Raw genomic sequence first — 142278 nt, forward strand, 5'->3', positions numbered from 1 at the left:
CTTCTGCTTTTGAAATTGCTTCCATTGTCTCTTTCAGTATGCTTTTTTAATTTCACAAAGGAGATAAAATTAGCTATGGCCTTCTACTTCTACTTCTAAAAGGATTTTTAGCTCCGAAACATCTATCCCTCCTTACAACTTGTACTTTTTGGTTTCCCGACTGTTATGGGGGGGGGGAAGCAAAATATATAAATGGACCTGCCATAACAGAGACAACGAGGGGGAGGTGTGTGTGTGATTGATTTTAAAACTGTGTCTGCATTTTAGAAATCAGATTGTTTGGTATATGTATTATATATGCTGATTTAGCATGTTGCTGTTTTTTTGTAATGTAAGTCGTTTTGTTGAGATTAAACTGTGTGCAGCTGAGGTATTTTTGGAATAACTATATAACTTTAAGATTACAGTCAAATGTCTCCAGCAAGTGGTAAAACTCTGCTATTACACTATGGACTGTAATGACTCTCTTTGCTTTGTAAACCAACCTTGTGTACGAAGTTAAGAGGCCTATTGGCCCATCGTTGCACCCAGCTCATTTTTGATTGGTTACCTGAAAACTCCAACAACCAGCAAGATTTTGTGAGCTGCTTCGCTTTCGTCTGGGTCTGTGATGGTTTGAGTCTGACAATCAACAGGTTAGTGTTTGACTTCGTGTGCTGTAGTTACATGCATGCTCGCATTAAGTAGGGTGTAATATCTTCAGATACATTATTCGTCTTCTTTGCTCTAGTTAACCAATTATCTACATCAGGTTTGATTTTCAGCGTCTTAGCCAATTAGCATTGTGTTAGCCGAGTTAAGGTTGAACCATAGTTTTTGAGTTGTATGCGTGCACAAGTGGGGTGTTTTTAAGCTGAAAATTGTCGTTATGTTTTTTTCAGACGTATAGCGACAATCCATCTTGTGCTCAACTCTACCACACATTCATTTTAAATGTGGCGGTTTGCATCAATGATGAAGTGACGACGTGGGAGGCGCAGTAACGAGCCAGTTGAAGCTACATGCATATATTTTTTACAATAACTTATTTTGAAGTGATAATACATACAGTAATATAGCAGTATTACACAACTGCGCTACAAAAAAAATAGGGTTAGGCAATTTTGAACAGTAGTAAATTGGGAAACCTCAGCTACGTATCAATTGTACAGACAGTTACCATGGCAACAGCTCTTAATCTCAAACGCTAGCTAAACGCATGATAAAAAAAAATCCCGGCGACCTCAGCTAACGCTGTCTACTACAGATTCTCTGCTTTATCGTAATCTCGTCAAAAAGCAGCTTACTCACGATACCTTATCGTTAAAGGAATCCTCTGTGTAAGGTATGACTCAAAGAATGTCGTTAGCATGACAGCTAAGTTCTGCTGTCATCCAACACCGTGATGAAGTACTCGGTGTTGCGTATTGCCTTCTGATATATGCACTCGATTATTATAGAGTAAACGTGCGAAAGCCACCTAATTCTGTATATCGGTGGTTGCATTATACCTTATAATAAGCGACGCTGTAGTGCTTGGTACTGTTTCAAGGGCTTCTAATCCGCTTTGAACGTCTTATTTTAGGGATGGGAGTGTCGGCTGTGGTTGACCTCCAGATGAGTGGCAGGTAGCGACAGGTGCTAAAGTAATGTTTTAGTGCCATATACAATGAAGAAGATATTCAGCTTCACTAAAAAGAAAAAACACCCGTTCGACACTCCAGACAGTGCAAGCAGGCTTTCTGTTGGCTATGAACTGAAAGACAAGGACCTAGGGAAGGTTCACAAGGCTGCCTTAGCGGGTGATTTGGCAAAGCTGAAGCAGTTGGCTAAGAAGAATGATGTCAATCAACTTGACAAGGAGAACAGGTAAGTGGGGATGAAAACCCTAATAAATGTTTTTGCATTTTCTGGATTTTGGTACGCACTTAAATGTTAGCAGAAAGCTGCCAGCTGTACCCATACATGACACTGCCTTTTTTTCTTTTCCACTTATGTGTCAAGGTAGGATCTAGTTACCATCTACAATTATTAGGTGTCAGAAGGAAGTGAGTGAATTGAAAATGAATGTAGTTTGGCCTGAAGAAACAGCCAACCAAAGTTGTAAAACACCTATAATCTTGGTAAGGTCTGTTAGAACAACAGTGCTTGCATATGTAACACTCTTTTTATTACTGTTGCAGAACCGCACTGCATATTGCCTGTGCTAGTGGTCATGTCGAGGTGGTACACTTCCTCGTTGAGAGCAAAGCCAAGCTTAACCTATGTGACAATCAAAATAGATCTGCCTTAATGAAGGTAATCTTGGATGATGGCGCTTCAAGTTGGTGACTCTTAATAAATTGTAAAAATTCATTTTTCCTCACGTCTTGTTTTGGCCCGTTAATGTTAATTCTCATCTAATAACAGGCAGTTCAGGGCCAGCATGACAACTGTGTGAGCATACTGCTGGAAAATCATGCTGACCCTAATCTGATGGACATCAATGGAAATACGGCACTACATTTAGCGGCAAACATCCCATCCGTCCCCACTGCTGTCCTGCTGCTGCAACATGGGGCTCAAATCAATTCCCAGAACAAGGTGGCTTTTTTCTTTCTGTCCCCTACTTTGCAGTTTCTCTGCTTTAGGGTGAACATCAGGATACTCTTGAGTGCGTATGGAAGGCACTGTCCAGTGGGCAAGAATTTTAACTGTGATTTTAACTGTAATCTATATTTTAGGAGGGTTTCACACCTTTGATAGTAGCAGTGCGAGAGAACCATATTGAGATGGCTCAGTTTCTCCTCAAGGAGACTGCTGATGTGAATTCTGTGGATCAAGATCAAAGGTTAAGCGATGACACCTTTGTGATTCACTTTGGATTATGTTAATGTGTGTTACTCATTATTTGGCATGGTTGAACATGTTGCTGCAATTGATTTTTACCTGCAGGTCCCCATTAATGATAGCTGCTGGAAATGGCGAAGTCTGTATGGTAAAGCTGCTCCTGCAGTTTGATGCAGATACCACACTAAAGGATACCAAAGGATGTTCAGCTGATAACTATGCAGGAATAAATGGGCATCACTCGTAAGCACACTTTTTCAAAAGAATATGTCTTTGTGCTTGTATATGGGTATTTCTTCTGTAATTTATACATTTATGTCGGATTTTAATACAGAAATGAAATAAACTAAATAGCCAAAACCCACAAATGGGTTGTAATCATTTATTTTTGATGTTATTTTATTTTAATAATTTATTAATGTTTCTCCTTAACTCTTAGTTTGCTAAAGTTTCTCAGCAGTCATGACGTTATGACATTTTGGGTCTCTCCTCTCTTTTTGTCAGTTGTTCCCACCTGATCATAGAGCATGATACCCAGCGTTCGGACAGGGCCTCCCTATCACATCAAGATCTGAGCAAGAAGAAGAAAAAAATGCTGAGTGCTCCTTCCCAAGATCTTGAAGCAGGCTTCTCTTTGGGAGGACCAGCCACTGACAGAGATGGTATGCAATTTATTTTATCACATCAAAGCGACTGAAAATCATTATTATCATGTCTATTAATAATTGACTTTGGTCATTTTACTTATTCCTCATGCATTACCTCTTGACTGGCTCTAGAGCATGGAGCAGATGAAGCAGGGAAAGGTATTGCTTTCCTTAGCTAGACTTCGTTAGCAAAATCTGTCTGTTTTTTGTCCCCTTTTTAAAACCATTAACAGCTATGGGGGTGATTATTAAATATAGGGAAATTTGTTTTGGAAGTGCAATTTTTCCTGCTGCCTCTTAGGCTCAATTAAAAAATAAAATAGCAATACAGTGACAGCAAATATTTTAATAAATACAGGGACACTAACACTAACTAGTTTAGCCCATAAATTTCACTTTCTCACATCGCAGTTTCATGACTTTTCATGTTAGCTAGTATCAGTGAAGAACAAAAACTCACTGGGGCAAATTAGAGGGATAACTGAATGATAATACATCTGCTGACACTGTTATGTGGTGAATAAATATATATATAATTTGTGTGTGTGTGTGTGCCAACATTTAAATCTTCTAAAGATTTCACCATTCAAAAGTTGTCCTATTGAAATATTACTTTAATGATTTGTTTCAGATCAGGCTGAGCTGAAAATATGTTTTCCTGCTTTCTTGCAGATTTTGAAGATAATTCTCAGTCAGAGTCACTAAGTCGGTGAGCTAATTTCTTAATGCTGTCTACAGTTTATACTTACGGCCGACTTCCTTGCTATGACCATTTTCTTCCTCCTCCTCTTCTTAAGTGTTTCAAAAAGGGCTGCAGATGATTGGCCATCATCAGATGATGATGATGAATCTGTTTTAATTGAAAAGGTTGGAACTACTCATTCTTCTTTTATATTGTATTGTTGTAATTTTGCCCTGACTTTCATTTAATTTTCTGACTTGCAGAAACCTCTGAAAGTTGACCTCAGCAAAATGATTGCATCTAAAAAGGGAGAAGGTACCAAGAATCTTTCAGCCTTTCCATATCCAAACTATCCATAGTTTGTAGTTTTAGGTAGTAACCTTCTATCCCTCTTTGTCCAGTAGCTTCGGCACGAGCTGACACATCGTTGAGTGGCTCAGACTCTGAACCAGAAAGTGAAAATAGAGTTCAGAGAATCCCATCCCTCCCAAAGGCTTTGTCATCCAGCAAAAGTCTTCAGCATCCAGTAGATCCCACTCCCATTACCTTCCTTACCAGTGCATCCCACATGACTTCCACTCCGCTTCCACACTACAGAAAGGTGAAAAATTTCTGTTGAACCTTTGTTACATGCTTGTGTCTGACAGATTTTTGTCTTTTTCCCTAAAATCTTAAAACAAGCTGGCTGTGCAGCTGAACAGGGGAAAAGAAAACACTCTGAACAACCTCTGGGTACTAAATCAAGACCATTGTCTCAAGAAAGAAGTTCAGATGCAGATGACTCTGAAGAGGAGGATGGCGAAGAAGAGGGAGAGGAAGACGATGAAGAAGAGGAGTCTAATGAAGAGGAAGAAGATGATGAAGAAAGTGATGAAGGGGAAGAGGAGGAGGACGAGGAAGAAGAAGAAATAGAAGAAGAAGAAGAAGAAGAAGAAGGCTCTGAAGAGGAGGATCAGGAGGATGATAGCAACTGCGTGGCTAGCACTACAGAATTTAAAGCCCCTCAGATCACACATGATGCTGGCATCACTGCAAAGAGTGAAACATTTCTTGGAGTTGTACGTGACAGTGCAGATACCTCAGAGAAAAATACCAAAACAAAGACTTTAAGCACCAACCTCATGCACCCCGCTGGGACATCGAGCTTTGTTACTCCAGCCACATTACATATAGTGGAGGATTGCGTTGTGTCAGCCATAAGAGTAGAATCTAAGTTTTCAGATGAAGATGACAGCCTGGGAAAGAAATATTTGAGTTCATCGGATCAAAACGTAATTTCAGGCCAGGATTCAACACGACATTGTCCAGAAACTCATTCACCAGGCGAGGATATGAAGGAATGTGAGAGAGACACAGGAAAGGATGATGAAGACTCATGGGGCAATAAACAGAATCGTGGTGATATGGACTGGAATGACAGTGATAATGAGGAGGACAAACATTTTCTTGCTAATCAAACAAATCTATTACCTGAAGTTGGCATAAAAAACACAGACAGTACTTCTGATGGTAAAGATGATTGTGGATCGCACAACAAAGTTTCCACAGGAGTGAAACTCAGGTCCTCATGGGGATCTTCATTAGAGGACAGTGATATTGACATACCTGAGGTAAGCAATGAGGTTTTTGATCAGAAAAGCACTGTTCAAGCACCAGAAGCATCATTATTGCATTTAAAAAACACATTGCTCCAGTCAAATGAAGAACATCCAGATAGCCAATGGGATTCTTCATCACCAGTTGCATCTCCAAAATGTTTTACACTTAAGGAGGTTATAGACAACCACAAGTCACTGTCTGGTCTAGGTCCAAAAACCTCTTCTCAGTCCAGAAACCAAGCAGCTGTAGATGAATCAGAGTGGGATTCCTCTGAAAATAAAGACCAAAATGATTTTGGCACTAACTCTAATTGTGAAGTGGTGTCCCCAGTTTCCAAAGCAAATGAGACTGGAGAGATGCAATTAGAGTCTAAGGAAGAAGAGGTCAGAGAAAGTATTGAGAAAGAGTCAGATGACCCCTCACCAGTACTTTCATCGGCACTGGATGATGAAAACCAACTTTTGGGGAATGATGAAATTGAAGAAGATGAAAGCTGTTGGGATGATGAAGATGAAAGCAATGGCTCAGAAAAGCAAGAGAAAATTGCGATGAATAACAGTGATGTTTTACACAGTGAGGATATCCTGAAGATACCCGACTCAACCAAGCTGTTGTCTCCAAAATTGAAGTCCACAGCTACAGTACACAAGAAGGTGGCAGAAGACGCTAAAAGGGATAATCAGCATGATGAAGATGGTGAATTGGTTCCTCAGTCCGTTATCGGTGAAAATGATATGCTTGCAGAAAATGTTGAACTGGAAGAAGAAAAGCTGGAGGTTGTTAAGAAATACAGTGTCCACAAAGACGATGAGACGAGTGAAGACTCTGACAGCAAGATCCAGAAGCTGCAGTACGATTTTGTCAATGCTACAGTTAAAATGTGTACAGTAGGAGACGATTCTGATAAAACTGTTGATGGAGGCCTTTGTGAAGGTATCGATGCAGATGATGAGCATGAAGCTAGATTAACTGCATACGTTCCATTTGAAAACCAAACTAGAGTGTTGTCAGAGGAGATTAATGAAAAACCAATAAAGGAAAAGACATTTTCATGCCCACCCATCAAACATCAAACCACAGCTTGTCGGCACAGTGATTCAGATGTGAACACATTTTCAGATGAAGTACTACCTCAGACTGACATTGATGACGTTGATGTAGACTCACCTGATGAGGCAGAAAACATATACATGATATGCTCTGGCATTCAGGTAAAACGGGAATATTTTTACTTGTGTTTGTCTCATTTAGTTTGGCTATTAATAGTCTGTCCTCTATAGCTAGGCCAAGACCTTTAAGACAGTTATATTCACGTCCTTGTTCCTAGCTTAGCTTGTATGTATATCAAATGTGACCTGTGGATGCATACTCACAGAAAAATGGGATTTACCATGCACAGTTTTGAATATTTCCATTTTTTCCTGCACACAGAAGGAAGATTCCACTGAGGATGAGGAAGAGGATGAGGGTGATAATGACAAAGAGAGGGAACAAGAGGAGGAGGAAGAAGGAGACGAATCAGCTGAGAATGATCAGCTTGAAGAAAGTGGAGAGTCTTGTGACGCCAATTCGCCTGCTCCTGAGGCCGAAGTTTCTAAAGAGAAGAAGAGGGGTAAGGAGTTACTTTCTACAGAACCAGCAAATGCTCATATGTCAGGAAAATGGTGGTCCACAGGAGTTAACAATACTAAAAACCATTGTGCAGAAGTGCTTATTGTAAGTGACTGTTGGATCGGTTGGAGGGTAGCTCTGTAATTGCTATTAGTGTCTAATGTGAGTGCGGCTGTACTGTGCCTAGAACTCCGCCATGACAATAAACCACCAGTCTACCAAAGATCAAAGACCTTATAGAAGCAAGTCTGTAGTATAATCAGTCAGATCTGATTAAACTCCTCAAAACTGACACAATCTTTATTGTTGCAGGATTCTCCGATAGATTTCAATTCAGGATTCTTTTAGTGCCAGTCTGTCTCATGCCTTGGAAACTATTAGTGACGTCAAAGGCCATAGCATATGACTCACAAAATTTTCATACTTATTACTGACCCCATGTGAGGGGACAATTTATAAATGCTTCATCATAGATTGGAGGCCATCATTTATAAACTTTGCTCTCTCTTTTTTAAAAGCTTTTCAAAGCATCATTTTCTAGTGACCCATAGATATAGAGGGACCCCACGACGTAATGGTTCTACCATATCTCCTCACTAAATATATAAAGGCTAATTTACGCTATAGAGCCCTGCTCTTAAAAACTGACAGAGGTGTAACAAGAGCCTGTGAAGCTGAATTTATGAAATAAGTGCTTAAAATTAAGGTTTTTAAAACATGTTTAGCGCCATATTGTATCAGTACAGAATGTTACATCACTGTTGTTTGGTTGGTTGTGGTCAATAGACATATTAGTTTGTGTTAGCTAACTAGTAACAGAACCAGTAACCCAGGGGAGTATAAGGAGACTAAAACTAAAAATCTGTTTAAGGGGATCACCTTTGTGCTGCCCCTGGCTCCAACAAAGAGTTTTATGTTAAAATCAAGGATACTGTTCACTTTCACTGTCTGCCTTTTTAAGCAGGAGGTGGTTCCTTGTTGCTTGGCTAGCTGCATTGAAACGGGATGATCCACCTGTTAACCCAATGATGCTTTGTATCAAGCAATAAAAATCCTTGAAGTTTTCACCGTAAAATCCCGTACAAAATAAAAATGAGAGACTTAATCCATGACCTCCACATGTCTTTGCTTTAAAGCACCTTATTAACAACTATCTGGACATTACAAAGTTTGCTCAATGAAAATGTCACCTCTCACAAAATACCTAATGAATAGAAAAAAATAGACAGTGTTTATATTGGCAACCTATTTTAAATGCTTCAATTTAAAAAAAAAAGTCATTTATTTAAAAATGCTTTGCATTTTAGCTGTAGTGCCGTACAATTGAATGTTGCTGTCCAGTAATGTAGCACTGTCCACCAGCTATAACTCAAAAGTGAGATGCAGAGCTGCAAAGCTGTCACTCTTGCCAGACATGGTGTGTAAGAGACAGGCACCCCAGGGGGTTTGCCACTTTGAGCACAAAGAGGATGTAACATAGGCCAGCAGGTGAGCACTAATCACTGTTAGCCTAGTTCACAAGCAGGCCTTCTATAATTACTGGACATTAGTAGACGGATGTAAGCTAAACACGTAAAAGAGTTTTAAGTCATGACCTTTACTTAATTCTTTGTTTCTTTTTTAGACACTATTTTGGCATCTTTTTCAGTCTAAATTATGTATGGTTAATGGGAAATGTAATAGGATTAGTAGGATTCAGTAGATGAAGTAGCTAACTTGTCAGTAATTTGTCACGATTATTAATTGATTTTATTAACAGAAACACTTTTTATTGCACTTTCATGTAAATGTAACTCTGCTTTCACATCCTTGTGCTAATTTCCTGCTAATGTACAAATCTTTGCATCAAAATTCACTGTTTGTCTTAGAAGAAAATCACAATTTAAAAAAAAAAAAAACTTAAAACAGTTAAATCAACAGGGTTTTACTTTTACATTATGCTACATTCCTTTTAGTTACAACTTAATGAAATGAAGGTGTTGAAATAGGGTGTCCTAAATACCATCACTTAGAAGCCAATACAGACTTTTTCTCTAGTCACTGTACCTGCATGACAGATGTGAATGAAACTTGTTACAAAGTACATGACAGGTGTGAGATTCATACAATACAGGTATTTTCAATTTGAAAAAATAACCCTGTGTGGGGACAACATCTTTTTCATTACTCACTGTCTGTACTGGACAAATGTTTGGTGTTTGCGTTGGTGATTTTGGTGCGCCTTTGTGATCTGGACAAATATGCGGACGTGTTACACAGGCTCACTTTGTTGACAACCTCTGAGTTGGTGTTGGGAGATTCACGTCAGCAGCCATTGCATTCTTTTCCTTGGCCTTCATGTATTAGTCATGCTAGAGTTAGTGGTGCGTGTTCAGGTGGCTGAATGAGTTACTTCTGTTGCTTTGCAGCACAGACGCAAGTGAGCACTCTTTGCGTATGATTTCATCTTGGTTATAATGTTGTGCTAAATTCAATGTGTTTCTAAACAACAGATGATGATCTTCAGCTTCTACTGTGTCAGACATTAGAAATTTGCAGTGTTTTAACATACTGTTCCTTGTTGAAGAAACTTCAGGCTGTGCGGTGCAGCAAAAAGCTGTAATTGACAAATGGTCAGGTGCTAATTTAAGGTGTACTTGATTTGCTTTACTTTGGTACAGCACGCATTTCCAGTATTGTCTGATGAGATTCATGTTATTATGAGAGGCTAAAAATCTTGTATCTCATTCCTGGCTGAATAAAGGATGCATGGAAAAACAAAAACCCTTCCACATTGCAGTTTTAAAGAACATTTTTGCCATCATTTAGTGAGTTATTTGTTTAGCAATGCTCCACTTCTTCACAAAGCTTACCTTAAATAATCAGCCTAGTAAATTTGTTTTGTATAATTTTGTGGACAAACAAAACAACACTTAAACTATAGCTGTAATTACTAGACCCAGGAAATGAAATAAGCTGTATTTAAAAGACTTTTTTCGTCCTGTTGCTAACCATCACTCTTAATGTTTTAAACAGATTTCCTGTCTGAGCTGGGTCTAGAGGGGGGTGAGGATGACCAGAGTTCATGGAGCTCTGAGGTACAGTAAAGATAAAGTTTTAAATGACATGCAGGATCCAATGTTTGCCAACCTGATTCTCACAGACCAGCCGCATTTTTCAGTCCCACTCAGAAAACCTGAATGTTGACGAGCAGAAACGAGGATTAAATAGTCAGAATGAAGGAGAGAAAGAAGAGATTAAAAAGAGTAAGTCTACTTTGTAAATTCCTTTATTTGTTTTGGATTTTTTTTTCATATCATTCCAAGCACCATTTCATGCTGCAGAAACAGTGAGACTTTATTTGATCGTAAGTATAGAAAAGTGTGCTTTACTTTGTACATTTTCTCTGTCAGTTCTGGTTCAAGTTTTAACATGATGTGGAATGTGCAGTGCAATATAACTTGTGTCAATCAAAAAGCCTCCAACATTTTTTTTTTTTTACGTTTCTTTTGTAGACTTGTTATATGTTCCCTCATTTGTAAGAGGGGATAGAGGCAATAAGATGGCAGTGCTAGAGCCTCGGAGGAGTGTAGGCAGGCCAAGAGTCAGCCAGGGAGGGGGTATGAATATCTTGATTTATAGGTCAGAGGATCAGCATGCAAACCATACCAGAGGCCTGAACTTCACCTCATGATCACAATAATAGAATGCATGCAGTATACTGTACTTCATCCTGCCTGCTGCCCATAAACCTTATTTTGCCAGATTAAGTGGCCCCCAGGGTTGCACTAAGCTTGCTTGTTTTCCACAAGATTTTGGCTTAAATGTTATTCATATTGGCTGATGCTGAACTTGTTACCCAATGAAACTGTGCTGGGAGTTGAAATGCTTTTCTAAAGGCTAAGCATGTGTGTTCATACTAATTAACAATGAGCTCATTTGCATGGGAATGCTTTTTACAGAGTTCTGGCAAACTCATCCAGCTTCATCAATGTTGTTCGATTTTTCATAGACGTTGTGTTTTGGCAAATGTAAGTAAGTCATCTTGCCTCTTACAGTTGCCAGCAGCAGTAATGACAATCTTGAAGGTGAACCTGCCGATCAGTACAATAAAGTACAGAAAGAGGTAGGTTAAGCATTTTATTTTATAAAAAATAATATTATCTGTAATTCAGTTAAGTAAAATAATAATATTTTCCCTTTGTACTAGACCGAGAGGGCAAAGTGGGTACCACCTAATGTTTTGAGGAAGCCTGAAGGCGATGTCAGCCGAAAGACAGGTGAATTTATTCAAAATCAAATGAAATAATTTGTTACTGTGAAAACCTTTTTGATTTTTAACACCATGCTTTGCTCCGCTTTTCTAGATTTAATGGAAGAGCTTGATCTGGGTGATGTTGATGATCTGGAAGGTAAGCTGTAACAAGGATTTTTAGATTATACATTGTAGAGTTTGCTGAAAACGAAATAGTGTAATATGGAAAGCAAAGGTTCCATGGATCATAAAAGCAATAACTGGACAAGTTACAGTAACACATTTTTAGAACATTCTTGCATCAATTCCTAAGATTTTGCTCCCTTTTCTCACTCCAGGCTCTCTCCTTTTTCTCCCATCTCTATCTAAGAGAACCATATAACTCAAGCATAGCATCAAAAAACCTTGTCCCACCAAATTTGTAACCATTTGCATCATTACATATATGCTGCCTGCAGTTGTGCTGCACACCATCAGAAACTTTTTTTTTATTTTTTTATTTTTAGGCTTGTGTTTAATACTGAGTTTTCTATCTTTTATTTTTCTCATTAAACCTTTTTAAGCTCAAAAAGCAGGTCAGTAAAGATAAATTAAGAAACTAAATAGCCATAAAAACAGTTTTGTAGCTGTGATTTCTTCCCTGAGACCCCAGTAGTAGTTTGGTAGTGTAACAGCCCACCTCTGATCTTTTCCATTGCTGTGCATCAGGGTTCTCCCAGTGTAAACTCTAGTCTTCAGCAACAGATTAGGCTCATTTGGTTGAACTGATATAAAGCTCCTTGCATTAATTTGACAGATGCATCGGACTGGGATTCAGCCAGTACTGCCAGTATGGGAGCCCTGTGTGGTCACAGGGTTGCGTCCCCTGTAGTTGAGAAAATTCCAGAGTGCTCCAGTTCATCTGATAAGGACCAGGACAAAGATGATGTTGCCACAGCAGCACTGACGCATCAGAAGGGCATCAGCCCAGACAAGAGACTGCCCAGCACACCCTCTCAAGCTGTTCCTCAGCCCCAACCTCGTACGCGGAAGACGGTCCCTCAGAAACTAGAGAGTGAAGAAGGTAACGCATAGCAAGAACTTTGATGTTCTTTCTTAAACATTGACTTGTTGTTATTATTATGATGATTATTATTGTCATCTTTATTATTCACATGAATAATAATGATTAAAAAAGATATATTCCTAACCTATTCTTGGCGGTTTTCCTCTTTTATTCGTTCTAATTCAGAATCTGATTGGGAAACCGAAAACATAACATCTCGCGAAACAGCTGAAAATGACAATCCACTACAAAATATGGCTGAGCCTCAAACAACGGTTAAACCAAGTAAGGTTCTTTGGTCTTTTTAGCCTTACCTTTTTATGAACTTGTGGCCTTTGCTTTGTCTGATGTCTCTGTTTCTTTATTAGGGTCTGCTGACCCCTCACTGATGGAGAAAGACAGTGAAATCCTCACAGAATTTGAAGAGCAGCAACAAAAGGTGAGAAATAGTGGTAAAATGGCCATCCCTACTAATAATTGATTATTTTTGTTTCAGACATGGAAAATAAAACATACCAAGGCATTCCTAATCAAAGGAATAAACAGCGCAAAATGATATGTTCTGGTAAATTTTGTTCACACATATTTATGACATTGCTTCATCATTAGATCATTTGTAATTCTGGTAGACAAAATAAATATGTTAACACCATTGGGCTGGCCTCAAATTAACCTCAAAATTACATCATGATATTTCAAGAAAAATCTAAATATTTTTTAAACCAAAATTAATGTTTTATTGATGTTTGCAGCATTTATAAGTGTAAGTCAATAAAGAGCATTTTCCATTCTTTTTATTTTATTTTATTTTTTATTTATTTTTTAACTGTGGATAACACTGTGGATCTGTTGAATGAAGTTGCCAGCCGCAACAGCGTTATAGTGCAATAGCAGTGACACAGTATCATATCCAGTGACACAGCATAAATGTAATGTACAAAAGTAGTCTAGGTAGTGTTTTCCCTGGACATGTTGGGTAAAAGTACAAAAAAACTTGTATTACCTTGTACCTCATCAGGAGCTGCTCAGTATTGTCACATTTTGGGTCAAATTTTTTAAGCAGCTGCTTAAAGCCCTCAATTTCCTCCATGTAACCACATCTGGCATTTCAATCAATTTGCCTCTTGCCACATGGAGTGCATCTACTGAGTTCTCCATCAATACTTGCTGGAGTCTTTGTTTACACTCCATCAGCTGCTGGTATCTATTCCTTTGTGGTGCGTTTTTGCCTCATGTTGAAAAACAAGTTGTTTCTACATTTAGCAGCAGCAGTTTAAAAAAGTATAAGTGCTATGTTTTTTCAGAGGTTGTTGAAGTATCTCCCACATGCAGCTGTTTCTCTATAGCTACACTAGGGAACATAAATGTATGATGCTATTGCAATGATATGCAAAATGACATTTTTATATCACATAAAAACATACTGGAATTATCATGGACAAATAAAATGACACAACCCCAAAAATGGAATTTATCCTATACTCTAAAGAAAGACCACTGCCTCTTTCAAGCTTGCAGGTGGCACACACATTATTATGTCTGACATCCTGATTTGAGCTGCTGATTCTATTTGACTGCATATGGTTTCCTGACAGCTTTACTGTGTTTACTACTGGCATGTTTACCATGCCAGAAATCACTTATTTCAGTTTTAGAGTCTAAAAAGAAAAGGGTCAGTCAAGATATCAAGTATGTTATTTAATAATCCTGTAAACATGAGTATTTTCTATGATGAAAATATAGGAAGAAGAATGAGAATGCACTGTTGCCTGAATATTTTCTCGAATATTTTATCAAGTCTCGGTTTTTGCATTTTTGTCTTGTCTGTTCTTTGTTTTATGTCCACTCATGCCATCAAAGGAGAAAGATGATGCAGTAGATAGAAGTGAGTTAGATCTAAATAAATCTGACAATAGAAAAAAGGATAACGAGTTTAGAGATCAGTGCAGTGCTGGAGAAAGCGGTGGCGTGCCATGGGAAAAACGTTATGAGAAGCTCTGGGTAGAGGTGGAGAAAAGAGAGGTAAAGTCCACCTTCAAGAGTGTCGCTGGTGAATTAAAAGAAAAGTTTGGAGAACTGTTTATATCAAGACATGACATCAGAGAAGAACAGGCCACAGCTGGCTCCACCTCTGCAGAAGAAGATTCAAGTGATGAAGAAGATGGGGAAGTCATTGAGCGTCCTACTGCGAGAGCAAGAAACACTGCCCTTATCACCATACCTGAGCAGAGAGAGTCTGGACCAGAGGACTCTGCAGCTGAATCGAATGTAAACTCCTTATGCGAGGACAGGATGAAGGAGCAACCAGCTTGTGATGGCACCGTCACAAGCCGTGCTGATTTACGTCAAACTGAGGAGAATACTGCAAGTTCAGAAGACGATCTCAACGAATTTGGTATAAGTCAGCCTCCCTTCAGACGTTCAGCACCTGTTCCCGGTGTTTCTGGTGAAGAGTTGGAGGAGGACGTGGAAAAGTTTAAACTTGAGGTAGGGATGCTGAAGGTTGTCTTCCTGGATATGGAGAAAGAAAAAGCCCAACTTCAGAAAGAGGTAGAGGATGGCCGCCCCATCCATAGTTCCTTTTGTCCGCCTCGCTTTCTCTTTTTCTCATGTCATTCATATACTTCATTTCCTTCTTTTACTCACCTGTTTCCAAGGGCTCAAAGTGGCCGTTCATCATAGGTGTGTGTGCGTATGTGTTTGGGGGGGCTGTAAGGTTTTCCATGTCATATATGTTGTCTGTAGATCTCATTTCAAGTAGAAGTGAGGTTGCATGTTTCTCAATGAATATTTGTGTCTTTAACACACCTTAAAAAAGGTAGACTTGAAGATTTGTTTGAAATTCATTTTCAGTACACCCACCCATCTGGTACCATTTTGTCGATTGTCCTTCTTGATTGCACTTTGACATTACACAAAGGGCAGTCTTGTGTTTTCTTTTGTCATGTCTAGCTTTCTGCTTTGCATGAGTTTTGCATGTATTGTTACATCGGTGTTGTACGAATTCTCTGTTTTTAGGTTTTGTATGAGGTTTGAATAAATAGAGGCCTTCTTGGCTCTAAAAAGAATCACCATAGTGATGATATAAATGTGTTGTTGTTTATTGTCTTTTTATGCATGCAATGCTTCAGTTTTTCTTTGTGCTTGTCTTTATTAAGAGGTATGAGGATTGTATTTTGGTCAGCCTTTTGAGTTATTTGCTGTTTTTCTGTGGAAACTGATACGAACTTTAACTCTTTATTTAAAGTTGATGACATTTTCTCATTTTAGTTTCCAAGCATTGCAGTGCATGGAAAATATGTCCTTATAATTACATTAAAGGTGTTAGGTCTCCAAAGGGAAGGGTGACACTAAATTATGTATGACAAAGTGAACAAGTACCAACTCCAAAATGCATCTTAAAAGGCTGGACCAAACCTGTTACAGTTAGAGTAAATGTCTAAAGGCCAGCTATCAAATATTTACTTTTTTCCTTCAGATTGGAGAAGGGAGAACAGAAATCGAGGTTGAGGTACAAAAATCAAGTACTTCCCAGGTTACTAGTGGAATAGCATTGGAGGAAACTGGTATGGGGAAACCTGAGACCAGCTTAGGATGCATGTCAAATCAAGCTGAAGCACTTGACCAGGAGCAGCAGCCCGAGGCCGCCATGAGGTATGTGCAGTTTTGCTTTGTAGATTCACAGTTATCGTCAGTAGATGTTAACGATTGCTCCCTTTATTTCAAAGCAATACGTGCACAATCCTCTAATCAGATGTTGGGCTTTTGATATATATTTTTTTCTTTTAGCAGAGAGAGTCCAGTTTTAAGTTGGTTTTGTTTTGTGATGTCTCAAAGTTTTTTTTTCTTTTCTTTTCCATTAAAAATTGATACATTGTTGCATTTAAAAAGCCACATGTCGCTGATTATCAGATTTATTGCTCTCTGTAGCACCAACAGGGCTCCAGTGCAATTGCATCTCCCAGTCCAGCTAACCTGCATTAGCAACAAACAAGAGAAGCAAGCTGTAGTGGAGACTTTACAGTCAGAGTTGGTCCGAGGGGCCCGGGGCAGCAGAGCCCCTCAGACCAACACACATATTAATGGAGATCCTCTCTGTGTGTTTGACGATGGCACTTTAAGTGAAGTGTCGGATGATGAAGGAAGGTATATATACAGTATGCCCTCATATGTATCAGTTCTACCTCTCTGTCACTAACCCGTAAGGTATGTTCAGACTGAACGCAAAATAAATTATACACGCAGCACAAATCTGTATATAGCCAGAGGAAAGTATTGAATAGGTGTGATATGTCAAATATTCAGTCTAGGTGCAGAAACTGAAGATTCTTTGGATAGTTTTTGTAAAACTTGCACTACTTAATATAATAAACCTTGTATATTTGTACATTTTATACAAGGAACATAAAAATAAAAAGGAGAGGCACGTTATTTTTTTAGGCACGTTATAAGATCATGTTTGAGCATTATTGATTTGTTAGAAATAAACCCAGATAATTTTGTATCACTGAAGTGGTAAAATTTGCTTGAATAAAAAAAACCCAGGTGACAAACATTTTGCCTTAAGTCTGAGCAAAGCTTTACAATGTTGGATCTTGCTGATGATTAGCATGCATTTGTTCTTTATTCTTTTTACTCTTTAAACTAACTGCTACCTTCCTATAACTGGATCGTATACTGCATTATACCAAATACACTTCCAATAACTTGTCTCAGAATTAAGGAACATCCACATTATTTTTCTGAATAACATGATTTTCTTCTTCTTTGCGTTGCTTCGCTCAGTTTGGCAGCCAGTGGACCAAAGAACAATAAGGTAAGACACCAGTTCATACCTTGAAATGAAAGTTTGAACACAGTGAACAGAAAATGAGTAATGTTAATGTTATTTATTGTTTTGATATTCAGGACCGTGAAGAGGTGGGAATGGCAGAAGATTTTGATGAACTCACTCAGTCCTCAGACACAGCCACAGATGATGCTGATTCACCCGCTACAGGCTACAGTCACGCCTCCCTCCTCATTAAGAAACTGGACTCAGCAACTTTGGGTACTGATTCACCTTTTTCCACACATAAGTTAACTAATAAGTCTTGCTTTTTAGGAGTTTGTGACACAAGTTGTTTATATGTAACCTACCTTTGAAAGCAAGACCTTCTGTGTGCCGTGAACATAATGAAACTCCCATCCAGCCTCCATCTGCTGTGTGTCACAGACTCAACATGTGTAGTGAAGCTGCAGAACATTTTCCATGAATATGAGCGCTCCATCAAGAAGGGAAAGGATCGGCATAAGTACTTGACTGATAAAGTGGTCCTGCTGGAAACTGAGAGACGAGACTTGAAGAGCTCTTTGGAGGGCATTAAAGATGCCAAGTCTGCCATGGAGCGGGTGCAGTTGGAATTACAGACTGAAGTTACAAATCTCAAGTAATAAATAAGTCCATTTATTTTATTTTATTTATTTTCAAAAAACTGGAGCACTCTGTAGCCATTGCTTTACAGCTTCCCATCTACTGTTTTGCCCCTTTTAGCTTTTCAGAATAAATTTAGACTCAATTAATTGGTCAGTGCTAGGGGTGGGTTTTGATAGTCAATTTTCTGATTTAAAATCGATTTTAGCTTAAATAACGCGATATCAATTCATTAAATCTGAATCTTTTTTAAATATAAATGTATTTTCCCCGACACTCAGACTCTCAGGTTAAACCTCACAAAACTATGTCAACAACCACCAAACAGCTGAAACAGTAAATGAGAGCAGGAAAACAGAATCTGCAAAAAGATACAAAGCGCGCACCCAACGCATCAAAACCAGTGAGATGTCAGCTTTCTCACCTGACGGGACGCCCCGTACACAGACATGCCGTCGGTGCTGGACGCCGACATCTGACAGATTCTGATGCTGCAGGTTTTGTCGCTCTCCAACTAAAATTCACTGAACCAGCAGCAAAAGAAGCAAAATTACGCTTCACATTTCGCTTCATGTAAACATCGTCATCAGTTCCCTCTTACTTTTGCTGTTTTGGCACAGCTCTTTCTCTCTCTGTGTAATTTAAGAACAGTTTACCATCTCAAATTTTTGTTTTCTGCATTATTCGCTTGCTTTTTACCCACCAGTCTACTGTTGTTTACAGCGCTGTCAGCCGCAGTTGTTTTTTTAATTAATTAATTAATTTAAATGACTTCTGATAAGACTGTCTGAGGCAAAGTTGAATCGAATCGTGGACTGAATCGGGACCTTGTGAATCAGAATCGAATCGATTCTAGAAATCAGTAAGGATACCCAGTCCTAGTCAGTGCCATCTCAGCTCATGGGGTTGCTGACAGGGAAACAAACCCCCCCACATACACACCTTTTTCCATCCAGATAATCACCTACAGAAAAATATAAATCACCTTCATTGGCATGTAAAGAAGCATTTTAATAAACTTTCATAAACGTCCAATGTAAAGTAAAAAAACAAACAAACAAGCACAATAACAAAACAAAAACAAAAAAAAAAAAACTGGTGTTGAGGCAATATTGTACCACAATTGAATTGTATAAGGCACACAAGGCAGGCGGGGTTCAAAGTCAGGATCAGATTGTATACTACATGCTAAGGGTGAACTTCAGCAGGTAGTCTTGACCATAGAACAACATGAACAGCTTTGTCGATCTTTTTAATGTTCTTACTGTTTATTTTGATAATGCTGACTTGAACTTTATGACTGACACATTGTGCAGATTTCAGCTGAAACAAGAACAGGAGAATCACCGCCACACCACCATGAAGTACAGTACCGCTGCCGATAAGATGAGGAGGATGGATGAGGAACATCAGAAAGAAATTCAGGAAATGCAGAAGGTGCACATGAACCTCGAGCTAGAGATTAAAAGACTCGTTAACAACATGAAACAGGTACATTTCTTAAATTCCTTTTTTTTTGTGTGAAAGTAAAACTGTGAAAATGTGTTTTTTATCTTATTATAATTATTGTATTGTATTTACTACCGTTGTCATTGTATTAACTGTTTAAGCCATAATTCAATCATGTGAAAAAAAAAAAGTACACTGTTTCAGGTTTGACATATCAGGATATAGCAAACATGAATTTGTCCTTACAAGGTTTTAAAATTAGTATTAAATATCTAATTAAAAAACAAAACATGACATATTGCACCATATTATTATTTATTTAGGTGGTAAATTGTGAGCGGTAGTTCTTAGTATTTCTTTTGTTTTAGTTTTGTTTTAGATCTACTTTTATTTTCAAATGATTATGTAATTGGCTTGGTATTATTTTTAATACTAATTAATAACTTTTTTTTTTTTAAATTAATGTTGATGTAATAATGACTTTCAGTATTTTACGTTATTGGTGTATTTATTTATTGTCTGACACGTCATCTGTCTAGCTTGAACAGGCCCACAATGAGACGCAGAGACTGCTGGCTCAGGAGCGCAGTGCACGCACCCTTCAGGAGAATCTTCTGAGCAGCCATCTGAGGAAGAACCAAGAGATAGAGGAGGAAAACAAAAGAAACATGATCAAAAGCAGTGAAGTAATCATCATTTTAGAACTTTTTTTTTGTTGCCTTTAGGTTTTGAAAATTTAGTTTAAATGTCTTAAGGATTTAAAAAAATTTCAATGTTTAATACATTTGGAAATCCTGACGTCCACAGGTCTTATCTCAGCTCACTGAAGCCAGTGACAGGGAGCGAGAGTTACTGCAGCAGACCGCTTCCTTACAGGAGCAGCTCACCCTCCTGAGGACAGACTTTGAGCGTCTGCAGACTCAAAGCAGTCTGAACGAGAGCCACCTTATAGAGGCGAGGGAGATACTGAAAGAAGAGCTTGAAGAGGTACGACGGGAATCCCAGCTTAACAATGAAACCATGGCCCAAGTTGTGTTCAACTGCAAAAACCAGGTTACAACCCTTAAATCTGAACTGGCAATAACAACGTCCCGTCTGGAAAACGAACGTCAGATTCGCGAAAAACTAGAGGAGGAGGTTGAATTGAGTCGTGCTCGTCTGGCTGCAGCTGTAAAGGATGCCGAGCTTTGTCTCGCATCTAAGTCAGAAACTGAGAAGGCTCTGCTCCGGGAGAAAGAGGAACTTCAGCGTCTCAAAGACAGATTCACTGGTTAGTTAGACCATCAATATCACCAAGCAACAGAATTTTATAAATCAGATTTTTTTTAAAAACACACATTTAGTCAACTAGGCAAGTATTTTATGCTTTCTGTCAGACTCATTCTGTTCCTAGAACCATGTGAACCACTCGTATGGCACACCCATTTGCAATAGCAGAATATGAATATGTCAGGTTTTATTTAGAGACAGCTGTTTCAATTAATCTACACCAGTTAGAGGATTCACTCACATGGTATTTTGAATTTGTCTCTTGCATTTATTCCTAAAGGTGAATCAGCCAGTCAGCGTGAGGAAGTCAGTAGCCTGTCCCAGAAGTTGGCCAAGGCAGAGTCCCAATCAAACAGCATGGAAAATGAAGTTCATCGTACCACCATGCAGCTGACGGAGAAGGGCGTACTGCTGGAAGTGCTACAGCGGGAAAAGGACCAGGCAGTCGCTCGTGTCAAGGAGCTAGAAAAGGCTCTGCAGACTCACAGGGAGGAGGTCAGCTGTAACAAAGCACGTCAAGAGGCTACACAAGAGCGGCTAGTTCAAACGCAGAGCGAAGCCATGTTACTAAGACAACAGCTAGAAGAGGCCCAAAACAAAGGTGCTGCAAAGGAGCGTGCTGTGACAGATGCCCAAGAGCGCTTCAGTGACATTTTGTCCAAGCTGCGCTCTGACTGTGAAGAGAGGGTACAGTTACTGGAGGACAGAAATAAGGAGCTCGCCAGTAAGGCGGTGGATCTCCGCGATCAGGTCTACAAGTTGGAGGAAGACAAGAATGAAAGAGAGGTAAGATTGAGAATAAGAAAGATTACCTTACTCCTTCTCCAGAACCACTTTTAGCCTTTCTTCCACATATCAATTAAAGCATCCCTTCAAAACCTCCCTTTCTCTGAATTCTGCGTGCACAGACTAGTCTGAGGCAGCTGCAGCAGGAACTCGCCGACTCACTCAAAAAGTTGTCAATGAGCGAAGCCTCTCTGGAGGTCAACACGCGCTATCGCAATGACCTGGAGGAAGAGAAGACTCGGCTGCTCAAAGACCTGGACAGACTCAAAGGAAAGGTATTAGTGGGAAATGAGGCCAACTCAACTTTGACTTAAATTAGATGGTTTATTATCTATATTTTTAGGGTATAGGGCAATGGTGTGGTGATGCTGATGATGTGGATGCGGTTTCTGTCATGCAGCTGGAGGAAAGTGAGGATGAGTATGTACAGGCAGAGAGACGTATTAACAGCCTGAAGAGCAGTTTGGAAGAAAGGGAAAAGGAACTCTCAACTGCTGCTCAGAAACTCCAGGAGGCGCTGTCTACCTCAGCTGCTTCTGACACCACGATCAAACAGCTGGAGGATGCTGTGCAGAGGTACCTACCAACACATGTTATCCAGATATACATTTGAGTTTTCAGTAGATATCACACATACAAACATTAAATATTACATAGTTGGTATTATAGAACAAGCCAACCTTATCACACATAAATAAATATATATTATAATTTAATTCTATCTGATAGAAGCATCTTCAGCCATATCTTTTATGTCATGTCAGGCTGGAGATTGAGAATGCCAGACTAGAAGCTGCTGCGAAGCAACAGTCCAACAAAATTGATGCACTGCAGAAAGGAGCTCAGGAAGCTGCCGCGGTGAGTAGTCAAAGTCCTGACACACACAGGGTGTTCATAATTTGCCATATCTACTAGTTTTTGCAGTGGATCATTATTGTATTTTAAGGTTTGCAATCTTTTTCCAGCTATCTGGCTGCTCACCTGGAGGAGGGGTTGGTATTGTGGATGTAGACTTAGCTTTTCCTGTGTGGGATCACATTTTATACTTTCCAAAATAATATAAGTAATGAAATCAGATTGTATTTGGATGAAGTTTTTTGGTGCTTAATGAGGATTCCTGCTACACCAGGAATCCAAAAATAAGCAAATAGAGAAGAAATATCTTTGGTTTTGTTGAGTTTTTCTTGTTGTCTGAAAAACAAATGCTAATGCAAAATGTTCTCACTTTACTCTGATCTCGGTGTGTGGGGTTTTCCACTCTGTGTATTCTTGGGTTGCATGGTGCATGTTACTTCCTTTAGTTTTCTCCTTTCCAAAATAATGAAGAAAAGTGTAACAGCGTCACCAGAAAACCAAAATTCATCGTTAGTGTCCATTTAAGAAGCTTTTCTCATTTCTGTAGGTTCGAAGTCACTTGGAGGACATGGTTACGAACCTCCAAAGCAGTAAGATGACCTTGGAAGACCAACTGAATAGAGAGGTTGGTGGCATATTCTGTTTCCTCACTATTAAAACAGTTGTTTTCAATTTCTTACTCTAGTCCTCTTTTAAAATCTTTATATATGTACGTACGTACAGGAGCTCCCATCTACAAATTTCCTGTTTAATAGATATATATTTTTTTGTCTTTTTTATTTCTTCAGGTCCAGAAGCAGAGCTTGCTCTCTCACACAGCCCAGGACTCTCGGGCCTTGTGGGAGGAGGAGCTAAAGGGCCGCTCTAAGTTGGGAGTACGATTGGCAGAACTTGAAAAGGAAAAAGGAGAACTGAACAGCCAGGCCAGCAAGCTTACACCTCTGTACACAGCCTAATGTTATGAAAACTGAGATCTAGGACTCGTGAGTTATCTGGCTGTTGTTTGTGTTGCAGATGGAGATCGAAAAGAAGAAAGCCAAGAAAATAGCAGAGCAGAAGAAAGCTGTTGATACTCGTCTGGATCAGGAGATAAAAAGAAACACGGAGCTTCAAAAAGAAATGTACAGGTGACCCCTAACTTTCTCCTCGTGCCCTCCTTACCTTTGGCAGTGCCTTATTGTGCTGTTTAGGTACACCTAGGATCCAGTAGATTGCAGCCTTTCCTTGCTTTTGTGACTGTGGTGCACCAGTGTCTGTATTCGGAGTAAGGATGTGCTTTTTTTAAATTCCCAGACAAAATGTTTGTTTATAACAAGATTTTCTCTTTAACTGATGATTTATGATTTGTATTTGAGTTTGTATTAAACATCTCTGTTTTTTGTGGGATACAGTTACCTTAATTTTGTTGTATGATAACTGGCCTGATTTTAAAAAAGAAAATCACAACTTAAATGACTTACTAATGAAGTTTATGCTTTAATTGATGTTTGTAGTCATTTTCAGTTTTAGGTCAGATCATTGGATTGGTTTGTTTTGATAAATGCTTTGTCTTTATTTCTCTATGTGAAATTGACTTTGTGTTTATGGATTTAAGGCTGCGAACCTTATTGAAGACTGCAAAAAAGAAAGTGCGCGATCAAGACGCTGGTGGTGCTGAGTTTGGCTCTCCTATGAGCAGCATGCGGATGGATCTGGGCAGACACACTGAGGGGCACTTTGGGCGAATGAAAGACAGGGTTTGTCCATCTGACACAGCAGATTTAAACCTTTCTAGTATTACCCAATATCTTACAGAACGTGCTATGGCTCTAGCGTCAGTCTCCTACATGTAGCTTTATACATCAGCTGTCAAACATTGGCCTCCTTTATCCTCAGGTGGACGATTTGCAGGTGCAGTTGGAGAAGGAAGCATCTCTTCGCAGACAGCTAGAGAAGGTGAACGAGGAGCTCAAGGATCAGGTGACTTCCTTGAAGAGCATGAGCCACAGTAATGATTTGCTTGAGAGGAGTAAGAGGCAGTTGGAGGAAGAGGTACTGGACCTAAGACGCCGAATGGAGACTGCTCAGGTTGAGCAGAGCCACGTGGAGCAGTACCGGCGCGATGCAGAGGAAAGGGCTCGGCAAGAAGTACAACAGAAGCTGGAGCAGGTTAACCTGTTCCTCCAGGTACCAAGCTACAGCATGCACAACGGGAACACAAATACAAAAACTTAAAATAAATACATTTTAAAAATGAGCATAATACAATTAGAATGAGTGATAATGATAATGTAGCTGGTGTGTGAATGACATATGTACATGGTTTCTGTGATTACTATATGCCTGTCCATTGTATCCAGTTTCCATAAAAAGTGAAACTCTATGCAAATAAAGAATGATATAGTTATTATTTAATATATATTATTTAATCCAATATTTAATTAAAAATAGTAAAAAGACATGGCCTAGAGATCTGATTTATAATATTTGTTTATGTTTTTGTTCCAGTCCCAGGCTGCATCACAGGAAGCACTCGACCAGATTAAAGCTGCCAATGAAGCTAGCCTGCGCTCTCAGCTGGAGCAGCGAATCCGGGAGCTGGAGGGGGAATTGGGCCGGGCCCGCACTTCCCAGCAGGAGAGCGTTAACCAACGCGAGTCCACACGCACAGAGCTTGAGAGATTCCGCCAACTATATACAGAAGAACTGCACCTACGCAAGTCTCTGGCTGCTAAATTAGAGAGGTCAGAAAATCTTACCAGATGTTCCATGTGATACTTTCAAAATCAGTGCTTGTGTCTAAAGCTGAATATGTCATAAAATCAGTAGATGCAGTCAGCTGATGTGATCATGCAGGGAGTTTGAATTTGTTGTTTTCCATCCGCAGGGCCAACAGTCGGCTTGCAGAAGCCAATTCCAAGTTGCTCAATGAGCGCAGCAGGTCACTGATCACAAATGGCAGCCTTGGAGCGCCATCACTTGACTTTAGCTCTTTGGCTTCACCAGCCAACTATGGAGCCTCACTTGGGCCCCTCAACAGGAATCTTGGTCTGGGATTCTCTCTCCTCAACCCTGTGGCTGAGGGACAGAACAGCAGGATGGAGGACTACTTAGCCAAGGTCTGCATTAATCATTAATCTGCGCGCTCACTCACTCATGACGATTGCAGGGAATTGTTTTTTTCTGTAGACTAGTTATCTATATTGAGCCAATTCATTTTCATAGTCATGGCATCCATGGTGTTATTTTGTAACTACCGGCATTCAGAAATGTTGCTTTTTCCCATGTTAGTGTGTTGTTATGTTGTCATAACTGCAGAGAACATCGCTGGCTGTTTAGGTGTTTTATCTCAAGTATTTTAGATTGAGAGAAAACATTCCTATAGATCTAAAGCTATTTTATTATTTTTTCTTTTCTCCTCTTTTCTGTTCTTTTCCTCCTCTTGCACAATTTCTGTCTCTAGCTACTATTAAAGTACTTTACATCTAATCTTCTTTTATTTCTCACTGTTTTAGCTTCTAGCTCAAAAGTCTGTCTCTCACCTCTCCTCTCTTCAACCAGACTCATAATAAGGTGTGTAGATGTGTTTAGCTCAGTCCAGTTGGCTACTGTTTTCCTCTATCTTGCTTATGGGATTACTATGGTTCTTTTTCCCAGCAAACATTAATGTTTGGGATCAGCACAGGGAAAATTGATAAAAAAAAAAAAAAAAATCAAATCCACTGAGATTTCTCCATGAATGTCTCTGTCCCTTACCCAGTTAAGGGTTATTTGGAAAGGTAAAGGAAAATTAAGGTATTTATAAATACCTTAATATAAAATATGTTATGTTATGTCAAATGTAAGTATTTTTTATAGCATTAAAATAATAAAACAAAAAATATTACCAGGGTTAATGGTTAAATATAAAAATGTGTTGGGGTTTCAAAAATGTGAAGAAAAAAATTACAAAAAAAAAAAATCATAGAAATCGTTTAATTTTACCTGTGAGCTGTGACTGTAGTAAGTCAGTATGCCAGCAGACATCTTAAACGTCTTTGCTTTCAGTGGAATTTCTCTTTGCTCTTTATTTGTTTAGTAGATTAGAGATAATGTGGCTCTTTGTTTCATACTCGTATAATATTATATGAGTATATTTTGCTTTGAAACCCAAATGATCTGTATTTATCATACAGCACCTTATTCCAAGCATGTGATAAAGGACAGAAACAGCCGATTAAGATACAAAGAATCATAAAGATCATGATCAAATGAATAATCAGTCACAATAAGATGTACCAATTTGTTGTCTGACACAACAACACACTAACTATTGTATTTGCATTCTGAGGAGGTAGGACAGGCATAAATATTACCAGCATATATCCAACCCTGGTCAGTATAAAACAAAGATGTAGCTTCTGGGTCAGAAAAATTAAGCCAATTAAGAAGTGCCTTAAATTCTATCTAAAGGCTACAAGATGGCGATAGCGTGCCGTTTCTCAGTTCCCTCCCTCCTCATCACATTCGTTTTTTTGCAAAAAGGATGTCAACAGAAACAATCATGTTGAGAATCCAGTGGTTGGCGTCACAGAAGCTACATCAGTCTTTTTTTTTTCTTTTTTTTTTAAATTTATACGAAGTATGGATACGAGTCCTTAAAGGTTTTATGTGCTTTTGGCTTTTTGGCTACAAAAAAGTAGCCAAAACGCTTCATTTAATTAACAAAAATTAGTTGTTTAAATTTATAATTCAGTCTTTGTATCATTTATATCAATATTATTACACAGCACTGCACTTAAAGCATCAGTCACACAGGCACAGACAACAGTTAGTGGCCACCATGGGGGAAAATGTTTGCTCTCCAACAGCTTTGAGATGTTAGAGGATCAGCTGTGTGACTGCGGCTGAAGGTGCAGCTTGCATGGTTGGCATGTTCTGCTGTGTTTCATTTACGTGTACTGACTTTCTTGCAGTGTTTTTCCACCATTTAATGTTTGTAATGTTGAATCATTGTGCAAAATGTTATTCATGTGTCTGCTGCTTCTTAAAATGTCTTAATACTTAATGTTAAGACCATATTTATTTTCTAACTACAGCTTTCTCTTTTTTCAGATGCAGAGTGAGTTGGATAGAAGCATAACAAAGGAATTAAACAATGGTGAGCGCTGTGAAACTAGAGAGATGACAAAAGCACAGTGGCATTGTCTCTTATGAACCAGAACCTGCATGTAGATGTAACTGTGATCTGTCTTTGGTCCTCAGCCACAGCAGAGCTGGATGTTGCCTCCGCCCGTATGTCACCTGTGGGATCTCCAAGAAGGGAGTTGGACCCAGTTAGCAGAGCAACGCAACAGTACTTGGAGGTACTGAAGAAGAACAGTATGATCTGACCGTCATCTCGTTTCAATCAGACACCATCTTTCAGCCAATAAAAACACCTGAATGTTGTAAATCTCCTCTCAGTCCTCTTTTATAGAAACATAAATACTGCACATTGCACTTAACACCTCAGGATCAAAGGACGAGTCATATATGTGATAAGATTTATATATCTCGAAGCATGAAAAGTATTTGAAACACAGTTTAGTTTTTATTTTGTTTGTGCATATTTTGGCATTCATACGTGTGTATTTACAAATGTGCTTGTAAGCATGATTAAGATATTTGCCATGATATTACATTTTTGGTACATGCCATCAAATGGTGCAATATCGCTCTTATTTTAGTGCTGTGTTTATTTTATTTATTCTTTTTCTTTTTTTAATGAACACGATATACTTGAACAAGACGAGCTGGAATACTCTCCGGCTATAGAAACAGGGTCACTACGCTTCAGCTTTTTGTTGGCTTGTTTTTAAAAGTCACTAAGAGTAAGCTTTTTCCCATTACTTGTATATGTTGTAACAAAGATGGAATAACTAATGTATAGAGATCATATTCTGTCTAAAGATGTTCACGTAATATTTTGTAATTGGAGCAACTGTGTAGTATTTTTGTGAACTATAATTAAAAATCTTCCCAATTTACAGTGTTATGAATCATTTCATTCAAATGCTGTCAGACCCTTAAGCAGTATTGCAAATCATTTTCTTTGCTTACGATTCTGAACTGATAATATTTTAGCTTTTTGGGTAGATGCTGTTATAGTATTTTTACAGTGTCTGCATTCAGTGAGTGTAAATATTTATTATAATTTTATTTTATAAATATGTTGTGCAGCTAGTTTTAATCCAGTGATGCAACAATTCACCTTTAGAAATATAGAAATAAAAGAAATAAAAAAACACCCAGCACGCCCCTGCGAGCGGTTTATCCTTCAAGCTCTGGTCCTCTACCAGAGGCCTGGGAGCTTGAGGGTCCTGCGCAGTATCTTAGCTGTTCCCAGGGCTGCGCTCTTCTGGACAGAGATCTCCGATGTTGTTCCTGGGATCTGCTGGAGCCACTCGCCTAGCTTGGGAGTCACTGCACCTAGTGCTCCGATTACCACTGGGACCACCGTTACCTTCACCCTCCACATCCTCTCGAGCTCTTCTCTGAGCCCTTGGTATTTCTCCAGCTTCTCGTGTTCCTTCTTCCTGATATTGCTGTCATTCGGAATATATATATATATATATATAATATATATATATATATATATATATTTTTTTTTTTTTTAAACCCTCAAAATCCATCAAATTGACCAGCAAAGACAAATAATATTCAAATATACTGATAAACTTACCTTTAATGTTAACATTTAATATAACAATATTACTTATCACCAAAACTGTAAAATAAGCCTAAATTTGGGTTTTTCTAAATATATATTTATATGTGTGTGTGTGTGTGTGTACTTAAACTGTGTATTTAATTGTTTTTTTTATTTCTTCAACATGTTTAATTTTCGTGTATCTTACATCCAAAATAATAATACCGCTTGTCATCAATTCCTTATACCTATCTATTTTAAACCCAACCCTCATTAGCTATGTTTTGATTTAATTCACTGCTCTCCTGCCTCTCACACTCCGAGCGCATGGGAGTGATGGTATGCGCCGGTTTAGAAACCATTTCCCTCACTTATTAAAATGAGAAAATGTGTTTATGATTGCCCCCCTATGGCACGTCTCTCTTCCCTTTGATCTATCCTCTCTGCGTCAGCATCAAATGCTAGATATTCAAATCTCGTTACATTTATTTTTGTTTCCTTTACAGCAGACGGGCACATCTGACAGACTATTAAGTGTTATTATTTCCCCTTTTTTCACAATAGACTCCACAGCAAACACTACACAGGAACCGCAATGATTGAGGAGGTTACAACCATTGTCATGAAGCTTTGGAGGCAGGCGAGAGAATACAAACAGACAGATTCAGATTTTTTTTTTTTATTTTAAAGGAAGTGTTGAAAGACTTGTTTTTGAATAGCGACTCAGAATTAAAACAAACTGCTCCACACTGGGTCATCTTCCATCTGTGATGCCCAGTCTTGTTATCTCAGGCTGCCAGTCCAACAACTGTTAAGAAAAACAAGGTGTCGGTTTGAAACCTCGAGCCTCCAGCGCGTGACGAGGTTGTCAACTAAACAGGCCAATCTATTTATAAACACACCGCTACGGTTCGAATGTGCGAATAACATCTCAGAAACTTTGATTGCGAAGCAAATGAAAACATGACACTCATAATGAATATGTTTGCTCCTCTAAGAAAAAAGTAAGGTCTCAAGTAAGTGTTATGTTGTTTAATTATTAATTTATGTTTTCTGTGGGGGTTTTTGAAAGTATTTTCCACAATAAAGATTTTAAATTAAGTATGTCCAACTTTAAGAGTGGATGACAATTCATCCATCCATCCTTTTTCTTCCACTTATCCGAGGCCAGGTCGTCCGATCGTCAGATGCCTGAACCACCTCGACTGGCTCCTTTCGATGTGGAGGAGTAGCTTCCACATTGTTGATCTTCTTGAACTTTGTACCTTTTTTTTGCTTCTGTTAATTGACAATTCACAGTAACAGATAATTTGACCAGCGGTTCATGGCACTCTGCATAGATCCATTCTCAACACTTTGTTTCTGTGTGGCAGGAGCCCAACGTATGCGGCAATCTGACAATATGAGCTGTTTCTTTGTGGAGGGAGGCATCAGCTGTGGGTAAAGGGTATAACAAATCAAGGGGGACAAGTGGAACAAGCCAGGGTGTTTATCTGATGCTGTGTACTCGCCATGCTCTAAATTAGACGTCACCACTGTTTCTTGTCACGAACAGAATCCAAATGTGCTGTGGGCAAAAGAGATACTTAAATGCGATTTACTTGCTCTAACATGATTTAAATGAGCCTCTTGGCTCGCCCGGACAGATTGACAGCGTTGTCTTTATCGCCACTTTGTTTTATTTTTGGCTGTTTACTTTGCCTCTCTGCTGTCATCTCGTACTACCACTTTAAAAGAGCCTGCTTAGATCTTTAGAGATCTGGAGACAATAAGCATCCTTTTATGTTCTAAGTGCTTCATATGACAAATATGAAAAGGGAGCCAAGAAAGAGCTGACAATTTTTGCGTCGCCCCGTTCCTCAGCTGCACAGAGCTTTTCAGGGAGAAGTCAAGCCTGCAATCTTTTAACATTAGAAACCTTGCAAAGAGAGAGACCCCTCTCATTCAGGGTCATGCTGGGTCAACGTCATTAAATGGAACTTCATGTACAAACAAAAAGCATTTCTGTGGAATAAAGCCTGAATCTTGAATACTCTGTTTGCGCACAGTGCAGTGTGAGTCTTTTTGTGCAGTTTGTGTTTATGAAAAAGAGACCATTTGTGTAGTAGGAATCACATTATTAGATTATTGTGTTCCCCACTGTTTTCTGCTGACTAACTGAGGATAGGCCTTGAAGGTTTTTTGTAATAAATTCTAATGTTGTAATCTGTTGTGCACAAACCACTCAAGATAAATAACTAAGCTAGTCAGTTTTTGTTTTTTTTAAATCAGTAGGCTTGCAGTGAAGTGAGATGCATAGCAGTAGTTTGACATATTACCAAAGAGATGGACTATATTTAAGTGCTATTAACCTAGGGAGAAGTTGATTGGACTAGACCAGTGATGACACAAACAGTTTGACAGTGTGGGAAAGTGGAAGTGATAAGCTTAGATTAAGCTGACAGCACCTGGGAGCGGACAAATGTGAGGCCATAGATCTATCTATCTGAACTTGCGCATGAGCTTCATTAGTTTATTTGTTACTGGACACTTTATTAGCCACAGCTTCCGACTACCCGGCTGGACTAGTTGGACCCTTCTCCCTTGGCTTAATTCTACAACATGCAGATTCAATAAGGTGTTTGAAACATTCCTTAGAGATTTTGATCCATATTAACACTCACCAGACCAGGCAATACTTTTACATTGTCCACTCTCTTCTATTGTAGAATTTGATGAGCTCTTGTGATTTGCACCCTTAGTTTATTGCTCTTAGCTGAAAGAAGTGGTTTTCTGCCGCTGATGTGATTAAGGTTCAACGTGTTATGTATTCAAAGATGCTCTTTTGCATACCTTTGTTGTAACAAGGAGTTAACAAGTTCCTGTTTCCTTCCCATCAACTTAAAGCAGTGTGGCCATTTTTCACATTTTTCACAAGGCACAAACAGCAAATGGAGATTTTCTCTTTTTCAGATAATTTTCTAAATTGTAGAAGTGGTTGCGTGGGAAAAATCACAGTAAATCAGCAGTAATACAAGATCTTCTGGCATTAAGAACCATGCCAAGTTCAAAGCCACTCAAATCACCTCTGTTCCTTACTCTGATACTAAGCTTGAACTTTGTGTTGACCGTGTCTACATGCAATGAATTGCTGCCATACGTTTGGTTGAGGGTGTGTGTTGGATATGTCTCAGATAGAGCAAAGATAGCAGTCCCTCTCCCAAGCTAAGCTAACTATTTCCTCATCTCTTTATATGTAATGAATAAAAACTTTGTCAAACAAAATATTTGAAGAAAAATTCACAGCATTGCAGACAATACTTTTACATTGTCCACTTACTTCTATTGTAGAATTTGGTGAGCCCTTGTGGTTTGCGCTGCTATAACACTGTCGGACTAACACTGTACAATTTTTTTTAGAAAGAAGCGCCGTCTCTCAAAGCGAATCAGGCATTCTGTCATTTTAATTTCATGACCTGTGCTGTCGACCAAGTTTGGTCAGAAATTATATTATGCTGTGCTAGTAGTAGCTAACAGGTCAGTAACTGCTTACTGTAATGACATTGCAGTTCTCAGTAACAATATTAAACTATTATATTACAGTTAAAATGATGTTGTTACTTGCATTACAAATGTCCTTCGGTTATCTGAACTAGTGCTACAGTCAATTTCATTTCGGGTGCAGGAGGTCAAAATGGTGGAGTAGTCTACAACTTTGAGGAGTGGAGATATGAACATGGATTTTATTTTTATTTCAAGAAAGGATAAGAGCCTTAGGGACATGCAAACCGAGTTCAGGACAGAAACAGCAGCAAAAATATTGATACAAGAACTTCAGGTCTTTGCAACCTGCTGCAGACCGGATGTTAACACAAAGCTAGCAAAAAAAAAACAACCCAGCAGGATGTTAAAGACTTCTTTCTACCTGTTCATGTTTCTAAAGCAGACTCGCTTCGGGGATTGCTCTGAAGTGTCCTTTGGGCTGGTTTTCAACTTTGCTTTCTGTTGTTGTATCTCGGTCCTCATTAGGATTGGTGTGTTTGTGTTAGTGTGCGGTTTATACTGTTAACTTGTCGTTATGTTGCAACATGCGTCATGTCATTTTACAAAGAATTAGGAAAGTAATGTAACGACTAGTGTAACACATTACTTCCTACAGCAAGGACTAGGCAACATTAATGCAGCTTTAAGGAAAGGTTATGTGTAATGTATTGCATTAGTTACAACCCCAACACTGGCAGTGGTAGTCTCCAAGATCTGTACAAAGTCGTTGAAGGAGTTCCCTTTTAAATGTGGCCAGCAGCCATGCTGGTGTCCCCTAAATTTCAGTCTTTATGCCAGCCTAAGCTAAAGGACTCTTGGGTCTTTTTCATTGATTCAACTTCTAATATATCACGAAGAAACCCATTTTTACTGTTGTTTTTTCCCAATTGCACAACTGTTGTTGTTGTTTTGTTTTTTTATCTGGCATACCAAGAATATTTCATTTGCTTAAGACGAGCAGCATCAAATCAGAGAAAAAATATTGACTCATCACATCTCACATTTACTCATATGTTTACATCACGGTTAATAAAATGATAGTTAATCAGTATACTAATAAATCCCACATTAGTGTTACTTTCTCTTATTGGCCCACAGTCTTTAGTGTCCTAGCTGCGATGGCAGATCTCGCAACACTCCAGACAAAACTCGAGACACTCGGTTGGCTCGCAGCAGGACTTGAACAAGACGGAGTGGCAGTGGGCGTGGCAGTTGAGCTCCTCCACGGGAACCTCCTGAACGGCTGAACAGCAGTGGGTGCACGCGTGGCAGCAGGAGGAGCAGAGGGCGTGAAGGCATGACGAGCAAGCCTCCAGGAGACCCAGGAGCAGCACGGAGCAGTGGCACCACAGGCACGCCAGCAGCAGGTGAAAGCACGTGTCTGCAAAGAACACACGCAAAATCAGACACAAAACAGATTCAGCAACGTTCATCACGTGAGGTCAAACATGTTGTGTTCTAAGAGCTTGCCGCATCCCATCACAAACTGGGATTAACGACTCTATTAACCCTAAATTAATCTCTCACATGTTTGTTTGCAGTGGCAGCTGAAAGTTGAAAGATAAACTATTGTGCCGCAATGATCAAGTGTGATTGTGTTTACTTAATCACAGAGCTTTGTTCAGTCCTCATGGGAAAATAAAAAAGGCCGCAGAGGGCTTCCAGTGATGAACAACAACTAGGAAGGAGCTGTCACATGATAATTGTGCCGCTTCCTAAATTAGGTGCAGATGAAATTGCATACATTAACCCCACCAGTGGGTTACAGGGCGTCTCTCGCGATCCCAACAGTTGTATTGTTACGAAGCTAATGTTTTCATCCTCACACGGACTGGATAGCATGTGATATCATGCAAATCAAGCTGTTTTATCCTGTTTACTGAAGGAAATAAATGAAAAGGAGGCGGCAGAATTCCCTGGGGAGTGGGGTTGAGCGTTTTCCTGCTTAGCCGCCCGAATTATACACCCCCCACCTATAACTCATGGTAATACTTGTGCGTAGATGAAAACGGAGCATTATCTGTGGCTACTGTATTGATTTAATGAGTAACTTCATAGAGATAACAACATGAACACAATGATAAACAAGGAGTGGCCCATTGCACACTTGGAGAAAACAAGAGAAAGTGCAGCTTTAAAGTCTTTCAGCAAAACTTGAAACAGCTAAATTTGTATAGAAAGAGTCACTTTTATCTTCTTTGGTAACTCATTTGAATGTAAGCTATATTGCCAAAAGTATTCACTCAGCTGCCTTCACACACATATGAACCTGACTGCCATCCCTTTCTTCAACCATAGGGTTTAATGTGATGTAGGCCCACCCTTTGCAGCTATAACAGCTTCAACTCCACTGGGAAGGCTGTCCACAAGGTTTAGGAGAGGGTTTATGGGAATTTTGGGCCATTCTTTCATTCTTCACTGTATTTGTGAGGTCAGACACTGATGCTGGATGAGAAGGCCTGGCTCCACTCTTAAATCATCCCAAACAAAGGTGCTTAAACATTAAGAGCTTCTTAGAGCGAGCCATTCTTTCACAAATGTTTGTAGACGCAGTCTGCATACCTAACTGTTTGACTTTATACACCTGTGACCAGAGACTGGGAGTCTGATTACTTTTTTCAAGTAATGAGCAAAGTATTACTATTTGCAAAAAACTAATTAGATTACTCTTACTTTCCTGTAAGGAAAAATGCTTTTGTCAAAAAAATGACAAAAACATTATCGTCGGCTGTACACCTGGGAAGAAAACCTCTTTCTACAGCGAAAAATTCTTCAAATCTGAGCAAGCACCTAGCACGCTGAATGTGAAATTCATAGAGAAAGCCCCGGATCTTCCCACTGACATGACTGTTGTACCACCTGGCAAACCTCCACTGGCCCCACTCCTGCTAAACGGGTGAAAATAGACTTAGTGCTGCTGAATCTTTGATTTTATTTATTTTTTGGTGTGTTTTACTTGCATCTATTTGAAAGAATGAGTGTAAACACAAAAAATTATTTTATTTTAGATGCTGGAATATACAGAAAATAGGTTTAAATGTTAAACAAGTTTCTTCCAGTCAAAGGATGTTTTGTATAATTTAATTTTTGCTTGATGTAATGTACATAAAGTTAAAAGATTAAAACTAATAAAACAAGTTTTAAAAACAGACTTTTTCATTTGATTACATTTTATATGATGGATTATGCAGAAACAAATAGAACTGGACTGAAAGGTCTATAAAGTATTCAGGTTGCGTATCATGTTTTTAAAAAGTAACTGAGTAATAAAGTAACTAATTACTTTAGAAAATAAGTAATCAGTAAAGTAAGGGGATCACTTTCTGGGAGAAGTAATCAGTAACTAATTACTATTTTCAAGTAACTTGACCAACACTTCCTGTGACCATGGAGGGTTACAGGTGAATTTAATCATTTGGATGGGTGAGTGAATACTCACTTGGTAATAGTAAGTAGGTAAGTAAATAAAGTTTATATACAGGGTGGGCCATTTATGTGGATACACTGTAATAACATGGGAATGGTTGGTGATATTAAAGTCCTGTTTGTGGCACATTAGTATATGTGAGGGGGCAAACTCCTCAAGATGGGTGGTGACCATGGTGGCCATTTAGAAGTCGGCCATCTTGGATACAACTTTTGTTTTTTCAATAAGAAGAGGGCCATGTGACACATCAAACTTATTGGTAATGTCACAAAACAATGGTGCGCTTGGTTTCAATGTAACTTTATTCTTTCACGAGTTATTTACAAGTTTCTCTTTGTTCTCAGCCATTGACATGTCGAAGAGGTAAACACGTGAGGAGCGGATCGAAATTGTGATGATATCTGGTGAACGCAGTAACCAGGTCATTGCAGCAGATTTCAGTGCAAGACAGCCTACGAGAACACCCATCTCCCATGCTACAGTTAGCAAACTGCTTGCTAAGTTTCGTGGAACTGGTTCAGTGTTAGATTTGCCAAAATGTGGACGCAAGAAAACTGTCACTAATGAAGAAACATCAGTGGTTGTCCTAGCTTCATTCAGCAAGAGCACTCGCTGCATGTCACTGGAGAGTGGCATTAGTCGAACATCCTTTCGGTGGATATTAGCTACTCACAAATGGCACCCTTACAAACTCCAGCTACTGCAGCATTTCAACGAGGATGACCCAGAATGACACACATAATTTGCAGAATGGGCAAAACAAAAATTGGAACAGGACCCTCAGTTCACGCAGAAGATGTTGTTCAGTGATGAGGCAAACTTTTATGTGAATGGTGAAGTTAACAAACAAAACCACCGCTATTGGTCTGACACTAACCCACATTGGATGGATCCCTCCAAGACTGTTGGAACAACAAAAGTGATGGTTTGGTGTGGTATATGGGGTACAACGATAGTGGGTCCATTCTTCATCGATGGAAACCTCAAGGCCACTGGATATTTGAAATTGCTACATGATGATGTGTTTCCCTCTTTATGCACTGAAGCTGGCACGTTCCCTGAGTTTTTCCAGCAAGATGGTCACCACCACATTATGGGTGCCAGGTCCGAGCATTCCTAGATGAACAGTTTCCTAGAAAGTGGATTGGTCGTCGTGGGCCAGTTGAATGGCCCCCAAGGTCTCCCGATCTGACCCCCTTAGACTTTTATCTTTGGGGTCATCTGACAGCAATTGTCTAATGTGTGAAGAGACGTGATGTGCAGCACCTGAAACTACAGATACTGGATGCCTGTGCTGGCATTTCTCCTGCGGTGTTGCTATCGATGTGTGAAGAGTGGGAGAAGAGGGTTGCATTGACAATCCAACACAATGGGCAGCACATTGAACACATTTTATAAGTGGTCAGAAACTTGTAAATAACTCATGAAAGAATAAAGTTACGTTGAAACCAAGCACACCATTGTTTTTCTTGTGACATTACCAATAAGTTTGATGTGTCACATGACCCTCTTCCTATTGAAAAAACAAAAGTTGTATCCAAGATGGCCGACTTCTAAATGGCCACCATGGTCACCACCCATCTTGAGGAGTTTGCCCCCTCACATATACTAATGTGCCACAAACAGGACTTTAATATCACCAACCATTCCCATGTTATTACGGTGTATCCATAAATGGCCCACCCTGTATATTGTGTCTATCAAACTCTTCCTGACTTAACTGTATGTTCTCAGTTTATTAGCTTAATCAATTCCTCAGATTAAAAGTGAGAACAGACAGATGTCACAATATAACCATATAGAAGCAGTAATATAGAAAAAAAATGAATATTTTTACTGTGTAATAACTTTTGATATTGTGTATGTTAATATCACAGTTATTATTGTCTTAGTCCCGAAATACAGAACTTGCCTTGTCTTGGAAAGGAACATTGATCTGCTAGCGTATTAAAATTGCTTACTGTGTGCATCAAAATAAACGTTACAGTTTGTACTTTCTGTTCACATCGTCATTGTTCTTTACATTATGTAAATCAAGTCATACTGTAGAACTTACCAGCAGGTGTAGCCGCAGTTTGGTGTGATCCAGCCACAGCACCTGTCTCCCTTCTCCTTTTACTGCTCCTGCTGCTGCTGTGCACTGACAACCTGGAGCCCGGCAGTCTGTCATCTGGAGCTGTGAGGCCACACCGTGGACACACGGGCTTCTGCTGGTGGTCATATGTACGTTTCTTAAACGTTGCTGCCTCCTGTGAGGCCTCTGCTGGTGGAGAAACAGCAGGCAGAGGCTGAGCTGGAAATGGAAGGATCAGCTCGTGAGATCGTTGCAACTAAATGCCGGATGAAACAGTTTTCTGGCACATGTCGTTATATGTCTGTCTTTATCATTAGTTATAATTTGATTAAGTATTTCAATGATTAATTACAATGTGAATTAAACAGGAAATTTCTTAGTTTACACCTTCTAAATAACCTGATCAGTCAGAGTAACAATAAATTTTTGTTACTGTATTAATAATGCTTCGCAGGTCTCTTTGTTTCCACTTACAGCTGATAAGATCAGTGGTGATGGTATTTCCTCTGCTAACAGGGTCACCCACTGAAAGGATTTCCTGGGCTGATTTTAGAGACGTGCTACCTTGAGACACAAAAAGAAAGACAAGTTAGATGTTGAGTTGGTAAAAAGGCAAGAAGCTCTATCGTGAATGCACTCAGATCTTATATATTTGCCAGAATATTGCGATATTTAACAAATATAATGGAAACCTCTTAAGTTGCGAGCTCTTATTGCTGTCCCATGTTGCTTTATTGTGTCCAAAAAGCTTTTGACCCTTTGCCCATTTTCTTGTGGAGAAACACTAAAACCTTTAAATACGGAAAAATAGAAATCCTTACAAATAGTGAACAGAGGAACCAAATGTTGGTCCTTGTTTCTGTATTGGTTGAGAAAACCTATAAAATCTTGCACCTCCACCCTCACACCCACCCATTTCTCGTGATTTCTTAAAAATGACACCATTGTTTACATATGCTAATTAGGAAAAAGAGCGAGACTTTTGTCAATGTCCATCAAATAATCCGTCCTTAATCCTATTAACATAACTCTAAATTACTGGAATTATTTGTTTTTACATCACATCATCTGCACTTACCTTTAGTCTGGCTTGTTTTTTGCTCCTCCCCATCCACAGATAAGTGCTCTCCTGGTAACATGTCTGGTGTACATGACTGCTCAGGATCCTTCTTACGCTTTGTTCACTCGATCTCCTCCTTCACCCTCTGGCTTCTGTCCACACCAAAGGGTCAGGAAACCTCCACCAACACCCAACATGCCGACATGAGTCACCGCTCAGGAGGCTTTTAGCTGTGCTCTTTGTGTGTGTGTTTTGTTGTGAGTTAATAACAATCCCCTTCCCAACAGAGCGGCTGTGCCAAACATTGCTGATCACAGAGCACAAAGAAGGCCGAGGCCTTGCTGAGTGACTTCAAGTTGCTTTCTCTGTTCTGCTTTTAGTCACCTAACACAATGGAGACACATACCCCATGAGTGTGTCAGCTGAATATTGTGTATGTTCTCTTCCCTCTTTCTCACACAAGCCAAACCGATAAAAGTTGTCTGCTGTCTAGCTTTTAGTATGCATAACATAGTAATATTTCCCATGTGAGATGAGAAGATGCCACTAATTTCAAGAAAAGTCATATTTTTATGTGTGCCATAAAGCAGGATATTTTGTTTGCCTTTCACAATTGTTCAAATACCTTAAAATGTAAAAAGAACAGAGTAAAAAGTCAACATTTGTCATTGACGAGCCAACATTCAGTCCTGAGCCTGACATGCTTGTTTTAATCCTAAGAGCTTCTGTGGAGAAACAGAGCGTTAAAGCTGCCAGCTTTGTTTTCTTTTTTAATCTCCATTCATTTCATCAGGACCAGGGGTTTTAATAATTAGTAATAAGATGGTTAAGCCAAGAAGCTGCTCAGAACGTTTTATGACGTTAAGTTTCTTTTTAATGACTTTAGATGCAATCAGTGTGTAAAATCAGTGTGTAAATGTCTGGCATCATTTCTGAATTGTGATTTTTTTTTTTCAGCTGTTTAACTTATTTGTTAAGAGATGGTTAATTAGATAGAAACATTTTGAGAATATCCTTTTACTTTTTCTTTTCACACCAAAAGAAAACTTTTTAAAATTCAGACATTCCAAAGATTTTACATTTCTGGCTCACAAGATCAATTTAGACTAAAATAAAAATAAATTGCTTAAACTTGACTTGAAAATTGAGCTTGACAGTTTCTGGTATGTAAAGATTTGCCACATCATTGCATGGTTGGATTTAAAAGATGAAATCAGTAATAAGTAGTTTAAATACATTTAAATCTTTGCATGTGGAGATATTGTTTTTCCCGCAGAAGAGAACTTCGCGAACAGAACGAGCACATGTGCGGCAGCATCATCATTACCCACTGATGAGAAGATGAACAGAGACCGGCCTTTTTGGAGGGGCTGTTGATTAAGTGCTGTCAAAAGTGCTACATTAAAAAACATGCTGACTGGCCCGCCTCGCAGTGAGTATATGGCACATCAAAGCAACACATAAGTGAAGCTGTTGAAGTTGTCTAGCACCATGCTAACTTTCAGTCAGTACGCACACGGCACGGAGGCAATCAGAAGAAAATGTCATCTAATAGGCTGACAGCAAATCAAAGCAAGACCCGAGAAGGAACAGCAAACCTAAAGCAAACATGTTATCAGCAAAGACAATTACTGACAATAGTCAAAACAGGGAGCTGAAAAACCTTTTGTTCTGTGTTTGGTTGTGAAGTCTACAGTCACAGCTTCACTTCAGGGTGTGTATCAGTTGATGACACAATGTTGGGAGTGTTTATTTTATTATTTTAATTTGTAATAATTTAACAGGGATTGTAGCTGAGACCTCTTATCGGTGATCTTTAGGAGACCATAAAGGAAAAAAGTAAAATATAATATATTCATATAGTAATATAGAAAATACTTATTTCGGGGTATGGTAGCATGATGTAAGTGAATGCAGAAGTTATTTTACTGTCTTTATGGAAATTTAATTATCTTTATCTAATTTTGAAACAGTTAGCAGTACTGTGAAATTTATGTAAAAATTAAAGTGTAATGTTAAAATGTTATGGTTGTACTGACAGGGGCTGCAGCCATTTTTTGAAACAATGGTTTGGAGAAACCTCACAGTGTTTAGTTTACAAGTACATGCACCATGTCAAACAAATCCAAACATGACACTACAAATTTGCCTTTTTTTTTTTTTACTTTGTATAAATCAGCATTAAAAATACCCGACGCATGGGTGTTACATTTTTAAGTATGCAAGTTGATAACTGAAGGAAAAGCATAATGTTGCACAGCCTTATAAATACAACATTAAACTATTATATATATATTTTTTATTGTTAAATGTTGGACACAAGCCTACAGACTGACACAGCTTTACACACATTATACAGACCGTGTTCTCAATAACAAAAACAGAATCTTTATTTCAGTATACAGACCCTCATTTTAAAAAAAAACTGACCTGTGAAAATCCCATATTTTCTATCAATAATCATAACAGAGAAAACAGAAGAAACAGTGCACAACGAATGCTTTTCAGTTATTTAAAAGTGTCTTTGAGACACAAACTATTAACAAACATTATCAACAAACATTTTCTATCATCATAAATAATTAATACAAAAGCGTACGGGTTGTTTTTGGTGAAAAATCACAAATTGTTCTAAATTGTTGCCATTTTCTTGGCAAGATGTCCGTTAGAAAGTCAAACAAAACAAACAAACAAACAAAAAATACTATTATCCTAAGAAATGCGACTAATCTCGGTCACCTTTAAATGCTCAACTTGTTACATGTCTGTTTGATATTTGAATAATAACTGTTATTAAGATATACAGTCCAATATTTAAATATTTGATAAAAGTATTCCCAGCACAGAGACCACAAGTGGCACTATATTCTACTTTCTTTTGCTGTTTGACTGAAATTGAGGAGAAATTGAGGCTGCTCTAATCTGTCTCAAAGCTAAATTTACTTTATTACATTTGCAGATGAATAGAAAATATTCTAAATGGGTTTAATGCTGATTTTACTGCTTTTATTAACAATCAAAGAGTCATTCAAGGTCAAACAAATGCCCTCCATCATTTTCACTCATGTCTGGCTGCAGACTGACTGGTTTCACTGTCTGTATCAGACATACTTGGTCATTCACCTTCAGCTCTTTGTCTTCAAGGAAAAACGGCCTGTAAGAGGTTAAATAGAAAAGACATCAAACTTCAGAGTTATATCGCTGAATTTTTTTGGAGCAAATTTTATATCAAAGCTAAACTCACGTCTGGACACGAGGAGAGAAGTTTTGGTTTCTGTGGCTGTCAGCCATGCTGCTCCTTTGTATTTCACTCTTTGAATTTCCTCTTACGTTGTCTTTCTTGAGTCCTGGCACTGACGCCTCTGCCAGTGCGGTCTGAAAAGAAAAGTGAGCATAAATGAAAGAGTGGCCACGCCCCCAACCTGTAAGCACTCCTGCGTTGAGAATGCATTGGCTCACCTGCAAGCCAGAATTCATTAGGCTTCCATAACTTGCACTGGAGGAAATACTTTTCATCAGTGATGGATTTCTGCAGATAATAGAAAATAACAGATAACAGCAATGAAAATTCATAATGTATTTAACAAATGAATAAGAGTAAAGGGCCTCTACTGAATGGAATTTTGAATTTTCCAACCACATTTATCTATATTCTAAAGATTTTTGAGAATTTTTTCAAAGTCAACATTACCATCGTCGGATTTGAGTGATATAGGAGAGCGATCAGATTGGAATTTATGGATTGATTTCAACTTAAATTTCAAAGCCGTGATTCCTGGAAATGCTAAAAATGTAACTTTTGTCTCCATTAATATTGCGCCTTATATTTCACAGCAATTTTCAGCTGTTTTAAATAAATCACCTGCAGAGATGTCTGTCTTTAAAATAAGGAAACTAAACCTTTCCTTTTGGTTTTTATAATATAGATGATACTTAGCACTGTAGACCATAAGGTTGAATATAAATTTGTGAATTTACAAACAGCAGAAGTTTGTGGTGACTCATGCTAAAGCTGTGTTTTGTGATTAAAATGTGATATTTTGATTATTGTGTAATTAATTATCATTATATTTATGAAATATGTACAGATACCCTGATGGCAGCACTGCGATAAACAAGGAGGATCTACTGTACCCTGTGATCTTCTGGGATCGCCTCCTCTGGTATTCCACCTCATCCACAGTCCACACCGCACCTTTCACATTCTCCACGCGCACGAAACACTTGTGCAGGCTCAAGTTGTGTCGAACCGCATTCTGATCCAGATGAAATCAGAGTGAGGAAGATATTTCTGAATGCATGCTGCATGCATCGGGTATGACACACAGTGGGATACAGAGTTAATCATCTGCAGGTGGAATACCTTCCAAGTGGCGGCGTTGCGTCGGAAATAAGCAAATGTCCTTGTGAACCAGTTGTATATCTCGTTGAGGGTTAGTTGCATGTCTGATGTTTCCATGATAGCCTGTAGATGGAAAGGAAATAATACACTGTAGCACAATACAGGATCAAATTAAAGCCTTCACTAGTTTATCGAAGGCAAGGAACAAAGATATGGCTTTTGTGTTTGTTTAAATTTAAGGAATCGCCAATTCTGCAAAAATAATGCTATAGTAGAAACAGATGCATGTTTTTCTATCAAGATTCACGCTTTAATGCTACGAAAATGTTGAAAAAAATCAATTACAGATATTTCACAACCCTGCAGGTGAGCATGTATCTGGACCAGAAGGAGACTCCTGACATTTACTGCTTCCAGATGTTTTTGGAGCACCCTGTGATCTATTAGATGTCTCACGTGGTTACAAAGTATGAGCTTGTATGACTGCTCGGATTCTCTGGCATGAGTCTGTTAGTTGCTCCAAAGTGCAGGACGCAATGCCTTTGGTGAGGGAACTTTTACACTCCAAGCTCCAAACAGAAATGTAAAACCGACCTTTAATTGGACTCTTAATTGAAGTAGGCAATTACTTCCTTCTTTTTATTTACTTACTTTATTGTATTTTTTATTGTGCTTAATCATTTCTATCCAGTTTTTTTTACTCAGTTAATGATTCTTCTTCACACTTATTTTATCGACGTAGTTAAAGTGTACTTGCACAGTTTTTACATTTTGTGCAACAGCAAAACAACATATAACACACTGTGACTCCACATGAGACATCAAAAATGTAAATGCATTAGTTAACTACATACACATATATGACATTTAATATACAAACATCAACCTAATACAATCTTTTACACACACACACACAAACAGAACAAAATTTCTAAACTTACATATACAAACCGAGGTTAAATATATAAAAGATGTAAAAAGAAAAAACACAAACAAGCACATTTTTTGATGTCAGGTGGATAAAAATATTGAAAATTAATTTTTTTATTTTGTTTTATAACATTATTCTGTCTTATAGTTAACTAGTGAGTCATGTGTAAACTATTTTTACTTATTAATCAGTTGTAAAAAGACCTCATGTCAGTTTTTTCCATATTCACGCTCTAAAACCAGCTGACTGCTAAAACAACAGAAAAACATTCATATTTAACTTGATAAAAACTTCAAACACTGATTGAAAATTGTATCACTTGAATCAAGTTATTCAAATCAATATGCAACATAGAGATTCCATGAAAAGGTTGTTTATCCATTAATACGGGACCAGCAAATACAAAATAAAAGAAGGCGAATAGAAAGTTTAAAAAAACCTGTCATACCTGTCGAATCAGTGTGGCATAGGTGAAAGGTGGTCTGAGATCAGTGTTTTTGTAAAGCTCATATTCATTTTCTGAAACAAGAAGAAAGCAGAATAAAGAAAAAGCAAAGTAAAAAAATCTGGAACAAGCTGCTGTGTGTCAAGTGGCCAGGTTACACTTCACCTGAAGACAGCGAGTAGACCAGAGGGTGATTACGACGTCTGATTGGCCCAACGCCTGACGTGTGAGAGGGGAACTCTTTCTCACACCCCTGGGATGGAGTGCCAACAGGATCTAGAGGTCGAGGGGACACCTGGGCAGTGTCTGATGGTCTCAGCGAGGGCAAGCTGTTGGTGACTGAAGTGAGCTGAGAGTGACAGAAGCATGAAGTTAACAAAGGATCGAGAGCAGCGAACACTCTGACAGGGAAACAAAACAGAGTGGGAGATTCATAACAGGGCGTAACGGAGCGATTGGATTCGCCTCTTCAGAGGTGATTCCTCTAATATCACAATAAGGAGGAAGCCAATTATTGTTAATTATAGGGTGAAATTGTTTGGTGGGTGTTGTGATTATGGCGCAATATTTGCAAGATTAACAAATGATTAGCTCCCACATTATCACAGCACGTCTGTGCCAACAGCTGGACACGGAGAGGAGAGGAAGCACTCTGTACATTTAGCGTCCTCGCTTCGAAAAAGCACCGAGGGCTCCGCAAAGTAAAAGAGCAAAGATCAAATTAGAGCCATAGTCAAAAGGTGCTTTGTAAACTTTTTCAAAAAATGAATTTGTGTTTCAATTTGATAAAATATTTCTTACCAGGACCCTCATCACACATAGCATTGCCTCAGAGCTGTGTTTTGGGGTTTTTTTGTTCCTAAGGAAATGTCAGCTTGCTTTTGCAACTCATTCAACTGTAAAAGTTCAACAAGTCAATTACAGCCTGGCAGTATCTTCATCAGCGCTAGAAGAGATGAGGGTGAAGCCAGATGTGCTGTTTTCTCCACATATTTGGAGTTTCCCCCCCGTAACGCCGTAAATATCACGGCTCATTTACTCGACCTGTGTTGTTCGCGCAGCTATTACTGAACGCTGCCTACCTGCGGGCCGCACGGGTCAGCAGCCGTGTCGGACTGTGGCGACTGTGCAGGCGCCGAGAGCGATTGAGCTTCTAAAGATGGCAGATGCAGGTGAGCCATCATTGCCTGCAGACGCTGCCGTTCTTTGCAGAGCTGTAAGAGGAGATGAAGAAAGGAAGCGGAAATTGTAGTGGATGGTGTCACATTGTAATCACCAGACAGAGGTTATTGAAATGGAAGGCTGTGAACCTGACAGATCTCTGGAAGAAAGCGTTCGTTCTGTGTCAAACACCAGGAAAAGCACAGCAGGGGCTGAATGTTGCATGAGGATTTAGCATAAACAGAAAGGTTTCTAGATAGTCGAGCAGTGGAGAAATTAATCAAGTGTTTCTTGTTTGAAGTGACTGCAGACAAGCCTTGCTCCAAATATAAACTTTTTTTTTCTTGGTTGGGTTGGGCATATATAAAGTATATAGGAAAATCCTCTTATCTCATGCATAATATCAGGTATCACCCATGTTTTAAATTATGACTGTATCATCATCTCAGTTCATCATTCAGTCTGTAGAATATTACACATTTTGATGACGTAGCAACTAATCCCCCACATGATCCATAACAATTTAGAGGTTATTGTAACTTGCGAAGCACCGAAAGAACGCTCTGAAAGTCAAGTCAAAGTTTATTCCTGGAGCACATTTTAAAACAACTCAGCTCACCAAAGTGCACAGGTTATACAAAATGCACATTCATCCGTAACAGTCACCAAATACATACTAAAAACCATCAAATACAATCAATTAAGTATAAAAGCTAGGGTTCTCTGCTCAACTAGAACTGAAAGCAAGAATAAGTAGTTTCAGTAAGTTTCAACAGAGACGTGGGCAGCTGAAACACTGCTGAAAAGGCTCTAGCTCCTCTGCTTTAAGCCTGGATTTATGAACACTCGTGCTTCTGGTTTGTAGACCTCAGTTGGAAATTGCACATAAAATGATAAAATCAATGTTGACGTTGAGAACATCTTAACACTGTGCAAGTTTCAATAAATCGGACATAATTCAAGCATCGCTGCTTCCTTTTCTGTCAGTGATACTTATAAGTTAGAGTCCCTACCTGAAGCTCAAGCTGCTGAACCACCTGCATCTGGACTCTGCACTGGGCTGTACTTCTGTCATCCAGAGTGTGTTCACTGCTTATGTGCCTGAAACAAATAGAGCAAATATGTTAGGAGAATTTTTTTAAATGTAGAAGTAGAGGAAGAATCTTTTATCTCTTATCAAATACTGTGGATAAAACAACATTTAGATCCACACTGATGATGAAGTGAATGTTAAAGGCTATAACAACAACAGTAAGTATCTAAACAAAAATAAATCAAACTCAAATCAGCTGTGTGGTTATGAAGTAAAGGATTTTACAATATTTGCAGAAAGAAAGTTTAAGTTTATTTATATTGTTATTCTCATGTCTCAATGTTCGTTTTGGTTTTGAGTGAACAGTAAACAAACAAACAAGCAACACAAACAATAAAATCGTGTTAATTTCTAATTTTAGTTTTAAATAACCAGATTTTTTTCACAAAGTAACATAACTAACATAATAATTAACATATTTAACTGTAAGCTGATCAAAATCATAATTTTAAAATTGTAAAGTTTGAAAGAAGTAATCAAAATGAAAAAAGCAAATCCATAACAGTGGAGCTATTATCTAATTATGTGTCTTTTCAAATGTAATCCATTTCATTAAAAAAAAATGTGATTACATAATTCACATATTATCCATTACTATCTAAAGATGAGGTTAAGAGATGTCAGTTATTCTGCTGCTTTGTTTTCACTGCTATATGTCAAAAATTAAAAGTGTGAAGATTGTTTAAACCTACTTGATAAACTGGCTGAAGTTTTCACAGACTGACTCACAACCGGGCCAATTACACACACCGTGACCGAAGAGGGCGTGTTTGGCGTGATCACCTTTAACAGTGCTGATCGAGAGAGAGAGAGAGGAGGGCCTGTCAAGATTAAAGAAACCACAGCAGGCAAACAACAAAACAGCAATAAAACAGATATAAGAGTGTTTAGTTTTCTTTTCAGGTAGCAGAAATGACAGGAGAGAGGTGGCAGGGAGCACTGACAAAAAAAAGCACAAAAAACAGGATAACTATTTACTTTTGATTCGGGACGTGTACTGCAGTTACGTAAACTTTTTCTTTGCTGATCCACTTCAGGTGGCAGAACACAAAGCAAACAAACAATACAAAATACATCGTCCCCAAGGGGAATTAAAAGTGAAGTCTCAAAAGCAAACATCTCCTCACCCGCACCTTGAGAGAAAAAAAAAATGTCTACAGATGACAAGTCTTTGATGTTAACAGAAAAAAGGCAGTGTCACCTGAGCCCTCCTGCTGCTTACAGCGAGAACAGACGGCTCTTACCTCTCAGCTCTGTGAGGACAGGCAGACTGCTGGTCATCGGCTTGTCTCCCTGGGACTTTTGCTGACATTATTTTGCCAGCGGAAGATTCTCGATTCTCTTTTATTGTGGTTTTATCTTCAGTCATTCCAATTGTGAGCTCTTTCCATACTTGCTGCATCTTTGCAGGGCTGAGACAAGCTAAAAGATGATTGAAAACACAAAGTCTATCAATACTCCTGCAAATAGCAAAGTAGCTGTGGTGTATTTTTCTAGCGATGTAGCATTTGTTATTCAGTGTACATTAATTATACAGAGCCCCTGCTGTTCCTTCAATCTCGAAATTATGACTTAAAACACATAGTATACACAAAATGAAAGAGTTGATTTGAAGAAACTTTTTTTTAATGTATAACTTCTGGAAATAGATGTAAAGAGGAGTGACCTGGAGAGAGGGCGGGAGAGGACAGCGCTGGTCTGTGCGCCCGGAGGAGCTGCTGCTGTTGCTGCTGCTGGAGCTGGATGAGCTGCTGGAAGACGAGCTGGGGAGAGGAGAGCTGGAGGATGGGGAAAGAAAGCATTTCTACTGAGGTAGTAAACACTGCCCTCACTCTCTTTTGCCATACCAGAGTGAGACCAGTCAGTCCATTAAGGGTCACATCTGGTAGATGTTTAGATATTGATTCTGGGCTTTTAAGGTTGGAAAAGCATACTTTTAAGTCAGGTGATATCACCATTTAATGATAACGTTTAATGACTTCATCAGTTGCTGAAATGATTTTAAAATAAAAGGCCAAATCCACATACTATTTCTGTTCAAGCTCAGATGTCAAAATTCTTTTAAAATAAAAGCCCAAATCCATTCATTATTTCACTTTAATCTCTACAACCAGAGAAAGGAAAAGTAATAAATATTTATTTTTTATATGTGTATCAATCTTCAACAATAGGATATCCTCCAAAAATATATAGGTGTGTAATATTGTAGCCTGAGACTCTTACCTCTTTGATTTTCTTACTAGACTGTTGCTGAAGCAGCTGAATCTGTTGTTGCTGCTTCTTGTAGAACTCTTTCAGGTGATGCTATCAAAAAATGTAGCATTATCACGATCATTTAGACACTTATAACTGCTACTGGTAGAAATGTTTGTTTGTTTTATTTATTTTAGGCTGCCTCACGGTTGCCAATCTTAGGTGTGTGGTACAATTTCAGTATTTGGTATATTACAGAAGGTGGAACGAATGACAAAAAGGTTTTTACTGAACAGAGAGATTTACAGACACACTAGCTGGGTATAGGCTGTCTGATATTAAACCTGTTCAAAGACTGCGTGCTTAAGCATTAAAACACTTTAACCCAGGCAAACTCTTTATAAAAATCATGATTCTTTGTTGTTTCCCTGCTACAAGAGGAGAATAAATAACAACAAAGCAACAACAACAGAAACCACAGAAGAAAGGGGTCATAGGCTAACATTGTCATTTTAAACACTGACATCTTGGTGATATGATGGTACTAAGCCAAAATTAATACATTCTCTTTAATGAGATGGAGTTAAACCTTAGTGGAGAAAGTCTAGGTAAGTGAAAAGGTTGAGTTAAAATCCAGAAGTGCAGGCCCTTTTAATTATTTTTTAATAATTATACATTTTGGTTCTCCTAGTATAAGTCATAATGTGCTGGCACTAGCACTTTTGCACTTTATCTAATGTTAAATATGTATTATAACATTTAGTAAGCTGCTGTGTTATTGTATTATTATTATTATTATTATTATTATTATTATTATTATTAGTATTATACATATTGGTTGATTGGTTGACTTTGGAACACCAGTTTGCTTTGGAATGACTAACTTTCAAATTAGCTTTAAGCTCATGTTAATCATGGCCTCAGTCTAAATCATTTTGCAGTAACATTAACTCAAATATCTAACCTTATAACCACAATGTATTCTCATTGTCATAAGTTCCCATTGATAAGACTTTTGTAGTTTTTTAACGCTTGCTAGCTAAGTGACTTCTCTTAGCTAGTAAACTAGGCTAAATTAACAACAATCATAATAATAATTATATGTATATGCAAATAATAAATAAACAAATAAATAGTTGTTAAAGTAGCCAATTTACAAACTTTGCTGTGTTATGTAAGTCATGTTTATCAAACACCACCACCCTGACATGTATATATGTTAACTGTGCAAATACCTGCTGAAGCAGAAGGGCTTGCTGCTTCTGGTGGATCAGAGCCTGCAGCTGGCTGGGAGCCAGAAACTGCTGAATCTGCTGAGGGGCCATCATAGCAAGAAAGACCTCAAAGAAGAAGAGGAAGGACAACATTTTATAGGACAGTCAGGAGTGCAGTCAAAACAATAACTGAGACAGAGTGTCAGGTGATAAACAGTAATAACCATCAAATGGGAATCTTTCCAATTACACAACAGTGTTGTCAACCTTTTGTGAACATCATCATGCTGGATTGTGTCACTGACCCAAAATGAGACTGGAGATAGGCTGACCAGTTAATTAGCAACACAATTTCATGCTTGTTGTGGCTCCTAATAGAAGTGTATGGGTATTAATAAAGGCAAACACTCCCAGAATAATAACTGATCTGCGCTGTCACTGATAGGGTGACAAATAACAGGGCTATTGTCTCCCTTTGTAGTCACACAGAGCCTACAGCAATTACCATGACTGCATTAAGAAACAACAACATGCATATTCCACATGTTGTATTACAAACAACACATAAAAAAAGGTGCTACTAAATGATTGTTGGGGAAAATATAATTTATTTGAATTTTGCAGTATGTGGTCTCCTTATCTATATATAAAACATCAACCGTTATATACAGACTAAAGCTGTTCTTTGGGTTTGGTAAAGCTGTCATATTGAAGTAATATCTCAGCCCGCAGGATGTAATGAAAGAATGCACCAAGGACTTCAAGTTTGTAATTTTTCCACAGATCAGTCCATTGAGATGTTGCCCCCTGTGTTCAACCAGACTGAGAAAGTTAAGAGCAATAGGCATTACATGAAGAACAAGGAAGGAAGGAGGTGCAGTGGTCTTATTTAGTGCTGAAACAGCTGGCCTTTTAATTTACTGGTTGATTGGCAGAAGTTAAATCAACCATCAAGATTATGTAGACATACTTTCTCAAAAACCAGGGGGAGGACAAAGACGCTTTACCAAAATTAGCAAAGAAAAAAAAAGCTTTAAAAAAGTTCAACTACCACTGTTAACAAAAGCAACACCCCAAAAAAACACAAACCACACGGTGGTTATGCCACGTTTTTAAAAATATAAAAGTTTAAGACAAGACTGACAAATATATGTGTCAAACTTTTTTTGTTCTCCCTGAATGTTCTTTTGCATGTAGGTGCAGCTGGCTTCATTATCGCGCTTTACAAATCACCGTGCATCCATTTGCTGCGTGCACCCTGGATACAGGTAAGAAAGAAATGCATTAAAGATGAAGGTCCCTGCCTTTTATTATCAAAGAAAAAAAAACAGTTTTCTACATGAATAGTCCTTATTTGTAATATTTTTAGGGTTTTCAGATTGAAAAAAAAAAAAAATTCATATCACAAGTCATTATTAAATTCTGAAGACCAGAATCACACTCTGGCAGACAGACAATGTTGCAACAGGATAAAGTTATTATGTCAGCTGAAAATACCCCCCCCCCCCCCCCCCCACACACACACACACAAAAAAATAGGATCTTTAAATATTAACACCATGCAGTTGAAGTCCAGATTTAGAAAGTGAATTAGGAGAATAGAACAGAACAAAAGTGACAAGATGACAGGACGGACTGGAGGAAGCGCTGTTGCTGGCCGCTAATTATCTCGGTTGTTTCATTGATCCCTTAGATTAAGATTACCAGGAATGGAATTGCAAGAGACAACCATAAAATTGTGTTGGGCCATGCTTATTTGCCATTCACTTGCATCTGTTTGACCTAGGTCTGTGCACAATTATTCCTCCCTGGCTCTGACTCACAAACTAATAATGAAGGACAAACAAGAATTCTGTGTGTCAACTCCCCGCTCCCCTCAGATCTCATATGAAATCTTTGTCACTGTCAACAGAGCCGTGAGCTCTGGGTTTCGTGTCCTGCCAGAGGATATCCAATATGAGGCCATGGGGTATTTCTCTCTTGACATCTGTTTGAGGAAGAGTGTTCTGTTTTCCACTTATGAAGGAGAGGAAAGAGCTGAAGGATGAAGAAAAGGAGGATGAGGGGCACGATGAAGGAGTAGCAGGACACACACATACCTGTTTATGCTGAAGAGTCTGCCAGTCGTCGCCACTCAGAGCGCCAGCATTCCCATTAGCGACTCTTTCCCCTCCACTACTGTCTGTGTGACTGAGGAGGCTGCTGGCTGGGTTTTGACGGGCTGTTGTGGGACTGAGAGGGGACTCTGGCATCTCAGCTAACATCATAAAAGAAGCTGGTTATCAAAGATGTAAGCTGCAAACTTCTACTGCTATTTGAAAAAAAGAAAATCTCAAAGACAGGACAAAGAAACTCTAATTAAAAAATATTCTTACAACCAAAACAAAAATAAAATGTTTCAAGGAAGGCCTAAAATAGGCTGAAATATGCTGCAGATAATATTTAGAGGACTGCTGACAAAAAAATATAGATACATTTTTGACTTTCAAGTAAAGATTTCAACAATTTTAATGAATGCCAATCATAAAAAACATCAGTGCATGCTTTTTTGACCTGTTATTGACTTCTTAACATTTAAACGATAATACCCTGTAAGATTTAATCATTTAATACCATCAAAAATCAGAATGATTGATTGTAACCCGATGTATCCAGAAAATCAATCTGTAGATTATAACATATACAGGCATTAAAGAAAATTAGTCAACATATCTTACCACTGCACAAAGGCAAAGCTAATAAAAAGCTCCCTAACAATAGTTTAAACACATATCCTGTTACATAAAACATGACTTTAAGTTTTCATATAAAGTCCTAAAATGCACAGGAAGTACAATCTAAGCTCTCCTACTGAAAACGAACAAAAGCTTCGTACCGTTAAGGTGAACAGCTGAATTCAGAGCAGCCAAGAAGAGTTGGTGTCTTCAACTAGGCAGTTTGGAGTGTGGATGAGAGATAACTGATGGAGTTGTGTGACTACCTCGAGGGGAGGAGTCACAGCACTGTGAGCAGGAAAAACAATATTATAAAATCAGCCGGCGCTACAAATATATTTAAAACATAAAAGTGCCAGCAAAAGTCTCCTGCAATGTTAAAAAGCTCCTCTAAAAATTTGAATTGATTAATGTTATTTACATTGTAAGAATACAAACATTTATAGAACATGTATTATTCACATTAGTGCATACAGCACACACAGCGTTGTGCTTTCCAGCTACCTGTTTTGTTTTGTTTTTAATCCTGACACTATTTTTCTTTGAGATATTCATAGATGTACACAGTGCAATAAGCAAAACGCCCCCTAACACACATCATTTATTGTCTTAAATGAAAAACAAAGAGTCCTTTTTACATTTCTTAGAGAAGACAAGTATAGTTTTACTTTATTTAGATATTCAGTATCTAAGACGTCTGAAAAAAGGGCTCTCTAACCACACAACTGTCAGACTCTTATCAAAGAGCTATTTACAGTTGCATCTGCACATTTGAAAAAAATTTAAAAAAAAAAAAAACACAGCAGTACATAAAAACAAATAGAAGTGTTTAATTTAGCCTGCTGATGAATGCAGTATACCCTAGAGTGCAGACACGCAGCTGACAAACTGACAAATAACACCCTGAATAACTCTCGACATGTCTGAGACAAAATAAACTTTGTGGAAGACAGTTCTGCACAATCATTATGGATTTATTTAAAAAAAAAAATGTTTACTTTCAGCGTGCCACCTTTATCATATAAACGTCCTCGACGAGGGTGAGGACTAAAGGCCAGACAGCCACGTCCTTGTAATTTATCTCTTGTTGGTATGAGGGATCGCAAGGAAAGGCTCAGAAACCTTTAGTTTCCCCTCAAATAATCCAGACAAAGAATTAATGTGTTAGCTTAAAAAATATTTATAGCAATAATGCACAATAAAACGTGTTAAAAAGAAGCCCTTTACATCGTGTATATTCACAGAAGTAACAGCTGAGGGAAATGGACTTGTACATCTTCACAAAAAGTACAAGATTGGACTTCATAGCAGGTAATGACTGACTTGTGTATATTGTTACCAAGGTAACTTTCTGCCACCTACTGGATTAATATTTACCTGCCTTCCAATTTGGATGAAAAAGGTAATAATGTGTTTTTTATATATAGGCACCTTTCAAGACACTCAAGGACACCTTACAAGCAATTAAGTATCAAAATCACAATATGGATATAATAACAGTTGGAAAACACCATCAAATTAAAAGTCAATAAATCATTAAATACTACTAGTGTTGTGTGTATTCACATCTTATATTTGTTCTGCCTCCAGCTTGTTCTGTTTCATTATAAAATCATTTAGGGATTTGAAAAGAGTTCTTTTATTTGTTTTTGTTTTTCTAAACTCTTTTACTCTTTCACTCTTTCACAACTGGAGACTGGAAACCTAAAGGGTTACAGTGGTGGTGTCCTAGCCTTGATTGTGTGTGACTCTCTTTCAGTTCAGCAACCAACCCACTGTGATGCTCTAAGGCTCATAATGTGATGAGGTCCCCTCATTTTATTCCTCTACGTGTCCTGCAGACGGCATTGTGGCTCCACCTGAGCCAAGGACTGTTGCTGTTCCTCCAAACAAGACCGGGGTTCCTGGGGTAGAGAAACCTCAGGTTGAGTTTCTGGGAAGGGGAAGACAGGATGACTTTGGCAATCAGAGCAACACCACAGAGTAAGAGCTTAGACACGGTCTATGTGTCCTCAGAAGATTTAGGAAGAGTTAGTAAAGATGCTGGAAAAGGTTCTAACAGCATTTGTTGCAGTTATTACTGCCGCCAAGGAGGTTATACACCAAATAGAGCTCGAAAAGGTTTGAATGAATTTTGAGTGGGGTCATATTAATAACCCATTAAAATTTCACTTCCATCCACCAAGGTCTTTAAAATGGACAAAAAGCCTTATAAATTAGAAACTACTATTCTTATAAGTGTAATGTGTATTATCAGCATATAGAAAGTACCTTGTAAAGATGAAAATAAATAATAATAATAGATAATAAAGAAAATAAATTATGTGAGAAACTATGTTTTCTAAATATTCCCTATATGCCTATATTGACTAGATATAAGCATATAGGGAATGATATATGGGAATTCTAAATATCACTTTACTGGGAACGTCTGGCCTATTCTTCAGAGTCAAATAAGGTCAAAGTTTCATAACTTTTATCTTTAAAACTGCACTTAAAATTCTACTGACTTTGTATTGGTGACATTTTGGAAATGATGCTGCTATATGAGGACTCTAAATATCACACTATAGTCTGCACTGAAATATCATGTGACGCTTGACCTCTGACCTCATTACTTTTCTCATCTGCCTTTCTTTCAAGTTGACCTCAAAAAGATTTCTAGCTTTTAAAAAAAGTATGATCAAGAGAAAGAGCATGAGCTGCCTAGTTATTTTGAAATATAATGTAGTATAATATTATCTACATTCATTTACAAATCACTACCTATTATCCATTACCTACTGATACATAATGTTTACAGTAAACATCTGTCAGGCTGCCCTTATCGGATGTTTACTGAGTTACAAATTCTTAGAACATGTTTAAAAGGAACAAAGAAAAATAAATGAATGCATACAAAATACAATACTTGTCTTAAAAGTAAATACTGCTTCATGTTTTATTCTATAATGATGCTGCTCTCCTCTGTCTCAGGTACATGGTTAAAATCACTTCCTGCTTTTTTCTTCTATATTGTAAAAAGTGTCAATAATATGTAGCACGACGCTTCCTTCCTCTGTATTCATGGTTCATTTTTACCCTACCTTCCACGACTGAGCACTGCAATAAAAGTATTCTGTCTGCATCACATCCTCTAACAGCCTGGACAAAAGCCTTGTTTCATACGAATCAATCAAGTGCTTACCATTCATTCTTATTCATTGTTAAACAATATGTTTTACTCACTAATACTAAGCGCTCACCACTTTTTTGGCAATTATGCAAATTTGTCACCTGTAAGATAAATACAGGAAATATTACACACTAGAGCCATAAACTGTATCATGGTATCTGCCAATGTGATAGGTGGATAATAGATAAATCTAATGTGGAATGACTGTTTCTCACCTTGAGACTTTCACAGCTATTAAATTATCAGATATTCACAGATTTGAAATGATTTTAAACAGGATGCAAGTGCAATGGAGCCCGTTGTGGGCCAGAAGTAACAAAACATAAATAGTTTCCATGGTAAATCCCATGTGGCTGTAAAAATAACATTATAACTCCCTTGGGAGTCATGGATTCTACAAAGATGTCCACAAAATATTTAGACTTTGGGGTGGTTTTGTAATAAGAAACTTAGATGATTATCAATTTATAGTTTAGATTAGGCCATACAAGCCCTCAAAAAACAAAAAAACAAATACGGCACTGGGTCATACATTCTCTTCAGGAGAAGACTTAGACTACTGCACATAGTTTAAGTCCCTTCTGGCCTATTTATAGTGTTGGCCCTCGCAACAATGTCATCTGTAATTTGACTCCATCTGTTAAGTCAGAGCATGAATGTCAGTTGCCAGAAGCAGCGCAGTTCATTTTCACGCTGAGTCTCTCACAGAGAGCTTCATGGATTTTTGGGGACAGCCAAGAGGGTCTGGGGCCTGTAACTTCTTAGGAGTCCCGGTCCTCAGCTCCTGGGACGTGGACGATGATGAGGGCGAGGTGGTCATCGGCATCAGGCCTAAATCCTCTCCTCTCCCACGGAGAAAGAGCTCTGTGTCTGATGAGGACTCGGAGCCTGAGCCTCCCATGTGTGGCTCCAGGAGAGTTTCCTTCGCAGATGCCAAAGGCCTCAATTTGGTTCAAGTGAAGGAGTTCGACACGTGGGACGTGCCCAAACTGCCAGGATACGACACATCTGATGGGGAAGGCAATGATGAAGATGAATACATTCTTTCACCTCTTAATTTTTCCCTCCCGTTATTAACCGAGGAGCTACTGACCAAGGTCCAGGAGCAGAAAGTAGAGCTGGAAAAAATTGAGTTACTTCCAGGGACCACAATAGTAAAAGGGGTGGTGCGCGTCCTCAACATCTCCTTCACTAAGGCGATATATGTTCGAACAACTTTGGACTGCTGGTCCAGCCACTTTGAACTCCTGGCTGAGTACATCCCTGGTTCCAGCGATGGGCCAACGGACTGTTTCTCATTCACGCTCACTTTGTGGCCTCCATTTCGGGACGAGGGGGCTAGAGTTGACTTTTGTCTGCGGTATGAAACACCTGTGGGGACGTTCTGGGCCAACAACGCCAACAAGAACTACGTGCTGTCATGTTTCCGCAGAACAAAGGAAAACGATCAGCCACAGAAGGAAAACGTGAACAAGAAAAGCTGCCTCAAGACAGCCAGGTGAGAATACAAAGTGATTTCATAAAACATTTTTAGGCACATTTTTTAGGTTTATTTAATTATAGGAATTGTGCATGGTCAGGGGAATGTCCATTATGCTTGTTATGGACGATTGTAAAGGCCAATTCCTGCCTTGAATTAAATATCGACTATTTATTAAAAATGTCCTTTGCTAGTTAGTTTTGTAACTTAAGTTTATTTTGGTGACGACTATGTGAGGTCTATAATTTGAATAACTCATATAAATAGAAGAAATATGCTTCTTCTTCTTTTCTTTTTTTTTTTACATTATAACCAATCTAGACTTTGTGAAATGGACAACAGTCACAGTTAGAAAATACACAATTTCACATCTCACACATATAAATACTTACAAGTTTTTAACAATTTAACACTTTTTAATCAAAACAATTTGTGTATCTCAGCACTGTCACCTTACGTGGTTTGTTGATTGACGATAATCACCTGAAGCTATGTGGAAAAAGAAAAGCGAATTAACCCTGACTGATTGCATTTTTAATTAATTAACTTATTACAGTTCGAACTCCAGCGTGGAAAACAGTTCAGGAAAGGAGTCGTCAACACAGGGAAATATTGCAGCAGGTGAAAATTTTCCTTTTCTCCACTGTGAAATGAAGAAATGACCTGAAATGGAAGAAAACTGCTTTGATAGCCCAGCAGGATCATAGATAAAATGTTTCTTGTCTCCAGATGTGTCCAACAGTGGACTAGAGGGTGACACTTTGAAATCTAAGAATGATCAGTCAGGAATGTCAGAGGAACATGGACAGAAATTACTGGTGAGTGGAAAAAAAAATGCCGATATGACTGATGACGCAACAGTTCCAATTCTGTCCTGACATTGTAAATCCTCACATGCAAAATGTTGTAAAGCAGGGTGTCAAACATAAGTCCCAGGGGCCACAATCGGCCCAGCAAAGACTCCTATCCTTTTATTGTAATTCTGAACATTTGTTACCAGAGATGGGCAGTAACGCGTTACTGTAATCAGATTACTTTTTTCAAGTAACGAGTAAAGTAAGGGATTACTATTGCAAAAATGGTAATTAGATTACCGTTACTTTCCCGTAGGAATGCTGCGTTACTGCGTTACTAAAACCGTGACTTTTTTGCCAGAATGTCTCATGACAGTGATGTAAGCCAGTGCGACGTTTGTGACAACAGCTGTGTGCAGATCGTGCAGTTTAAAGCATGGAAGTACTGACCTTACTTTGAGTTTGATTCCATAAAAAGTGACAAAAACATTAGTGTCTGTTGTGCGTGGGAAGAAAACTTCTTTTTACAGCGAAAAAACCCCTAAACTTCCGAGCAAGCACCGAGTGCACTACGATAGTGATGTGCGGATCGATCCTGAAATATCGATTCCTCCGATACCAATCATTTATGTTCTAGAATCGATTCTCACATTAAAATATCGATATTTTAGTAATTTAGGGTAAATTTATAGTTTATCATTAACAGGAACACAGTGGAAAGAAACGATATCATTCGGATTGTCTACATTCAAAGGAACTACTTCCTCTTCCGCCTTTCATAGTTATGTGCGAAATACGGCTGTATAAATGTCTCACAGCCGCTGGCGTGCGCGCTCACAACAATGGCTGAGCATAATTGGAGTCATGTGCGGACGTATTTTACCTCCACAAACAGCTGAGACATGGTTTGCGATCCATGTGGCAAAAAAGTGAGGTGTTGTGGCCATACATGCCAACCTTGAGACCTCAGAATTAGGGAGACATTCAAAAGGGGCTGTTGGGGGGTTGATAAATAATTTTTACAGTGTTTATTTATCGGATAAAATACGTTAAATGTCACCATTATTATTGGCCGGCCCGGAAACAGCGGGGATGTCCAAATTCAGAGGCTGCTTCCACCTGAGGACCCGGCCTTCGCGGTCTAAAGAAAGCCGGGTATACGTCACGAGCTCCCTCAGTGGAGTGAAACTCTGCCTTCTGCTCCTTGCTATCTAAAATATAACCGGGCGCTGACGTAAACTCTCGACCGTCTCACACTTATGTTTAATCAGTTTTCTGTTTGACGTTTATTCAGCTGTGTGAAAACTCGGAGGAACCCACCCGATGGATTAATAAAGTTAAATTTAATTTAATCTAATCTAATAACTTTAATCTCAGCCAAACCGATTTACTCACGAACAAATAAAACACTGAAAAAGCCAAACAATAACATTTTTAAGTTATCAAAGTGACTTATATATCATGTTTAACCTGAGTAGCGAAAGACCGCGGGGGTTTGAAAACGATGTGTCGGGTTGGCTCAGATATTTGAAGTTTACACAGCTACATTCTCACCTGAAAATATGTTAAAAGTTTTTTTGCGACCCAGAAAGAGAAATAAGAGTAATATTAAAACGAAGTATCTGCCGCCATTTTTAGAGACTGGAATTGGCTGGGCCGCGCTATGAATTCTGCGATATGGTTTTTCAATTTTGTTGTCCGGATAGACAATCGGGAGAATGGTGGCTCCGGGAGACTTTCGGGAGGGGCACTGAAATTTGGGATTCTCCCGGAAAAATCGGGAGGGTTGGCATGTATGGTTGTGGCAACATCACTAACCTTGTCAAACAGCTCAGAGTAAATCATATCACAGAATATGAGGAGCGTATGTTGAGACTGAAGAGGAGGAGAGGGACAGGTGCTGCTAGGGCGAGACAGACGTCTCTCACAGAGTCCTTTAGTGCTGCAGGCAGGCAAGGAGTTCAAATAGCGCACAACTTCAGTTTTTTTTATTTCTACTGAACTCTGCATTATTAAGTGATAAGAACAAGTAATCTGATGTCCTGTAATCATTATGACGCTATAATTTGAGATACAATAAATAAAATAAGTTTTTGTACAAAGTATCGGTATCGGATCAGTATCGTCGATACCACCCTGAATATTACTTGGTATCGGATCGGAAAGGAAATCAGTGGTATCGCACATCACTACACTACGACGTAATGGGAAACTCACAGAGAAACTCGCGGATTCTTCCACTGACCGCCGCGGCACACCTGCACCAGGGTAAACCTCCGCCTACCCCACTCCTGCTTTACAGGTGAAAATAGAGCAACAGGACCGCTAGTCTTTGATTTTATTTATTTTCTGCTGTGTTTTACTTGCATATATTTGAGAGAGTGAGTGTAAACACACACAAAAAAATTTATTTTATGTGCTGGAATGTGCAGAAAATAGGTTTAAATATTAAACAAATTTCTTCCAGTCAGAGAATGTTGCATATAATTAAATGTTTGCTTGATGCATAAAGTTAAAAGGTTAAAACTAATAAAACAAGTTTTAAAAAGAGACTTTTCCATTTGATTACATTTTGTATGATGTATTATGTAGAAAAAGTAGAATTGGGCTGAAAGATCTATCGCTTTATCACCTATTCAGGTTGTAAATCATGTTTTTAAAAAGTAACTAAGTAATTAATTACTTTTGAAAATAAGTAATCAGTAAAGTAACGGGATTACTTTTTGGGGGAAGTAATCAGTAATTAGTTACTGATTACTTTTTTCAAGTAACTTGACCAACACTGTTCGTTACAACCCAATCTGCTGACAGATTCTTTTCATTTTATAGCAACGTTTCTTTATCATGTAGAAAAAAATGAGATGTATTATTAATATTGTACCTTTTTTTTAATAATATCTCAGGGATTAAACATGTAGTTCACTGGTCCGGCCCACGAAACACTGAAGTGGGCCATAATGTAAGATGAGTTTGACATCCCTGTTGTAGACTGTGTTAAGTTTTCTACATATATGATGTATTATTAGCAGTGTAAGGGCATTTAAAGGATCGGTATGACTGTGAGGTGCAGGAGGAGCAGAGAGCTTAACATGACCCTGGTGCACTTTTTCAGAGAGGGTCACATAACTGGAGTTGGGTACCACCAGTATAACATAATGTGCTGTGCACCTAAAAAAACAAAAATAAGAAGTGATACTTGCAGTTTGTGCTTTCTCACAGTTTCAATTACATTTAGTCAGGCATGCTTTGTTTTTTTTAAATGTCTTCTTGTTGTGAGAAATGCAACTTTAAATTTTACCTCACTTGGCTTTCTTTAAGGGGCATGTTGTTGAAATGAATCTATCTGTGTTGGTGGACAGATTGAGAGCGGAGTAAACGACAGCCAAAGGAGTCGCAGAAAGGCTGCACGGATGGCCCGGGTGAGGGACTACTTTGCTCAAAGAAATGGAGACGCCAACAACGCAGATAGAGACGAATCGCCTCCAGGGGTAACACAGGCAGCTCGAGAAGAAACCCCAAAGGAAAGCCATACCGATGTGCGACTGTTTGCTGAGAGCAACCGCAAACCAGAAAGTTCCCAAGCAAAGTGCAGCAAACCCCTCCTCAGTGTTTCACATGTTTTGTCACCAGCACTTGACCGAACGTCTGAGAACGAGCCAGAGAAATCTGAGAGCATTGCTTTCACTGCCTCAGTCACATTAGCAGAAGGTGAGAGTGCCACGGACATCCAAGATGACCTGTTTGATAATTTTGCTCAAGCAGAACAGCAACATACCAAATCTCAGGACAGTAGTCAGGAGGCAGACATGGGTCATGACTACATTAGCAGAACAGCAGTGAGAAATGAAAGCCTTGTTGGCCAGACCAGCAGCTTCACATTTGGCACTGTGGTGGCTCCGCTGTATCACCAGGTGTTTGGCAGAGTGGGAAGTGAAAGTCAGAGAGGAGCTGGCTGGGAAAATCCTGCACGGGCTACACTGAATATTGGAGGCTTACATCCTCACACTGGCATGAGACAGATTAGTTGCACTGTTTCAACAGATATTAAAAGTAACAATAGTAAAGCACTTCGAAATGTGATTAATAACCAGAAATCAAACCAGGAATGCACAGACATGGCACCATGCAATAATCGTGTTGAAGAAGAAGAAGAAGCAAGTTTAAGTCTGACATTAAATGCAGAGACTCTGCAGTTTCTGGCTGGGACTGAAAATACAGACCGGAGATGCACAAGCACACTTAAGGGTTCACAAACTTGTTTAGAAGACACATTAAGCTGTCCTGAGACTGTAAACATTTTATCGCAAGCAGATTTGTTGAATCCACAAATACCGGCTGAGAGTTTACATCCCTCGGGAGAAGCACAGGAAGACAGTGTAACACATGACCCCCAAGGCCAAATTACAGCAGAAACAACACAGTGTCCACTCCCAGAGAATCCATGTACACATGATAAAACTAATCTGGATGAAATGCACGCAAAAAGCGATACACATGAAGTCAGGACCAGTCCGCAAACATCATTTGTAAAACTTGAAAGCTCTGGGGACCTGCTGGGACATGTTAATGAAGGACCTGACCAACAGAGCGGCGGCTTAGAAGAAAAACGCCATGAATGTGAGTTAATCAAAGCTCTGTGTCCTGGTAACGCATCTTTTAGTGAGGTTAAACCATGTGAAGACTTGCATAAGTTGAATTTGCACCACAATGACAATTCAGTTACAAAAGCAACTGTTCCTGACTGCAAATTTGTGGAGAAATCAGATTTCACAACACCCGAGACACTTCTGGAAGCTCGAGGAGAAACTAACAACATGGGAGAAGGCAGTAAAATGACACACGGCTCACTCAAAGATGAATCAAAATCCTCTGGTGAAACTGAGGTAACAGGGGAGTTGGCTGAATGCGTGACTACAGAGACACAGGAAAAAACAGAGCATTGCAAAATCAAAGCTAAGGAGGAGGCTCTCTGTTTAGGAGAAATCACTGAAGTGAAGGACTGGGAAATGATGGTTAAAGAAGAAGAAAACAACATTTTAATACACGAAGAAGAAAGGGAGATAGTATATTTAAATCCGGGCGTCTGTGAAGTAAGAGAAAAAGAAATTGCAAATGAGGAATTTGTCAAGGGGAGGGCAGTGACAGGAGTAGAAGAGGACAGCGAAACAATCGGAGAGGCTGTCTCTGGAGAAGATGGTGCCAGTACTGAGGTAGAATGTGCTCAAGTCATAAAGATGAACAAAACAGGTGGAAGGGAAGAATTAACTGAGGAGAACCAAGTACAAGAAACAGAGGGACCAGTAGAGACACAGCTGCACACAAAAAAACACTTTGCAGGAAAAGAGGTCAGTATTGAATGGGCACACATCCAAGAAAACGAGGAGCTAAAGGGAGATGGGAAAATAAACTTGAATAAGGAAGGTCAAGGCGGAGCAGAGCGGGAGAAAGAACCAAAGGAGGGAAACGGAGAGGAGCTGGATCCACGTTACGAATTCCTAAATTACAGAGCAGTAGAGGCGGAGCTTGTAGAATCACATTCACGTGTGGCGAAACAGGAACAAAAAGATCCAGAACTGTGTTTGGAAGAGAAGTTAGAAATTACAGGAAGCAAGGATGGAGAGGTTTTATCTGCTCTGGTGCACAGCGGGCAGGAGGGTGGAGACGAGAGCGTACCAGTGAAAGAAAGTATAGGAGAAGAGCAAAGTGCGCACATTCAAACTGAAAAACAATGTCTTCACACCACAAAAGCTCAGTCAGAAGATGGAAATGGTTGTGCCGCTGCAGAGGGGGGCGCTTTAACGGATGAACCTGAAAGTGATCAAACAAGCCAGGACAGCGCTTCGGCAGAGTCGGACTCGGGCGATGAGGTGGAGCTGTACATGCACTGCCTGAGGGCCGTCGGCACAGGAGGATGGTCCCACGAAGACAAGAGCACTGTGAGCAAAAGGCGCCGTCTAAGCAGAACCAAACTGCTGTCTGCCACTATGCCGCCCATCACTGAATATCAGGATGAAGAACAACACCTCAGTTGCCTTCAGGAGAAGCTTGAAGACAGCAATGCTGCTGTTTCCCCTGCAGAGGAGCACATGGGTCAGAGTGTTTTGTCCTGGACAGACACGTTTTCCTGTAGCAATATTGCAAAATCACTGCTATATGCAACCCTGCCGGTGGTGTTTTTAGTTGTGGCATACCATTATGACTTTTTTGCCTGTTTGGGGCTCTACTTGATATCTCTGGTTTGGCTCTGCTGCCGAGAAGAGAAGTAACCAGTTAAAAAATGACTAATGCATGATTTAGACTGATTTTTGCAGGAGATCTATGCTATTACTTATACTGTAAACTCCTTCAACCCTGCATCATAACCTTCCGCGCAACCTGCTGCAAGCCCACCGAAATGTAACTACATGTCGGGGTGTCGCAGCATCGACTCGAACAGCGTGGATGGATGTGGCGTAGGGGGAAAAGGGGCTTCCGGTTACATCGTGAGTTAGGAAGTAGATTTCCAGCAGAAGTCCAAATTAAGCTCAAGAAGACACAGTTAGGCAGATATCACACACGTTTGCTGCCATAAGTCATTATTCTCAATGCTTCACTGTACATAAAACCTACATTACAATGGTTACATTGATCAGTTCTGCAGCTTTTTCAAGGTGAAATACACTACTCACTGAAGCTAATGAGAATGTTTAATTTTAATTTTAATTTTTCGATCATGCTTTAAAAAATTTAAATATTTTTCTGTTATACTACATTTATTTTTTAGTGTAGATGTCATGCGCATGTTTTTTGTTTTTAGGTGTAGCCTTAAAATCAGTATCCATGTGCAGGTTCATCCAGGTCAGGGTAGTCTTGAGAGACTAAGGAAAGGAAGGAAATTGGATTTCTTTGGGTTTGTGATGATGTTTTTCTAATCATCCAAGAGGCTTCTTCGGTTCTAAAAAATGGTAGAGGGTCCAAGTATTTAGACTCTGGTAAAAGGTATGAGTCATTACTGTTACCAGGGATTAAGGGCTGAAACCACTATGAGACCTTTCCCCAATCCATCATGTGACTGACTGAGGTCACCTGAGGTGAGGTAAATGGTTCTTAAATGGTGCTTTTCTGCTCAAGCTATCAAAACACCGTATGCCACACCCATTCACGCACACACATGATACTGAGTTACATCACTTTTTTCTTGCATCTAAGTGCTTTTTAACTAACATTTACAGTCCAGTGAACGCACCGGGAGCAACTCAGCGTTTAGTATCTTCTTTGGCCAGGTCACACTCACCCCAATGGTTTGAGTGGGGTCATTGAAGTTCCTGGGATGAATGAATAAACCCAGATAGAAATCAAGTCACTTGGACCCATAACTTTTGTTTTCAACTTTGACTTTTAGCTGTGCAAGCTGAACACAGCTGCTGTATGACTTCAGGGAAAAAAGGATTAGCGTTCCCTTTTAAAAAGAAACACCATAACATTTATAAGCCGGACACACAAAAGGTATAAACAGGGGCTTCTTTTTGATTTGAAGTGTTTCTAAATAAAGACAGGATGGTTCCGAGGTATCATGTGAAACACGTTGTAATGCTGTCTTTTGTCTGGAAGCTCACTGACTTTGTTTAGTTTGCAGCCATGAAACTACCCAGTTAGTTGACCTAAAAAGGTGTTTCTCTCAGAAGTAAACCCTTTAGAGCAATAGCAATGCAGTTTTATTAGCTTGGTTGACATGTTGACTAAACCCTATACCTCTTGGATTGTTTAATAACTTTTACAAAGTGAAGTCAGGCAACTGTCGTCTTTGCCAGACTAACAGGTGCCTATCTGACCTCTTTTTAGGTGTTTTTACTTGGATACAATGATAAATCAAATGTGCCGTGAGAATGCGGATAATGCATTTTTAAAAGTTCGTTTCATTATAAATACTAGCATTAAAAAATTTATATATATATATTTATATTGTGTATCGTGTGAGCCACACTTTATGAAGCATAGAATTGCTTTAGAAGCAAAGGGAAATCAAATTGATACAATAAAAATCATTTAAACTGAGATGAGACGCAATTTAATAAATTGTAACTCATAGGGCCATTTTTTCCTCCACCAAAATATTAGTACATGTCTCGGGTTCCACAGTACATCTAATAAGCATATCTCCAGCTAAATAAACAGTGCCTTAGCCACCATGTGATGTGTGATATTTTGGGAGAGAGAAATACTTCACTGTCAGAGGGTTTAAGAATTTATAACTACAACAACAAGTTTAAATAAAGCTACAGCTGTCCTCACTTCACATGAAATCCATGTTTAAACTGCAAATAAATAGACACCCTCTCCAGACACTTCATAAAGTACACTGTAATAAAATCAGGTTGGACTCCCCTTATCCCTTCAGAGCTGCCTCAATTCACAGATTCAACAAGGTGCTGGAAACACTGCTCAGATAGTTTGGTCCCTATTAACATAGCGTCACACAGTTAGTGTGGATTTGTTGGCTGCATATCTATGATGTGAATATTCTGTTGCACGCTCTATTGGACATAGATCTGGTAACTGTGGACGCCATCTGAGGTCAGTGAACTCACTGTCATGTTCAAGAAGCTGGTTTATAATTATTTGAGCTTTGAGCTCTATTATCCTGCTGGAAGCGTCCACTGGAAAATAGGAATACTGTGGTCATAAAGGGACGGACATGATCAGCCACACACAACAGGAAGGCATCTGAAATTTTATTCATGTTGTAGAATGTAGTCCCTGTGATAAAACTGTAGATTTCTAATATTTGTTATTACCTCGAGTCCATGTGGACATGGTTCTGCTGAACACAGATGTAATAAGTCCACTACCAATGTGGATTTAGTGACTATTTTATTTTCATTGGGGTTACACAGTGTCCACCGTAAGGCATTACCTCATATTCTGAAATGACTGAACATGCAGTTAATAATAGATGTTGTCCTGCAAACAGCATTGACATATATGGTATTTAACTTTTTCCCCTGTTGTTCAGACAGTGTCAGTTTGTTTTCATTAGCCAGAGTCAAATTACCATCTCAGACTATAATGCTCTCCATCAGGATTTTCCAAGCCAATTTCCAGAAACAATAACCATGGATTGGCATCACTTGTGGGTTTTCAAATTCTTAGCCTAGTTTAGAAAACATTGCATCATCTTTTCAAAGGTTTAATATCTGTACAGCTTTAGAAATGATCCTTCTTACACTATCCCATTTAACAGGACAGAACATCCTCTCCAGTCACCCTGTCTTAAATCATGATGGGGGTTGGAGGCGGGGGACTAGATCCTATATATGGGTCTGTTATAATATAAAAATTGTTTGGCTTCATGCAAAGAAGGGAAATGATATATAAGGATGGTACGTTGAACTGTGTTCACAGAGAGATATTTCTGGAAGTGCTCCCGAGCTTGTGCAGTGATTTACATGACAGTGCTGCCATAGGGCATCCAGTTTTGATTTTCAGCCTCTTCCCTTGCACACAGAGATTTCTCCAGAGTCTCATCACCTGTTGGTGATACTGTATATTGTGATAATGATGACGTTGATGTCATTTTGCATAATATACAGTGTCCCAACTTTTTCAGAACAAGGTTTGTATAACATAATGCTAACAAATTTATTTTACAGGAAGGGCTTCCAGTAGTTTCTTCAACACATGTCCAATATTTTAATTGGTGAACTAATAAAAGAAAGCAAACAACGACAAAAACAAACAAAAAGTTATTCAGTTCAGTGGGATATTGTCTAAGAACATACATTTTTTGTAATATACTATCTTTGAATAGTTTTAGGGTTTAAACGAATAAATCAGTTGGCTAAAAAACAAAGTTTAGTTTTCTTTTGTAGATAAAAACTTTTGCAAAACACAAAACAACACTGTCTGATGTGTTGTTTACGATTTTTCAGCAATTTACAGATTTCCAAATGCACCTGAACGCTTCGCAGCACGCACGCCAGCTCAAGAATGCTTCCACGCCTGTGATTGGACGACGCGCTGTCAGTTTATGACGCGTGTATGCTCCAGGTAGCCAATCGGCTTCCCTGTTGTTGGCTCGTGCGCCGGTTCGCCGGTCGGGTTGCAGCCTGGAAAAGGGGAAACGACTGGCGGAGGGTAACATCGGTGGTGCGGTGCTATGGACCCCAGGGACAATGTCGAGACCGGGGAGACGGAAAACCAGTCGGAGCTATTCTACGTGCCAATTCCAAGTGAAGCACCGTGCAAGAAGGAGCAGGAGAAACTGTCGGGAGTCGTCAAAAACGTCCACAGAAAACTGCGTAGGAAATACAGGGAGGGTAAGCAGCCTCAGTGGGCCCCTCTGTTTCTCTGTGGCCCTGCAGCCTATGGGCTGATACTGTTAGTTATCTCACAAATGTTGAAGTAACGTTAAAAAGTTAGCGGTTAATCCGGTAATCGCGGATTTGTAAATTTTTTTTTAATTTTTTACTTCTGGTTAGCTGTTGTGGTGGCAGACTCCAGTCGACAGCAGCGGGTTGCACCAAGCAAGCGAGGCCTTGATTAAAGCTCCTTAGAAATAAATTGTGGCAGCTTACACAAGGCTCTTCTGCAAACAACATCTTATCTCTCGCTCTCAAACCTAGTCAACACACATGTGACATGTGACTGGTGAAAGAAAAAGAGTAACTTCCGATTGGCTCCCGGTTGTCAATAAAAGATAATTCTGTAGACTGAGCAAACAGTTGCCAGTTGTTGTTTCTGAGATTTGCTACCGTTCAGAGCCAGACAGCGAAAATAATTTAATTAAAAGGCACATTGTGATAGGCCAGAACTTTTTTTCCCCCTCTCTAGTGGAGGTTTAACTGTGTCTTGAAGGATAAAAGAGCCAAAGGAGATCTTCAACTGTGGAGCTGAGATTGGGGAAAAGAACCTCGTCTTACTTTTTGCCAGGAGAAAAACCACAAAGACGACACAGCAGGTTAAATCCTGTCTGTGGCTGTTGCTTCCTGCTGTTTCTTTGCACACACGTCATGTAAAGAAGGAAGTTTGTGGAAGGTGAATCATTCACTTTCTTTAAATTATTGGGGCCACTACATATGAGAGACAAGCATGAGTCTTCTCCTTTTTTATTTTTTGATAAATATTCTCATTTTGGTCACAAGGGAAAACACTGTCTCTTTGTTTACCACTCTAATGAGTTTTATTTCAGGCAATTTGCAATTTGGGGATGATTAAAGAAGCAACAAAGTGTCTGTTTAATAGCAGATTACTGTGATTTCTTTGATTTGTTAATTTGGTGGGTATTAATGTCTCTTTGTTTGGCAAGCCTTGAAACAACATACAAATAAAATGACCAAATCATTATTGGCCCTTTTTATGCAAAACACAATGCAACCACATGCTCTGATGTTTGTGTTCAAGTAGATGAAATGGGAGGAGGTAATGGATCTTTTAGTTGCAATCACTGTATCAGTTCATAAGCATCCAACCATCTGTCTTGCTTCAATTAAAAAAAAAAAAAAAAAAAAAAAAAAAAGGAAGTTTGGAAAACACCGATCTCAGCTCATCAGCATGCATACGTAGCATCTGTTGTCTTATTTTACAGCCCAATCAGTGCGGTTAACTCCATGTTTGAGTTAGCAGTTGAAAGATATATTGATGAAAGATGTATTTTTTAACGTCCTCTGAATTTTAAATTTAGCTACAAATCCTACAGAAGCTAGGATTTGTTCTGGTGATGACGTTGTGCTGTGCATAGTGAGGGAGTCCATGTGGGAGGAGTGCACAAGAGGTAAATTTAAAATATCTAGAGGAAATAAATCTTTCGATGAGTCAATGGCCAGGACACAATGGTTTGCAAGATTTCTTTATATTTTCTTCTTCCAGTATAAACTAAGAATATGAATTAATCTCCTGCTTGAATGCATGGCTAGTTTGTTTCATTTGAACGGCTCTGAATCAAAATTATACAGTTGGCCATTTCACTGCTCAGAAATATGAAAGAAATCCTGGAAAGTCCTTGAAAAAATCCTTGAATAGTTAAAATAGTGTCATAGTAAAATGCAGGCATATTAAAATGTCAAGTCTTGGTGTTATTTGTGTATGCGCTGCCCTACTTTACCACCATAAAACACTGCATAACCCTGGTAGTGTATTTAAAATGAGCTTGGATTAATTTGTGGTTTGAATAAGACCTCAGCACTGGAGAGAGTAGCTGCTTGTTTTGGAGCCTAGAAGAGCATAAAGAAGTCATCCTGCGAGCAGATCTCACGATTGGTTAATAAGTGAAGCATGATCTGGTAGGCTTGGCATGGAATCACAGTGGTCATGTTTTGAAAGCACTGCTGTTTACCACCAACTCCTCTTGTTGTCCTTTCATTTCTGCAAATCAGATATAGTTTTCTTTTCTCCCTTCTGGTCATGGGATTTTTCCCTTGTTGGCATGTTTGCTTGTGCTACGGGCTGTCAACGTCTGAGCAGCTGCAAATGGAAAATTTTGTGGACATAACTTTTATTGTGAAATGACTGTTTTGAGGGTGGGTTTGTTTTATTTTATTTATTTATTATTTTTAGATGCACAATTCTGCTTCTGTGCAAGCACAAACAAGTGAGACATAGGCAATATTGAAGTACCAGCAGTGACCTGAGATTTTTCAGCCGTTCCCCCCCCCTTTTTTTTTCTAAGATCCGGTTTTGGTGATTTAGTGGATAACCAAAACTTGCAAGTAGGTTGTGAATGTTTTTCTGTCGTCATACAAGAGTAAGACTTGAAGTACTTGAAGCTGTTTTTTTGCCATGTTTTGGATATTGCTGACCTTATTTTTAAGGGGGGTTTGATTTTCTCACTTAGTGGGCGACTTTGACAAGATCTGGCGTGAGCACTGCGAGGATGAGCAGACACTGAGTGAGTACGCCCTCGCCATGAAGAATCTTGCTGACAACCATTGGATCAAAAAGTGTGAAGGAGAGGGCCGGATTGAATGGTGTCGCAGGTATGAACGCCCCCAAAGGTCTTCGGGCATCTTTTAGGTTTTATAGAGCCTGGTGAAATCGGACTAATCTGAGCCTGTAAAATGAGCTTCTGTAAACGCAGTGTTTTGATGCCACTTCCACAGCGTCTGTCAAGAGTACTTTTTGGATGGTGGAATGAAAAGAGTGTTAGAGAAGGATCAGAAAAGTGCCACGCTTGCTATGGGTGTGGGTACAGCATCTACGAGTGCCCAGCCGTACAGCACCATCCCCAGGTAAGATGAAGTAAGAGTGTTATCTGTCATGAGTTAACAGTATATCATAAAGTCTATGTCCAAAAAACAAGAAAAATGAATTGCTACGACCTGCCCTCACTCTATAGTAATAATAATGTGCAATAAACATACACTGATTCTTCTTTTTATTACTTAAGTTACTGTGTTGTGTCGTGTTGTACGTAGTGCCGATGTGGGACAGTTTTCCAATTTCATTGTACTATTGTACTATGTATGACTGTGCAATTACAAAGAGTTATCTTATAGTGTGTGTAATGCATATGATTTTGTGTATTATACTCATCAGGCATTGCATGTTGTTGTTTGTGCTACAGTTCGATCTCTCAGCTGGGGAAAATGCGCCTTCTTGATGTGGGAAGCTGCTTTAACCCTTTCTTGAAGTTTGACGAGTTCCTCACAGTCGGTATTGATATAGTGCCTGCGGTTGAGGTACGAGTGCATATTAATTCTGTTTTACATTTTAATTGACTATGTGCTTTTATACCATTTGTTTATTCACATGAAATGGATACAGTTTCCCACTTGGGTGTTTGCGTTATAAAGCAAAAACAACACCAGAAATGAGTCATGTCCTTTGCCAGTGCTGTGGTTAGACTACGTGAAGAAAATCAGCAGAACACAGAAAAAGTGACGCCCAACAGCTGCAAGTCATGAAAACAAACGAGCTGTGTAGAAATGTTTGCTGGCATGGATCAAGTTTGAACCCTGATTTGTGTTAAATTTGTGCTTTTTCAGAGTGTGTACAAGTGTGACTTCCTCAACCTCCAGCTTCAGCAGCCGCTCCAGCTGGCGGGTGATGCAGTCGAGGCTTTCCTCCGCCAGCTCCATAACCCCATCGATGCTCTGCCCGCTCAGCTTTTCCACGTGGTGGTCTTCTCCCTGCTTTTGTCCTACTTCCCCTCGCCATACCAGCGCTGGATCTGCTGCAAGAAGGCCCATGAGCTGCTGGAGCTGCATGGCCTGCTGCTCATCATCACGCCTGACTCTTCTCACCAAAACCGCCACGCCCTCATGATGCGCAGCTGGCGTGTCGCGGTCGAGTCGCTGGGCTTCAAGCGCTACAAATATGTCAAGTATTCTCACATGCATCTCATCGCCTTCCGAAAGGTGTCTCTGGCCACCACCAGTGACCTGGTGTCACACAACTACCCTGAGATGCTTTACATCCCTCAGGACTTTAATTCCAATGAGGAGGAAGATTGTGAAGACATCACAATGCAGGCGCGCTCCGAGTTTGAGGATGACCAGCTAGCTTGGGGCTTCACGGAGCTACCAGACACACCCTATGATTCCGATTCTGGGGAGAGCCAGAGCAGCTCCGTCCCCGGCTTTCATGAGTTAGAGGATCCCATCTTGCTCCAGAGCTAGGCTAAACCAGCAACCCTCCCGCCCTTTTCTCCACCTAAAGCCCCTTTCAGACATGGAAAGCATAACATCGCTGGCTTCAAAAGTCTGTAAAAGCGATGGAATTATATTTGGTTAATATTCCTAATGCTTTAAATCAAATATACCCCTGACAGTGAGAGAGAAGGCTACAGTACAAGCATGAGGTTTGCCACACAGTATTATCAGTGTCAGCTTTTAGAAGTGTAACCACGCTTTTGAAAGTTAAAGGAGGCTCTCCCACTCAAACTCTGAGAGAGAGAGAGAGAGAGAGAGAGAGAGTGAGAGAGAGTGCGCGCTCTCTCTTCTGTAATGGGAATAGAAATTTTATTGCTGTTTAATGCATCCTCTGGTCAGCTGAGCAGCTCACAATGAAGCACGGGACACATGCAGACTTGTGCCGTGCCCGCGCTAATGTTTCAAGGCTTGACCTAGTAAGATTGGCATTGCCGAAGAGCGACCAGGATGCTGATTGAGATGTGAAGCCGACACATTTCGATGCTGCCAGGTTACCATAAATGGAGAGCGTGTCTGAAAAGGGCTTAATTGTCGTCTCCCCTCCAACTGCTGCGCTGCCAAATTTAACCAGCTGCATTCTTACCCCATTTCTACTCCTTCTCAAAACAATGCAGTTTGCACAGTGTGAAAGAGAAAAGTTTACAGATTATTTTCTCATATCCACACTCCTTTCAGAGTGTGCACGCACACACACACACACACACACAAACACACACACACACACACACACAAACACACACACACACACACACACACAAAGATGGATATATTTTGATAAATAGTTAGGTTTTTTAAGAGTTGGAAATCGAATGCCCGCAAGATCTCTGAACTCCCCGCTCCTCTTAATATCAAAAGTCAGCTTGTCTACATTCTGTACTCAGTCTCTGTTTGAAATAAGCTAGAGTCGCAGGCTGCTCTGTACAAAAAAGCCAAATACAGCAAACCTAAGCAGCGCGACGGGGGTTTGATTGCACTGGTGAGACAGAGATGGAATAAGTAGACGGGCGTGTTTGCTTCTGGCACATACAGCTCAACTTCCTGAAAACTTTTTTTTTGATGTTCATTTTAGTTTTTCAAGACATAAAAAAAAAATTGTTTGGAAATAGATATCCATAGTCAAACAGTCAAACATTGGTGTTGTAAATTGTGGCAATGCCTTGGTAACTTGGCATTCTATGAATGATTTTGTGTATCTTTTACCAAAAAAAACCAACAAAAAAATGGTATTTGTAGCATTTGAAACATTTTCAGAACCATACAGTAGTATTAGTAGGTTTACTAATGTGAAACGTTAAGTGTTTACTTATTGTGTTTAAAAAGGTACAAGTGCATAGTAGGTACAAGGTTTTTGTCTTGCTCTTCTCTTAAAGACTGACTTCATTCTGAATGATCTTTTTCCTGCTGTTGCATTTAATCTTTTTTTTTTTTTGTCTTAAGCAGCAGATTGGTACAACACTGCATGTCAGTGACTTTACACCAGTTTCCTTTGACAGTTTTACAACTTTGATGTGAAAATACAGCACTCCACAAAAGCAGATGCAGATTCCTTAGAAAAATCACAGAGAGAAATTTACACTCACTTTTGTAAAAAAGGTGAAATATTGTAAAATTTAGAAAGCGAGGTCAGATCTGAAAATGCTGTATGCTGCAGGGAGGTTTTAGCTAAGACACTACCAGGTGAAATGTTATTGTGTGTTCCTGCTGGTTCCTGAATAGACTAAATGTGTGGTTGTGGCTTAGACTGTGTGACTGAAGGAGTGAATTTCTAGTGTGTGGAATATTTTTTTTTTTTTTTTTTGTTGGTTTTTTGTTTTTGTTAGTGGCACTTTATCATTGATCCCAAAGGGTGTCACAAAATGTTGTTTCTTTTCACAATTTTACAACCAATGTGATAGGCCCACAAAACGATACCAATAATAACTATAAGGTGCCTTCTGTGTTTTTGTTTTGTCCATCATATTAGTGGATATGTGTTTATGTAATGCAGTGTGCTTTTGCCATTTCCATATCATTTTCTGGTTAATGCATATCTCTGCTGTTTTGTTTTTTCTTCCTGATTTTTTTAACAGGAGAAAAAAAATTCACAGTACATATTCAGACTTTAAAGGAGCGTGTTTTGTGATTTTTGTCTTCCAGTGTTTCTTTTGGCCTATTTGCATGATATGGATCATCTTCATTATCAGCATTTTCAACAGTGCAGAACAATGTGTCCTTACAGTACCATTGTATTTCTCTTTTATAAATGAATGTAAATATAAGGTGGTGGTGTGTGTGTGTTCCTTCTTTTGTGCTAAGATTTTTATATTTAAAAAAAAAAAAAAAAAATCAGTTGTTTACAACTTAGAACGTTATGAAGAGTCCGCGACTCTCTTTTACAACTTGATCAGGAGTTCTTCATCTTCCTGTTTCATTCCTATACAGAAATAGTAGTTGTTGTGGTTTTTTTTTTTTTTTTTTTTAAACATTCAAACCCCATGGCCGCAGAGTTTTTAATTAATAATATTAAAAAAGGAGTGTTAGTATTTTTGTAAGGAAGGGATGTCATATTTATTTTACATTGTGGGCCCCGTACAGCCCACTTTGATGGGGCTAGACCGTCGAGTAGGCCAGAGCAGTGAAACTCCCCTTTCTGTCGGAGCAGACACATTTAACTAAACTTTTAATCCCTGAGATTATGATAATATAAGGAAAAAGTGCAATTTCATGATAGAATGTGTAAAATAACAAAAGGTTCTTGTAGCTTATTACCCAGATTTATAAAATCTAAAATTATCAGGTTTATAAAATTTAACAACTTTATAAAGTCTCGTTTTGTTAATTCAGATTTTTTTTCAGACCCACTTTAGAAAAACTAAAATTTCTTCAGTAGATGGTGAAGAAATTGGTGATGTGATGGAATTTTTGGTAATTTCATTGTTTAACTATTACATGCACCACACAAAGATAAAGTCTTATGAACTCCTTCAAAGCCATCCAGTTATTGTCTTTGCCAGGCTGGTTCTGACCCTCGCACCGTATGTTTGACACCCCTGTAAAGTGATGGGAGACCTCTAATCTCTAAAGGGTTATCTAAACACATATATGCGGTCAAAAGAGTGACTGGTAGGGTCTCACATTGAGCCCACACAGAAATCAGAACAACTTAAGTGTGCTTTAAACAATGCTCATCCAAAGTCTCTAAAGTTGTAGTGGAGAGAAGCAGAAATGCAATTGTTCATCTGGTGTTTTAATAATAGTAGCAGAGTTCACTGACTGGCACGTTGGTCCAAAGTCTTCCATAAGCGTTCAACTAGGGTTAAAATTTTGGGAATATGAAGCTATGCAACTCACATAATTTTCATGCTCGTCAAACCATTTAGCGACCCCTCGTGCCCTGAGGATAGAAGTAAAATCATGGAAGAGACCGCTTCCATGTCCACAGGAAAAAGGCGATTACTAAAAAAAAAAAGTTAATTAAATTGTAAATATCTACAAGGGAAAATGTAGGCCTAAACCATGTCGGGGGAAAAACGGCAACAAACTGGATTTTCTAAATGCAGGGGTCAAATAATCGGATCTTCCTTGAATGTGTCACTTGTTAGTTCCTGCCAGCACGGAGAAAGTTTACTTTACTGTTTTTGTCTTTGTTTTGTTTTGGCGGCGGGGGGTCTTATCTTAGTTTAACTGAGCGAACTCATTAAATAAATAAATAAATAAATAAAAGAAAAAACTGCATCAACAATACGGTTTGGACGTTTGAACTTTTCAACACCAATTCTGACCCTTTATGCTTACCGTAGTCTTAGCACAATCATGGCGACTGTCATCTGACTGAAAAGTTTTGATGTGAAACTTTTTGAACTGATGTCTTTCACAGTCCCGCTGGCTGGCGTCAGAATAACCCAACTGCGATCGTTTATAATCGTGCCAAACGTCAGATGGAAGAATACAAACAAGTGACATCCAAGATGTGAGTGTTTTGACCGCTGACACTAATCGTCCTGAAGATGTGCCGCTGAGGAGCTAACGCCAGCTAAGCTAGCTACTTTCAACAAGTTAGCCCGCTGGCTAAACCGAGTTTGAATGTCGCGGGATTTCAGATGTCACAGCGGACAGCAGACCGGGTAATATCTGACTTAAATGCCATTTTTTGGTTTCAGGTCGTTGGTATTTAATTTAAAAGGAAAATGTGTCGTTTTCTACGTTACTGTGTCAGTCACTGCCTTCACGCAGCGATGACCCGGCTGGAGGAAGTCAACGGAGAGATGAGCATGTGGTCATCAGTCCGGTGGCTAGGCTACTTGTCCGGGCTTAACCTGCTCGTGGCCCTGTGCATAGGTCTCTATGTCCGGTGGGAAACAAGCGCGGAGTCCGCTCTTCTTGTCATTTTTGTTTTGGCCCTGGTTGTCCTTGGAATAGCCATTGGCCTCTACTACTACAGTATGGAGAGGATGAGCCTCAGCATCCTCCACCTGTGGTTCGGTTTTTTGCTGGGTCTCCTGTGTTTCCTCAACTCCCCCGCCCTGGACGTCGACGTCAGGGAGCAGGTTACCAACTACCTGCTGCTGGCCAGCGTGGCTATGAGGACACTGTGGGCGCTGCTGGAGAGACTGGTTGGATGTGCTAGGTATCGCCCTGCCTTCTTGACCTCCGCGGAGCGCCTGGAGCTAGCTGGCTTTGCGATCGCCAGCACCGCGCTGCTCATTCAGAAGTCCCTGAGCGTGATGGTGCTCGTGGTCGCTCTGGGCACGGTCATGGTTGCGCTGCGGATGAAGGCGCTCCTGGCGCTCGCCAACCTGGCGTGCTTCGCTGTCATCACTGCCGTGCTGTTCTTTAAGTCTCTGAACATTACCACCAACCCGTTCGCCCTCTCCTGCTTCTTCAGCCAGCTCATCTGCGACCCTCTGCTCGATGTCTACTTCAGCGGTCTCTCTGTGACCGAGCGCTGGCAACCGTTTCTGGTGTGGAGGGGGCTGTGGCGCCGGATCTCCCTCCTGCCCCTGCTGGCGGTGGAGGTGAGCTTCATCGTCCTTTCTGCTGGGAGACTTTCAGACCTGGAACAGTGGTACCGCACGATCCCAGCCTTCGTGGTGTGTGCGCTCTTCTGGGGTATTTGCCACATGGTGTTTGTCATCACTGTGTGGGGTTTTCACTCTAAGCTCAGCGAATGCCAGAGGCTGTGCTGGTCCCAGGGGTCGGAGGTCAGCGGCCTGGACAAGGTGATGGCCTCCAAAGGCATGCGACATTTCTGCCTCATCTCTGAACGCCTGGTGTTCTTTACTCTGGTGTCCACGGTAGCTGTGGGTGCTCTGTGCTGGCAGGTAGGTCTGTCTCAAAAATGCTTTACTGCTGCAGCACACAGGTTATTCTGTTTCCTGTTTCATTTTTTCCTTTACGTGACTCTTGTAAATTTGATCGGCAGGCCAAAAACAGTTTGTTTGTGAGCACTTTCCTGCTCATTCTGCCCCTGGAGTCTCTGTTCCATGGACTCTTCCATGAGCTCGGGAACACCCTGGGAGGAACATGCGTGGGCTATGCAGTGGTCATTCCCACCAACTACTGCAGGTAGAGGTCCAGCGTTGTATCTGAGAATTAGAAACATCTTCAATTTAGACCACATTCAGATTCATGTTTGGATTTACATCATTGCTATTCTGTGCGCACAAATGAAATGGAATTCTGAAAGTGGCATAATTCTCCTTCCTGTTACAGTCCTGACGGTCAGCCGATGCTGCTGCCTCCAGGCCAGGTGCATGAGTTGAACAGGCGCTCTACGGGTATGTTGAACAACGTGCAGCGGTTCTTTGCCCACCACCTGATTGAGACGTTTGGCTGTGACTATTCCACCAGCGGGGTAACCCTGGAGGCTCTGCAGTCCAAGATGAAATCCTTTCTGGACCTCCGCACCCCAGACGGCCCACGCCACGACACCTATGTAATCTTCTACAGTGGCCATACGCATCGCACTGGCGAGTGGGCGCTGGCAGGTGAGAGAGGCTTTAAGTTGAAGCAGTCATGATTGGGACTCTCTTTTTTCTAAACCTGCGTATGTATTTGAATAAAAAAAAAGTTTGGCACTTTCCAAAAAGGAAACCTGGGTTGTTGTAAAAACATATATTTCTAACCAAATATTGAATTGAAGTTTAATTTATTTGAGTATAAAATGCTGTTTTGTTTATTAAATAGCCAGAAATATTAGGAAAATGGATATTAATGCATACTACATCCTAAATATACAATCAGTCATGCATATGTCTGTAGGTACTCCACCCAGAGGCCAATTTTGAACTAGCAAAAACCCTGGCAGTAGGATAATGCAAAAAAAAAAGAAAGAAAAGAAATAGAGGCCTCTCCCAGGCCTCTGGCAGAGGACCCGAGCTTGAAGGATTAACCGCCCACAGGGGCGAGCGGGGAATTTTTATTTATATAGAGCAGGGCGATATGGCCAAAAATATTTATCACGATATATATTTGAAAATTTGCGATAACGATATAACTGACGATATAATTGATGCGAGACAAAATACAACTCCACAACATTACTAGCGCAAAAAGACAACCTTCCATTTATTTTCACTTAAACAAGAAGCTGGTTTTTATGTACATTAAAGCTTTGTAAAAATTTAACAGTGCAAATGCAAATTCCTTGCTGAAAGTTTAACCAAAAGGCATTTCCAGTAGAAATGGGCTGACATATCCTGAGCATAACCATGTATAATATCCACTGAAGTTAAAAAGAGGTGCTTTGCAACATTAAACTGCAGTGTGCAGTACGTATTTTTCGGACCATAAGGTGCACGGGATTATAAGGCACATTAAGCGAAACAAAGCAGTCAGATAAATCAAACTTTATTAAACTCATTCTTCTTGCTTCCTCCACTTCTGTACCATTGATTCATTAATGTTGAATTCTCTGGCAGCTGCTCTATTCCCATGTTATTGCAGTATATTAATGACTAACCTTGTATTGTGGATGGATTATCTCAGTTGTTCTCCTGACTGAAGTTTGGTCCGTTTACAGCATCCTGCCATGCGATTGCATTTGTCTCTAACCATGAGGAACCTTCACGTTAACTTTTATAAGTGGAAAAGTGTTAGTGTTCGTCCTCCAGCTTCACTGTTTATGTTATGCTAACATAGCTGTGTCGCTAGCGATCACGTAGCACATCATTATATACCAGCTAGCCCAACTTCAGTAACCCTACAAACGTCACTGCTGTTTACTTTCCTGTCTTCATTTATGTTGGAAGTGATAGCAGAGCTGTACGTTTGAATTTTTTCAGAAATCTCTCAGTCAGAACATGCAATATCATGCTTAGGTAACTAGCGAAACTAGCGAGCTAACTTCCGCTAGCTTCCTGCTAACTTCTAACTCCGTTAAATGTAATAAATTTTCTTTTCATGGATGCCTGGAAGTTAAACTTCATAGTTACACCTGGTAAAGCAGCAATGCTGATCGTTTTATTAAAGATGAAAGAATTTAGACAGTTCTTAACTCTCAGTGATGCTGCAGTGTTCGTTTGACCACATTTAAGAGCATCTTAGTCCGACAAATACGACAATAACAACGGCCGCTTGCATGTTCTGCAAAGAAATGTGCTTTGTCGTGTATCTGATGGACAAACACCAAACCAGTTCCACATCACTGAAGTTGCACCATTTTTACAAACCAATTCTGGTTCATCTGTTTCACTCAACAATCGGCCATGTGCGTATGAAAACAAAGGCACTGCGCATGCGCGTTTTACTCATATTCTATCGCGATATTTCATTTTCCTATCGTTGCCTAACATTATACCGGTATTACCGTGAACGGTATAATATGGCCCAGCCCTATATATATATATATATATATATATATATATATATATATATATATATATTAGGGGTGCAACGATACACAAAATTCACGGTTCGGTTCGATACTTTGGTGTCACGGTTCGATATTTTTTCGATACAAAAAAATGTTCATGCATTTTTAATTTGTCATTTATTAAAATTATAAATATATATTTTAACTCAAAAGTACAGTTTTTAAATTTAACCCTAACCCTTGTGCGTGTTTTTTATTTTGACAGCGAATGCGCACCTGCGGACCACTTATGTGCAGCCCTGGTTATTTAGCTCATCATAGTGCAGCCACAGAAATTCTTTTGTCCATGAAACCATAAAGCTGCACTTTCTTTTTGCCTTATAGTCTGATTTGTCATAACTTCTCCGTTTTGTGGTAAGCTTTTCTTTGGCTGTCACTTCTTCACCCTGACCTGTCTTATTTGGCTCAGCAGAACTGAAATGCTTTTACACGCTCACTCACATAAGCTCAGCGATTCTCTGCGCGATCAACCTCTCACATGTTTAAGCTGCGGGAGATTTCACTTGTCATGTTTGCATAGTAAGCTAACGATTGATAAGACAATGTCAGAGGAATTGGTGCACAAATTATCATCACTCACAGATCAGTGCTGTCGCTCTCTATACACAGTTCGCACGATTGCAAAGTGAAAGCAAAAAAACAAGCGCAAATTCAAACGCGACTTCAATATGTCACATATTGACAGTGGCTCACCGATGCCAATGACATAATTACCCAGCTACATTTCTGAAAGAATGCAAAAGCATTGACATATATTTTTCCTACAATAGCCCGACGGGCAGGGAAGAGATAGATTTTGGTAGCCCGACTGAAAAAATCGCTAGCTCCGGGACGTCGGGCTAGCGATATTGCAAGCCCTGTATCTGATTGAGGAATCACTCATCTTTGGAAAAGAGAGTTTATTACAGAGAAATGGCTCTTTCCAAAATAAAAGCTATACTATACGCTTCTTCTGGGCTATATTCTCAGCAGCATAAGGAGAATCATGTGCTAACAGCTGTCTAAATGACTCGGCTAAAGTTAGTAGCATGCTTGCTTTTTTTGTCTGCTTCCACTTGTCTTTGCACTAGGATGATGTCGGCGTAAATGTGCAGTCATATTCGTTGTGTTCCCACTAGTGCTTTCAGGTTAATCTCGTTGAAATGACCTTAACCCCACAACACGGCAAATCTCCGTTAACGAGCTACCGCCGATCGCCCCGTGCATGGGGCTAGACGGCAAACACGTTAACGAGCTAACTGCGCTAACACACTAGTTCACACCAATGGGGCATTGAGCATTGCATGGCACATCCAACATACTGTTTTACTTTAGTCCATGACTCGCGTACCTTCAGGGTCATACGTCACATGAAAACCAAAATAATTCCAAACGCCAGATCTGAATGAGGTTCAATTTGCCTGTTGCAAGTAGAGCTTAACTTCTGTCTCGCTAGCTTGCCCTGCTCTCTTCCTTCTGACTATGCTGTCTGTGTTGAGCGCTCAGTGGATCTGCGCTCGACAGTGCAGCCTAGGCGGAGTAGTCGAACACAGATTCACTGAGCGCTCAACACAGACAGCATCGTCAGAAGGAAAATTGATAAAATAAATTACAAATGTTGTATTGTTCGATACATATGCGTACCGAACCGAAAGCACTGTATCGAACGGTTCAATATCGATACGAATATCGTTGCACCCCTAATAAATAAATAAATAAATATATATATATATATATATATATATATATATATATATATATATATATATTTTTTTTTTTTATTTATTTATTTATTTATTTATTTATTTTTCCCTCAATTGAACTGAGAATGTGTGCCATTGTTTTGGAATAATCTGTTTCATGCGCACATCTTTAGGTGGAGACACTCTACATCTGGATCACATCTTGGAGTGGTGGAGGGAAAAGAACACCAACTTCTGTTCCCGCCTTGTTGTGGTGCTCGACTGTGACAACTCTCTGCCATGGGTGAAGGCGGTTACGAAGGTGGAAAACCTGTATGTTGCCATCCAGGGAGCGACGCTCTCCAGAGCGGCGGACGTCGAGCTGCATGACCTGCTGCAGCTCGGAGACTTCACCTCCGAGTGGGTGGAGTACAACTGCAACTCAAACAGCAACATCCAGTGGTCAGAAAGGGGCAGGGCGGTTTCTGCTGCTTACGGCATCTCCAAACACTGGGGCGACTACATGCTGCACCTACCAACAGGAAGCGACGTCACCAATCACTGGAGCATGTACTTCCCCCGGGTTACCTATCCCGTGGTCCAGCTGGCGCTGTGGTGCGGCAGCCTGAACCTGCTGTGGACCTGCAGCGCCTGCCTGCGATGTCTCAAGAGACTCAAGCTCAACTGGTTTCCACCAGCAATACTGGACACGGGGCAGGGCTTCAAACTGGTCAGATCATAGAAATATGTGTGAACCTGTTTTTATTTGAAGAATATATTTCTAAAAAATATTTTCTAAAGTTTATTTTGGTTGATGTTGTTAGGTTTGGGGGTTTGTTTGTTTTATTTTTTAATTCTTTTTGTATCCCAAAGATGGGCAGCTGTTGGATTATAAGATTGTTAACCAGAATCCTTTCAAGTTACTTTAAAATAAGCCAGTTACTGATTGGGATGTTGACAAAGTTAAAGTGTCTGAAAAGCAGTTCTGTTAATCTGTGACTGGATTCGAAGGTCTTATTCTTTCTTCCCCAGACATTAGACAAATACACAATGCAAGGCGAGACTGAACATGGACCCTATTTTGCACATTTTAGCACCGTATTGACTGTTAGATCTGAGCCACCTCAGTTTTCTGCACATTCACACAGGTGCCTTTTAGCTTCACCAAAACTCAGACTTGCTAGGCTGATTGTTTTTAACCTTAAACCAAAGAGTCGACGGTACGTTTTCAGAGGAGGATCTCAGGCATAAAAGCTGTTCTCTGCACTCTTCAGCTGCAGGTTTTGCTATTATTATTCTGTTATGATGAAATGATTCCTCGTACATTTTTCTGCACTCCTACAAATATTTTGTCACTTGTTGCTTACTGTATGCTTGAATGCACTGCTTTGTCTGTTCTAAACAATATTTTAGAATGCCTTTTACCAGGTGATCTTTAAATCCACTCCTGCTGCTTCCGGGAGTCCTCAAAGACTTAATTGTACCAATGCACTACAAGCCAGGTACCGGAAGACCTGCAGTCTCTCTTGTAATGGACCACAGGAATTTGTTTTCTTCCTGGGGGTTTATTACAGTTCACTGAACTATGCAACTGTATGCCAATAGGCTGTGTGTGTGTGTATAGAAAGGGATTCATGGGAAGAAAACCTGTTGGAGCTATGCAATAAAAAGTCAAATATCACTCTAATGTATGAACTTGCTTATCTCCTTATATTATTTTTTAAAAAGGGGTATCATTTCATCCATCTCCTTAGTCTTTTGTCCAGTTCAAAGTTGCAGAGGTGCTGTTACTCATCAGTGCCATTGAGTCCGCTTGGATTCTGCTTATTTATCAGTTCTGATTACTGAGGTACCACTGTTGTTCTTTCCCAAAAGGAACTGATAGTCGTCAGGATATTTTATTCTGGTGGATTGGATAGTTTGGAACTGACAAATGTTGAAGACTTCTTTTTTGCATGCCCACTATCTTGTGATAATTTGGCGGCAGCGCAATGGTGATACTATTTATTTGCAATGTTTATCTTGTGTAAAATCCATAATCACAAGTAACTTTATAGAAAACTGAGGAATCTGGAAAGCTGGCAACATTTCAAACTTCAGAAGAGAAAAAGTGTGTATGCCACAGATGTGTGACAAAGCATTTTAGTACCGGTAGTTGCTTCCCAAGTTTTGTGGCAGTTTCCCCTTGTAGACGCACATGTCCAGCCCGTCTAACGAGTACATCAAGAGCAAAACAGATAAAGATTTGATGGAATTTGTTTCCATGGTGACACTGTATACAAACTTATCAAGCAAACTTTCTGCCCTTACAACAAAAATAACAAAACTGAAACTCTGGAATAGATATTACAAAGGACACAATACTTATAGTATTACTGGTGGGTGGTCACTAACTGCATTGAAGCACCAACAGTTAATTCAATTTGAGGCAGTTATAACATCTGTCACCTGATTTATTCAGAAAAAAAGACTGTGCAAAGTTCAGTTTTTATTATTTTATTGAAAACATTATAAAAGTATGTGTTGCAGCAGCATATTCACTTTTTATGATCAACATCTTCACATTTACACAATCCAAGTTGAAAATGGCATTTACAGCAAGCAGTCAATGATCAATCTCCAGGAGACATGACTGCACAGGGCAGAGATAACGAGGCATCTACTGCCCCCATGAGGCTGCAAGTGAAACTAAACTGAACCGCAAACACTAAAGTTCCTGTTTTTGTTTTGTTTTTTATTCCACTTTGATCCACACTGCTTCTACATGTTCAAGTTATTTTTTTATAATTCACTTGTTTCTAATGCAGAGCTGATGTGCAAATTCATAACTTGGGTTTAAGTTTTCAGTTCAAACAAAAAACAGTTTTGACCAATTCGAGGCACGAACACAGGTACACAGTGGATACCCAGCCCGTGTCTGAAAGTATCTGATAGAGAAAAGGAAAGAAAAGAAAAAACCCTCAAGCAGCCGAATTAGCACAGCACAGGTTAAATAAGCACAAAATCTGAAATATCAGCTAAACAGTTTGAAATTCACACAGAAATCGCTGCAGTCAGAGCAAGAGCCACAACACTCAAACCACTGACAGGTGAAGTGATTAACATCGGTCACGTTACAAGGCAATTGTCTGCTGGGAAACCCTTGAGTCCATCCATAAGTAACTCCATCATGTACTTCCCAACTAAACATTTCCCCCATAAACAGGGGCCTCCCTCAGAAGGTCAAACTGGAGGACCCACTGCAAATGACCCACAAGACCCAAAGAAGACCTTATTAGCATCCCAGTGGTTTAAATGTTGCGGCAGGAGGTGCAGCCTTGCAGAATCAATGTTCAGCTTAGTGTTTGTGACCCTCTAATCTGAACATCTGAATCTGCTGGATTACATTCACGAGAAAACGACTGCAGCCTCACTAAAACAGACCAGAATTTGGATCTCATTTCACAGATATCATTTATGTAGCACAGAGTCACCGGGACACGGTGAGGAACACAGATTTAACTGAACCCCAATAGTCACAGGACACGCACGCAATGTTTTGGTAACAGTGAGAGTTTGGAGTGAAACTGGAACATGCTGATATTTCCAGCTTTTTCAGTTTGACCACCTAAATAATTTTAATGTAAAGCTTATTTTTATTTTGAAACACTTTCATGTTTCACTAGAGCAGCAATTAACACTTGTGTTCATCATCAGATTAATCTGCTGATCATTTTAAGAAAATGTGTAAGCAAGTAGTGATGGGATGTTTTCAGGATGAATTCATTATCAGCTGACTAATCGTGGCAGCTCTACATTTAGCAGCTGTCACCGACACAGATCAAAAGCAACTAAGACAATTCCTCATAATTAAGACTTTTTAGCTGTAATCGTGGCTGTACAGGTGAATTTGGTTTTAGCCGCCTGACCTCCAGGTGACCTTTTGTAACACTATAACTAGACGCAGACACTGACGATGCTGAAACTCAGAAAGAATCAAAATGAGCAGTTTGAGGTGCATGGTACCTCATGGTGGATGGTACTTATGGCTTTAGCAAGAACCAGATCTTAAGCTTTGGCTGATTGCATGTGCAATATGGTGACCCTCGCAAAGCTGAGAAGAGGGGGGGGAAAAAAAAAAAAAAAAAAAAAAAAAAAAAAAAAAAAAAATCATAAAAACCCCCAAAATGTAAAACTGGAAGAATGTTTGGCATAAAAGGAATAGAATATTAAATTCTAAAGTGACAAATGGTAAAAAGTGTAGAGGAACACCCACATCTCTGCCATTTATCCTTTTTTGTTGCGGGGAACAAACACGTCACAGTCTGAGGAAAACTGAGCACAGCTTCCTATCAATGCGACTGTTGTGGATGTTAGTGCTGCAGGTTTCTCTGAACCTCATTTCACAAAAAAGGAATCTAGTGTTTAGCATTGATTTACCCTAAAGAAATAACAGTGATAAGAAAACAGCTACAAAAAAAACAAAAAACACTCAAACTATATCCCAGACACCAAGTATATTATTTTCACCAGTTAAATAACTAGAATATAGTACATCTTTATTTTATTCTTGTTGTTCTTGTCAAGAACAAAGTTTGAGAGGAAAGAAAGGCTTTGACCAGTTTTCCTCTCTTGTGTGTGACTAAAGGAGGATCCTGAGCAAGAACCCTCAAGGCTCAGTGCTTCCAGGAATGAACGCTGAACTGTAAATGAAAAAAAAAGAAAAAAAAGAAGAAGCTTGAATTGTCTTCCACATGTAAACAATACATCATGTACCTGGGACTAAACCTAGTGTAAGCTGTCAGAATGAATCAGGAATCAGCTGGTAAAGTAAGTGTCACTTAAACTAAACTGAACAGCCATGTGTTGTTATCATTACTTGCGCCCAGTTTGATACTGAAGATTGCATAGTAGTGGATACTAAAACAGAATCCAGATCAGTCATTACACCTTCAGAAACTCCTCTAAATGCTCTCCTTTTTCTCACCTGCACTGATATGACTGCACAACACAGGGTTAAGCATATTTACAGTGGCAGATGTTCCTCCTCCATTCTTCTTCTCTCGCTTTTTTGTTTTTAAAGACAAAGTGCAGTTGAGAAAATGGAAAAATTATTGGTCACATCTACTTTCCGATTCTGTACTGATTCACCGCATCACCAAACATTCAAAAAATATATTACTAATGCAAAACTATCTTGTCTGTTAATCCACCAAATGTTCTTTGAAACAGAATGAGGTAAATACCGGAAGTAGGACAATAACTACACATACACCAAATGAAAATTGCCCCCTTCACCCCCTTGCCTGTGTTATATAACTACTTGGTTCATGTAGGCACAAGAACAGTATGTGTCCATCCTCTAAGTGTCTTCTTGTGTTACATTTCTCCTCAACTCCTCTCACTGTCCCCCTTCATTCGCTGCAGACAGCGTGACTGACCGGCTTCCTCTCAGGACTTCCGCTGCCTCAGCGTCTCGGAGCTGCCGTTCAGTTTGCTGCGACCGGAGGGGGCGGCTGTGCTGCCGTTGCCCAGCGGGCGGTCCCAGTCAGCGGGGGCTTCCTGTTTACGCCGGCGCGTCTCTTTGTAGCGGAGTGTGATGTCACTGTGAGAAGACAGAAGGAAAGCGCACACGCATTATTTATAGTGCGTCATCCCTGAGGGTCATGTCTTCCCAGATGGTTTCTGGTCCACTAACTTTTCTCACAGAATGTTTATTTGTTATAATTCCTACGCCTACACTATACACTGGATTATATTAAAAGAAAAACAAACAAACGAAACAGCTGATTACTTTAACAAACATCACAAACAGAAGATAAAGCTCTGCTCTCAAAGTCTCACGTGAGCTGCATTTCTTACTTTTTGAGAATAAGAAAAATTCCTAGTTTCTCTTTGTTAAATAAATCCATCACTACAGGAATCGATTAGTCAGTCTGTATGAAATCCCTGCTTTTAGGAAGGTCAGGGGGGAAAATGAATAAAACAGAGAAGACCACCGACAGAGAAAACCAAATCAAACGACCCCTTTTAAGCAAGCACTTTGTGACAGTGGGAAGGAACTGGAAGGTAGATCCAGGCTCAGGGATGGGCAGACATCTGCCACCACTGGTTGAGGGTGAGGGCAGGGACCTTTTGTGTATTTGACAACAAATGTCATTTGTGTGTCCCAAAATAAGCTGGATGCCATTCTAACAATAATAATATACTTTTTTCATTATATACGCTACTACTTGGCCACATTATACAGTGAAATAACATTTTGTTTCACTGCTATGCTGATAACTACTGCTCCATTTCCCAGTAAGGTTCAACAAGTTTCATCAACCTTACAAACTATTTAACTAACATCAAGAAACAGATATGTGCATTTAAAAACATATTATTATTATTATTATTATTATTAAAAAAAATTAACTCCAATAAAACAAAAATTCTTAGATCTGGGTTAGACAGCCTGCATCCAAGTACCAACTTTATCAGTTTACCGAGTTGCCAGAAATCTGGGTGTGTTGTTTGATTTTAATCTCATTTTTTAGGAATAGTGCGAGGATACGATCAACACTGAGTTTTCAGTGACATTCATTTTCAGTTTTACCTTCTCTCTGGTTAATGCAATAGTTTCTTAACAGGTAACAATCAGAAATCAATACACAGACTTCTGCTTGTGCTCAGATTGTGCAGCAACAAGACTTCCTACAAGAACCAGGAAAAGTGAACGTGTTACTTCAACCCTAATGACTGTACGCTGGCTGTCCATGACTTTTAGAATCGATTTTAAGATTTACTTATTTCTTTTAAAGCATTTCATCGCCTGACTCCAGAATATGTACTTCAACTGCTGCATAGCAACCGGGTCATGGTCTGAGATCCCCTGGCAGGAACCCGTTAACTGTGTCCATCTCATGCTTACAGATGAAAGGCGATCGCTTCGGCTCTTTATCTTAGTTTTCTTTTGATACTGAACTTATTTTAAATGATATATATGATATATAAATACATTTTAACATTTCTTTTCGTGTAAGTTTATTCTGTTTCTGGGAAGCACTTCATAAAAACATACAAAAAGTACTTATTATTGATACTATGTTTATTGTTAACAATATTATTTTGAATGCTCCTCATGAGGACCTCTGTAACACTTAATGGAAGAGCACCAAGCAGTTACACACCTCAAAACAAAACATGCACTCAGCACTTGCCTCGGTCCACTCATACTAAATGAAGCATATTAGGTAACAGACTGGGAGTGTGCAATAGGGTCAAACAGTGCTTGCAAATTCTTAAGGTTCTCGGTTAAAAAAAAAAAAAAAAAAAAAAAAAATCACTTTGATCAGAATAACACTTTTGTCTTTAGTCGACCAGAAGAAGTGGTTGAGCTGATCTCATTGCTCTTGTCATGTGATGGTTAGTGTGTGGGTGTGTCTGTGTGTGTCTGTGTGCGTGTGTGTGGGGGGTATCAGTTCCTCTGGGTTTCACTGCCCTGACTCACTTAAACAGTGTCAGCACAAACTGAATGCCCTCTAGCATCACTAAACTGACTGGAACAGAGTAAAAATGATGTGAAGGGAAATGAAGATGATAAAATTCACCACAGACGTTCTCTAGAGGATCCCATAGATCCTCTAATAATGATTATAGATCCAAATGGTGATGTGGTAGAAGAGTGGAAACAAAGAAAGAAAATAAAAACCCTACACTTTTCCTATACCTAGGACATTACTGCATTATTGCTGAGCAAGAGCAGGAAGTAGTAAGGAAGGGGAGGGAAAAGGCAAGGGCGGGGGGGGGGGGGGGGAAAACAGACAACAAGCCTAACATGCCAGGGCAGGCTGCACCTAACAACACAGTAAAGATAAGGCAGCTCAAAAAAATTGAATTACATTTCAAAAAAGAAAAGAAAAAGAACACACTCCATGAGCTCATGAGGAATAACTAAATCAAATACAGGAGCACACTAGATGGAGTCTCACACGTGTGAAGAGATCTTTCTTAAACTGTAATTAAACTGCATTTCCTCATCAGTCACCATGAACAGTGCATTTAAAGCAAAAGTGAAGTGCAAAACAGCAGCATGGAAACAGATTGTCATCTTTTCCTGCATGAGTGTATAAAGTTCATTTGGAAAACAGCTGTTTTTTGCCAATTCCCAACTTCCCTTTCTATAATTACCATGTAAGATGTCTCTACAGATCCATAACTGGACTCTATATGAAACAGACCAGTGGAAAACCCACAGAAAGCTGACACACACAAAAACAATAACTTAAAAGAGAAGAACGACCCAAAGGCAGACGGACCTGTCTCAAATAGACTGCACGATGTCCAGTGAACCAAAATAGAAAAACAGAGCAATACTTGACTGGACTTTGGTCCCAATGTAGTTATTGTGTTTACTAGACACAAGCTAGAAATGGTTAAGAAGCTGAAATCTTTCCTCCTTACAGCCTAGCTGTTTTTACACAAAGAGCACAGACTTTCATTACCTTTCAACAAACATTGTTTGTCACCCTCAGCTTCCCCCCCCCCCCAAAAAAACCCCCCCAAAAAAACAAAACAACCACAAATACAATTAAATAAATAAATAAAATAAGCCATCCCACTACTTACCGGATGAAAAACCGCCACACGGTCCAGATAAGTATGAGGAGGATTCCTAAAAACCAGCACTGAATGATAAGAGAAGGAATGGGCAGCATGATGGTGTGGGGGTCATACTTGACCACTATTAGGAACTCCGTTACTGTGATTGCTGATACCAGCCACGCCTGCTGGCCGAGCTTCTTGTGGAACTTCCTGTTGGGAAAATGAAACAATGTTATTGTGGAAAAATTATTCAATAGGGAGGATACATTTACTTTTTTAGGTTTATTTTTAATATTTACTTTTTAATATCATGTATGCCTGTGATGTAACACTGTAACGCACAGCACTATATCACTACCCATGCATGTGAATAGTCAACAGTTAAATGATACTTCCATTTCTAGTCTACCAGAAATACTACAGTCTGAGTAATTATACGAATTTTGTTAGTGGACAACACTGGTTAAACAGAACTAGTACAGTACTGCAGTACTTAGCTATAGCAAATGAATGGATGTATGTAGGCTGTTCTACAATGAACTGGAATGCAATCAGAGTAATTCCCAACAACATTCTGCACAGCAGCTGTGACGACGTTAACCTGCAAGTAAAGAAGTCCACTAATGCTAGTCATACTTGGCAAACTAATCTGACACTGTGCGTGAGCGCCACACATTTCCCTTCATTTGGTATTTAAACAGTTAAAAATGGCTTTTATATACATATGGAATACATGGACATATTTAATTGAGTTTATTTTTAATGAGACTATAATCCCTCAGGTTTAATCAGTTGATCACTAGAAATATCTTCCAACACTGACCCAACACTGGAAAAATAGCAGAAAACGAAACATTTCTGTCTGTTTCTGTTACTAGTAACCATATTCTTATCAATGCACATGTTTGCTCATGGCTGGTATGTATGAATGGTGTTCTTACTAAATATTTTTGCTGTGTATAGTACACAGAAGACTCACACATTTCTTCACTGCTGTGCTTATCTAGTTTTCTGATTTCAATTTGCACTACGATAACCAGTTTAAAACTCAAGAGCAAACACTTGACTAAACTCAATCAGTGCTGAATGTCAACAAGTTCTTTATTCGGTGTGTATAAAACACATACAGTCTTTTATTATACACCCGGTCAAACTGTCCAACTCCCAAAAGAAAAGCTGCACATTGCTACTCACGGGTCATCCATGAAGTCGTAGATCTCCCTCATGGCTACGCCCCCCACGTTGACAAAAAAGACAAGGCGAAGCAGCACCAAGTAGTGTTCAGGAGGCATCCACAACACAAATTTCAGGTAGAAGGTGTTCAGCTCTGCCAACAGAAACTGGCGAGATAGGAGATAAAATATCTTAATTTAGAAACACCAAGAACACAAAAACAACACAGAAAAGAAGAAAAAGTTACAACAATCAGTCCATGTTGGGCACGTCTTTCTTTTCCATTAGCTAACAAGAACTAGCCTTTTACATTTCGTGAACTAATTCAGGTGTCAGACAGGGAACCAAAAACAGAAATAGGGCCCAACATAACTACGCCCATATTTGATGAATTACAAATCTGATATTTTTTCCTCTCTCCTCGATTCATGAAACACATTTCCTATGCGTCTGTTATGTGCAGTTATTTGAGAGTCCTTTCTAAGACGACAGGACAGTGCTGTTTAAGCTTAATGTTGATCGATTGTCACAAGTTGTGGATTTGATGTTTATGCTCCACCCGCCTCTGCTCACATCGGGTGGTTGTCATGTTTTCAGCGTTACAATGTGTTGCTAACAGGGAAGTAGCAGAGTGGCATCTGGCGGACAAACTAAGCAACGGCAACATTCAAACCATGGTTGAAGGGTGTTTCTATGATCTCTTCTTTTACTCTTTCCAGTTTATCAATAGTCACGAATCCAGATAGAGATATATCAGCAATATATTAATCAATATAATGGTTAGGCCAGTCCATGAACATGTATTATCTATATATCAGAGTCTAAATACATTACGCTTTCTGTGCATTGTTATTGTATGGTGATGTCATCATTTTTTGCAGTGAGACAAATGCTTTCCCTTCATGTTAGCATTTCTTACCATAAAGATGATGCCTAACACAGCAAGCCAGCGGCGAAGGTTTGAAGCAGGCTTCCACTCAAACTTGACCCAGCTGTAAGGTGTGAACTGGAATGCTATACGCTTTATCTTCCCCCTGCCAAGTACAGACAGAGATATCATTAAATATAAACAAATACAGAAGCCCAACATTAAAATGTTTGCAAAGAAATGTCTTTCATAAAGTCATACTTGTATGTAGGAATGTTCCAGAGGCCCTGCCACTGATACGGTTTCATTGACAACCAGGCCAGGGTCTTCATGCCACAGTAGATCCCCAAACCATTGCACACCAACACATCCATGATCCACTAGATGGAGAAACAATTTAAAAAAAAAAAAAAAAAAAAAAAAAAAAGGGGTAAGTGAGGTGCAGTGATCCTCCAAACCAACTATCACACACCTCTCCTCCACCTTGAATATAATTTACATTTACTATAACTAAGGTTTTTTTGTGTGTAACAAGTAGCAACAGCAACCGCAGTATTTATCTTTACAGTCGTGATTATAATTACATAATACCTATACTGTCTGTTTATATTTGGAGTTTTTCCTGTTGCTTTCCAGCAGTGCTCACTTGGCTTTACCAGCTACCCCTTCTGTTAATTAGACCACTTGGTTAGTTGCTGGTATGAAGTTCTTATCATGCAAACAAATGAGCACTTTGTTGCCATTACAAATATCACTAGCAAAATGATCACTCGCATGCTTCCAATTTCTGTGCTTTTACTTATCAATGTGCTGACGAGCAAGAGATCTGTGAACCTCCCAACTTAACACATGATGAATATAATGTGTTCTGCAAAATGTCCGTAAAACCCTTTAATTTTACTTTTAAATTTACAATACAGTTACAATGCAATCCTTGTTTTGAACACTTTATCTATTCACACTTTGGTTCAAAGAAACTTCTTGTCTAATATGGACACATTAGGCAGGATTATATCTGCAGTAAACACGGTTACACTTTAAAGAGAAGACATCTTGATCTTATGTTCATTTCTCTTCAATGTGCCAAGCATTTTTTTTAGATATTGTTCATTCTTACCATTTGTGCCTTACTACAAAAGACTCACTCAGAAAACTTAGACAAAACAACCAAAATAACCTCAACGTGTGTCACACAGTATTTTGTAATTAGAAGAAAACAGCACAAATGTACGTACATGGTCCCACCAGCACTCTGAGAAATTAGGCAACTGGTGCTCCAGGCTATACTCCAAGAACTCAAACATGACACTGATTATCATACACATCCACCAATCCCGAATCATTAGAGTCTGGAGGGAAATAGAGTGTGAGAAGGTCAGCAAGATAACAGACAATAAACAATAAAAAAGGTGCAACTTTATTTGTCAATAAATGATCACACTAGAATGGGAATGACCTCACTTGGCACTTATTGACTAGGTGCTCTGTAATCATTGCAAAGTCAAACCATTTAAATCTGTGATGTGTACATAACAGTGAGGACAGCACGCTCAACTGCTTTTATGAAACATGTCAGACAGCTAATTCCAAACCTACCTTGATATACCATCCGAGAAAGTGAGCTGGCACAAAGCCATCCATCTTGTCCTGCAGAGACAAATGATGTTTAACAGCAAGCCCAACTACAATTTTGCCCCTAAATCTTACACGTGAAAAGCCCTTTCATTAAACTGTTGATCGTTTTTAATGATTGTGTTATTGCATTTCTAAAGTTGGGTGCCGACAAATACCCCCTCAGCCTTTTACGACTGAGGGGTAAAAATAACTTCTTTTTTTTTTTTAGGGTCAACTGGAAAGAAAAACAGATGTGAAAATGAGAAAGTGAGATCAGAAATCAAATGTGACATAATCGGATGCAAACTATAAAGTGACATTTAGAATATGCAAATATATCATTCCCATTAAGCCTATGTTGTCAATACAAACAATTATTAATCACTCCAAGCCTGTATATTGACTGCTCTCCATTTATCTACACATAAATACAATGCAGTGTAAGAAACTGCACACAGCTGCTTCTTCGGTGTTTCATATCCCAGCAGCCACATGTAGGCACCAGAACCCTGATCTTGATAACCATGCAGCCACTGATTTGTGAAATTCCACATCTGAGTGCAGTGCCAACCATCCACCATATTTACTGCAAAGTAGCCCATTTAACAGGGAGATGTGTTGCATTACACTGGTAGCGGATTATGATAAGCATCCTATGGTTTCTAACTTTCCATTAAAACACAGATCTGTGACTGTCTGTGCATTTCTTAACATTTCCAAACTGCATTTCAGTTCATTGAGCACTGTTTTAAGTTTCACTGCTCCACTGATATAACCCAAAACAGCAAGTGTGCTTGGAGACACACACAGCCTGTGCTCTAAAAAGTCCTGCTGCTTTCTATTTGTGCTCGGACAGTTAAAATAAGACCATCTGTGTTCAAATAAAGCATCGCATCTAGTTCACACTGGAAACAGGAAGAAATGAGCACAGAGAGTACTGGGTCACTGAACAGGACAAAGCCTCTTTGGGCATCACAAAGCACAAATAAAATGCAATTAAACACACAGTTCTACCCTTACTATTTGGATCATATTATTTCTGCTTAGTAACCCAACACATTTTTATTTATTAAAAATTCCTACAACCAAAGTAAAGTTTATTGATAAATATGTGGTTTTAATTTGACATTTTAAAAAGTCTATTCACAGAAATGGGGTTTTAGAGGCCAAAATCAGACTATTAGTGGAGGTGGGCTCTGGGTCATGGCAGCAGACAGAGGAAGGCCTGGTTCTATTGATGGACTGTAATCTGCCCCAGACTCAAGCTGCTGCACACCTCCACAGTAACTGTATTCTTGTGTGTGTTTGAGAATGAAAGAGAGATAAAGCAGAAGAAAAAGAGATAAGAGAAGTTTTACAAAAGGCCATACACAGATTCATCTAAACTGCCATGTTTCTTTTCTGTATCTGGGCCACTTCCTTATAGCAATAATTGAGGACAATATGCATAAACTTATAAATGCATAACTGGACAAGAAATTTTACTTTTAGGAAGGCGGCCTGTTTCTTACTCAGTTGTTTTTTTAACGGCATAATACTATCAAAAAGTCTTACAAACATTCCTACCTGCAAAGACACACAGGAGAGGAAAGTAACATAAAAAGCAAAAAAATTCATTCTCTCACCCAGATGTTGTGGAAAGGGTCTGTAGTGTTTCCAGGGTCATAAATGAGGCAGTTTCCCCCATAATCACGCTCAGGGAGAGGAACCCCCAATTTGGGGTCAATGTACTTCATGAACTGTCGTCCATCGTGCACAGTCTGGATAAAAGAGGATAAGAATAAGAGCAAGTACCACCAGAACTTACATTTCTACACAGGCTACATCAGATGGTGTCCTCCTTCAGTTAACGGCAGATTTCTGTGGCATAAAAGTAAAATTTTATTGCTTTTTACCTAGCAACAACTTAAAATTATCCTTGTACAAACAGGAAGTAGATGGTTAAATATACCCCCCCCCCCTTTATTCTTCTTCTTTTACAGTGTCCAGGGCAGTGTGAAGGGCCTGGCTCAGTGACAATTTAATTAAATTGGGAGGGGGAAAAGAGGCTTCCAGGGATCACAGCAGAAAAAGCACCAGAGACTGGAACAGACATATCATAGTGGGAGGGGGGGAAAAAAAAAAGCCCAATATTTTGCCCAGGCTTGACTACACTTTTAAGAAGTACTTATGGACTCCATCTGGCCTTCTTTTTGGAGACCACGATTATAATTAAATGTCAAAGCAAACGTCCAGAAAACCCATGTCATAAAAATCACTGAGTAGAAAACTCAAAAAGAGAAGTTTGATGTGGGAGGGAAAATTGTCATGTGATTGTGTACAGAGTTCCCATGAGCTAAGAATTTGCATTGCACGTGTTGATCTGACGTGTTCTAGCCTTTCCAGGCAGCAAAATTCTCACCACACCAACCTGAAACAGGATGAAGATGAGGAACAGTTCATAGACGACAGTGACGCAGAGCCAGAAACGCCAGTAAGCTAGAGCGAGAGAAAAATCAGTTACACTGAATACAAACTAAATTAGTACTATGTTTTTTTTAAACACAATGAAAAAACAAATAATAACAACATTACATGACAATTTCCTATTTGTGCTGAACATTCCACGTTCCAAATCTAACTACTTCTATTCCCTGCAGTTATGAACATTTGACACTCAGTCCAGACTAATATTTTACTGCCCAGTTACATAACTCCAACGTTGCTGCCCCAAGTTTGACATTTAGTTCCCACTACTTTACCAACAAAAACCACCATAAACAAACGTATAATGTGGGTTTTGGTTAAAGACATTTAAAAAGAGCACCTGACGACACACACAGAAATGAGCTGCTAGGGGTCCTGGTTAGGGATGGGTATTGATAAGATTTTCACGATTCCGATTCCATTTTCGATTCTGTTTAACGATTCGATTCTTTATCGATTCTCTTATCGATTCTTTTTTTTTTTAAAAAGGAGAACACACAGGTCGAGTAGCTTAGAACTTTGTTTTATATCTTCTCTTTGAACAAGATAGAAATTTAGGAGTAACATGGCCTTACAAACCCAACAGTGAGATCTTAAGAGATCCACAGCCTACGGCTCTTCAATGGGGTGTCACAGGGTCCCCAGGAAAAAAAAAAAAAAAATTGTAAATGTAAAATAATAAAATAAATATTCTCCTGTAGCAATAACAAAGTATAACATAAATTATTCTGTAGCAATTGCACAAGAATATCCAGTAATGTCCCTGCCTACAATTAAACACATTCACTTACTGAAAATCGGGGCATCTGCTGTGGCAAATGGGTGCAAGCCTTTTACCACAAACTTAGTCCCTGCTCGGTGACATTCATCTATCCTGGCCTGAAAGGAAACGCTACCGCTAGACTGCAGCGAGAACTGCCAGCATCTGAGCCAGCCAGACTCTGTCTGTCTCATCATGGTCACCTAAATGCACAGTAATGGCTGGTTTTGTAATAAGGCAGATCGTGCTAACATAATATGCACTGTTAGTTGATTATTTACCTGCCGCATTAACGGGAGAGGACGTGCAAACGTTACCGCTGCTGCTGGGTTGAGATTCACGAGTCCGGAGCGGAATTAAAAACATGACATTCATTTAAGGTTATCGTGTGTTTTGTGAGCAAATGCTTTTGCATATTCGTAGTGTTTCCTCCCTTAAATGAAATATCTACTTTGCAAGTATTGAAAATTGCCCCGTTGTCATCCGTTCTCGTAAAGTATAACCAAACTTTTGAGCGTTTGAGCCGCCGTGTTTCCTGCCAGGTAAATGACGCTCCGCAACGTGGTGACGTCATTCGGGGCGACTGGAATCGATAAGGGAATCGTTTGCAAAAATGGCAAACAATTCAAAGGAATTGAAACAGTGGGAACCGGTTCTCAACAAGAACCGGTTTTCGATACCCATCCCTAGTCCTGGTATTTGGTTCAACCCCAAATCATTAGCTCATTTCCACTAATAAACATCTGCCTGAATTACCTCAGTATACACATAATGTCATAATGTGTTTCTGAAGATTTAAGACAGAGATACTGATTTTCATTAAGAAATAAAACATCAAGTAAAAGGACTGATATATAGTGTGGTAAACACCAGTCTCAGTCCTAAAGTCCCACATGAGGAGTGCTTTTATTCCAACTGCTATTGAGCTGAATTATTGTGGTGATTCACATTCACAAGCTCAGTTTCCTTTGACACACCCAGACCGTGATTCAGCAGGAGCTACAGGTTTTAAATCTGAAGGAGGAAAAAAAAAACCCTACTGGGTCTTTTTCCCATGATGGTATTCTATGGAGAGCCAACTGTAATGTGAATAACACCAGAACCTACCCTGCTGGATTAACAAGCAAAAGACTGAAGCAATTGCATACACACACAACCACATCCCTCGATCAGCCCACAAAGGTGCGAGTAATGCAGTCAAATACTCGCTCGACCACTTCACGCCTACCTACAACCGACAGTATTGAGCATGTCGCTGCATCTGCCTTCCACGCCCTGTTTTCCCTCCTTCCTTCCTCCCTTTCCCTCTGGAGTTAGCTGTTGTGTGTGTGTTGTGCAGGAGATGTTAAGTGTTTTCTGCATGAAAGCTCTGTTTAAAAAGCTGTGAGTGCTCTTATTTAAATAGTAGCACCTTTTACAAACTGCATCAGATTTAAAGAAGGAAAAGATTCTGTTAGGATGCAAGTTTACAAAAGCATTAGAGCAGAAATCCAACTGCCACAGCTTACGTGCTGCAGTCAGGCACGTAGATTTTTCTACGTGAGCAACAGGTTTTAGTACAAGCATAATCAATTGCTTTTCACATGTCCTACAACAGCTCCGCATTTCAGTGTCATATAATGCAGACAAGTAACAGATTGCTCTTTCTCTCCCTTTTCCCATGCATATGCCCTGAAAACCCTGCATCTGTATTGTAATGAAATGTCATCTCTTTCCATCCTCTCCCGCTTGGATGACAAGATCAAAGATGTTTCATATAAATTCATTTGCATGGCACAAGCAAAAGCCTCTTTGTGGAGACCTTACCAACAGTTTGATTACATTAAAAGGTAAAAAAAAACTGTATCAGATGTGAGCTTGTCACAAACTGCCATTTGATTTGGGATTGTCTGTACTGGCTGCAAACTCATTTAAATTGATGACTGTCTTCAATCAGCTGCTGATTCTAACCAGGATGTGTATTTTCCATTAGGAGGATGAGAATGTTATTACTACCGACTGAACTGCGGACGCAACTGTCAGCTGCTTTTAATGCAAACATATTTTTTATATAATCAGTTTTCACAATCCCCTTTCAACCTTTGTTTTAAAGCATTTCAATCATTTCACTTATCTGGAAGCTTTAAGAGGCCAAACAAATGTCAAACTGGCATATCCTGGATGTTGTCCAGTATTTAATGAAAAGGTAATAAAACAGACCAGGGTTCAATAAAAAGAGCACTACATGGCTTTAATATGAACTTTGACTTGCATTTCCAAGTGCCAACTTTGTTAACTTATGCTATATTCTCAATATAAAAAGAGATCTGACATGAATTACTTTAACCTGGTGATAAATGTGCTTTTCATACCTGGATGCGGTCTGGTGAAAGGTCCATCTTTGGCCTGTGTCACTCCAAAACAGAGGAACACCAGGATGCTGGCCACAATACCCCTAGAGGACACACATTTGGGAATTCATTGGAATCACAAAGACTTCTGTATTGATTCCTCATAATGTGTTCTTACTGAACCACCAACAAACAAACAGCCTATTTTCATTTCTTTACACTAGGAAAAAAGTGAACCTCTATGCGAACTACTTCTCCAAAAACCTGGAATCCAGCGTTCAAATTACAGATATGAGACTGGAATGTGGGTAAACAGTAAAAACTGTTTGTCCTGTGTAACAAAAAGGGTCCAGCTCTGTGTTTGAAGGAAAAACAAAAGGACAGTACAACAACATTTAACAGTTTGGAAAGTGTTGACCCAAAACAAATTAGTATGTGAGAAAAATTAAATCTTGTCCTTAACCCAATTGAGATGTCAGGCAATGCCTTAAACAGGCTTTTTAAAGCAATCAGAAATATTGATGAACTCACAGCATTGTAGGAAGAATGGCCTACAATTCCACCACATCACTGGTCAAGTCTCAGAAGTAGCTACAGGACACATCTAAGGGTGATGGCTCAACGTGTTCACCCAGCGTGTTCAATAAAGTTTGTCCATTACTGTAACTTCAATTAAAATCAGTATGCATTTCAAAGGGGCCGGAAGGCTTTTATTACAGCTACACATACAAGTCTCAGCATTTCAACCCCGTAAACCTTTAAGATCTGTGATGTCAGATCAATCAGACAAGGCATGAATGGGAGCATAATGGCTTGGAGAATTAATAATTAAATAACTTGAATCTGGAGGTCTGGTCTACTACTTCTATTTCAATATTACAACTTCATTTGTGTTTATTAAGAACCAGACCAGCTAAGTTGAGCTTAAGTTGCTGTTGATTTAAGCTCTGAAAACCAGATGACCAGACGAGGACACTGTCCTGACCTTACAAGTAAACAGAGCAGGCTTAAAAGACTGAGCATACAATGGGATTACAGTGCGTGCTAGCCAACAAGCGTAGGAGCATGAGCATGTGAGATTTAGGGATCAATTTCTTCGCTGTGTGAGTCTGGAATCAAATGAATGTGTGTTCAAAGAATACAACACACAAAGTGAAGTTGTGTGTGAACTAGTGAGAGTGGTCCCGGATTGCAGGGTTGACTGAGAGTTGAGGAGTAACCAAGCAGTGCCTGAGAGTGAGCTCCGCTTCCAGGGTGAAGCTCTTAGGGTATTTATCCCAAGGAGCCGGACTACGCTGATGGCAGCAAATCCTGTTAAGGAGCATCCACACAAATGCAACCTACAAATCACCCCATCTGTCGCAAACACACATCATTGATAGAGCCTGTTTTGTGCCTGACCTTCTCAATACACCTCCTAAGTACAAAGTAAGAACAACTAACTATAACCCTGCTTTGTTTCACAGATTTTTAGCTGTAACACACGTAAATGGGAGTTTTAAGCCACATGCAAACTTGCCTTGACTAAATCTCCCTGTTTGAAATACAAGAAGCTATAACAAACACTATCAGGGACAGGTCTGATCATTTCCATATTTATTCAGCAGCATGGCAACAGCTCCAAAAAAACTTTAGCCACAAGAAAAACAAGTTCTGCAACAGCTTATGTATTCCCATAGGAACACTGCTTTAGTGCACCTCCTACTCCTACCTGCCTTTTCCTACCAGGAAGCACAAAGTAGCTGGCACAACTTCCAGCAGTCGCTCTGCAACTTTCTGTAGTTTGCAGTAATAAAAGAAACTGAAATAATTTGGCATTTATCCAAGTCTCTGTGGTTTAATAAACGTGATAAAGTTGGATGTATATTTCTTTCCAAAGTTTAAATAAAACCCATTAAATCTACTTGCTAAATGCTCAACTCGTATTTATAGTGTTCTTTTCATGGCCAAGACGGTTTTATACATGGCCTTGTAAGCTCAAGGTGAGTGTGACTGTAAAGGCTAGTGACTCATCTCAAATGGTGACTTTTGCTCCTTGCCCATGTTTATAGGAAATAAGTGGTTTATTCCAAATGTCATTTAAAAAAAAAAAAATATATAGAGTAGCTACTGGTTGGTTGGTTGGTTGCATTGCAGTGTTACCCCCACATTTAGATTTGATCTATTCTCCAAGTGTGTCGTGACAAAAAAAACTGAGCAATAAAATGTGCTGTCCCTCACGAAGCAGATGAACTCAAACCTCAGCAGTGTGCACCTGCTGCTGTTCCAGTTAGACTGTCTGACTCGTAGCCCATCTCCAGAACAGAAGAAGAGCTGCTGCTGCCAGTTGCAGTCTATAACGGTGGAGATAAAAGTATGTAAGAGATGCCCTCTGCAGAAGCAGCAGAATGACATGGAGGATGACCACGATAGCAACTTAGTTCAAGACCCAGCCAGAAGGGAAAACACAAGGTAGGTAGCTAGCTGGTTAGCTGGAACAGAATTTCCAAGACTTTCAGCGAGTAAAGCTTAAATGAGTTGTTAAATATACATGGGCCGACACAATGGTAAAGTTCCATATAATATCCCACATTATATGGAACTTCACTTTGGAGATGGTACTAGGTCCAAATAATCCTGAGACTTGGTTTTGCAGAACATCACCTTGACATTGCCTTGTGGCACGGCCCTATCCAGATCAGTCAATTGTGCCATGAAGACACCAACAGACCGCTGTAGCACGATCTATTATTGGCATCTGATTAGCAGCATCCGGCATTCCAGAAACTCAAAACAAGATTCAGTCGCAGAATAAGCTGCCTGGGATTGGCAGAGAAGATTGCCATGTTTTTTTTCCATGGTCACAACCCGCATATTTAACTCAGCTGCTCAACCCACAAATGCTTGTTGCTTCAAATTGTGGCACCATTTAAGGGGAAACAAACAGTATAAGATGCATTGTCAACAAACATTGTTACAACAAAATGACCAAACACAAATTTCTCTCCATAAACTGGTGCAAAAATGATATCATGAAGCTTCAGTTTAAGTCTCCTGGGGTTAAAGTAGATTTTTGGGTGCCTGAGTTTTGGAGTGTTTTGGCTTTGGTGACACTGAGGAAAGGAGAAATGCAACCTACTGACCTTTTAGTGTTGTAGGCCGTGTCCTGAGGAGTCTCCTCCAACAGCGTGACGTAGACCAGAGCGCAGGTCAGAATGAACAGCACTGTGACAGTATGGGCTCGCCTGCAGTGAAAGTGGGGGAAAGGACAGAGAGAAGGACGATAGTACCATTTGTAGAACAGGAAAGTCAAATACCAGTCAGCACAGGACATAAGAAAAACAACAACCAAAAAAAACCCCTAGATTGGCTGATGTTGTCTAACATCACCATGGGACAAAGTTAAGCAACACTGAGATAACACTACAACATTGGAACGGTCTAAACAAATCTGAACGTAAATCTGCTCGTTGCTAAAAACATCTTTGTTGCCTCCAAATATCAAAAGGCATATATAGGGGTAAATCAAGGACAAAATATGAGATGAAATCTGTTGGGAAACTGTGTTGCTACAGCTAAAAATAGTTACAAAGTGTGTGATAAGCTTCAGTTCAAACCTTTCTTTAACTTGAAGTCAAAAATAGCTTTTGCATCAAATGTCTTGTGCCTGACAGTGGATGGAAAAGCTTTATATCAGGTCTGTTTAAACAACAGAATTTGTATGCTCTGGCAGACAAGGTGAGCTGGAGTTTGATAGCCATGTTGTTGGCTACAGGCCCAAGCTATATCTTCCATCACCCCATGTCAGCAAACATACTTTGGCCTCTGTGGTGTGACATTCTAGTTGTTTAGATATATGTCCAGGCAACCTGAGGTATTTACCTCAGCTGACAGGGCAAAGTTTTACGATAATGTCAGGGTCAAGAGGATACACGCTATATAATGGGAGATTTCTCGATTAGAAATAGACAAAAGGACCTGAATGGTATTTGGAATGCTGACAAGTGCATAACAGTTGATAAGTTCTAGAAAGACAAATGGGGTGACTGCTGAGAACAGTGGCAGAGTCACCGAGTTTCCTTATCACTCCTGGAATGTTGATGCTGATCAGGCTGCAGGTGGACTGAGCCAGTATTCATTAGGGAGGAGGGATTTCTGGGAATAAAGCTAATCCAGATATTTTTAAAACTCATTTTGTCTGTTGGTTAAAACCCCAAAGTAATGGGTTATATACCCTGACACCAAGTAGCATCCAAACATGCAACATGTAGGTGAACTGTTAAGCTTAAGTAAATAGAAAACAATCAACACAATCAACACTGGTGTCGACCTGTTTACATGACAGTGTGTGCCAATGACTGATCTGAGTGTTACTCGTACTAGTTACAAAGCACTTACAGGAAACATTTGTACGACACCTTTTTTGTTACTTAACCATTATGTGAATACCTAAATATCTGTAATAAGCTAAGACAAAACCGTGTGACAACCAAATGTCAATCATAACACATCTTACATGACAGATGCCATCACGCCTCAAGTTTTAAACCTGTGGAGAACAATTATAGCAAGTGCATTTTATTCCTGCCAGCCCTCTCATTAATGAAAGGGTCACCAGCTGCAGTAGCCTTAATATTTTGGGGTAAACAGCCAAGCGACATATACTTTATAAATCTATCTAATCTAAAACTACAAAGGCAATGTGCTGCTCTGAGAATTTAGATTAAAAGAAAAAAATAATTAAAGGGTACCTGAAAGTGAGGTATAGCGATTCTGTAAGAAGTTTTTTAAAAATAATAAAGTGCCAACTTTGAGTCACATTTCTTTTGGCTGAAGCTTGATGTGCAAGACAGCACACCAGGTATTGTCAGCCTTTTTCCTGTTCCACCTCCTTATCCAACCTGTTTGGCTGGAGCCACAGGGGGAGGACATGGTTTCTCTCTTCGCTGACAACGATACACCACCACCAAGAGTGGAAAAGTGCAGCGGAAATACTGGTTTTGTGCAACAGAGCAACCAGCTAAGCTTAGAAACAAAGTGCACCTCTGAGCTTGAAGTTAAGATTTAAAAAATAAAAAAAATAAAAAAAGACAAGAAAAGATTCTGCTTTATGCCAGCCTCATGACTAATCAGAGTCTAGATTTAAGGATGAAATTGGATTAAAATAGCCTTCGATTTTAATGACAAGCAGAGACAAACTAACAATTTAATACAATGCGTCTCCTTGTCAGTTTCATCTAATTAAACATTTGCCGAAACCAGTGTGAACAAAACTGCCATTATTTTGAAATGCCTCAGCACTAAATCAGTTTAAGGGAAAATAAAAGTGGAACGCCAGCACAATCACATTTAATAAGTCCGAGTTCTTTATAAGGCATATTAAAACTTTACCCAAAAAAAAAAAAGAGTTTGGCGTTGTCAGTTCCTTCCTGTGCCAGTGACGCAGGCTGAATACCATTTTTAACCAAAAGCTGCTGCCATACAGCTTTCTACTATGAACTCTGAACCCTTGGGAGACACACAGAGTCCATGTGGTGCCCTACCACCTACACACTTGGAAATACACCAACAACTGCCATCTTTTTCCTAACCTGCTTCATACATGCAGGTTTATCATCTGCAGTCAGCACTTGAAAATGTTCCACAAAAAAGGTTCAATCGTACAAATAACTGCAGAATGTAAATTCAAATGACTCACAGGAAGAACCACTTTCCGTTCTTGTTTTTTAATGCGTTCATGTATGTAATACTAGACGGCAAAAATTCAGGATGCAATCAACAACACCCACAGACTGTTGTTATGTTGACCCCTAAAGCAAACAGCTAAAAAGCCCTAGAAGCCAGCTCTAAACTTTACAATGCTATGTCGTAAGACTGCATCTGGATGACTGCCGACACATTTAATTGCCACATAAGTGGGTAAAACCTGGTTTAGGTTCAGTCTAATACAGCAACCCTGCCCTCATGTATTTGTCAATATTGTTCTGGACAAGTGACCCTGATTATTAATCCACATAAAACAAGACTCTTGTATTTTCATAACTGCAACAGACAAAGGTATTTTAGCTCCTGATAACACCTCACTACAGAAATCTGATGCCAAGGCCGTACCACAGTAATGAGAAATTCTCATTAAGGTTCCCACTGGGAGGACCAGTCTCCTCTGCTGTCAATGATATTGGATAGCTTAGCAGATTCTTATTCAATCCATATTTTTTTTGTACACAAAGCAGAAATGAAAACCGCACACACACTCAGAGAAGCTTAAATATTCCTCGAGTGACAGGCTGGAAAGCTAACGTAGCTATAAATTAAAAAGGGCTGCAGAAGAGAATGTCACTTTTCCAAACTAGCTGCATAGCATATCATAACGAAACCCATGTCCTGCAACATGCGTGTGGTATTCCCATTGTGCATGCTTTTTTCTTTTTTAGTTGGCTCATACATACTTTTTTTACGTAGTGAGAAATAAAACATGTGGTGTTAGGAAAGGCAAATGAAGTATGTGCTCATTTCTACACTTTGCAGGACAGGTATTATACCTGGCACACCTTCAGATCTGTCGTGAATGTCAAAGAATCTCTCAAGTGTCATATCTGAGCCCTGAGCTTGGATGTGCAATGTGAGCATCCATGACAACACTACAAACCCCACAACACCTCCAGAAGTGACATTTAGTGGATCATGCTTACTGGAATAGTTGCACCAGGATGGAAAAACAACAAACATTTCAGTTTGACCTGACATTTACAGCAAGGTCACATTATCTGCTGTCATTAATGGAGGTCGCTCTGGGCCTGTCTTTCAGTTCACCTTGAAGCACATATTACACCCTGCTGTCAACTAACAAATGCTTCCTCCCCTTCTGTCTCTGCAGGAGCCGTGAACTTGCACTGACACCGACACTAACACTCACCAGAAAAAGGTGTTGGTTCCGTCGTCGTAGACTTCGCACTCTGTGTTTCTCCGGTGCAGATTCTCCCTGGAGGTCTGCTTCATCACCTTGGCTTTGATCGCTGTGCTCTGATCCGGACACGCTGGATCCACGGAGCCGTTGTTAACCTGCTCGCCGACGCTCTTGCCCGCAGCCACGCCGCTTTTCTTCGACTCCGGCTTGGTCATGGTTCTCACCGACCAGCCGCCCTGCGCTGCTTTAAAAAAAACTGATCCCGTGCGCTTTGGTTTATCCCTGAGCTTTCCTCCCGTCTACTGTCATCCGCGTTAGCCCCACCCAAGTGGCTGTCAGCATCCTGTGGTGGTCGGGGGAAATGAACGTTACCAGGGCGACACTTGAAGGGTGGGGAGAATAACCTGAAAATCACGCCCTGCTGCTGAGCTGACCTGCCCGGCACGGACAGCCGCACTCACATGCAGATGAGAAATGCAACTGAGTCAGGTTCGACACCGCCTACTTATTTTAAAGCATTTCTACATAACCTTCAGAATAACACTTCTATGTGTCAGCAATGGCGACCACTTTTCCACATGCCCATTGGGGAGAGGAGGGGTGGGGGGTATTACACGGTAAACAAAATCACTGTGCCTGCACTTCGATGGGTGCGTAGCGTTGATATAAGGCAGCTTGGTGAACTGCGTTAGCTATTTGTAGCAGTTTGACCTTGCCAGTGAGACTGCAGTGACTGACAAGCTCCTTATCAATTAAGCAATCAAGGCAAAACCGTAATTACTTATGCCATTATTGATTAGCTACCTATTCCTTGCCGGGAAAATAATCAAGCTAACATTACTTACCAGCTGAATTTACGGGCTTACTGACCGGAGTCCGAATGTATTTTGCCATTAGAAAAAGCTACATTTGTGTAAAAGTAAAAGAACCCGAGGAACAAATGAAGTATACTGGTGTATTACTGTAGCCCGTCTTTATTGATACTACTAACAGATAAACCGCATCAGCTACCTTACCGTCTACGCGCGTCACGTGGGCATAGCGAAAGCGCCGGTGTGTGGTTGAGCAATCAAGCGGCTTCCGGTTTATTCGTTTCACAACAAGTTCTCTACGATGCGCTACATTGACGCAATTTTATTTTGAAATACAAATATTTCATTCGGAAGTTGAACTCTCGTTACTTACCGTAAATTTAACACATTGATAGCCTGACCTATTTGGCGGGTTTAGTTAAGGATCATCCGTTTACATGTAATATTGATAAGTAAATGGTAAGTTTTAGACATTTCGCAGTAACAGTAAGTTTTAATGCAAGTAACTGCAAAAAACGGCACTGTTAACTTGGTTAGACTATAAAACTATTATTAAAACCGCATTGTTTTGGCTAGTGCTATATATGGGTATTTGGTATGTCGTCATTTCCGCCTAGTTTAAAAGTCTGACGTTATTTGCATACAGAAATGGTTAAATAATCAGTTAAATATAAATAAACAAAATGGTATTTGTACTTATTATTTAAAGCAAACTTTTTTTAGTTTTGTTTTTCATATGACAAAATGATATGCGTAATTGTTTTAGAGAGCATACAAAAGCATTGCCAGGTTATTCAGTAAAACTCAACTGCGCTGACTTTCTGATGACGTGAAGCATTACATTCATAAAGTCAGTGAAACACATAAGAAGCATAAAATCCAAACAACTTTCCACAATTTCCACAAATAGTGTTTATAATACTCACCTCTGACGTTAATAGTCAGTTACTTATTAAACAATATGTTTCCTTTTTTGGCCTTCTTGAAATTGCAGGTTTACTATCCGATAGCTCCTACTTTTATTGATTATTATTATCATACTTATTGTTTCCCAATTAAATCAAAATATTTAATTGGGACCTTTAGCGCCTGATACACAAGATCTTGTCTACTTGTCTACTGTCTTGTCTACTAATCAATGTGGTGTAAACTTACCCAATGTTCCTTGACAGTCTTATTTACCCGTAGATGGAGCAATCTGCCAAGATGTTAACATGTGCCCGTACTGTCTGTTCTCTGACAGCTGTTACAGAAACTTTTAAAAGTTTGCCACAGTGAGGTTGGTATAATATTTGCTAAAACGTCCTCACTGAGTTTATTTAGTTCACGATCTTAACAGAAGCTCCTCCTTAAGACGTCCCTCTACCTGACTGCACATGGCAGCTATTATTATGTGTTGTGTAACTAGAGATCTTGCCAAAGGTGAAAAAGCAAGGTGGGAAAGCTGTTCTGAACTTTATGTTTTCAGTTATTATCGAAACTAACAATCCCTCTATTTTGTATATATTCTTTTTTCTTTGTTCTTTTTAAACATACTTTAATACGTTTGTGAAGCTGTAAAAATCAGATAAGGGTAGCATGAAAAATACTTAGTGATTACACAAACATTATGCAGGGGTTAGTAATGGGTAACTTGTAAATAAGAGGACCTGAATAATTTAGCTTACCGGTATTATATAATGTTATACAACAGGATATTTCAAACTAACTAGGCACCTCATTCTTTGTTTTGACGACACTTTCTTTAAAGATATAAAACATTGTGGGTTCAACTTGAAAGAAAGTTAGATGTGAGATGTAAACATGAGGTCAGAGGTCAAATATGATATGATATTTGGATGCAAAATATAAGGTGATATTTAGAATACCCATATATCATTGCCTTTAAGCCTATATGTTCTCAGTACAAACAATGGCAGTAACAAATCTGTATAACATTATACAAAGCTAGTTAAAACTTGGTTATTATCACTTTGACCTTCAGCACAGTCTATTGGCTTTGAAGGAGAGGTCAGAGGACAAATATGACATATTTTAAATATTTGTATGGTACTTCGTATTTGTTGATAAATTGACAACACACACTACACTTGTAAGAATCATAGTTTCTAATTTATAAGCCTTTTTGTCAATATAGGGCATTAAACCATTAAGTTGACTTTGAAGACCTTGGTAGATGTAAGCCAAATTTTAATGGGTTGTTAACACAAACTCACTCTACACGTCTACAAAGTTTCATTGGAATTCATTCAAACCTTTTTGAGCTATACAACTACCAGTTGTATGTTTATAGTTTTCAGTGTAAGGTTTAGTGTGGCATCACTGTTTCTAAAGACCTCACTGCCCAAAGTAGCTATCATATGAGTGCAGTGTGAAGCATGTGTTTGGCTTTTGTTTTCATAACGGGAATAAATGGTGTAGCCCGAAGCTTTAAGCATTTCTTGGAAACAGTTTGATTGGCTGGCTTTTAAAAACAGTAGCATTAAAGTATATATATTGCTTTAAATAGAGCATTCCTCTGCCTCTCTATGATTAAGAACATGGCATGTTGCACTTTAACCATAGTTATAATAAAACTTTTAAAATTATAAAGCACAACATAAATCAAGGAAGTAAAGCCCCTTGCAGCTAAAGTAATTGAGAGGCAGGGTTCAAAAAACGTTCAGGGGTCATGTAGATGAACTATAAAGTCTTTTGCCTGAAGAGAAATAGAAAAAGTCAGCCACAAACCGCAGCACATTTTAGATATTTACTCATGCATAAGTGCTATAAAAACACCGAAAGCACTATTTTAACTTCTGAACAAACAGCTCGGCACAGAATGTTTTAAAGGACTGGACACAGGCTTATATAATTACAGCTCACAATTTGGCAGAAATGTACCATCCAGTTGGATGGTAGCTGGTGGATTAACTAAGCAAATGAAGCATGTACTCCTTCAATTTTCTGTCAGAAAAAGAAGTTGATTTCGTGACATAACATTTTCATTTTCAAGTTTGTTTTCTTTTGCTGACATGTAATAAGGCAATAGTCAGTAATGGGTAGTATTTTCAAGGTCCTGACAGCAATGCACAACTTTAAAAATAACATATGCAGATGTTTGCTTATGTTGTGCTGTTGCGAATGATTGCATCAGTAGCACAGCAGAAGTTTGAAGTGTCTCTATATTTGCATTTCTCTTTGTATTGTAGAATATGCATTTCTTGTAAAAGGTCTGATGATCTTAAATGTCGTTTGACGGAGTGGCTCATCACTCGTGGAGTGGGTCGTCATGGGTGTGTCACATGTTTGCCAGCTTCAGTCTTCAGAGAAAGCATGCAGACAAAACAGTTTTATAGCTGTCATGTGGAACAGCAGACACTCTGCAGGATCAAAAGGATCAGTTTGTTCAGGTGAGGGTTCTGCGTGTGTGTGCTTTTTAGTTACTCAAGAGCCGCGACAATAAAAACAGAACACAAACAATGTGTTTGCACAGTCAACCTGAAAAACACACAAGTCCCTAGTTAAATACATCAATTGGGATTAATGCACTCATTATAAATCAGTAGACAGCTGTTTTCTTCCTATTGTGTTTACATTTTTTCTTCTTCAGTTAACTTTAAAAAAAAAGACCATAGCTGTTGGCCTCTTTTTTTTTCATATACTACATATATGCACATTTGTTTCACTGCTTTAACATGACCAGTGGAAAGGAAACACGTTAAAACAAATAAAATCCAATCCAAAAACCTACTGCTCATATGCACTTTTTAATTAAATGTTTTATTTCAGTTCAGTTTAATTTCACATTCTGTTCTATTTGGTTCAAGGCCTTCCTTTGATTAATCAAGTGTTTGACAATAGCTTAAACACAGTTAGAGCTCAACCCTCTTTGTTCCATCAATCAACATGTTGCCCACAGTCTAGTGAGCCTCCGGGGTCTTTTTTTTTTTTTTTTTACTTGGATTGGGCCCTCTGGATATTTCCATTCAAGTCAAAGAGCAAGTTAAGTCATCTATAGCGTGTGTGTGTGTGTGTGTGTGTGTGTGTGTGTGTGTGTGTGTGTGTGTGTGTGTGTGTGTGTGTGTGTGTGTGTGAAGATGAAAGAATCATACTCCTGCATGTGTCAGCTAAATGAGTCAGGCTACATAGCTGACTGACCACTCCTGATGAAAGAGATTATTTTCCCCTTTGAAAAACGATTGAATCCAGACTTTCACTTTGCACTTTACTTGACTTGAAACCATCAGGTGATAGTATCAGCTGGTGGAGTACACCCGAGGAGCAGAAGAGTTATTCCCACAATCAAAGAATTGTGAAGCAAATCTGTAGCCAGCTTGGGACTGAGCGAAGTGATGAGATAAGTTTTGGTTTGCACTGAGTTATATGTAAATAATCAGCAGCAGAGGCACTGATCAACCTTATCTGTGATCTGCTTAGGAGGATGTTGTGTGTGCAGTTAATTGGTTACCATCCGTATAAGCAAAATAAAACCGATTTATGTGTTTATTCATTTACATTGACTTTACATGGCTTCAAATTAGGTTCACCAGCTGGGTCAAATTTTAGTAAACTTGTATTACCAGCAGGGGGCGCCAAAAGACAACAGTGAGATTTCTGCCCGCTTACGTTCATTTTCACTTTAACCCTCAAGTGACCATGCTGTTTTTGTGAGTGGACTGATTTGTGGTTTACACACACACACAAACAATCTTAGTTCTATGAACTTTGACTGCAAACAATACAGTGTAGTGAAGAGAAACTGAAAATTCCACTAAACATTGAGCAAATACCTGTAAAATCTTCAGGAGTAGACTGACAAATTTGTGCTATGCAGCATGTTTATTAAACAAAACCACTAAAGCACATTTCATCTAGCCAGGATGGCCACTTCAAGGTTAAAAGACTCAAAAACAAATCTTTTTGTTGTTGTTGAAGAGCATTGTTCAAGCATGCGTGCTTTAAATGCTTCTTCTTAATAGACAATTAATTTTTCTTGTAAAAAGAAAGCTAATTATTTTCAAAATCATTAAAAAAAAACCCTCTAATGAACGTTACACCCTTATAATATCGTTTCAGTCCTCATGGATTCAGTTTACAGTCCCGAATCAGGAAAAATGTGTCACATATTACTGTCGCTGTCACACGAGACCACCTGACCTTTACTGGAAGTGTTTTAGGAAGCCTGCACACATATGGCCAGACCCTGCGTCCCTCGGTCTTCTTCATGCTGCTTTGATGACGCTCACATGTAAACCTCTTGACCTTATGTGACATCCCGTTGTTACACAGAGCTTGCATTCATCCTCCTTTTCAGGATGAATGTGGATAAAATTCTTTTATAGAGATTTTCGCCTGAATATGTTACCAGTGTCACTTAAAAACTATCTATGTGCACATGTGTAAACTAGGAGGTGATACACTGTAAGTCTTGCTCCTTTATTTTCTTCTGGGGATGATGGTTGCGTTTAGTTTGAGGTTTGAGCTGCAGTATCAGACTGGAACCTCTACGGGACGCCATGCACCCATCATTGCTTGCAAAAAGGCGTTGCCCGTCTCCCGTGACTGTTTCCCTGCTTGTTAAGACAGCCGGTACCCTGAAGTCAAACTTATGGAAGTTGTGCTTCCAGTGCCTGACTGTCAGCACGACTATGCACGAGAAAAATAAAATATAAATAAATAAATACAGCGGAATTTCTGGAAACTCGTTTGTGTGGTGAAACACTGGCAGCTGAAGCACTCAGTACATTTTGTTGTGGATCCGAATCATTTTCTTCAAAATTGCCAAATATTGCATTGTCTTCGGCGGACAATGAGCTCCCCGAGTCTCCCCTTATAATAAAGCTTGCTATGATATTTAAAACGTAAATCCTGTATTGTAGTAAATGCTACTGTACATATTTTGAAGTTATTCATAAGTAATAATGACTATTTACCAGTAACAATCCCCAGAGCCACACGCACACATTAGTGATAACAGGCGGATTGTGACCTGCGTGATTTATGCCTTTGTGAGTGGATAGACATACATTTTTAATTGCCAAAAAATAACACGGCGTGGTGCTTAAATTCTCGATTTCCTATATTATATATTAAGGTAAAAAAATAAATAAAAAATGTAACAAAACGCATTTAGAAAAGAAAAAATGATTTCGAAAAGTTGCCTTGCTTTATTAAGTAAATGAGAAAATACATTTAAGAAACTGCTTAAATTGTGGTTTATTGAGGTCTCACTAATGTTTACGTTGCTTCTGTACTGCAGACAGAGTTGCTCACTGTGGGGCAAATCCCCGCAGACTGGAATCGCTGTTATTGCGATCGGCGACAAAAAAAATAAATAAACGAAAACGTGAAGAAATCGAAAAGTGGGTGGATTTATGTGCCGGATGACATGGCAGGGTCAAACATCAGTTAAGTGGTTAGATCGGGTTTCAGCATTTGTTTTTCTTTCCTTACATATTAAAGAATATGTAAGGAAAGGAAGCTGTTCAACTGCTGAACACTAAATATGAAGTATGAAAATAATGCGATGGTGCGTTTTTACGCCCTTGGTCGGAGGCATTTACAACTAAACACGGAAGACAAAACCAAAAACCAAGGTGTCCGAAAATAGAATCAGATACACAAATGCGAAGTAAAACACATTCCTGCTGACACAAGAAAAAAAAACTGCTCCGTTTTCCCGAGGGTTGACACCGGGAGAGAGAAAAAATCAAAACGCTGCGCTCTGGTCGGCACGAAGCCAATAGGTACAACGGGAAATGGGAAATCAGGGTGGGGGTTTTGGAGAGGGCTGGACTTCCAGGCAACCAATGAGAAGGGCGATCAAGGTGCCCGTTAGGAGGTTATATACTCCAAAGACTTACTATGAAAGCTGTACATTTAAACGGAACGGTGCGGCGTGCATAGGCACGAGCGTAAGAATTAGGATACACATACAAACGCACTTCGGGCTGAACGACAACAACATTTATCAACATACAACCTCAGCAGGGATCAGTCTATCACTTTGGATTCTTTTTTTTTCCAGGGGAAATTTGTTTTTGGAGATGTCCCACGTCCAATTATCAACCACGCTAGAGAGGATGGTGGCCAGGAAGACCTTCCCTCTCCAGAGGCGCACCGGAGTCTGTCGAAACCTCTTCGGACCGGTGGATCACGACGAGCTGAACCAGGAGATGAAAGAAAAATTGCGAGAGATTTCCGAACGGGACCAGCAGAGATGGAACTTTAATTTCGAGGCCAACACCCCGTTGGAAGGGGATTACGAGTGGGAGGCGGTGACTGCGGATAAGACCCCGGTGTTTTACCAGGACTCTGTGCAGGACGGCAAAATCCGAGTGCCCGTGCAGTCACCGTCGGATTCTGCTCTCCCGGAGAGCCCTCGTGCGGACGCACTGGATCGCCTGGCCGTGCCAGAGAGCAGCAGCTCTCCTTGCGCGGGGGAGATCAACCAGGAGAACCGCATAGACAAGATCAACTCAGGGAAAGCGACCACCAGGCAGCTCCCGTGTGTCAGGCGCAAGAGAACGGCCGCTCCTGACAACAACACACACATCACAGGTAAATTCAGCGGCTTTCGTATTTTGAAAATCGAGCCTGCTATTGGCTCCTAGACCAGCATCCACACCATCCTCCTATCCTCCCGCTGTGCGCAGCGCATCATTTCATAACGGCTCATAAACCCAAATTAATTTTTCACTATTGTTGTTTCTTTTGTCACAGACTTCTACGTGAAACGAAAGAGGCCTGCTGATATAAAACCGAGTGACATGACCGCCTGTCTCCTCTCCAAGTCTCCAATCCAGGTGGAACAAACTCCGCGGAAGAGGATCCGTTGAAGGTATTTTCTAAACGAATCAAAATTGTTTTCTTTTACGCACTCAGAGGAAACAATGAAGCTTTATTATAAAGAGAGTAACAGATTCTCATGTTCAGCATCGGTTTTTTTTGTTGTTGTTTTTTTTGGGGGGGGGGTCTTTGTGTTTTTGTTATGGTTTTTACGCTTTAATTATTGCAGCGGATTACGTGAGCCAAAAGGCACAGACAGCCTTATCTGTGTGTGTGTGTGTGTGTGTGTGTGTGTGTGTCTGTGTGTGTGTCGGTGGGGGGGGGGGGGGGGGGGAGTGATGGGGCGAGACTGCGGTGGTGGTGAAATCGCAGTAGTAGTGATAGTAGTTGATGTAGTAACACCAGCGGTTGGGGGAGGGGAGGGAGGGGTGTTCGTGCGTCACGATGTGGCGGGAAAAAGGGCTCTGGCAAAGGGTGACGCCTTCTGCTGAGTCCGAGTCTCAGGTTTCCTCAGAAAGCTGACTCGCCGTCTTTCTTAGGAATGGCCGGGTTTTTTTTCCTCTTCTTCTTTTCTCAGAAAACTTATTGCGTTTTGTTTCTTCCTCAGGTGTTTTTTGTTCGTTTTGCACTATTTTCCTGCGCATTTTGAGGATCACGGGAGACTGTTTCTCCACCACCCCGTCAACCGACCCATCCACTCAAGCAACTGAAACGCAGGAGAGAGAGAAGAGGACGGTGTTGGGGGGGACAAAGAAGTCCGAACGGTCGGCTGTGGCTCGATGCGCCCCGGCGGAGCGCAATCCGAGCTCCTGACCAGGCTCAGGACTCTGAACGGTTTGGGGGTGGGGTGGGAGGGGGGGCAGGAGAAAAAGAGAGAGGAGATTTCTCCGAATGACTTCTATCCAGTACAAATGTAGCATTTCATTGTTGCTTTTGCATACAGCCACTCGACAGTGTTAAATGTTTTAACATCTGTGCAATTATAAAAAAAATTTCTTTAAAAGAATCGTCTACACTGGCCAAAAGTGTACAGCTTTATAGAGACAATACCTTATAAATGTTTATTTCTGTTCTCGTTTGTGTATGCGTGCGTGTTTATTATTATTTGTTTTCCCTTTGTTCGGTAAAATGTATATTTTTTTAAGTCTATTCTAACTTATAATTTATTTATGTTCGTTCATATTTGATAAATGCCTTGTTGATTTAGCCAAAGGGCATATCTTGTAATTTTAATTTTATTATTTACATTTTTCTTTTGAAATTTTGTGGGGTTTTTTTTTTGGTTTGTTGTTCTTAACTTTCGCAATCATGTAGCTTCCTCATATTAGTCCCACACTTGAAAAAAATAGTTTTCTTTGTATCTCTGAGCCGGTTTCATTTTGTGTGTATTTTGTCTATACAAGTGACCTAATTATGTCTTGCGAATGACGTGAATAAAAATTTCCTTCTTCCACTTTAATTTTAAACACATTTGTTTGTGTGTTTTGTTACGAGAGTAACAAGAAAAGGGAAATTGAAACAGAGATAGGAGGCAGATGACGTCTTTGTGTGGTTGCCACAAAGCTGCCTTCATCAGCGGCCGGGTTACTTGTGAAACTGCTTCGTGCTCCTCGATCACTCTGAGATTGGGTCACTCAGTTGCAAAGTTACACAAGAAACCCTGCGAAGAACACAAGAACACACATGCTGTGGTGACAGACATGTCTACCTGATTTCACCTTCCCCCCGGTGGAAGTGTGTCCTCTCCACGCAGACTCTTGCGGGAGGAAAACGCATTGAGTCGCAGCCGTATGCTGCTTGGCAGCTGCGGGATATAAGGCGAGGATTTAAAGGCCCTTTCGCTCCCTAAAAGAAGCAGCAGCTGCCTTTGGATCCCGCTTTGTCTGCCACGAAGACACCCCCACATCCACCCGCACTCGACAAGCCCCTCTAAAGACCCACTCTCTCTCTCTCACACACACACACACAGACACACGCACACACACTGTTTACCCCGGCGTAGATACACCGGGCGTGGAGGCCACCTGCCAGAGCTGGAAAAAGAAAACTACTAGTCTTTGTAATTGTCCTCGTCTATTGAAACAAACCATTCAGCAGGTCATACTTGCAAGTTTACCCTTAATTGAAAGAAGCCAAATGCTGCGTCTGTGTGAATGCGCTCCGGGCCCTTTGGGCTGTTTTCACAAGTAAATAAAGCCACATTTCACAATTTTCCACAAGTTTCTCCATTCGTTTGAGCAGCTTTGACTGCGTGACACGAGTGTTTCTGACAAAAAAAAAAGGAGACTTTTGATGGCCAGAGTGACTTTGTCATTTCCATGCAGCCATAAGCTCTGACGGAGCTTGTTCTGATTTCCAACACAAAGCGCTCTCCGGCTCCATTCTTTCTTTTTTGTTGCCATATGGCAAATCCATGTAGACATAGCCAAGACCTATTCAGTCAGCCACAGAATGTCCTGCATCACGGAACAAAAGACACTTTGTCTGCCTGGTCTATTGATACGAATGGGCGAAAAAATATTATAATTAATCTATGGCTATATCCAGCTAATTAACGCCCATATGCCCACGGGGAGCTGCGGGGGCCATTCAGCCGCAGTTTTAAATTCTCAATAGTTTACATGTTAAAGACAACAGCTGTTTATGTGTTACTTTAATGAAGTCCCAATGTTGGAGACTGGACACATTCTGGGGGCTCCAATACCCCACCGTGCTAAAAAGGCTCATCTTCCTTTATTTGTCTCTGCAGCTGTGTAACTATATAAAATTTGTCGCAGTAAATAGAACTTAAATTCGTATTCGTCTTTTCAAACAGCTATTGAACTGGATCCATTATGGGAGAGGTCACGGGTTAAAGCCTGAAAATCAACTGGTAGACTTCCGTTTAAGCAGAATTAATTATTAAAGTGATAATTAGTTGTATTTGGAGTATATATATAGAAAATCAAAATAATTTTATCCGACTACACATAAATAATAAGCTGTATTATATCACATTTCATTCATCAGCTTCAAGGTCAACGCCTAAAACTGTGTTAGTGGATATTTTAAGGTTTGAGCTTCACAGAAATTACTGTTTGGCAGTTATGACTTCATTCAATTGAGCCCAGATATGATGGACATAAAGGAAAGAGATGACAGCCAACATACAGACCCCATTAACATGAATATCATTAAACAGCCAGCTGCTGATGGAGAGAATCAGCCTCAAGGGCCCTACACTCTCCCGTCTGACCTTTAACTCACATCAGATACATTTGCCTCAGTCACGAGCAAAACAGTGCGCATGTGCTTCATTAGGCCCCACAATACACGGATAAAAATGTAGCTTTCTTTTTACATTAGCTATGAGCTACGTGATTATGTGATATAGCAGACTTTCGATCATTACACCAAAAAAAATAAATAATAAAAATAGTATAGCCATTTCTTGCGATGTTGTTATATGTTGAGCATTACAATTTATATTACGATTTATCATCATTTTCTCAAATCTTTAAAGAAATAAAAGTAGATCTTACTGTCATTTACCATATTACAATTACGATTCAAAAAACACTTCACCCCAACAAACGAAAAAGGAATACATTTTATTCGTCCTTTAATGTGACACTAGACAATGAAAATATGTAAGTTGGCAAAAAAAAAGTTATAAGTCTGACTCTTATTTGATGTTTTTTGATTAATTAAAATAAGTCAAGTTTGATAAAATTGAAGGATTGGTGGGCATACGGGTTAGATTCTCGCATTCCTGACTTTGTTATGAACTATATGTTATAAAATGCGTCGGTGTTTTGTTTAAAACGCCCCGCCCTATTGTTTTCTATCTATGTGCTTCTTTAGTAGGCCTATATCTTATTGGTTTCGAGCAATGTAGCAACCAAAAATATAATTCCAGAGAGCACATTTTCCACTCAAAACACACAATTAACGGGGCAGTCTACAAAGACTGCAATTAAATATAGAAAGGAGGAAAATCAGTCAGGGGGAATTAGCATTTTCCATGACCATCTGGCATCGGCGCAGGCGACAGGGAACAAAGGCAAGCTGGATGGAGAGGAGAGGCGAGTGTGCCATCGCATTGACCTGCAAATGAGGCTTTGTCACCGAGTTAAAGCTCCCTGACCCCCTTTACCCCCCTCCCGTACAAAACACTTTAAAAAAAAAACCTATAGTGTGACGAATGGGGGCCTAAGTCCAGGCCTGTGTATGTTTAAGAGCTGCAGACCAAAACTGTCAAAAGAAGGAGTTATTGAGAAAGTGCAAACAGTGCAATATTGCAGGTCTCTTCGTCTCTTTATCATTAAAATCTGCGTGTATTTCAAAGAAAACACAAGTTCAAATTAGTAGTACAGCTGTGTTTATGTTCCCTGCTATAAAATAATTATAATTATTGAACAAACACGAGGCTTCTGGTTTATGTGTAGATAGAAATGCAAAAAGAAAAAAAAGAGTGACTCTCGATAAGCTCTGATATATCTTTAGGCCTTGTCGATCTTTACTCATGAGTAACTCTTTAAGGAGTCTCTGCATGTTCTCCTGCGCATTGCTTGTATTTAAAGATGATATATATACATATATATGTATGTGTGTGTGTGTGTGTTTTCCCGGAAGCTTGCACCCTGTTGTCTTCCGTGCGACCAATAGCAGGAGTGCTCTGTGCAGAACGTATCTGGGGGATGAATAAGACTTGGACAGCTAGCTGGGACACCTGTCCTCCTCCACTGAGTGGGGATGAGTGGAGTGGGTAGACACGCATGTGAAAGGTGATTGTATTGTTGTGTAGGGCAAATTGGCTGTTTGTGTGTATGTGTGTGCACGTTGTGTGTGGGGGTTAAAGCTAAAGTAAGTCTTAAACACAATGCTCGCACAGTTAGAACAAGCAGTGGATCCTCGTGGACCGTTTAAGTCACAAAACATCACGCACACGGTGAGATGCAAACTGCCTGTTGGATTACATAAAAAATCAGAGGCCTTTAACTAAGTTAAAAATTAATGTTGAGACAGTTTCACGGGTTTAAAGGAGAAAATTCACGTGAGCATTCTCACGATGATACCATTCAAAAAACAAATACCAAATAATATCAGGGTTGTAGTGTCATGCATATGGTGATGACACAACAGGGAATTTCCGTATATTAAAGTACAACAAGAGAATTCACAGAAAAATGTAAGTCATGTGATTTTCAATTTGGATTCTACCATATGCAGACATATCCGTGTTTCCCCCTTTCCTCCCTCCTGTCCCTGGCCTCCCCCCCACCTTTACATCCACTCAGTATTCATGCCTGTAGATAACAAAGAGCACGGCTCAATCCACGCAGGAGGCGGTGTGACAGGGAACTCGTGGCAGCTTTTCAAATATCTTCTTTCTGTGTCTCGTTCTCTTTTCTCTCTCTCTCTCTCTCCTTTTTGCATCACGACTTTGGTCTCCGGTGGAGGAGGCGGAGGGAGGTGAGGGTAGAGGATGGGGTGGGAGTGGGGTGTGACTCGGGCTGGTACCTCAATCTCTAATTCACTTTCCTCTCCGCACGCATCAAGGGGATCGGATTTAATGCTGCGCAGAAAAATAAAGGCTCCTCCTTCGCAATGTTTCACAACAAGAAAGAGGGAGTGGCTCGCATAGGTTTTGGACTAGAGTCTGGAGACATGTGCAGCACAGTATATAGATGATATCAATTTGATAAATATATGATTTTTGTAGCTAATCCCAATTTAGGAATTTTGTAGGTCAAGGCCAGTTTTAAGTGTGTACAGGAAGTACAAGTTCGGCACAATTCAAGTAACCAAAAAAAGTCCTAATCACTATAATAAAGTTTAATATGTGATTTTTATCATAAATGTTAGTTTTTTAAAAATCTTGTCAAATTGAATATTTTCTTCTTTCCTTCCTTCTTTTTTGTAGGCTTGACAAAAAAAGTCTTAATTTTGGTATATTTATATAAACGTCCCATATGATGCTTCTCTGACTAGAGCCCACTGTGGGTTGTAATTTTAAAGGCAAACATTATACAAGACAAAAATAGTGTAAAAGGTATAAGGTCTAAGTTAAAGCCTCTCTATTTAAATAAAAGGTGGCTTGTTTTTCCCCTGAAAAGGGGAAAAGGTCCACCGCGTCTGGCACAACAACAAACCGTCTTCATTCCACCACTGAAAGGCTCAAAATTAGTCACTGTGTTTCTCACCGCATGCCTGTCTCAACCTAAATAAAAGCCAAATCTCTATTTGTCTTGAGTTTGTCTTCAGGCGCTTATGTTAGGTGCACAGATCAGATATAACATGTGTCTTAAAGACTTGGAGAAAACAGCAGCTGGATTTGCCCAGCAGGAAAAGCAAGTGTAACTAATAACATTAACAATGGCACAGTACCATTAAAGTGTCCCTGTCAGCCAAAAGAATGACTGAGGCACCTCAATACAATACCAGGATTCTTGTACTGGCTGAAAAATTAGAATGGAGGCATAACTGATGTTGCTAGCTACACCAATGTCATATTACTCCTGCGTATTTGTACTGTTGCTTCTAATTTCTAAAGTAAATAACAAACAATTGACACTTGTGTTTTATGTTTGCCTACTACACTGTGTTATCATTTTTCCTGATTGCTTAATTCCTTTAATAATAATTAATTCAGTACTGTTATTATCAATAGTACGCAGCTACAATCTGCTAGGTTGTGCTAAAACTTAGATCATGGACGTGTGATGTGGTTTCCATTATTTGTGTGGCCAAGAACAGTGTTAAAGCTGAGCTTGGCCACCATAACCAACACTGCAGTAATGATTAATCACTTTTGGCCTCTGTTCAAGTTCAGGGCTGTCAAAACATTAGTTACAGTGACAATAAATGAGAAACTTTCCATGACACAAAATGTATCTTGTCATCCTCAGTCAAAGTTTTAGCATAGCATAAGAGATTGTTACAGTTAAGTCATTAACAATGTTTAATTTAAGCAGCGACCTCTTACTTACTAAATCCATCCATTTCCTTAATGGGGGCAGCAGACTACAGCCCCCCCCCCCCCACATACACACAACACGGCGGGGGTGGGGGGTGGTGTCGGGGGCTGTAGTCTATCTCAGCTGTCATAGGGTGAAAGGCAGGGTGCACCCTGGATAAGTCGCCAGTTTATCACAGGGCTAACACAGAAGGAGCCACACAAATGCACACCCTTACATCTACATCTAAGCCCAATTTAGAATCACCAATTATCCTGACAAGCATGCAGAAAGATCGCACACAGGACCAGAACCGTCTTGCTGTGAGGCAACAGTGCAAAACATTGTACCGCTGTGCCCCCCGACACTCAGAATGAACAGTCTGATGCAACTTGCTGCCTCAAGTTTTCTCAAGCCTTAAGTAAAGCTCACCTAAACTTGACAGTGTACGTTGTACATATTTGCAGCATTCCACAACTTAAAAAATGTCTAGTCGAGTGCTATTTGGTGACCTCTCAACCTTTTGTGAAAACTATTGTTTGTTTCTTTTGATTTTTTTAAATCAACACAACTGTCAGAAATGTAATTTGTAATTTTTAATATGATTAAATGTCATTTTAAAAATAATTAAATAAAGCAAAGGGCAACATGGCTGTGGTTAACTGCACAAAGCATCAGTCTCTGTGGAACCATGACAGATTACCATGAACATATGGCATATGTTGCATTCCCACACAGGACACACACCAGTGATGCTGTGTGAGTATCAAGTGCCTCTACAACATGAATGACACATGGGAATGTTTGGAGTACTTACTTGTTATCTGGCAGTAGCTTCATTAGACATCAAGCAGCAACCTGTTGAACCTGGACTGTGTGGTATCCTCGAATCAAAATAGCATTACCATCAATCAGTTGGCGGGTAGATAGTATATCTTTATTATCTACCTTACTGTCAGTCATCCTAACAAAAAGCAAACATACATACATACCCGAGGTGGGACTCATCAGAAACCCCATGATACGATTTTATCACAATGCATCACTCAGCACCGTCACTAAAACCTGTCGTAAATGTACAAATGCTGGCATAAGACTGCTATCAGCGGCTCTGTGATTGAATGGGATCAAGTTGGCACTTACATGCAATCGCTTTCTGATAATCCAGCAGGTAAGTGTAACAAATAGTCAGAAATCACATGCGTTGCTGTCTACATAAATTGACAATGAATTACTCCATTTGTGTGCAGCAACATTTCTGTTCTACAGTAATTTAACCAAAATACAACCAGGTGACAGCCAGTTAAACTGAGTCCCCTCAGGTTGCACATGCTAACTCTTTCAGACGGAAAAATGCCAGAAATCTGTTTGCATTTATAAATTATAAAGTAGACAGCAGTTAGTTTTAAACCTTAAAAAATCTGTCCGAGAGTGATTGCAGTCAGTCTGAGTCAGACTGCAACTGTTTGGAGAAAGGTTGCCTCCTCTCAGTTCAATTCAATTTTATTTATATAACACCAAATCACAACAACAGTCCCCTCAAGGTGCTTTATATTGCAAAGTAAAGACCCAACAATAATACAGAGAAAACCCCAATAATCAGATGACCTCCTAAGAACAAGCATTTTGGCAAAAGTGGAAAAGAAAAATGTCCTTTTAACAGGAAGAAACCTCTGGCACAACTTGGTGCAGCCATCTGTTGGGGGTGAGGGGAATGAAACAGGACAAAAGACATGCTATCAGGTGAGATGAGACCTTGTGATTGTACTATACTGACAGTTGTTGCTCCTAATATCCTAATATCACAATGCAAAATATTGCAATTCTTTGCTGTATCGATTCTTCTCCCCCAGCTCTAATACATATGCAGAAGATACTTTAATCCTACTCAGTTGTCATAGTCTGTGATAGTGTTTTCTCATGTTAGCAATTCAGAACACATTGTGTTAGCAAGAGTGTCTCAGCGGCCGCTCATGCTAGGTCTAACAACAACCTACTGAGGCCCTTTGAGCTTTGCACATACTGTACATATCAAAAAGTGCATAGCTTTGCTTGGGAGTGATGGCCTTACAACCAGAGAGCCATATGCAGCTCCACGGGAAGAGGTCTGCTTCATTGTGACAGTAATTGGACAGAGAGGAGAGAGGAGGAGACACAGATAGTGTGATGACACTTGAGAAATGAGATCTAACTCCATCCCAGCGCCAGTCCTGACAGACAGAGTCCTCCACCTCCATTCTTTTCCTTTGTCCCTTTGTGCGAATCCCTTTCAGTGCGTCTCAGGCAAACCTGTTCCCCTTCACATCCCTTCTTCCTCGGGATGTGAGTCCTCTGTTGAGCGGCTGCTGTCTACGTTTTATCTGTCCATCCATCCATCTCTGAGGCCTCTCCTCCCTGCTCCTCTCTTCCCCGGTCCTCTCTATTGGACGTGCTGTTCTCTTCTCCTTCAATCATCTTGGCTCATAAAACTTAGGGAGGAGGGCTAGCAGGCTGTGTTTTCAGGGCTGGCTACACTGCTATGGGTGCACTGACTTGGACTAATGCTATTCACGCCTCACATTTGCTCACCAGGTCCAATGAAAAGGGATGGCTGTGGAAGCCTTTATGGGACACGTAACAAAGGGCCATCATTCATCAGGCAGCAAAGCACCCAGCGGTGGCAGAATTTGGGTTCATCCCGCTAGCACTCAGTCGCTCGCTTTAGCCAACATCGTGTTCAGGCATGGGTGTCTTTCCTCTAATCTTCCGCACTCTTTCATGGCTCTTTTATCTTTTTTTTTTTTTTGAAGGCATTATGCACAGATTCAAACATCTCAGGTGTAGGTATTTTAAAAAAGAACGAACCATACATGCATTAATAAATTAATGTTGATTCTGAGCAAGTGCAGCGTGTAGTCTTCATTCTTCAAGGCTATTTCTTTAAATTAAAAATAAAGCATCTTGCAAAGTGTTAGAAGCTTATGTTTTGTTCGCACAAATTCTGCTCTGTGCTGAACTTTCACATTATGTGCGTGTGTGAATGTGTCTGGTGTCGATATAGATCTACAGCCATGCTCCCAGGTCACCAAGCCACTATTAATCTTCACCTTTCCTTTGGCTGCCCTTTCATACAAGATCTGAAGCTTTGGAGGGCTGTTGGCAGCTCATAACAATATCCAGAATGCCTCAGGGTCTTGTCAGCCTGTCCTAATTTGTGGCTGTGGTCCTGGGGTTGAATTCAGCCATTGCTGGCTGCTTGACCTGGCGGATTAGCAACATCTTTTACTCTTCTCGCTGGGCAGCAGAAATGGGTTGATACGCAGTCTGCAATTACACAGCAGGAAAGGCCTGCTTAGACACGCACCCATATGCACACACACACACGCACACACACACACACACACACACACACACACACACACACACACACACACACACACACACGCACGCACACACACACACACACACACATAAACTGTATGGACGGAAAGAAGGATGGATGAATAGCTGGCTAAGAAGAAAAAAAGAAGCAGGTGATGTGACGGAAGGCTGCTTTGAAGAAGAATTGAGAAAGGGAGAGGGCAACTGAATTGAAAGGGAAACTGTCTCAGTGTGTGTTTTGGTGCTTTGTACTTACACAGTGGGAATTCAGCCTACATTGTGTACATGGAAATCAATGTATCGAGGAGCTGAGCAATAGCTTATCTTCATAGCGACCACGCTTTAACCCCAAAGAGGATCAGAATGTCAAATATGAAAATGTTGTGTTTTCCTCAGCAGCCAAGATTGGAGCAATGTAACAACAGTAAATGTTTTTGATCATTACTGTTTGTTTACATTTTAGAATTGATCATATGCCAGTCGCTCATAAACTGATTATGGATTATTTTTTTTCACACATACTTCTAGCACAGGGGTGTCAAACATAAGGCCTGGGGGCCAGAATTGGCCCAATGAGTACTCCAGTCTGGCTTTGGAAAATATACCTCAAAGAGGATTTTTGAATTTTTTTTGTAGTTTTAACTGTATTTAACACACGTTTTACAGCTTTGATAAAGAGCTCCCCCATGGTCATTCATACCACACCAAAGTAAGCAAGTTCTAGATTTCTGTAACTTTACACATTTTACTTTTTACAACATAAGCCCAAAGAGTCGTGCTGATTTCTGATTTCTTCATCGTGCAGAAAAACTCGGACATATTGCTGAAATTGCACTTTCCCCCCTTTATGTTAAGATTTGTCAGGTATTATATTTAAGTTAAATTTCCATACACTGACAGAAAGACAGTTTCATGTGTCCAGCCTGTATGTGGTAATCGACCTGAAACGAGTTTGACATAGTCTCTTTAAGCATTGCTTTTTTTCAGGCACTTTCACAAAATAAAACAATTCCTCCTGCTGTTGTTTTTCTCTCTCTTTAGCTTTCAGCCCAAAGATGACGTACTGTGGTTGAGGGCTGTTGACATACCCTGTCAAATTGAAGCCACAAGACAGGTAGTTTGTACAACACAGCCTGCTGAATTAATTAATTAATTTTTTGACGTAGAAGGTCATTTTCACTACTTTGTGGTCTCCTCTCCCCACTTATTAACTTCCTTCTTGCTAATCAAGGAAGAGATTACAATGCACAGAAAGGCCCGATGTGTCACAGTGTGATGCGTCATAGTTCTCAGCATCCTGCATGAACGGACAGAAGAAGAAAAAAAAGGGAACCGCTGCAACAGAGTACATTTTGAGAAATTAATTCTAAAGAATTACTGCACATCTTCAGTTTGTTTTCATTTATTCATTTAGCTTGGCCACCTCCCTTGGACTGTTTTGCATCCTTTATCTCTTGGAATTCAGAGATAATTATTACCAACTTTTATGTATTACCAATTATTACCAACTTCTGCAGTCGGCAACTTTGTTAATTCATTACAAAAGTTGTTTTCAGTGTGGTCGATATTATGGTAGTAGCAGAGGTTGATGTCCAAGAAGTAGTAAATATTGTATCTGGATTTAAGAAAAGAAAAAGAAAAACTCTGCAAAATACAACACGTCTCCAGAACTATATACACAGATGCATTTGCAGAGCTTGAGCAAAACAAAAGAGTAGACCTAGATAACAACAGGCAGATACACAGCAGGTCAAGCGCAGATCAGAATTGGCAGTGGCGCAGAGCATCTTACAATGTGCACAAAGCCCTCGACGATGGGAACAGGGAAATTGGCAAACCTAACATGGTATCCTGCCATCATCCCTCACTCCCTCCCTCTGTTTCACAACAGATGCTATGTTCCATGAAGACACTGTCAGCTGCACAAGAATGGGCCCAAAATTTGTCGACAATGACAGTGGACAAAAAAAAAGAAAAAAAAAAGAAGAAAAACAAAACACAAACACACACACACACACACACACACACACACACACACACACACACACACACACACACACACACACACACACACACACACACACAAAGAAGCATTCTCAAAGTCAGCATCCAGAGTTAACAATAACCACACCGCACCACGGAGGAGGGCACCGTCCAAGTGTATGCACAGACCTCTCTCTAGGAATAGGACCTATCGCTATGGAAACACGCCCCTACCCCTACTCCTACCCCTCCCCACTACTATTACTATAGTATACACATACACTCACACACTTGTCAGCTGCAGTCCAGGCGCTGTCTGAGCCCAGATGGTGGTGAACTGCATAACTCACTTATCTGTCTCTGGCCTCTAAAGGAATGCTTAAAGGCCTCTTCAATTCCCAGTGGACGTCACCAAAAGAGAGAGCGAGAGGGAGAGGCACGCCATCTGCTCCCAGATATGGTGGGCACCCCCCTTTCCTGTCTGTCCCCCAAATTCACCCCCACGCCCTTTTTATTCTATTTTTTTTACCTTTCACCCCTTCAAACCTGCGTATGATCCCTGATCTGTTCCTAGAGAGTGGTTGAGGATGGGATAGCAGCATGGACAGGGAACAGCTTTCTTTGATTTGTGCAGTGAATAAATGCACCTGGACTTTTAACTTGCGCTTTTGTTCTTTAGCTTATTAATTTACACCTTTATGTTCCATCCCATGCTCTATGATCTCAGGACCCTGGCCTTCTAAAGGTTCCTAGAGACAGAAAAAAAGACAACTGGAGAGCGTGCTTTTTCTTTTCGTGCCTCATTTTTGGGGAACAACCTCCCTCAAGATGTTAGGCAGGCATGCTTTGTGGAGGTTCTTAAAACTAAATCGAAGACACATTTGTTCACCCTATCTTACATGTCTTAATTCTATGCCTTTTTAAAATTCTTACTGTTTCTAACTTGTATTGCTATGTATCGCTTTTATTTAATTGTCTTTTCAGTTTCGAATAGCTGTACAGCACTTAGTTTGAAAGCGCTTTATAAATAAAGTTATTATTATTATTATTATTATTATTATTATTATTAATAATAATAATAATAATAATAATAATAATAATTTAAAATAAACAAAACACCCCAAATAACATATTAGCAATCACTGTGTAGATTTCCAGACTTTTTATTGTACTTATTTAAAATTCAGGATTGGTTGGTTGTTTTCTACATTTCTGTGGATCGTTTTTTTTTAAATGTTGACCCACAATTATCATTTCACAGCGCTGAAAAAAAAAGTACTCAGACATTTAAACGTTAGACATGATTCTGGTGAGGATATTGGGATATTTACATTGCGCGAGTCTTTGCTTTCCATGTCGTGTATGCAAAATATAACCTGACACACTACTCTTTTCATAGAAATATGTTCAACCGTCACTGTTTTTATACTCTGAGAGCAGGTCAGTGAGGAACCAGGACAACAACACCTTGCGTACTTTGCTTAGGGGCTTTACAAATTATAATGCTTTCTACTTACCTGTGCAACTTTCTGTATGGGAATCTTCTTGCTGCTTGAGATGTGCACAGTTGCTGCACACGATCTTTGTAAACATATTGCTTAAAAAGGAGCATTATTTTTGGAGGTTTGGAGAGTACAAGCTTGATTTTATTTTACATTATAAGTTGATATTTATAAAGCTTTATTATGCCAGGAGCAAAGACAAAGATGTAAGTACCCAAGACTTTTTGAGAGATTGCAAACCTCGTTACAAAGTTTGAAGGTACCAATATGTTTTATCAAGATGCCAACTCTTCACTCTTACTCTTTCAGCCCTATGTTAAGGAGCTCTCCCATTCAGTTCACATTGTTCCGCATGGTGCCGAATAGTTCTGCTCTGTTTAACGAGGTGAAATGTGGTGATCTCTTCACCACCCACTGAGCCAAACGTGGCTCAGGTGTGTGTTCACCACATGTTGCTTACGAGCGTGCTGGTGTGTGGTCCAGTTCGTTTAAGCATAATCAGATGCTTTTCTTGGTCTTGTGCACCCCTGCATGTGCACGCAGAGAGAACAATAAATACTGGAAACTTTTTCAAAGGCAATAAGAGAGGAAGACGGAAGGGAAGGAAATCAGGTGTGTGATGTAGTTGCTTTGTCCTATAGCTTAACAGAGATATCAAAAAAGGATAAAGTAAGCTGGAAATTATGAAGTTAAAGTCATCCACCAATGCATCTTTTGCCACTTGTCCAGATCTTTAACGACCTGTCAGCCTCCTTATTCCAACTTGGTTTGTTTTGTTCTTGAGGGTATTATGAATTTAGGCATCTTGGAAAGTCACTGATAAAAGACAAAGTTAGGGTAAAGCATCGCGACATTTGTGTCCTGGTGTCAAGAACCCAATTTTGGTTGCACTCATCAATCTCCAGAACCACATTGAAAAGTAGTGTTCAGCTCAGTAGTCTAGTGTTGGTCCTCAGTAGTTAAGACTCGTTCGCACATAGCATTTGTAACATTTATGACTTTCTCAATGTATCATTCAGAGGTCAGTTTCACATTAACATTTTACACATCTGCATTCAGATGTAACCAAAACTGTTGCAGAGACGCACGCGATTCACTGGGTTCTTAGTGCAGATTTCGCACATGCACTGCAGCCCTGTTTTTGAGGTGGGTCAGACAGATGGGACATTAAACACACTTTATACTGCCGGCTCTCTAACACAATTCTGAGTGTTGTTCACTCGCACCCATGTGAGAATAGCACAGGTAATTGTCCAGTGAATGACAGTTTAACTCCTGATTTAGACTTCTGCAGGAAATCTTTGTAGAGCCTAAGATGTAAACTACGGTCATGCTTGTGCCAGTGTATTACGTGTTAATTACCATGCACTCCTGTCCCAGTGTTTCATATGCAGTGCCAGTTTGTTCGGGTGGAAACATATTTGTCTATCCAGTTTTTCCACTTCTTTGTAGATTCCTTCACATTTATTCTGATATTTGTGAATCCTTATATTGATTCTGTGGTTATTATTCCTTATAGTGATATGTTGATTGTTATTCTCTCACTGATAAATTCACAAACTCAAGCACAAAAATAGCCAGAACTATACAAGAGGATTCAACAGCAGTGGACAGGCCAGACACAACAGTTGTGGGGTGTGTCAACCCGACGTGTAGTTTCATTTCCCGGAAGATCCCCATCGGGTTACATCAAACGTTATATAGCGTATATAAAACATATATAAATCTGGTGTAAGTAATAAGAAAACACCTTTGTGCTACATGTGGAACAGAAAACCTTCAACATAATGTGTGGACCACAGTCTGGCGTTCATGTGAAAAAAGACCTGACCAAGATTATTATGTAAAAATAACAAATGTGCTCATTCAGATGACTGACGCTATCACTTTCACAGTCAAACATCCTCACTGTCTGCCATGGAGTGATATGAGATATTTGAGGTTAATAAAGAGCAACACATTAGTTTAGCTACTGAGTAGCTCCATAGAGGTCACAACCTTAGCTGGTTGGCAGTGTTCAGTTTGACTCTGAGATAAGTTAAATGTACATGATGTTTATCAGTCCCCTGTGATAGCCCAAAGTCACCTGAGATAGACTCCACCCCTCATTATGACTCTGAATCATGTGAGTAGTTAAAAAAATGACTGACGGATGGATGGAATATCAGTTTTCAATTGCTGAGCGCTCAAAATATCTTTATACTGATTTAGCTGACGTTTTGTTTAAATCTTAAGTGATCACATAAGTCTTTAACAACCGGGGACGAGGCTTTCATCAGCAGCCTTAAGCAGATAAAAAGTGTGAAACAAATGGCACCAGTCAAATAGAGAGGCAATAAGGCGAGGGGGCCCTCTGTGAAGTGTGTATGCACAAGTCGGTGTGAGTGTATGTGTGTAGGCAGGAGCGTGTGTGCGTTGATGAAGTGTACCCAAGCAGACAGGACGTGGTGTGTGTGGATTTTGCAGAGTGAATGGTGATTGTGGATTTTCAAAAGAGAGGGGGTGTCGCCCTGTGTGAGAGTGAATGTCGGAGCCCTCGGTGAGTGAGGGCGTGTGTTTGTGTGTGCGAGCTTGTGTGCATATGTCACAACAGGCCGGAGAGGGTGAGAAAAAGCAGTCTGCTGGTTCAAGTATGCCCCCGTGTGATAGTTGGGAGAAGTAAAGGGTCAAAGCAGGAGGAAGGCAGGCTTTTTTGTACTTTCTTCTTCTTCTTTTTAAAAAAAATAACATGTCAGTGTTGATTCTGGGTTTTGGAAGCCTTTTGTCATTTCTGATCTTCTGTATCTATAATTTAATGTCAATCTGTGTAGCCTTCCTTTTAGTCAAAGCTTTTTTCCTCTAGTTATTTGCTCTGATTCCACCTTCACTTTCTGAATCTCACACTTCCATCTGTTATCACTCACTGTGATGATTGTGGGTAGATTTACCGTTGACTGACCCAGCTCATTGTGCAACTTCGGCGGAAGGGGGGGATTTTTATGAGCAACATTATTTGTGGAATCACTGTTGAGCTTCTTTTTGCTTCAACTGAAAACAATGTAGCCAAATCATTATGACCAAGGTACACTTTACAAAATCAGTCTTAATCTCTAGCGTGGCTGTCACCTTGGAAGTGGTCCCAACAAGCCCAGAATCCAAACATGTCAGGGCATGTTTGTGTATCATTGCCCCACCCTACCATCATGTTAGTCATTAAGGTCACTCGGGTCAGGTGTAAATGGCAGTTAAATTACCCGGGAAAAAATCTCAGGTGTGTGTTATAGGTTGCCGATAGCTGGTGAGGTAGGCCCCCACCTTTGTTCACTGTTAGCATATCTCATACGTTGAAGCTTTTGTTATATGTAACCATGCAATATTTTACCTTCATATTGTGAACATTTTTCATGACATGCATAAGTGTGGGTTCAAATTTTAGCGTTTTTCATTTGACTTATTTTTCCAGTAATTCTGGTCCTTTATAATTTCCCAAGTACGGGACGTAGGAATTTTTCAGTTAAAACCCAAGGAAATCTAAATTTCCAGAACATTTTATTACGTGCAACATTTTATTTATTTATTTTTTGCCTTTATTATTCGTCAGCATGTCAGTACAGCAGATCAAAAAAAGGAAGAAGAGAACACGGAGGGAAATGAGATGCAGGAAGTGGCCTCAGGCAGAATCGAAACCAGGTCCTTTTAGACATATGGGTCGCTTACTTAACCTGGTGACCATAATGGCAGCCCTAGGTACAGCTTTGAGCATCAGTGCAGTCAATGTAATGGGATACATCATAGCTTGAGTAGCAAAACAAAACCAATTTAATGTCTATAATAAGCACTGAGCCCTGGATATTTGATCTGCTTTTCTGATTTGTGGAAGAAAAAACGGAAAAACTGCTTTCGGGTTATCCTATGTGGGATAATTGGCTGGTCAAAACATGTTATAGCATCTTAAATATGACATTAGTGTGGAACTAGTCTTCCAACAAACTGATGCACTGTAGAAAGACGAGCGGGGAGTGATTATATATAGAATGAGCTTTATCTATCTCTTCTGTTGTTCTATTTTTTCATTTTTATTTGGTTATCTCAGATAGAGGTTAGACTGTAAAAACAGAAATAGCAATAGCAATGAAAAATGCAGCTGAATTTTAATGTGAAAATACAAGCTCTATCTGTCCCACAACTTAACAGCCCCTACATAAATTCATATAAATATATGAAGTTGTCCAGGATGTACCTTGCCCTACCCAGTATTATCTGGAACAGGCTCACAGGACCTGTTCTGTTCCAGGACACTAGTTGTATAACTGGTTAAGAAATTGGATTTATTATATTACAAATAAACAATAAAAAAATACCTTTTTTATAATAATTGTAATTAAGATACTTTATTGTTTGCAAAAAACTGCAATGGCCCATATCAGATGCTGACAGGTGAAGTAAACTCCTCATCCTGTGGTATACTCCCGTCAGCAAACTAGCGAGTGGACCAGATCATGTCTTTTCACTGTGGATCAGAAGGCTTCATTTGCAGTTGAGAAGCTTGTTGGTCATCTCATTAACTGACACAATCCCTACTTTTACTGCATCCAAGAGGATTTTCACCCCTTTGATTAGAACCCCCTCCCACCCCACCCGAAAAACACTGTCAGCCTTAAGAGACACTTGCAGCACAGCTCAGAGGGGGGGCAAGCAAACCAAGCAAACAAACCCACTGGGACTTAGATATTGTGTGTTTGTCTTTTGTCTTGAAAACACAAATCAGCCCTTTTTGTTTAGCTTTTTTCTCCTTTTTTATCAGATGTCTGTAATGAGCTGCCTTCTGAATAGTTCAATAATAGGTCTTGTGATCAGAGGGGGCTCTTATCGTCAACAGAAAACTTCAAACTGAACAACAACAAACATTTTAAAAGCCATCTGAATCCGAGGAGCCGGCCTCTTTTATCTACCTCCCTCCCATCCGCTCTTAACGTGGAGATTGCGGAAAGCTCGTTGTTATCGAACCATTACGGTTAAGATTATTGCCAGTTATTTCATCTTTTCTTCTACCAGATCACCGCTCACTCCTTGCTTCCCTTGATGGAAAAAGAAATGCGCCTACTAAACTCTTTCATCTGTCCACAGCGTCACATCTGGGCTGGGCTCTGACATCAGTGAGGAGGCCCGTGTCAGATGTGGGTCCCAATTAGCCAACGTTGCCTCACCACCCTACACCCCAGACAGAAAATCCAACAGACAGGGAAGCCTACATGAAAAGGGCATGAGGTGCTGGGTAGCTGGACTGCAGTGTAAATACACAACTAATTGGCTGATCTTTATGAAGTTGGAAGCCATGTTACGTGGTATGACACCCACGTCTTCCACTCTACAGTCACAGAGAGGCGACAACTACACACTATAAACACCACTCCAGCTGGATTTGTGGTCGCTGCGATCAAAGCAACAAATTGAGATGATAAGCCCTAGGCTGCATGTGTGCAAGCTTGTGTCAGAGAGAAGGTAATGTATGGGTTCGCGAGTTGTAATTCTTTATGACTGTAGCTGCTGTACAGGTTGATGAGCGAACATTACGCTAACATGCTAACCTCTCTGCGTGTGTTTGTAAAAGGCTTGTAAAAGTTTGTGCTTTGAAAGTTACGCATGCATACTGACTCTGATAATTAAATTCACATCTACCAGACCCCAGCAGATACTAACAGACTTACAAGTGCAGAATGTGTACTAGAGTCACTGGTGAAGCATCCATGATGTTTTTTTCATGTTGAAAATATAAGCTCATTTCCTACACTGGAAAAAAAGAAAATAGTAACAATACACTACAATGTCCCATTTTAAAAGCATCAAACAATCAGATGCTTTTCCAGATTTTTTAACCAAACATTAAGTTTTACTATTCACAGTCCCATAAATGCCATTAAAAAAGTATTACATGTTATGTATAAGCATGTCTGTTAAGCAGAAAGACTTAAGTGTCCACACTCAACCAGTGCTAGGAAGAAGACTGAAGAAAGGTATAGGCTTATGTGTCCATGTTTCCAACAATAGGGAATGCATGTCAATAAATTTTGCTAACGAAGTGTTTCAAAGCAAACTGAAGGCAGACTGAGACTGTAGCAATTAGAAATTTGCTTTGTAAAGATTTCAGTGTTACAGAGCTTGAAAATGGTGAATCCATGAATTTTAGACTGTGGAAAGGACTTTCACCATGTCTGATGATGTGATGTGAATTGATTGAAAGCAATACTGCTTAACCGTTGAGCTAAGGAGAGGCAACATTTTCTGAATCAGTGATAAACAGAGTAATTTATGCTCCTCACTGAGTAATCTAAGGACTTGCCTCTTCTGAGACCAAATTGTGTTGAGTCCCAGGTTTTTAAGCCCTAGTGGGAGTTTTCCCTTTAGAGGGTCATTGACCTACAACTGATCATGTGCCTCATCACATGAGCTAAGGTGTGAAAAAGGCTGTGGAGGTTTTAGGTGAAACCATTGTGAGACCTTGCCTCACCCTGTCATGGTGCTTATTTAGATCAACTGACACAAATTGTGAGTGGGCCTCAAGGTGCCTCAAAACACTGACTGTAAGTGGCAGACAGCTGGTGTTGTAAGCCACCCCCTCTGTTCAAAGATGACCTTTCACAGTGGACATAGATGACTTCTTTCACTCCTGTTTCAAACTTCTCTGTCAAAAATGTGAACATTGGCCTCCTCGAAAGAGTGACCTTTCACCTTTAGACACACATGTACACCTGAGTCTTGACCTCTTGAGCTGGCTCTTGTGAAACATCTTCAAGAAACTTAAACAAGTCCAGTCTCTGTAGATTACCATGAGCTGGATGGCTGAGAACCTACCCACACATTTCACTAAGAAGAATAGAAACAGTCATTTTTGATTGTTGTTGGTTGTTCTTTCTAAAACGTCTGTAAGGTACAAGGCATTCAAAACATAATTTGGCTGATTTCTTAAACTAATTACTATTCATGTTTTGCTTTACAATAGTACAAAAGGAAATGTGAGAGCTTTCAGAAATGTGATCAGCGCTTCCTCATCCTTATACACAACTTTATGCACTTTTTGGCATTTTCCTCTTTTTTTTCCCCCTTCTTCCTGTTCCCCACTGTATTGTTCTTTGTGTTTTCTCCACCTCTTTCTTTCCTAATATTTATATATATATATATATATATATATTATATTTCCTTTTCTGATTTTATTGCCCATCTTTTTTTGTTCCCGTTCTCTGTGTTTATTACACAGTACATGGCAGTCTTTATGTTTTATTCCTTTTCTTCCCCCCTTCTCCTAGCCGAGAGGCTTCTCGGTCTCTGTCCTCTCCATTTATTATCGCCAGCTGAGAAAAACAGAGGAGTCTCTTGGTGCCGAGCCAGGGCAAACACTGATATCCAACCAGACGCCCCTCCCTCCTCCTTCCACTGGCAGCTGTCCATATAACTAAACGCACAATGTAACAGAAAAGACAAGCACACATACTCCCTGGAGTGTCCACTGTAGCTGTTTGACATGCTCTACTATAATTGCAGTGGTCTGTATGGTATACTATAGCCTGCAGCTGTGGACCTCTCCAAAGCTTACAGTGCAGTCAACCAGAAACAGAAACAAACTCTGAACAGGCGGAAAATAAACAGACACTTTAGTCTTTAGCTTGGCCTCTCCAGTCATTTTTCATAGGATTGCCAGATTTTTCATAGCACATAAAGGGAAGGTTTTTTTTCAGTAAATAGTTTTTGTGCCTTGTTTATTCGAGCAGTGCGCAAACATAGCAGCTGCTCGTTGCGGTAGTATCATTGCCACCATGGGCTTTCGTTATATCCTCACAGTCACACTCGTATTGGTCCTGTCATGGCTGTTTTCTTATTTTTGGATGCCTGTGTTATTTGTTATTTATTTATTTGCAATTTTCTTTGTTCCTTTTACTGTTTTGTGTTTTTTCTTTACTGTATTATCTTCTTGTTTTCTTTTTCCAGAAGTGCTTTCTGGTGGACCAAAAATGCTAAAATACAGAAATAATTAATAAAAAAAATCGTAATAAATTCATATGCCGTTAATGTTTCTGTATATATTTACATCTTAATTAATTCCTCTATTATATATTCAGTAACATTTAGATAGATTATTTTCTTTTTACAATTCTTTGCGTGTTTCCTCTTCCTTGTGCAAATGAGGGTAGAAGCATTGTCACTGGGTTCCTTCACACTCCGTTTTCTCATCATTGCTCCTCTCTTATTATTGATAATCGTTATTATTATTATTGATCTGTTTACTGTGGGTTTTTTTTTAGCTGAGAAGGCTAAAACACCAAAAATCCAAACTGAATAAAATGAAAATAAATAAATAACTACATTATTAAACAGTAAAACAGCTGCACCTGTACTATGCTATGCAATCTTGAACTCCCCCTCATTCTTCATTTCTTTATATTTAACTGACAAAGAGACACACACTCTTGTGTTTTTTAAAAGGGTAAGGGCCAATTTTAAATGTTATCTTTAAGTACTTTATTATTAGCAGTCTGTCGCTAAAACATGGGAAAAAAATAGATGAAAGAAAATCAGTGGCAACAGGCGCAATGGAGTAATGAATTCAAATGGAAAATTTTAACTTCAAATTGTTTTCAGGATGTAAGGAGAGAGGTGAGTGTCTACAGGTAAAACACGGTGAAGGCTCTACCACGGATTCGGCATTATTTCAGCCAGTGGTGCTGGGAATCTTGTTAAAGTTGAAAAAATTATGAATGCAGAAGAGTAAAGTCAGATTTTGATTTATCGTACAATATGATGTGGAAAGCATCTGATTGGCAATGACTTCATTTTTTAGCATGGGAATGAGCCCAAACACACTGCCAATGCAGTATAAACCAAAGTCAATAGAAAACTACACAGTGGAAACACTATCAGTCATGGATGGACTATTACGATTACTGATACTGATACTTGGTACCTTAGCACTAAGCTCTGAAACGAAGGGAAATAACCAGCTTTTGTCTTTGCAGAGCAGACACCCCCTTCCTCTTTCACATAAGAGACAGGGATCAATATGAGTGTCATCGTTTTATCTAAGCATCAGCAAAAAAAAGGAACAAGCATATTTTCAAGCATGCCAAGTTCCTGTTTAGCAACTCTGACTTCTCCACATTTTATCTTTATACACTGAAAAATAAGTTGATGGTGTAACATTTTGCACACACTGAAATTGTAGGCAAAATGTTATGATTTTATCTTTGTATCATAAACATTTCCTCTTTTTCAAGCCTTGGTTCTGTGGCTTTTTGCATGCTATTCACCATTTTTGTATGCTGAAAACATGGGCAACAACAATAACAACACGAAAAATATCGTCACATGAAAAAACTGTTTTTCATAGATAAAATATGTTGCAACAGGCTTTGTTGCAGAAAAAGGAACAAAACTTGTTTAGCACTTAATTCCAACAGGCTAGCTTACTGAAATAGTAATGCCAAAATGATCTTTGCTTAAAACCCAGAAAATACGCTGAGGATGTTTTGAAAACCTGCTTTGGGTGATTTTCGGTTTTGCTGGATTTGTCTTCTTTACTAAAATATCATTTTACAGTAAGTGTTAGAAATACAGTAGTTACTGTAATCCCTGCTTAACTGGAGCTTCGATTACACCTGCTTGCTTCACAAACATGAATTGCCTCTCTGCTTCCAGCATGCTATGTCTATCTTCTGGATAGACACAATGCTAGTATCTGCCTTTTCATATAGGCAAAAGAGCAGACATGCTGAGAGCTTCTTCTGTTGAAGGCATCTTAGTATTTTAACCCATTCTTTGATTGAGCCCACAGTTTCAGTCACATCCTGTGCACATATGCCTCTGAAGTAAGCCTTCAGTTGTTTCCACACACGCACGAACACACACACGCACACACACACACACACACACACACACACACACACACACACACACACACACGCACGCACGCACACACAATGACAGCTCGTTAATGACAGGTAATAAAGGTTGCGTAAACACATCTGTTGGTGCTGAGTTACCAGAGAGTAAAAGGCCTTCTCTTCTGGCCATAAAACGGTGGGCTGTCAGACACAGTGCAGAGTGCCCATTATCATTGCTCTGAGCACAAGCACTCAATGACAATTCAGTTGTTGGTCAGCACTGCTTGATTTGTTTGCCTTTTTGTCTCTGTTGTGGCAGGTTGGTTCGAGGGATATGCTTGAGTTTGGAGGCCCACCCTCTGTTGGCCTTTGCCATTGTTTTCTATAACTTTACGCTTTGCCGTAAAATCTTACTATGATTGTAGCACATGTGTGTATATGTGCCTGTGTGTACCCCATCTCCTCCTGAACATGTCTGAATGAAACTCTGCACGAACATATTCACACATACAGTGACTATCAAAGCCTATGTTTAAAAAAGAACAGATTTAATATAAATCCAAATTCTTTTTATTTTTGTATATATTCTTTTCATTTCATCATCCCCCTGCGAATGTTATGATTTCCATTTGTTTAACATGTCACGTTCAGCGTATGTCGCCTGCACATAATTTAACAGTTACCACAAGTGGAAATTTGTCCACCGGGAAAAACGCAATGAGAATTTTAAAAAGGAGGTTTAATATAATGCATGTTTTGAAGTAAAGACCATGCTTGCTTGAGAGAATTTACATAAAGATAGGGAATTTTGAAGGGATAATTAAAGCACCACCCCATCCTACCTGCACTCATTTCAACATATTAAGCATTAAGCATTTGTGATACACTAGTGAAGATCTTTTGCACATGTCTGTGTAGATTTTCAGTCATCTAGGTCATGTAGGTCACATAAACAAAACATATTCACTAAGGTATAAAAGTATGATTGGTGCAAAAATAAAAAAAAGGAAAAAAAAAAAAGGGTTAAAACAGTAAATAGCAATAACTCAACATTTACCAGGTAAAAGTGTAATAAACAATAGTAATAAATAGACAAGTATAAATGCTGTTCAGTAGTACATAATGAGCTAGTGTGGAGGAGAAGCTCTGTAATGAATGACCAACTCATTTGAGCTTTGTATGGGTATGCCAATTGGGAATAGGTGCCACCTGGCAGATAACCAGATCTGCCTTCAAACTGAACAGATGGCACTGCATATATCATTAGTACTGCAGATGAGGTCACCAAATGAGATGAAACCGGCAGTAGCGATTAAGAAGAATCAATAACAGTGATTAAATGAGATTTTGCACAAAGGAAAGAACGCTGGAACAGAAGGGTCAAACATGATCCCGAAGCTGTTTATTAAAACACTGGCAGGGACTCAAAGAGTGAATGCCAAAAAACTTGCAGATTAAACAGAATTAATTTGACTCAACTCATTGGTGTTGCAAATGAATACATTGATTTTATCCTCTGTACTTTAATAAGCGCTGGCGTATTCCCTTTGAAATTCAAATTGAACTCTGATGGCTACAAAGAGTCCCTTTGATGCAAAATCTGGAAACGTAGTTACATAAACAGGCCTGGGTATTCTGTCAAAAGGCTCTGCTATAGGCGACTAATGCTTAAAGTCCCTTGAGGCAGACCCTAAAAATTTGACTTCCATCTGTTTGCTGTGCACACCTGCTATTTTCAGCAACACCATATTCAACATTCACAGCGTTCCTCCTGTTCCCACCTGCACAAAACAACCCACTGAGGTTTGCGTTTCCTGAATAAATCTTACGACAAAAGTATTTCTTTGAGGTGAAAATGATCATATACCTGAAATGTGGTGTTGCAAATGCAGTTTAAAGAACTATAGTTGAACCGTGGACATTAAGTTGATTCAAGTGATTTCATCAGTGGGACTGACGAACTAATGCTTTGGCAAAACAGGTCCTGCAGAAAAATGAAGCGGGTTCAGCCTTATTGAAACACTGTCTGCAGCTTTGGGACAATACACATCTATATACACTTCCTGTCCACGCTTGTTCTCAACTGCTTCTCCAGTTCATGGAGATAGAGTGCTAAATCCCATACCAAAGGCTGAAAAGCAGTGTACACCCTTGACATCCATTATAGGGCTGACACAGAGGGACACACAACCATTCGCTGCTGCAGCCAGTTCAGAAATGCCAATTAACCATACGTGCATGACTTTGGACTGCGGAAAGAAGCCAGAGTACCCAAACAGAAAGGCTCCAGCTGGCCAACAGATTCAAACCAGGAAACTCCTTGCTGTGTGGCCACAGCACTCACCACTGGATGGCATCTTTTTGAATGAAGTGACTAAAGTACTTTAGCGTCGTTTTCCAGCATTGTGATGAATGATAAAACAGATTTTTACAGTTTTCAGAGTTGTATAATTATTAATTAACAAAGAGTCACATGAGTAAGGCTTCATACAGATTAAACATTTTATTGTAACTGGATTTCTAAGATGGTGTGGTTTTTCTAGTCCCCTTCCAGCTCAGCACTCTGCTTTCTTTAACACTGGAACACTAAA

At 39.6% G+C, this 142278-nt stretch overlaps 9 protein-coding genes across 24 annotated transcripts; 5 read left to right on the top strand and 4 right to left on the bottom strand.

The window, feature by feature from the left end:
• The first annotated feature begins 502 nt into the window (after positions 1–502).
• Positions 503–28385, top strand: si:ch211-272n13.3 (ankyrin repeat domain-containing protein 26). Of its 10 annotated transcripts, none has more exons than XR_005695056.1 (46): positions 503–635; positions 882–1848; positions 2163–2277; positions 2389–2562; positions 2703–2809; positions 2914–3051; positions 3313–3470; positions 3588–3614; positions 4128–4164; positions 4253–4322; positions 4401–4452; positions 4539–4738; positions 7168–7348; positions 10363–10424; positions 10508–10592; positions 10842–10946; positions 11385–11452; positions 11537–11606; positions 11694–11738; positions 12378–12644; positions 12813–12911; positions 12995–13065; positions 14487–15176; positions 16105–16280; positions 16557–16772; positions 17412–17442; positions 17535–17676; positions 17842–18055; positions 19356–19530; positions 20028–20174; positions 20296–20758; positions 21038–21543; positions 21666–21818; positions 21944–22119; positions 22308–22401; positions 22509–22535; positions 22946–23023; positions 23187–23321; positions 23413–23525; positions 23993–24134; positions 24274–24564; positions 24886–25121; positions 25265–25496; positions 25893–25950; positions 27472–27517; positions 27622–27688. XR_005695056.1 is itself a non-coding variant. In XM_040026247.1 (46 exons), the coding sequence occupies exons 3-46, from the start codon at positions 1649–1651 to the stop codon at positions 27747–27749; spliced, it is 6942 nt and encodes a 2313-aa protein (XP_039882181.1). In that variant the 5' UTR covers positions 503–635; positions 882–1324; positions 1565–1648; the 3' UTR covers positions 27750–28385. The 10 variants fall into 10 exon arrangements, 9 of the variants coding, with proteins under 9 accessions (XP_039882181.1, XP_039882180.1, XP_039882185.1 ...); XM_040026247.1 differs by lacking the exon at positions 25893–25950 and having other exon boundaries at positions 882–1324; positions 1565–1848; positions 27622–28385; XM_040026246.1 differs by lacking the exon at positions 25893–25950 and having other exon boundaries at positions 27622–28385.
• Positions 28386–32755: 4370 nt separating this feature from the next.
• LOC120730107 (myoD family inhibitor domain-containing protein-like) lies at positions 32756–39307 on the bottom strand. Of its 2 annotated transcripts, XM_040026255.1 has the most exons (5): positions 39149–39307; positions 38763–38861; positions 38545–38634; positions 38053–38289; positions 32756–33950 (listed from the first exon to the last, which is right to left on the bottom strand). In XM_040026255.1, the coding sequence occupies exons 1-5, from the start codon at positions 39207–39209 to the stop codon at positions 33679–33681; spliced, it is 759 nt and encodes a 252-aa protein (XP_039882189.1). In that variant the 5' UTR covers positions 39210–39307; the 3' UTR covers positions 32756–33678. The 2 variants fall into 2 exon arrangements, with proteins under 2 accessions (XP_039882189.1, XP_039882190.1); XM_040026256.1 differs by lacking the exon at positions 38763–38861 and having other exon boundaries at positions 39149–39303.
• A 1950-nt stretch (positions 39308–41257) lies between these two features.
• Positions 41258–46279, bottom strand: LOC120729377 (forkhead box protein P2-like). The gene is made up of 8 exons (XM_040024906.1): positions 45931–46279; positions 45014–45197; positions 44852–44922; positions 43494–43595; positions 43265–43386; positions 42590–42659; positions 42375–42505; positions 41258–42284 (listed from the first exon to the last, which is right to left on the bottom strand). The coding sequence occupies exons 1-8, from the start codon at positions 46030–46032 to the stop codon at positions 42155–42157; spliced, it is 912 nt and encodes a 303-aa protein (XP_039880840.1). The 5' UTR covers positions 46033–46279; the 3' UTR covers positions 41258–42154.
• Positions 46280–46682: 403 nt separating this feature from the next.
• On the bottom strand, positions 46683–53713 carry LOC120729378 (forkhead box protein P1-like). Of its 2 annotated transcripts, XM_040024908.1 has the most exons (8): positions 53385–53713; positions 52609–52766; positions 50531–50635; positions 49326–49406; positions 48769–48880; positions 48347–48524; positions 47795–47896; positions 46683–47110 (listed from the first exon to the last, which is right to left on the bottom strand). In XM_040024908.1, exons 2-8 carry the CDS (start codon positions 52759–52761, stop codon positions 46993–46995), a joined length of 849 nt encoding a protein of 282 aa, XP_039880842.1. In that variant the 5' UTR covers positions 52762–52766; positions 53385–53713; the 3' UTR covers positions 46683–46992. The 2 variants fall into 2 exon arrangements, with proteins under 2 accessions (XP_039880842.1, XP_039880841.1); XM_040024907.1 differs by lacking the exon at positions 53385–53713 and having other exon boundaries at positions 52609–53035.
• A 3183-nt stretch (positions 53714–56896) lies between these two features.
• On the top strand, positions 56897–66232 carry ppp1r3ab (protein phosphatase 1, regulatory subunit 3Ab). The gene is made up of 4 exons (XM_040026257.1): positions 56897–57896; positions 58435–58499; positions 58608–58696; positions 62032–66232. Exons 1-4 carry the CDS (start codon positions 57055–57057, stop codon positions 64936–64938), a joined length of 3903 nt encoding a protein of 1300 aa, XP_039882191.1. The 5' UTR covers positions 56897–57054; the 3' UTR covers positions 64939–66232.
• Positions 66233–68501: 2269 nt separating this feature from the next.
• On the top strand, positions 68502–75554 carry bmt2 (base methyltransferase of 25S rRNA 2 homolog). Of its 2 annotated transcripts, none has more exons than XM_040026263.1 (5): positions 68502–68967; positions 71481–71622; positions 71746–71874; positions 72210–72324; positions 72631–75554. In XM_040026263.1, the coding sequence occupies exons 1-5, from the start codon at positions 68808–68810 to the stop codon at positions 73261–73263; spliced, it is 1179 nt and encodes a 392-aa protein (XP_039882197.1). In that variant the 5' UTR covers positions 68502–68807; the 3' UTR covers positions 73264–75554. The 2 variants fall into 2 exon arrangements, with proteins under 2 accessions (XP_039882197.1, XP_039882198.1); XM_040026264.1 differs by lacking the exon at positions 68502–68967 and adding an exon at positions 68981–71355.
• A 124-nt stretch (positions 75555–75678) lies between these two features.
• On the top strand, positions 75679–84500 carry tmem168b (transmembrane protein 168b). The gene is made up of 4 exons (XM_040026258.1): positions 75679–78596; positions 78698–78840; positions 78988–79262; positions 83004–84500. The coding sequence occupies exons 1-4, from the start codon at positions 77463–77465 to the stop codon at positions 83549–83551; spliced, it is 2100 nt and encodes a 699-aa protein (XP_039882192.1). The 5' UTR covers positions 75679–77462; the 3' UTR covers positions 83552–84500.
• Positions 84501–85289: 789 nt separating this feature from the next.
• Positions 85290–109549, bottom strand: ptdss2 (phosphatidylserine synthase 2). 4 transcript variants are annotated; one of them, XM_040026262.1, is made up of 13 exons: positions 108317–108476; positions 107481–107814; positions 103708–103809; positions 100607–100689; positions 97440–97507; positions 96655–96789; positions 95012–95062; positions 94651–94764; positions 93677–93795; positions 93467–93581; positions 92569–92714; positions 91399–91584; positions 85290–88393 (listed from the first exon to the last, which is right to left on the bottom strand). In XM_040026262.1, the coding sequence occupies exons 2-13, from the start codon at positions 107684–107686 to the stop codon at positions 88240–88242; spliced, it is 1479 nt and encodes a 492-aa protein (XP_039882196.1). In that variant the 5' UTR covers positions 107687–107814; positions 108317–108476; the 3' UTR covers positions 85290–88239. The 4 variants fall into 4 exon arrangements, with proteins under 4 accessions (XP_039882196.1, XP_039882194.1, XP_039882193.1 ...); XM_040026260.1 differs by lacking the exon at positions 108317–108476 and adding an exon at positions 109439–109549 and having other exon boundaries at positions 88240–88393; XM_040026259.1 differs by lacking the exon at positions 108317–108476 and adding an exon at positions 108657–108774 and having other exon boundaries at positions 88240–88393.
• Positions 109550–115125: 5576 nt separating this feature from the next.
• LOC120730112 (cyclin-dependent kinase inhibitor 1C-like) lies at positions 115126–117519 on the top strand. Its single transcript, XM_040026265.1, has 3 exons — positions 115126–115825; positions 115988–116105; positions 116661–117519. The coding sequence occupies exons 1-2, from the start codon at positions 115312–115314 to the stop codon at positions 116101–116103; spliced, it is 630 nt and encodes a 209-aa protein (XP_039882199.1). The 5' UTR covers positions 115126–115311; the 3' UTR covers positions 116104–116105; positions 116661–117519.
• The last annotated feature ends 24759 nt before the right edge of the window (positions 117520–142278 follow it).

The sequence above is a fragment of the Simochromis diagramma genome, unplaced genomic scaffold (assembly GCF_900408965.1).
Source record: "Simochromis diagramma unplaced genomic scaffold, fSimDia1.1 OVJJ01000293.1, whole genome shotgun sequence".
Taxonomy (NCBI): domain Eukaryota; kingdom Metazoa; phylum Chordata; class Actinopteri; order Cichliformes; family Cichlidae; genus Simochromis; species Simochromis diagramma.

Bases quoted from the DNA above. Each gene is read 5' to 3' on its own strand.
- si:ch211-272n13.3 (XM_040026246.1), top strand. From the start codon at position 1,649: ATGAAGAAGATATTCAGCTTCACTAAAAAGAAAAAACACCCGTTCGAC. The intron at 4,165-4,252 runs GTGAGCTAATTT...CCTCTTCTTAAG, and splicing joins CAGTCAGAGTCACTAAGTCG to TGTTTCAAAAAGGGCTGCAG. The intron at 17,677-17,841 runs GTACTGATTCAC...TGTGTGTCACAG, and splicing joins ACTGGACTCAGCAACTTTGG to ACTCAACATGTGTAGTGAAG.
- LOC120730107 (XM_040026255.1), bottom strand. From the start codon at position 39,209: ATGTTACCAGGAGAGCACTTATCTGTGGATGGGGAGGAGCAAAAAACA. The intron at 38,290-38,544 runs GTAAGTGGAAAC...TTCCATTTCCAG, and splicing joins CACCACTGATCTTATCAGCT to CTCAGCCTCTGCCTGCTGTT. The intron at 33,951-38,052 runs GTAAGTTCTACA...TGTTCTTTGCAG, and splicing joins AACTGCGGCTACACCTGCTG to ACACGTGCTTTCACCTGCTG.
- LOC120729377 (XM_040024906.1), bottom strand. From the start codon at position 46,032: ATGATGGCTCACCTGCATCTGCCATCTTTAGAAGCTCAATCGCTCTCG. The intron at 44,923-45,013 runs GTGAAGTGTAAC...TTCTTGTTTCAG, and splicing joins GGTCTACTCGCTGTCTTCAG to AAAATGAATATGAGCTTTAC. The intron at 42,660-43,264 runs GTACAGTAGATC...TATTATCTGCAG, and splicing joins CGATCCCAGAAGATCACAGG to AAATCCATCACTGATGAAAA.
- LOC120729378 (XM_040024907.1), bottom strand. From the start codon at position 52,776: ATGATGTTAGCTGAGATGCCAGAGTCCCCTCTCAGTCCCACAACAGCC. The intron at 48,881-49,325 runs GTAAGAGTCTCA...CCCATCCTCCAG, and splicing joins CTAGTAAGAAAATCAAAGAG to CTCTCCTCTCCCCAGCTCGT. The intron at 48,525-48,768 runs GTCACTCCTCTT...ATCATCTTTTAG, and splicing joins CTCTCCCGCCCTCTCTCCAG to CTTGTCTCAGCCCTGCAAAG.
- ppp1r3ab (XM_040026257.1), top strand. From the start codon at position 57,055: ATGTCAGTTGCCAGAAGCAGCGCAGTTCATTTTCACGCTGAGTCTCTC. The intron at 57,897-58,434 runs GTGAGAATACAA...AACTTATTACAG, and splicing joins AGCTGCCTCAAGACAGCCAG to TTCGAACTCCAGCGTGGAAA. The intron at 58,697-62,031 runs GTGAGTGGAAAA...GTTGGTGGACAG, and splicing joins AACATGGACAGAAATTACTG to ATTGAGAGCGGAGTAAACGA.
- bmt2 (XM_040026263.1), top strand. From the start codon at position 68,808: ATGGACCCCAGGGACAATGTCGAGACCGGGGAGACGGAAAACCAGTCG. The intron at 68,968-71,480 runs GTAAGCAGCCTC...TTTCTCACTTAG, and splicing joins GCGTAGGAAATACAGGGAGG to TGGGCGACTTTGACAAGATC. The intron at 71,875-72,209 runs GTAAGATGAAGT...TTTGTGCTACAG, and splicing joins CCGTACAGCACCATCCCCAG to TTCGATCTCTCAGCTGGGGA.
- tmem168b (XM_040026258.1), top strand. From the start codon at position 77,463: ATGTGTCGTTTTCTACGTTACTGTGTCAGTCACTGCCTTCACGCAGCG. The intron at 78,597-78,697 runs GTAGGTCTGTCT...TTTGATCGGCAG, and splicing joins TGGGTGCTCTGTGCTGGCAG to GCCAAAAACAGTTTGTTTGT. The intron at 78,841-78,987 runs GTAGAGGTCCAG...TTCCTGTTACAG, and splicing joins ATTCCCACCAACTACTGCAG to TCCTGACGGTCAGCCGATGC.
- ptdss2 (XM_040026262.1), bottom strand. From the start codon at position 107,686: ATGACCAAGCCGGAGTCGAAGAAAAGCGGCGTGGCTGCGGGCAAGAGC. The intron at 100,690-103,707 runs GTCAGTAGGTTG...TGTGTCCTCTAG, and splicing joins ACGGCCTACAACACTAAAAG to GGGTATTGTGGCCAGCATCC. The intron at 96,790-97,439 runs GTTGGTGTGGTG...TCTTTTATCCAG, and splicing joins TCATCTTCATCCTGTTTCAG to ACTGTGCACGATGGACGACA.
- LOC120730112 (XM_040026265.1), top strand. From the start codon at position 115,312: ATGTCCCACGTCCAATTATCAACCACGCTAGAGAGGATGGTGGCCAGG. The intron at 115,826-115,987 runs GTAAATTCAGCG...CTTTTGTCACAG, and splicing joins CAACAACACACACATCACAG to ACTTCTACGTGAAACGAAAG.